At 59.2% G+C, this 118,525-nt stretch overlaps 14 protein-coding genes across 23 annotated transcripts; 6 read left to right on the top strand and 8 right to left on the bottom strand.

The window, feature by feature from the left end:
- Positions 1-1,987: 1,987 nt before the first annotated feature.
- ZFYVE27 (zinc finger FYVE-type containing 27) lies at positions 1,988-7,336 on the bottom strand. Of its 2 annotated transcripts, XM_059821017.1 has the most exons (12): positions 7,140-7,336; positions 6,996-7,066; positions 6,739-6,925; positions 6,464-6,559; positions 6,176-6,288; positions 5,296-5,426; positions 4,860-4,931; positions 4,671-4,691; positions 4,320-4,464; positions 3,970-4,016; positions 3,025-3,106; positions 1,988-2,799 (listed from the first exon to the last, which is right to left on the bottom strand). In XM_059821017.1, exons 1-12 carry the CDS (start codon positions 7,334-7,336, stop codon positions 2,735-2,737), a joined length of 1,227 nt encoding a protein of 408 aa, XP_059677000.1. In that variant the 3' UTR covers positions 1,988-2,734. The 2 variants fall into 2 exon arrangements, with proteins under 2 accessions (XP_059677000.1, XP_059677001.1); XM_059821018.1 differs by lacking the exon at positions 4,671-4,691.
- Positions 7,337-10,917: 3,581 nt separating this feature from the next.
- On the bottom strand, positions 10,918-11,452 carry MARVELD1 (MARVEL domain containing 1). The gene has a single exon (XM_059821282.1). It carries the CDS (start codon positions 11,450-11,452, stop codon positions 10,925-10,927), a length of 528 nt encoding a protein of 175 aa, XP_059677265.1. The 3' UTR covers positions 10,918-10,924.
- Positions 11,453-12,431: 979 nt separating this feature from the next.
- Positions 12,432-12,835, top strand: AVPI1 (arginine vasopressin induced 1). The gene is made up of 2 exons (XM_059821343.1): positions 12,432-12,712; positions 12,784-12,835. Exons 1-2 carry the CDS (start codon positions 12,432-12,434, stop codon positions 12,833-12,835), a joined length of 333 nt encoding a protein of 110 aa, XP_059677326.1.
- A 1,393-nt stretch (positions 12,836-14,228) lies between these two features.
- On the bottom strand, positions 14,229-20,685 carry PI4K2A (phosphatidylinositol 4-kinase type 2 alpha). The gene is made up of 9 exons (XM_059821147.1): positions 20,281-20,685; positions 17,453-17,653; positions 17,062-17,193; positions 16,824-16,977; positions 16,169-16,230; positions 15,622-15,721; positions 15,226-15,359; positions 14,876-14,935; positions 14,229-14,739 (listed from the first exon to the last, which is right to left on the bottom strand). The coding sequence occupies exons 1-9, from the start codon at positions 20,683-20,685 to the stop codon at positions 14,578-14,580; spliced, it is 1,410 nt and encodes a 469-aa protein (XP_059677130.1). The 3' UTR covers positions 14,229-14,577.
- Positions 20,686-23,003: 2,318 nt separating this feature from the next.
- On the top strand, positions 23,004-23,909 carry MORN4 (MORN repeat containing 4). The gene is made up of 4 exons (XM_059821499.1): positions 23,004-23,128; positions 23,260-23,374; positions 23,460-23,569; positions 23,727-23,909. The coding sequence occupies exons 1-4, from the start codon at positions 23,062-23,064 to the stop codon at positions 23,873-23,875; spliced, it is 441 nt and encodes a 146-aa protein (XP_059677482.1). The 5' UTR covers positions 23,004-23,061; the 3' UTR covers positions 23,876-23,909.
- A 1,439-nt stretch (positions 23,910-25,348) lies between these two features.
- On the bottom strand, positions 25,349-28,581 carry HOGA1 (4-hydroxy-2-oxoglutarate aldolase 1). Its single transcript, XM_059821523.1, has 7 exons — positions 28,353-28,581; positions 27,106-27,234; positions 26,902-27,029; positions 26,654-26,788; positions 26,388-26,484; positions 26,086-26,219; positions 25,349-25,498 (listed from the first exon to the last, which is right to left on the bottom strand). The coding sequence occupies exons 1-7, from the start codon at positions 28,579-28,581 to the stop codon at positions 25,349-25,351; spliced, it is 1,002 nt and encodes a 333-aa protein (XP_059677506.1).
- Positions 28,582-29,502: 921 nt separating this feature from the next.
- Positions 29,503-32,016, bottom strand: ANKRD2 (ankyrin repeat domain 2). Its single transcript, XM_059821276.1, has 9 exons — positions 31,945-32,016; positions 31,441-31,554; positions 31,196-31,357; positions 30,907-31,014; positions 30,649-30,747; positions 30,321-30,419; positions 30,085-30,183; positions 29,697-29,795; positions 29,503-29,607 (listed from the first exon to the last, which is right to left on the bottom strand). The coding sequence occupies exons 1-9, from the start codon at positions 32,014-32,016 to the stop codon at positions 29,503-29,505; spliced, it is 957 nt and encodes a 318-aa protein (XP_059677259.1).
- Positions 32,017-33,791: 1,775 nt separating this feature from the next.
- On the bottom strand, positions 33,792-38,645 carry UBTD1 (ubiquitin domain containing 1). Its single transcript, XM_059821412.1, has 3 exons — positions 38,579-38,645; positions 34,441-34,668; positions 33,792-34,212 (listed from the first exon to the last, which is right to left on the bottom strand). Exons 1-3 carry the CDS (start codon positions 38,643-38,645, stop codon positions 33,827-33,829), a joined length of 681 nt encoding a protein of 226 aa, XP_059677395.1. The 3' UTR covers positions 33,792-33,826.
- A 7,089-nt stretch (positions 38,646-45,734) lies between these two features.
- MMS19 (MMS19 homolog, cytosolic iron-sulfur assembly component) lies at positions 45,735-54,778 on the top strand. Of its 4 annotated transcripts, none has more exons than XM_059820908.1 (28): positions 45,735-45,820; positions 46,188-46,262; positions 46,849-46,918; positions 47,267-47,395; positions 47,607-47,668; positions 47,947-48,033; positions 48,348-48,422; positions 48,703-48,780; positions 49,085-49,223; positions 49,622-49,776; positions 49,881-49,959; positions 50,217-50,342; positions 50,663-50,744; positions 51,105-51,202; positions 51,590-51,730; positions 51,981-52,136; positions 52,373-52,472; positions 52,641-52,743; positions 52,855-52,929; positions 53,065-53,191; positions 53,275-53,375; positions 53,454-53,510; positions 53,621-53,807; positions 53,921-54,003; positions 54,097-54,261; positions 54,339-54,398; positions 54,523-54,623; positions 54,701-54,778. In XM_059820908.1, exons 2-28 carry the CDS (start codon positions 46,191-46,193, stop codon positions 54,726-54,728), a joined length of 2,736 nt encoding a protein of 911 aa, XP_059676891.1. In that variant the 5' UTR covers positions 45,735-45,820; positions 46,188-46,190; the 3' UTR covers positions 54,729-54,778. The 4 variants fall into 4 exon arrangements, with proteins under 4 accessions (XP_059676891.1, XP_059676892.1, XP_059676893.1 ...); XM_059820909.1 differs by having other exon boundaries at positions 45,787-45,820; positions 50,651-50,744; XM_059820910.1 differs by lacking the exon at positions 48,348-48,422 and having other exon boundaries at positions 45,787-45,820; positions 50,651-50,744.
- Positions 54,779-55,257: 479 nt separating this feature from the next.
- Positions 55,258-59,160, bottom strand: ZDHHC16 (zinc finger DHHC-type palmitoyltransferase 16). The gene is made up of 10 exons (XM_059821146.1): positions 58,946-59,160; positions 58,515-58,709; positions 58,207-58,295; positions 57,956-57,984; positions 57,617-57,750; positions 57,343-57,390; positions 56,659-56,744; positions 56,232-56,355; positions 56,087-56,157; positions 55,258-55,742 (listed from the first exon to the last, which is right to left on the bottom strand). The coding sequence occupies exons 1-10, from the start codon at positions 59,147-59,149 to the stop codon at positions 55,628-55,630; spliced, it is 1,095 nt and encodes a 364-aa protein (XP_059677129.1). The 5' UTR covers positions 59,150-59,160; the 3' UTR covers positions 55,258-55,627.
- Positions 59,161-61,821: 2,661 nt separating this feature from the next.
- Positions 61,822-64,356, top strand: EXOSC1 (exosome component 1). Of its 3 annotated transcripts, XM_059821288.1 has the most exons (8): positions 61,822-61,855; positions 62,185-62,300; positions 62,473-62,547; positions 63,209-63,297; positions 63,533-63,566; positions 63,702-63,752; positions 63,854-63,938; positions 64,077-64,356. In XM_059821288.1, the coding sequence occupies exons 1-8, from the start codon at positions 61,825-61,827 to the stop codon at positions 64,181-64,183; spliced, it is 588 nt and encodes a 195-aa protein (XP_059677271.1). In that variant the 5' UTR covers positions 61,822-61,824; the 3' UTR covers positions 64,184-64,356. The 3 variants fall into 3 exon arrangements, with proteins under 3 accessions (XP_059677271.1, XP_059677272.1, XP_059677273.1); XM_059821289.1 differs by lacking the exon at positions 62,473-62,547; XM_059821290.1 differs by lacking the exons at positions 62,473-62,547; positions 63,209-63,297; positions 63,533-63,566.
- Positions 64,357-64,981: 625 nt separating this feature from the next.
- PGAM1 (phosphoglycerate mutase 1) lies at positions 64,982-67,612 on the bottom strand. The gene is made up of 4 exons (XM_059821129.1): positions 67,410-67,612; positions 66,754-67,028; positions 66,074-66,254; positions 64,982-65,975 (listed from the first exon to the last, which is right to left on the bottom strand). Exons 1-4 carry the CDS (start codon positions 67,546-67,548, stop codon positions 65,806-65,808), a joined length of 765 nt encoding a protein of 254 aa, XP_059677112.1. The 5' UTR covers positions 67,549-67,612; the 3' UTR covers positions 64,982-65,805.
- A 504-nt stretch (positions 67,613-68,116) lies between these two features.
- On the top strand, positions 68,117-79,696 carry RRP12 (ribosomal RNA processing 12 homolog). 3 transcript variants are annotated; one of them, XM_059820957.1, is made up of 34 exons: positions 68,117-68,270; positions 69,331-69,566; positions 69,662-69,745; positions 69,990-70,066; positions 70,251-70,356; positions 70,527-70,643; positions 70,758-70,896; positions 71,182-71,309; positions 71,604-71,702; positions 71,783-71,874; positions 71,952-72,063; positions 72,227-72,324; positions 72,453-72,567; positions 72,832-72,974; positions 73,383-73,504; positions 73,657-73,721; positions 73,832-73,994; positions 74,093-74,247; positions 74,631-74,698; positions 74,895-74,988; positions 75,190-75,348; positions 75,449-75,529; positions 75,613-75,718; positions 75,862-75,969; positions 76,089-76,246; positions 76,603-76,694; positions 76,807-76,965; positions 77,114-77,286; positions 77,425-77,544; positions 77,882-77,931; positions 78,216-78,294; positions 78,551-78,618; positions 79,046-79,128; positions 79,321-79,696. In XM_059820957.1, the coding sequence occupies exons 1-34, from the start codon at positions 68,132-68,134 to the stop codon at positions 79,421-79,423; spliced, it is 3,891 nt and encodes a 1,296-aa protein (XP_059676940.1). In that variant the 5' UTR covers positions 68,117-68,131; the 3' UTR covers positions 79,424-79,696. The 3 variants fall into 3 exon arrangements, with proteins under 3 accessions (XP_059676940.1, XP_059676941.1, XP_059676942.1); XM_059820958.1 differs by lacking the exons at positions 69,990-70,066; positions 70,251-70,356 and having other exon boundaries at positions 68,132-68,270; XM_059820959.1 differs by lacking the exons at positions 69,990-70,066; positions 70,251-70,356; positions 70,527-70,643 and having other exon boundaries at positions 68,132-68,270.
- Positions 79,697-83,356: 3,660 nt separating this feature from the next.
- Positions 83,357-108,353, top strand: ARHGAP19 (Rho GTPase activating protein 19). 2 transcript variants are annotated; one of them, XM_059821442.1, is made up of 12 exons: positions 83,357-83,427; positions 97,080-97,345; positions 101,719-101,799; positions 102,143-102,352; positions 102,940-103,166; positions 103,713-103,799; positions 104,775-104,840; positions 105,558-105,746; positions 106,444-106,542; positions 107,121-107,213; positions 107,715-107,783; positions 108,297-108,353. In XM_059821442.1, the coding sequence occupies exons 1-12, from the start codon at positions 83,357-83,359 to the stop codon at positions 108,351-108,353; spliced, it is 1,515 nt and encodes a 504-aa protein (XP_059677425.1). The 2 variants fall into 2 exon arrangements, with proteins under 2 accessions (XP_059677425.1, XP_059677426.1); XM_059821443.1 differs by lacking the exon at positions 83,357-83,427 and adding an exon at positions 93,485-93,513.
- The last annotated feature ends 10,172 nt before the right edge of the window (positions 108,354-118,525 follow it).

The following is a 118,525-nucleotide window of genomic DNA, read 5'->3' on the forward strand; positions in this document are numbered from 1 at the left end:
CTGGCTGCCAGACCTCCCACCTAACCACCCCCAGCTTCCTCCCAAAAAGTTCCCTGGGGCCACCCACCTGCACCAGCCGGGGGCCACCCCCAGCAGCAGCAGGGCCGGGGCAGCCCTCAGCCTGGCCCCTCTGATAGCAGCAGGGTGCTGCCCCTCGGCTCAGCTCCCCCAGCCCCAGAGCAGGGGCTGCCTCTGCCCCAGCAGCCCCCCAGTCCCAGCAGGCGAGGGGGGCAGCCCACCCACCCCAGTCCCACTCCAGTCCTGTTTACCTAGCACATCCTTGCACCCACCTGTCCCTCGGGGTGAGGGAAGCACGAATGTGGCTGCCGTGATATTTACCCAGCGGATAGCTGCCTGACACTGCGGCTTCTCACCGGAGCTGGCCCTGCCACAGGGGAGCCTCCCGGGACAAGAGGGGAATTGAGGCTGCAGGACGCCTGCGCCCACCCTCCTCACAGCTGATGAGGCCACCAGGCACCTGTCCCACACTGCGGTGATCCCTGCTCCCTCTGCCCACCTTGGGCATGGTCTCAGCCCCACTGGCCGCCCCCCACCTCTCAGAGCTCCAAAGGGGCATCCTGCTCCAGCTGGGGGGACGTGCCCCTGTCCTGCAGCCAGCTAGGGACACGGGGCAGCCAGCCCCTGCCACAGCCTCACACCAGGGGCAGGTGGTTACTGCCCCCACCCTGCCCAAGATGGAAAAAAAAAAACCTGGGGGGAAAAAAAAAAAAATCAAGTATTGTTAGAAGGTATGTTCAGAGCAAGGCTGCTGAGCACGCTGCCATAGGAATAAACATCGTCAATTATGTCATTTGACTGCAAAACTTAAAGTGCGCAAATAAAACCCCATCTCCCACAGTCCAAGTTTATCTGTAGCCCTCTGTATTTTGCGTCATTAGCATCTTTCCAGGGCGCCTTTAGACATACATGGCCATCGCGCTCATCGTGCCAAGTGTTTTCTCTAGAAACACAAGTAACTTCTCTCTGCCCTCGGCTGTCTGAGCTCTACAGCTCAACCCCCCCAGCCCCTCGCAGACCAGTACTTGTTCCATTGCAGATAAACCCTCACCCACAAACACAACCCCACAGCTCTTGGGGTGCTGACACAGCCCCCTCCCCAATGTTAGAGCTGCTCCACTGCCCCCAGTAACTGCTGAGCCCTCTGCATGCCCCCCCACACACCCTGGCCTTGCAGCACACCCAGCACAACTCAAGCACCCTCATGATCATCGCCAAGTCCAGCTTTTCCCCAAATTTCCATGGGGCACAGCTTGAGGAAGGGGTTTATGAGCCCACATCCGAGAGGAGGGCTCATGCTGCCCCCAGGGCTGCCCCATGCGAGTTCCCATGCTGTTGGGGTGTACAATCAGCAGCGAGATCTGGGCCCCCAGGGCCTTCCCAGGCTGGTGAGTGCCGTGAGCTGGCAGGCACTGGGCAGCGCCAGCCTGAGAGCACTGGCCCCCCAGAAACCCCAGCTACAGGGAGCTGCAGCTGGCTGGCAGAGACCCAGGCCATGGCCATTCCCAGCTGCACAGCAGCCAGGGTCACATTCCTGGGATAGCTGGCAGCTGTGCTGTTCACACAGGGAAAGGTCACCCTTGTGCACGCAGGCAGCTGCCAGGACCACCGCCTGGGCAGGGCAGGGGAAGGAGCAGCCCCAGGAGGCAGAGAGGAAGCCCAGCAGCTCCTGCCAGGGCTGAGCTTCTCCCTGGCTCCAGCCCAGCAGGATGCAGCCCTGGCACAGCCAAGGACGGGCAGCTGCACACAGCCCTGAGCAGGGGGCAAGCAAGGCCATAGCATGACAGAAGATGGAAACCCCAGTAAGTAAGGAGAGCTGGTGGCAGAGACACACATTTCTCTGTGACCACCTGCAGGACAGCCAGGCCAAGGCCACAGGGGTGCTGGGATGACCTGGGACTGGGACAGCTTTCACTAGGGCAAGACAAGAGCCAGCTGAGGGCAAGAGATTTATTGGTCATTCTCTATATACACATATATTAACCTGTAGTAGAAAGCAGCAGTCACCAAGTGCACAGAGCAGCACCAACTCGTGCCTCTTCTCACGCTGCCGCTGGAGACCCAGCCACACAGCCCAGCCCAAACTTACCCTCTTGCCTCCTCTGCGCTACAGCCAAATACAGGAGGGGGTGGGGAAGGGGAAGACTAAGACTAAACCTGCAGGCAGTGAGGGGGAAGAGCACAGCAGTGACTAGCAGGGCCTCAGCTGAGCCAGGACCAAAGACCACATCTCCTAGGGATGCAGGTAGAGCTCTGATTTGATCCCAAAAATAGTCACCTACCACAGTGCTGGGAATGGTAGGGACAGAGCCCTGAGGTTTTGTTCTTCCCCAACCAGGAGGTGGAGGTAGGACCACAAGTGGGAAGGATGGCTCCTCCATCACTGAGCCAGGCCACAGGGCCTGGATAAGTATGTGGCAGGGTGCAGTGAGTGCCAGGGAGCGCCCAGGGCTTGAGGCAGCTGCCAGGGGGCAGCCGGAGTGATGGGGGCACAGCTATGGGCAATGCTCCGCTGCAGGGACCCAGCTGTTGCAGGGCAAGGAGGGCTGGTCTGCCCCCAGCCTGGCACTGGCAGGAGGAGCACTGAGCGCAAGCGTCCTCTGGCAGGGTGACACCACGCTGGGAACCAAGCAGCCCAGGCTCCCGGCTGCAAGGGTGCCTGCTGTCCTGGGTGTCAGGCAGTGCAGGACCCAGGAGCTGGCTGGGCCTGTTTCAGTCACTTGATGAGCACCTGGTTGCACAGAGCACACACGAACACTGTCTCCCTCTGAGCCTCTGGGGCTGGAAAAGAAAGCAGGTGTCAGAGATGCTCTCCTTCCCCACCACAGGCTAGGGACCCCAGCCATAAAGCTGCTGTGAGAGCTGCAAACCCATCACTGCTCTGATCTGAGCCAGGGAGCACTGGGCAGGTCCTGCTAACTCTCCCCACCAGGGCTGGGGCAAATGCCTGCAGCAGAGAGCACAGGTGGGAGCAGGAGCTCTGCCCTCTTCCACCTTTCCACTCACCCGTGGCTCCCATCACAGCCTTGGGGACTTTGAAGGAGCAACACCTGGAGCAGAAGCTGTTCCCACAGTTACTGCAGCTCCGCTGTGGAGAGAAAGGAAGGTGAGACACTACTCCAGGCACACTCCCAGCCCTCCCTGGCCAACTCCAGTGCCAGAGCACTGCTAACAGCATTCCCTGCTGAAGGGGAGTGGGTGCAAGCCCTGAGGCCCCCCAAGCAATAGCAGATGGGCCATCTGCCAGTGACACCTGGACAAATTGCCCAGGCCTATCACTGGATCTGCATGCAAATATGCTCTAACATCACAGGCAGCCTGTGCCCAGCCTAAGCACAGGCTCCAGGGGGTTTAAGGACACTACGTGACTTCTGTGCTGTAACTCCGGAGGGAAGTAAGGTCCAGAGAGTCCCAGACATATATCAGGCTAACCCAGGAGGAAGGGGAGGAGGCCATGAGTCTGGAGAACAGGAGGCAACAGGAAGACAGCAATGCGAATCTGGAGGGGGCAAGAGATACATCCTTCCCAGAACTGCCCAGGGGACTGCATGCCAAACATCACACATGGGGGCTCAGACAAGATAACAAGGGTGGCCTTTGCTCCCCTAGTTCCCACAAACAGACCCATGCTCTGCTTCACCGGAAAGCTCTCAGGCCATAAGACGTGGGCTAAACCAGGGCACGAAGCAGATGCCTAGTACACCAGCACACACGGGTTTGGCCTGAGGCAGCTTCTAAAGGAGAAAAAGGTACAAAGGCTCCACAGCACAAGGGATCCGTGGCACCCTTAGGCATGCAACAACATCCAGCACTTAGGTGATGTCATCTGCTGCTGGGCTGTGACTGAGGCCAGCCACCCAAGCTGCTGGAGAAAGCCAGGGCGAGCCAGACATGCACAACACCACTGCCCCAGGTGCAGGCAGCAAGCTGGGGCAGAAACTGAAGACTCACCCTCTTCTTGAGCACAGAGAAGGTGGCTGCACAGCCCGTGCAGCTCCCTGGAAGAAAGAGAGCGGAAGTCAGGCAGGGCTCTGCTGCCTGGGACTGCGAGAGGCACAGGAGCACCCGTGCCTGTTGCAAAGGCTCAGCTTGGAGACCACACTGCTGCACCCTCTCATCCCTGCCCTTCCCAGGAAAGCTGGGAACATCCTCCCCATGGAGGAGGGAGGTCATTGGAGGTATCAGCACAGCCCTAGCAGGCACCATGCCATTCCATCCACTCCCAGTTCAGTGCTCGCCACTGGGAGCAGCACAGACCCCTCTCCAGTGAGCTCCCAAGCAGCACCCACTCCCAGCCTTACCAAAGTTGTTGCTGGGGTAGCGCTTGCGCAGGCGCTCGGTCAGGCGTGACACCTTGCTGCGGATGACCTCATTTTTGCTCATAAAACCATTGTCCGGGAGGCTGAGGTCAAAATCTGCTGAGCACTGAGAGCTCTCGTCATCCTCCTGCAGAGGACAGAGCCAGCTGAGTGCGGAGGGGTGGCTGGGGGCACACTCAGGGGCTGCAGGGCAGCCTGCCCCAGAGATGGGCACCCAACAAGCAGGATGCTCCACCTGACATTGCCACGAGCCACCAGCAACCCAGGCAAAGGCTGCCAGTTCCAGCTGGGAGAAGATGCCCCTCTTGCCCACCTTGGCATGGCAGTACTCACCATGACCAGCAGCTGGTTCTCCTTCTCCCGCAGCATGGGACAAAGAGGAGAGGCAGTACAGATGGAGTCAGAGGTGCCCAGCCCCACACCTGCCCTCTCCGAGCGCCCAGTTTGCCTGCCAAGGCCCTCCCTCACTACTTCCCACCTCAGCTGCCCTGCAGGCACAGCCCACCCCCACCAGCCTGAAACCTCGATAGCATCTTTGAACTCTTCGTCAGGCTCTGCCTCCTCTGCCTCCTCCACGCTGCCAGGGGTAAGGTCCTGCAAGAGATGCAGAGAGCTAGTCCTGCTGTACCCCCATCCCTGTCCAACGGGGGGCGCATACTTCCGTGGCAGGGTCTGGGACAAAGGACCAGCCCCCCAGCCACTCCCTGAGAAGACACAACTCTCAATTGGTGGGGTGAGCCCCTGCCTCCCCAGCCTGAGTCCATACACATAACAAAAGGACTGAGCCAAGCCCACAGCACAGCAGGGCAGCCCCCAGTAACTCAGGAGAGGCTCCGGGGCTTCCAGCAAAGCTGGCAGCTGGAAGGAGCTTGTGGGTAGAGGGACACAGGCACAGTCAGACCAAAGGGCTGACCCTGCAGCTCCCACCCCACAACTGCCAGCCCTACCCCCCTCTCACCTCTGTGGTGGTGGGTGTGGGGGTCCGATCTGGGGGAGGAGCAGCTGGCAGGGGTTCGGCAGGCTCTGGAGTGCTCTCAAGGGGTTTGGTGCCCACACACTGCTCAATCGAGGCTTTGAACTCCGTTATCACTGGTAAGAGGGGAACGCAGCTGGAGCAGGGTGGCACTTCCCTTCTCCCAGCCCCACCACACAAAAGCTGGTTGCAAGAGCCGATCTCCAGGGCTCCCAGTGGGACGTTAGCACGTACAACCTTCACCCATCAGGTACCCTGAGCCCTCCTCTGCTCACACATCAAAGTTAGGGCAACAAGGAACTCCCCACCACCTGCCCCAGCTCAGGACAGGGAACAGCAGGGGCCTTAGTCACAGCTCAGACACACAGATCTCATCCAACTCTCCTCCAGCACGCGCCACAGAACAGGGAGCGCCTCCAGCTCTTCTCCTCCCCTCTGACAGCACGTTTTCAACCCTGCGTCACACATTGCCAGAGGCACCAAGAGTACTTCAAGTCCTGCAGAGCAGGGTCAGGGACCGAGAGGGGTGTCGATGCTCATGCGCAGGCTGCGTTGCCAGGCCCCGGTTTGCCACAGGACAGACGAGAGCAGGAAACAGCACCCAGGCCAGGACACATAATCAGGAGAGACTCTCGCCTCTCACAGCCAAGTCCCAGGACCCCTCCACCCAACCTGGGCTGCTGAGCACCATCCCTAGGACATCGTTGCCCTTGGGAGGGCGGGGTGTCAGATCCCATGGCAGAGCCCGACACAGCACACTGGGCTCACATGAGGGTGCTGGAGAGGTCCAGGGCAGGATCCCTTGGCTTCAGAAGGCCTTTCCACAACCTATCCCAGACAGGCCACTCCCAGGGAGGGCTCTTACCTTGGTAGAACTGGGTGTTGCCCAAGAAGAGGGTGCTGTTGAGAATAGCCAGGACCCAGCAGAGGGGCAGCAGGTAAAGGATGCAGACAAAGCCCAACAGTGCCCCATAAAACCTGGGAAGAAGCAGCAGAACAATGCAGTCAAGACAGAGCAACTCACGCCACAAGCACAAGCCCTGATCCTCCGCCTGCTCTCTTCAGGTACCAAACACATCAAATGCAGCTCCACAGGCAAGAGCCCCTCTCCCTGCTGAGCCCACCACAGGATGCCTGACCTGGTGCTACTCACTGGGAAGAGACAGCGGGGTTCTCCCAGTACAGTACACGGTACACTGCCTCGCAGTTGCAGCACATGCCACTCAGGAACCCCTCCAGCTGGATCAGGCTGCAAACAAGACCTCACAGTCAAGAAGAGGCCCCACAAACACACCCTGGCTCCCCCACACTCATATGCTTTATGGTGGCCAGGCTGGCATGAACCCAGGCCCTCTGCAGCCACAGAGAAGCCTTCCCAGCTGCAGAGCCCCCAGGAGCCCCACAGCCAGGAGGGCTCCAGAGACTCACAAGCTCTTGACCTGGGCGATGGCCTCCTGTCGCGAGAGCTGCACCCTGCGCAGGTCCTCCCGGCGGACACTGTGGTACCTCCTGCGCACCAGCTCCGGCTCCGAGGGCTGGGCCCGGCAAGTCTCCTGCAGGTAGCCCAGCAGGGCCGGCACCACGACCAACAGGGCGAGCACCGAGTACCAGGCAGCTGGAAGAGGTGGGACAGCGTCAGCTACGGGGGTCCGGGGAGGGGACCGGCCCCGTCCCCCCACACGCACCTTGGCCGAGGGTGAGCAGGAGAAAGTTGAGGCCGAGGCAGACGAGGAGGGAGCACACGGGCCGCTGCCACCTGCGGAGAGGAGGGAGGGTGAGGGACGTAAGGCCCCGGGGACAGTCTCGGTCCCAGCCCAGCCCACACTTACCGGAGGAGGGAGCGGACGCCCTCGGCGGCGTCCCGCAGTGGCTCCAGGTAGAGCTCCAGCCGCCGGTAGCTCCGCACCAGTTCCAGCAGGTCGAAAGCGGCGGCGGCCTTGGGCGGCGAAGGCTCCGGCGGGGCCTCACCACCCCCCGCCGCGCCTTCGGGGCCGCCCCCCGCCCCGTCCCGCTCCACCGCCTGCATGCGGGGCCGGGACAGACCGGGCCGGGCCCACCGCCCACCGAGCTCGGCCCTACGCTGCACCCTACTTCCGTGAAGCCGCCAGGTGCGCCGTGACCTCACCGGCAGCACCGTCACGCAGCCAATCAGAAGAGCCGGACTAGAAAGCGCAGGCAGAAGCCACACCCCTGCGCGGGCAAAGGGGCGGAAGAGGCCTCGGCCCCGGAAGCGGCGGCGGTTCGGCCCCGCCCCGCCCCGCCCCGCCCCGCCCGGCCCAGCCCGGCCCGCGGGCGCCCGTCGGCGGCGGGGTAGGGCGGTGCAGGGGCTCGGGCCCGTGGGTGTGCTCTGGGTCCTGCGACCTGCCCGGGCTGGGGCTCGGGGCCGGCCATCGGGCCCGGCAGCTCCGGTCTAGATATGGGGCTCAGCCCCGACCTGGGGCTAATCTGGGTCCCAGCCTGGTCCCAATCCGGGTCTGGTCCGGTCTAGGTCTCAGTCCCAGCCTGGGTCCCGTCCCAGTCCAGGGCTGGGCACTGATCCCGGTCTGACCCTGACCTGTGGCTCAGTCCCAATCTGGGTCTGACCCTGATCCGGGTCTAATCCTGACCCAGGGCTCAGTCCCAGTCTGGGTCTCGGCATGGCCAGCTCCCAGCCGTATCGGGCACTGTGGGTTTGTCCCCATGGGCCCCATCACTGGGGCACCTGTCCGCAGGGAGAGACCAGAGACCAGCCCCGCACTGGGGGTCCCTGGGAGGGAGCAGGGAGTTCCCCCCAGGTCCGTGAGCATGGCAGCTCATCCGCTGTCTCTCCATGCCCCCCGAGCAGCTCAGCCCTGGCCGCGCTGGTGCTGCCCCGCGGAGCAGCCTGCGGTCCTGCTCCCACCACCTCGGGCATCACAGGCTGTGTCTGCCAGACACTTGGCAGTAGGGCAGGGCTGCTGGCTCCCAGGGGTGCTCTGGGGACTCCAGGCTGTGTCGGATGCCAAAAGGGAGGATGCCATCCCATAATACTCAGTGCAACCTTGTTAACCCTATGCTAGCTCTTGGGCTATGAAGGCAGTGCAGGGCTCAACGCTGCTGCCAGCTGCCTGCAGCCTCCAGTGAGCAGGGCACGTGTCCTGCGGGCAGGGGGCTGCGGGTAGAGGTTCAAGGCTGATCCCCATCCCAAGAGAGCAGCCCAGGGCCGGAGCCAGCCCCAGGAGATGCTGGCTGCCCCCAGCCTGCCCCAGGCTCTCTGGGGACCCAGCAGCAGGGGCACAGCTGCCCAGCAGTGCCCCAGCCCCGGAACAGAGAGCCCTTTCAGCCAGGGAGTGATGAAGCCCATAGGAATGTGGCTCTATCCTGTCCCCATCACATCCCTGCAGCCACACAGCCCCGGGGACTTGGCCTCCCTCTGCACTGCTGGGCCACGGGAGGTGCCCGCACCCAGATAAGCACCAGGCTGTGCCCTGTCTCTGGAGGGGTCAGTGGGGCCAGGGACAGCCCCTGTCCCCAAGGGCAGGGTTTTAAGCCTCTCTACCAGGGACCAGTGGCTCAGCACTGGGGAGCCTGTCCATGACCCCAGAGCACGCCAGGATGTTGTGACCACGGCCAGAGGCTCCAGGCAGGGAGGCCCTAGGGTGCAGGGCTACAGAGCCGGGTGTGATCTCAGCTCAGACCCCATCCCCAGCAGGTCTCAGACCCGGCACAAAGCCCCAGACACCCAGTGAGCGCCAACATTGCTTTATTTGGAATCCATAGGCACCGGAGAGGTGGCTGGAGAAGGAGAGAGACGGCACGACAGGCAGGGCTGCAGAAAGCCAGGGAAAGGCACTTGTGGTGGCAGAAGCCCCGCTGGGCGTCTCAGGCAGCTTGGGCCAGGGGCTGCATGGGAGCTGGTGGGGGCAGGCGGTGTCAGGGACCAGCCCTGACACAGGGTAGGGACAGCAAGCACATCCTGCCCAGGGAAGGGGTAGATGGCCTGGGGGCTGGCAGGGCCCCCGAGCACACGGGGGCATCGGCTGGGACAGCACCTCATGATGGAAGCCGTGACCCAGCGCCAACTCCGGACCCCTCCAAGCCCCAGGGGGATCACGGCTGCTGCTCTCCACCCTAAAAAAGGCACCAGGGAACCCCAGGCAACAGCCAGAGCCCATGGCCAGCTGCTGGGGACACTTGTCCTGCTGATCCAAGCCCACGCAGAGATGGAGGCAGACCCTCCGTCACACTGGGAGAGATGACGAGGACCTGTCTCCAGGCAGGGTGAGGAGGGCTTGTGGCAGGGCAGCCTCGGTGTGGTGCTCCTCCAAAAATTCCCAGTCTCTGGCTGCCCATTGCTCCAGTCGGCCCTATACGGCCTTCTCAGGGCTTGGCACCCAGCGGGCTGTGAAGGCTGACCCAGGGCTGGGCTGGCCCCGCTGCTGGCATCGTCTTCTCCTGTTCCCCAAGACAGGCTGTGTCCCCACAATGCCTGGCCCCAGCCCTCCCACAGCCACGGTGCCAGCAGCAGCCCAGCACCTCCATGCTCACCCTTCCCCTCTGCCTCGCCATGGTCTGCGGGCAGCGCAGGGCCCGGAGATGGAGCCAGAGCTCATCCCAGAGCTGCAGAGACAGGCAGGGCTGCAGGCCAGTCTCCAGCGCTGCCGGCGAGGCCATGCCTGTCCCTGCTGGGGCAGCTGGGCTCCAGGGCAGGCTCGGTGGCTCTGGATGGCTCAGAGCCACAAACCTCGCTACAGGAGGGCAGGACCCAGTGCCCGGCTCCCTTCTCCCCCAGGGGCACCTGGCCCCATCCCTAGGCAGTACGAGCCCCAAGGCTGGAGGAATTTACCCCCAGCCCAGGGTCACAGGACCAGGCTATGGCCCTGCTCGCCCTTCCCCTCACCCCACAGCAACGGAGGACTTGCTGCCCTGTGTGGGCTCAGCCCCCAAACAGGACAGCGTGTCTGGGGTGATGCTGGGTCAGGCTGTGTGGGACCGAGGTGTCTCTGCACCCCTGGAGCACAGGGCAGGGAGGGGCTGAGCCCCGCGGGGCTCTGGCAAGACGGCGGACGTGTTCAGGCCAGACAGGAGGAGGGGCCCGGGATGGGGAAGCCGAGATCAGAGCCTCCTCCGTTAGGGAACTGCAGAGGTGCCGCGCAGTTGGAAACGGCAGGAGGGGGCTGCCAGTGGGTCGGGGGGGGTTATGCCCACCCAACCCCACTACGTACCACTGACCCCTGCTCAGCGCCCCCAGGCCAGTCCCCCTCTGCCCTGGGGACAGGTCGGCACCCACCTGAGCACGCAGCATCTGCAAGGCCAGGGGCAGGGGAGTTGGGCAGGGGCCCTGTGGGGCTCCCAGAAATTGGGGTCCCTCTTAGGGGCTCTCCGCTTGGGTCCTTCCACTTGCAATAGCCTACATCTGTCCAGGGGTGGGAGAGAGGCCTGTGCAGCAGCTGGGTGTCCATGCTGTCTCGGCAGGATGCAGGGGAAGCTGTGCTCGGGCAAGGCCTCTGTCTGTCCATCTGTCTGCGCAGGAGTCTCCGGAGGAAGCGTGGTGCAGTCAGCCAGGAGGGGATGAGGTGGCAGGGTCACTTTGTCCCGAAGGGGGGCTGCGCTCCGTCCACGGGCGAGGAGAAGGGGAGCCGAGTGCCGCGGCGTCTCAGATGATGTCACGCTGGTCCCGGCAGCGCCGTGACAGGCAGTAGAGCCCAGAGAAGAGGTACAGGCAGGCGGCGATGCCCCCGCAGACGGAGGCGCCCAGATACGCACCGTAGAGGCAGTGCTGGCTGTAGCCCGGCAGGTTGCAATAGCTTTTCTGCTCGGCCTTGTAGCCCATGATGCCGGTGGCGGCCGCGTAGAGCCCCACGCCCAGCGCCAGGTCATGCACCAGGTTGGTGAGGAGCCAGCGGGAGCCCAGCCAGGGCACCAGCGCCCAGCGCCCCAGCAGGCTCAGCCCGAAGAGGGCCAGGGTGAGGAGCCAGACCAGGACAGCAGCGAAGAGGGCGAAGTGGGCCGCCCCCTCGTACTTGTGAGCCGCCACCGTCACCCAGAAGGCAGCGCCCAGCGCCAGCTGCCCCAGGCGCAGCAGGCCCAGCGGGCTCCGCAGGTAGGCGCGGTGGAGGCTGAGGGAGCCGCGGGCCGGCGGCCCCGGGGGCGGCGGCACTGCCGGCGGAGCCGTCCGGGCCATGGCGGGGCCCTGCCTGCTCCAGCGCGGCTCGGGCGGGACTCAGGGCCCCGGCAGCGACTTCCTCCCCCGGCCGCTGCCAAACATCTGGCGCCTAACGGTCCTCCCCGCGCGGGGCCTCTCTCCCCTCCTCCCCGCCCCGCCTCCGCGCCCCGCCGCGCCCCCCGCCGGCCCACCGGACACCCGCGGGCCGCCGCGGACGCCTGCGGCCGCCGTCGGGCGGGGACCGCCGCGCCCCCCCGCCGTCCCACCGACGCGGGTGCCGGCGGCCGGGTCGGGGTGGAGCGCACCGGGACCCCGCGCGGCGGCCGCCGGGGGGCGCGCGCCGGGGCTCCCCTCTACGTCACCGGGATTCCCCCTCGGTGTGACGCGCGCCGGGGCTCCGCCCGGGGGCGGGGCCTCGCCCGCCCCGTCCCCGCCTATTGAAGCCACTTGCGCCACGTGTCCCCGCTCCGAGAGGCGGTGCGGCCGCGCCCCTCGGCGCCGATTGGCCCTGGCAGCGGGAGGCGGGCGCGGATTGGCGGCGTGGGGAGGAGCGGGGCGGGGCGCGGCGGGTGAACGAACGCGGCGCGCGGCGCGAGGCAGCGGCGGGATCCCGGTGCGGAGCGGTCCCGGGAGCGCAGCGGCCACGTGGTGGACCCGCGCCCGCCGCCACCGCCAGGTCTGTGCGAGGGGCGGGGCAGCGGCGGAGGGAAAGTGGGTCACGACGGGGCCCAGCGCCCCGGGCACCGGCGGGGCGGGACCGCACCTGCGTGCGCCGGACCGAGCCGGGCGCCTCCCGCGTTCCCGGGCGGCCCCGCCCGCGCGGCTGGCCTCCTGCCCGGCGCCCCGGCCCGCCCTCTCCCTGCGGCCGCGGCGCGTCCTTCCCCCGCCGCCCGCCCTTCCTCACCGGCATCCGCGCCGGATCCCGGGGGAGGCGGGACGCGGCGGGAGCGGAGCGGAGCCTGACGCCGTCTTTCCGGCACCCGCAGCGGCCGGGGCCATGGGCACGCCGGCCTCAGTGGTGAGCGACCCTCCGGGGCGGGCGGCGCCCGCAGCCCGCGGCCGCAAGCGGGCCTCGGCCAACATCTTCCAGGGCGTGGGGCTGCCGGAGCTGCGGAGCCTGTTCCGGAGCGGCGGGGCCGAGCGGCCCGAGGAGCGCGCCCGCCTCGTCTGGCGGTACGCGGGCCAGCGGCGCATGGCGCGGGCCCTGCGGCGGCTCCGGCGGCGGCCGGCCCAGCCCGGCGGCGGGATGGCGGCGCTGCGGCGTTTCGGCCGCCTGCGGTAGGTGCGGGCCGGGGCGGCGGGGGAAGCGCGATGGGGCCGCGCCGCTAACACACGCCTCTTCCCCGCAGGATCGCGGAGAAGCAGCCGGACAGCGGCCGCGGGGCCGGGGCGCAGCGCTGAGCGGCCAGGCCGTGGAGGAGCGGGGCTGCCGGACAGCGGGTGCTGGGACAGCCGGTCTCTCCGAGGACACTAAGTGTACTGGGCAGGGTGCAATGGTTAATTAAAGGTGGACAGTGGCGGCTGCGTGAGGCTCTGGCTGTGTCCTGCCAACCCCCGGCCATCACCCAGGGCGGCAGGACCTTGGTCCAGGCCGTTGTACTGGACCCAGTGGAAGGGGAACAGCTCCAACCTGCTTTAGGGTGCTGCAGAGACATGGAGGCAGCCAGCTGAACGGCAGCTCTGTTATTCAGATGGTTGCATGGTTTAAATACATTACATACATTTCTACAGTGCATTAGAACAATACATTTTGGGTCAGTTGGAGATGCAGCTGGGCCCGGCTAGGGAGCAGGGGGTCTCACTGCTGCCCGCCCTGTGCTTGCACAGCCAGTGCTGAGCCCCCTCCCCGCAAAGGAGACAAGGGAGCTGCTCTCCCCTCCCAGGCTCAAGCAGCAGAGCTCCAACCTGCCTTCATTCCCCCCCACCCCCCAAAGATGGGCTAACAGGACAGCAAGACCCAACACCAGCTTCCCCCAGCAGCAGGAGAAGCCACAGCTCAAGACAAGCAGATGCAGGCAGCAGCCCTGGTACCGTTTTACACAAGCTGAGCAGCTTCTGGGGAAGAGAGGGGCTTGCTGCCTCACCCACCCACACCAGGCCTGCAAGATTGTCAGCACCAGGGCAGCCAGGAGCCCATGCTGGCCCCCCCATGCTCCCATCACGCCTCCCACCCATGCAGCAGAAGAGCCCCTCCGGCCCTTCCCTGGCAGCCCCCTGCCCCTCAAGGGGGCCCTAGGCACAGACAAGGCTGGCACCATGCTGGCTGCACAGCAGCCAGGGAGCTTGCTGGGAGCAGGGGCAAAAGCCAAGCAAGAGCAACCGTGGAGACCTGGCAGGAGAGATGGACTGAGGCAGCAGAGGGGGAGAGGGTGCTCACACCCACCCTCAACCCTCTCCAGCTGGAGGGGGGGGCCTCCCATGGAGGGGGGGGGGGTGGCACTCAGCTACAACCCCTCCCAGAACCACCTGCTCTTCACAAGGACAAGCCAGCACCTCTTTCCGCTTAGTGTCTAACTGCACCCAAGCCAGCCCCGTGAGTTGTCCCTCCTGTGTCCCTCCTCGAGCCCCCAGCCAGAGAACAGCCATTCATTGTGGTCCCTGCTGCACCAGCGGGCAGCAGGAACTCCCCCTGAGGAAAGCAGCGTGCACGGGGTTGGGGCAGAGGAGGGACAGTGGAGGAGTACTGCACATCCTCGGGGAAAGGGAAGGGGTAAAACCCGCTACAGGCTTTCCCAGCCTGGCAGCCAGCATGGCGGGGAAGAAAAGGGCCAGTGGCTGGTGTAAAGGGCTGGACGGATCCTGGCCCGGGCAGCCTGCTCATCCCAGCCCCAAGCAGGGGTGCTCAGAACCGCATGCAGGCCAAGGAAGGGAGGCAGGGGCAAGGACCCAGCCACATCACGGCTCCCGACAGATTCCCACACCTCCCCCTGGGCTCTGCCCCAGGCAGGGCACCAAACTCCAAAGGAGCTGGGGAGGGACCATGCCCAACCTGCCTGGCTCCTCCAGTTCAGCTGCAGGTTCCTCCAGCCGCACCTGCTCACTCTACCCAGAAGGTCAAGTCCTGGCCACAGGAGCCGGCAGTGGCCCGATTCCTCTCGCAGTGCTAGTCCGAGGCGGCCAAGCCCTGCCTGTGGCTCCCACAGCTACCACCATGAGAAGAAAGGCTTCCGGCTCTGGAAGCTCTGCGTATAGGACTCGCTGGCGGTGCGCTGGTGGGAACGCGCTGTTTCTACAATCACAGGCGGCATCTGAACCAGGTGCAGGGGGCTCTTCCCATCTTTCAGTGCCTGAGTCAGGTTCAGGATCTGCATGGCACAACAGAGCAATGCCTGAGCTGCCCCACCAGAGCAACAGAGAGCGTCTACCCCAGCACCCTTCCTGCCACACAGGCAAGACGAGGCTCTGCACCTCACCCATCTGCCTTCCCTACACACAGCTTACCTGACCTCTCATGACAGCAATCTGCTTGTGAAACTGTCCCCTGTCAAAGCCAGGGTCTTTCTGCAAGAGAGAAAGCAGAGAACACAGTGGGATCCACCCACTGCCCACACCATGCAAGAGATGCCTATTCCCCAAGCAAGCCTCTCCCCTCCTGTTCCATGAGTCTTCTGCTTCTCCACATACTGAATCTTCAGTTCTTGGCAGAGGGATAACCCTGCTATGCCTCAGCCCAGAAACACTGTCAGGAGCTTGGCCGCCTTTCTGTCCCCTGCAGCCTTCACAGGGAGCTCCCCAACACCACCCCCGCTTTTCTTCCGCCCAAGTCATCCTCACCCACTCCCCCAGCTCACCTTGAAGAGCTCATACAGATCTTCCTCCAGGTCCTTAACAAAGTTGGGGTCTGAGATCTTGGGAAGAATCAGGTCCTTGATCTCCTGTGAAAAGGGGATTTTGGCCTGGGGCAGCCATGCCCAGTAGAATGGATCTGTGGGAGGAAGCAGGAGACATTAGAGTTGGGGAAGGCAAAGGATGGTGCCACATGCCCCTGGGTGCCAGATCACCTGTGTCTGGGACACAGGGTCCAGCATCTGCTTCCTACAGCCTCTGCTGAGGCAGAGCTGCCCAGGAACCCAGAAGGCTTGCAGAGGGACAGCCCTAGCCCTCTCCTCTCCAGCCCTGGAGGAGGATGCCCAAGCACGGAGTTATATGGCTCGCCAGGGTGCCCTAGCACAGCCTGAGGGACTCACATGCTCTCCAGGAGTCCGGGTGTTTCAAGGGAAAGGCCAAACCATTGTCTATAGCAGCCAGCTTGATGATGGGCTCCTTCACCACCACCCAGTCACTGTCCTGGAAGGAAGTGGAGCATGTCACAAGGAGGCCCCCCCCAGCAAGAACAGTCCCTTTCCCATTCCCTGCCGCCCCGCTGCCAGGACCTTTGCCCTAGCTACCACAGAGGCACAACAGCCTCTCACCAGTAGCATGGCCCCTTGCCCATAGGGAAACATTGCTTTGTGTGGGAGGGGGACAAAGCTGCTCCCCACCCCAGGCCTCATCCCAAGGATGCACAGGTCCAGCAACACCAGTTTCCCCCACAGAGCCCAGCTGCATCCTCACAAAGTCCCACTAAGCCCCAGACACTGATGCAGAGGGCAACGAAAGGCCCAGGACACAAGATCAGGCCTCCACATGCTCAGAAACCCAAGCCAGCTGGGAAATCCCCGTCCCGCCTGCCAGGCAGGCAGCTTGCAGGAGCAGAGCCCCCCACAGAGCCCCTGCCAAGGAAGGGCCGCTCACCCGCACGCCTGCGCTGTCCAGGGGACAGTCGTACTTGATGAGCCAGTTGTCATTGCCCCGATCTGCAGGGAGATAAAACCAGCTGTGTCAGCACCAGGGCCTGCCTGCACCATGCCAGGCAGAAGATTACTCCTCCTCTGACCCAGAAGTGAGACAGACCAGTTTTAGGCCCAAACTCTACCCCAGAGCCCTCGAGCTTGCTGCAGGCCTGGGAAGCCGCATCAACCCCCACACAACCAGCCCTGGAGAGGTCCACATATCTCCGGCTCACAAGAGAAAGGTCAGCCTGCAAGCCCCAGAGTGCTACTCCAACCCTCCAGCCTGGCAGAACTCTGAAGCCCAGCGTGAGATGGGATATAGGGGCACAGTCAGGTGCTGGATCTCTGGATGTCTCTGGATCCTCGCAGCTGGCAAATTTTCAACCCAGCACCATGGTGGATCCAAATCTCCCATAACGCAGGCCAGCAGCCAGAGCATGGCCATGGTGGTGGGCAGCCACAGCAGCTGCACTCTACCCAGAGGCAGCTGCCAGCAACCAAGTGGTGTTGAGGGGAGTTTTGGGTGCTGGAAAAGATGCCAAGCCCCTGCCCCCCTCTCCTTAGCTGGCAGGATGTAAAGGAGCAGGTGGCATCCCACGCCAGGCAGCCAGCCCTACCTGTGTTCCTGATGATGTAGTCCAGCACCACCAGGCGCTCAAACTGCAGCAGCAGCTGCCGGTTGGTGTTCTCCGGGAGCGGCTCAGCTTCAAAGCGCCGCAGCCAGTAGTCAGCATCCTTGTAGCCTTCCACAAAGAGCTGGAAGGAGCCCACCTGAAGCAAGAAGAGGCTGCGTTACAGGAGGCCGCAGAGGATGGAGAAGCGGTGACAGGCGGGCACGGACGCCGGCAGCCCTACCTTGGGCGGCAGACCAATGCGGTTGAAGCGCTGGCCGACTTTCGGCACTTTCTCCAGGGCCAGCCTCTTTCCTCGGGACTTCACCCTGTCGATGGCACTGTAGTTAAAGGTCTCACTGGCCAGATACACCACCTGGGGAGACAGGAGCACAGACGTCAGCAGGGGCACCTGGCAGTTGTCACAGGACTAGCTGATAAAACCAAGACACAGCATTTTGCACGGCTTTGCCCAGCACAAGGATCCCCACGGCTTGAGCAGGAGCAGTCCCAGTCCAGAGCTCTCGACACAACATTTCCGAGGTCAGTAGTGCCACAAGACAAGGTGCAAGCAGAGCTGTGCAGAAGCACACGAAAGCCTCCCTGGGACGAGATCCCAGCAGCTGTTCCCTCACCTTAGTGCGGGGAACAATGTTGAGTTCCAGTTTCTGGTCCACCAGGCTGGCACCCGCCTCTGACAGATAGCCCTGGTTGAGGACGAGGCAGTCTCTCCCAAAGCAGCATGGGCAGCACAACTTCTGCAGCCACTTGGTCCACTTGGGGTTCAGCTGCCCATACGGCTCCTCGTTCTTGGGCTTGAAGACACCAATGATTTTCTGTGAGAGGGAGAGAGGAGGGCTGACTCAAGGCAGTTGGCAGAGTCGAGGCACTCACCTCTGAGCCAGTCCATGGTGGGGACACACTCAGGAACAGGCCCAAAACAGTCCCTCATCGGGGCAATAACCAGCCCCTACATTCAGGCAGAGCCCCGCAGCTTCTGGGAAGGAAGCAGGCAGGGGCTGGGAGGGACCCTTCCCCAGCCAGCACCCCTTCCCATGAGAGGGGGGCGCTGCCCAAAGACCTTTGTACCCAGCTCATGCACCTGGAAACCACTCTCCTTGTCCCAAAAGACGGCAGCAATGATGCTGTCCCCTGGTAAACATCCTAGCCCCATCCCAGCGACCTTTGGATGGCTGGGGAGAGCTACTGCTCGCAGTTCCTCGTTACCTCCAACGGAGCTGATCCCAAACTGATTAGGGGAAAGGGGTCAAAGCAGCCAAGGGGCTGGAGGACGTCCAAGGAGCTCAGGGCTCTGTGCTGGAGGGCCCAGCTGGGGATGGCAGAGGGGCTGGCTCTCTGGGTACACTGTGGGCAAGAGGGCACAGGCAGCTCTGAACTGGCCACCAGCTGGTACCAGCAGCACCCCCAGCCCCTCAATCCAGCCCTGCAGACATCAACCCCACAGCAAGGACAGCAGCACAGGTATCCACTGCTGCAGAGAGCACAGAGACCTCGCTGCTGGGCACTGCGCCATCACCAAGCCAGCGTTGCCAGGCCCCACAGCTGAGACAAGGGCCAGGGCAAGAGCAAGGCCACCTGCCCCCACAGGCCAGGCACCCCTGGGGGGGGTGCAGCAGCTCTGGGCAGGCAGCCCCAGCTCCAGGATGACTCAGCAGCACATGCGAGCAGCCCTCCTCCCCATGGCAGGCACCAGCCTTAGCATGAGTGGGTGGCACTTCCCCAAGCTGAGCTCCTGCCACAATGTGGAAGCAGGATGTGTCCCAGCACCTCAGCAAGAAACTCCAGTGCAATCCCAGTTCGCCAGGGACCAGAAGCCAACCCAGGGCAGGTGGAAGCAAGGTTTTGTCCACCGGGAAGAGGGAGAAGGATTTGAGGGAACAAGAGCACTTCAGCCATCCCCAGATCACACAGAGGAGCCACTTCTCCTGGTCAGGCAGGAAGGAAATCCCCTCATCAGCCCCACGTGAAGGCACATGACTGCCAACATGTCCTTGGATTTGAGCCTGCAAGAGGCTTGTCAGGAGCTCTGGCAGCGTGAAGCCCTGTGCTCCGTGGAGCCAGTCCAGTACAGCAAGGCCCAGCTGGGCAGGGAAAGTGCAGGAGTGGAGGCCAGAGGCCTGGCACTACAGTGTCCCCTTCCAGACAGACCTGTGCCAGGAACAGTGCTGGCAGCAAAAACAGGTCTGCCTGGCACCAGCAGCAGGGCAGAGGGAGCCAGGCCAGCCCAGAGGCACAGCCAGCAGCTGGGGTAACTGCAGCTACCAGGGCTGGGGAAGCACATCCCAGCTGGGACAGCTTGTGCCCCCACAGCCCAGAGGGAAGCAGACACAAGAGAAAAGTTCTTCCCCGATGCCCTCACCCCCTGCCCACAACAGCAGCGTGTTGCACTCTCTCCTGTGCCAGCAGCGGGGAGGTTTTGGTGACCCTGGGCAGCAAGCCACAGAAACCAGACACACACCATGTTCACTGACAGCAGGGCAGCCGAGGGACCTGCCAAGTGACATGGCCAGGAGTACACAGACTTTGGCTCATCGCACACATCCTCCACCAGCCCTCACCGAGCTCTCGTCTCCTACTGCCAGGCCGCCTCCACCCTGCCACCCCCAGGCAGCTCTTCCAGCCCCCACCCCAGTGACCCCACATCTCATACTGGGCAACGGGAGGGAGCAGGAGGGTGGCACGGCTGCATCAGGAGGAAGTGCCTATTGCCCCACAGCCCTCCAGCTCAGCTGGGACCCGTCTGCCACAGCTCCCAGGAGCCAGGCTCCACCCGGGGCAGGAAAGTAGGGCACGCCAGAGACCAGCAAGCCTAGTCCTGCTGCCCAGGAAGCATCCCAGCACACAGAGCAAGGGAGTCACGGGAAGCATCAACAGCTCAAGTAATTAGGCTGGGTGCTGCAGGTCACAAGACGAGCTGCCCTATGCTGTGTGCGCATCCACTCAGCGGCATGGAGACGGCTGCCACACAGCCAACCAGATCTACAGGGGACCAGCTATATGTCGAGGACTTCGCCTAGATTGTATCAGCCGCGCAGCCACAGAGGAGACATCTCGCTCCAGTCTCACAGGCCAAAGACCAGCTCAGCTCTCAGAGTCATAGCCCTAGGGCTGGAGTCACCATGGTCAGGAGATACTGACCGTGGTCAGGAGATGCACAGGCCTGGTGGAGAGAGTGATCCTTCCTCTCCGGGCAGGAGAGCCACAGAAGAGGCTGAAGCAGCACTTGGACACAGCTGCCCCCCACTCTTGCTGCTGGTCCCACTGCACTTCTCCCCGGAAAGCCCAGGGCGGCTCCAGCTGCTCCTACCAGCCCTGCAAGAGGCCGGTCACCCCCGGGCCAGCGCCCTCCTCCCGGCCAGCGCCGCTCAGCTCGCAGGCCTCGGGGGCCGCGGGGAGCGGCCGGCCACCCCCAGGGCAGCACACGGGGCCGGGGCCGGCTCACCCCCTGCGGGTCCTTGACGAAGTAGCTGCCGCTGGAGCCCTGCGAGATGCGCTCGGGGAAGATGCCGCGCTCGCTGGCCCGCTCGGCCCGCCGCACCACCTCAGCGAACTCGGGGTCCTCGGGGAAGTCGTTACGCTCCCGCTGCGCCGCCGCCGCTGCCGCCTGCGCCTGGGCCTGCGCCGCCGCCTGGGCCTGGGCCTGGGCCTGGGCCTGCGCCGCCGCCGGGCCCCGCGCCCCGCGCTCCAGCAGCGGCTGCCGCTCGCGGTCGCGGCCTCCGGGGGAACCAGGAGGGGAGGGCGGCGGGGGGGGGGCGGCGGGCGGGAGGGCGCGCACGGCGCCCCCCGGCAGCCCGTAGTCGGGGGCCTGCGCCCGCTCCGGCGACACCAGCGGGCTCGTCTCGTCCATCGCGCCCGCCCGGCCCCGCCGCACCGCCCGCGCCCGCCGCTTCCGCTCGCGTCACCGCGCCGCCACGCCCCATTGGCTGCTCCGCCCCCCCGCCCCGCCCCGGCGTGGCCGTGGGAACCGCACCCGCCGCGGCGACGGCTGCGGCCGTGGTGCCGGATGAGGCGGGCCTGGAGGCCCCCACGCCTCGCACCTCTTGTCCGTGGGGGCCGTAGGGGTTTCGCTGGCCCCACGCCCCCGCCGTGGGGGCTGGCGCCAGTGCCCCACACAAAGGTGGCCGCTGGGGAGTGGCAGCGCCCCCCCGCTCCCCTTCGGAAACATGGCGGCGGGGAGGGGGCGCTGCCCCTCTGCCGACACGCCCGCGGAGGAGAATGCCTTGCCCCACACAAAGATGGCGGCTGGCAGGGGAGTGCTGCGAAGCTGGCCAATGAGCAGCCGCGTTGCTAGCGGTTGCCGTGGAGACAGCCAACGGCAGGCGGGGATGGACGCTGGCGGCGTGGCACCGCCCGGCGGGGCGGGGGGTTGGCAGGGGAGGTGGCCGTGCCACCGCCCCTCGGCGGGACCCCCGTGGGGAGCGGTGCGGGCGGCGAGCGCGGAGCCAGGTGAGCGCGGGCCGCGGGTCCCTGCGCCGCCCGGCCCGCCCGCACCGCCCCTGAGCAGGCACGGGGCCTGCGGGCATCGCCACGGGTGCTCCGGTGGGGCGTGCGTGCACCACCCCTGGGTGCATGGACCCGGTGGGGCGTGCGTGCATCAGCCGTGGGTGCATCATTTGTGGGTGCATGGACACCGCGGGGCCTGCATGCATCAGCCGTGGGTGCTTGGACACAGCGGGGCGTGCATGCATCAGGTGCAATCACCACCTCTGGGCACACTGCCCAGGCGGGGTGTGCATGTGTCCCCCGTGGGTGCATGGCACAGGCAGGATGTGCATGTGTCCCCCGTGGGTGCATGGCACAGGCAGGGTGTGCATGCATTGCCCAGGGCTGCGTGGCCTGGCGGGGTCATGCACCCCTCGCCCCTGTGCATGGCTCCAGCCCATGGGTGCATGGCCTGGGCAGGTCATGGGCTCAGAGTCGAGGTGTGCACGGCATTGTCCCTGCTTGCTGTGGCACTGTGGGTGCCAGTGGGGAGACATCCAGCTGCTGGGCAGGCTGGGTTGCTCACGGGGCAAATGCTGCCCATTCCCAGATGAAGTGGCACATCCAGGCACAGGCCGTGCTGGCGTCGGGAGCCCTCCCCTGCAGCAAGCACTAATGGCCCCACGGCAGCACCCTCTACTCCTGACACCGCCAGAGGCATCCCCAGAGGTGCTGGGCAGGCTGCAGCCTGGGGAGCCAGTGCTGAGGTGCTGGTCTCTGCCATCAGCAGAGAGCACTGTTCAGTCACTGCTCAGCTTGGCTGGGGGCCTTTTCTCCTCTGGACACAAAGCCCTTGCAAGCTCCATGCAATGCTCCCAGGCATTGCACGTCTGCTCAGTTAGCATGGCTCAGCACCCATCTCTCCAGGGATGCACAGCCCAGCGCAAGCAGGGATATCCCCTTTGGAAGCTGGGAGCCCCTTCCCATCACAGGCACCACCTGAGCTGCACTGGGAGCCACCCGAGAGGCAGCACCTAGCCTGCCTGCATGGCCAGCTCCATGCTGGTGCCTTCCCCGGATGCTGGGGAGAGCTGTGCTGTGTAGCAGCGGCTCTGGGGGTGTGCAGAGCTCTGGGAGCTGCTTGCTGTCAGCAGGCAGGTTTATAAACCCTTGGTAGCTGAGCAAGGCCCTGGAGCCCCAGGGTACTCTCTCCAATGTCCCTCTTAGGAGGAGCTCCATCCCTGGGGTGTGAGCCAGGTCTGCCCGTCCTCTATGCTGGAGCTGGAAACCCCACAGGCTCCCTGCTTCCTCCCCTGAAGAGCTGGCACTGAGCACAACCCAGCAAGCATCTCCTCTCCAAATGCCTGTTTCTTCCTGGGGCTGCCCCAGCAGAGGCGGGGGTGGCCCCTGGCCTGAGCCTGCTACGGTGCAGAACCCCCTCGGGTCCCGCTGGGGAGTGGTGACAGAGGCAGCCAGCTCCTGCCATGCTCCTTTTCCTGCGGCTCATTCACATTTCATGGGGCTGTGACCCCCGTGGGCTCACATCGCCCCGAGCCCTGCAGCGAGGCGGGCAGCAATCCGAACCAGGCAGCTGGGGTTTCAGAGGCAGAGCAGGGCGGAGGAGCTCTTTGGGTCACCTCCTCATCTGCGGCATGCCCCAGCCCTTGGGAAGATGCATGCCTCTCTGTGAGCTGAGGGGACATGGGGGCTCTGGGTGAGCCGTGCTGTTTCCCCCACCCAGCATCCACCCTCTGCACGTCTACCTGCCAGCTCTTGCCCTGCACTGCCGGAGGCTGTCACCATGACCCTCACCAAAGGCTCCTTCACCTACTCCAATGGGGAGGAGTACCGCGGCGAGTGGAAGGAAGGTGAGACGGGCCAGGAGGGGATGGTGCTGCCTGCACCGGGGCCAAGCAGCCCCCGTGTCCCTACCTAGCACCACACTGGGGCAGGTCCTGCCTCTGTCTGTCCAGCGCTGCCTGTTTCTGCCCTCGCCTAGGTCGCAGGCACGGCGTCGGGCAGCTGACATTTGCCGATGGCACCGCTTACGTGGGGCACTTCGAGAATGGGCTCTTCCACGGCTGTGGCGTGCTCACCTTCCCCGACGGCTCCAGGTGAGCATGGCACCCCCATGTACACCCCCCTGGGCATCCCTGCCTGCTGCAGGGAGCTGCTGCCTCAGGAGCTCCTCCCGCGCAGGTATGAGGGGGAGTTTGTGCAGGGCAAGTTCAACGGTGTTGGCGTCTTCACCCGCTGTGACAACATGACCTTTGAGGGCGAGTTCAAAGGCGGGCGCGTGTACGGCTTCGGTGAGTGCCCGGCAGCACGGTGCGGGCAGCTGCAGCCCCACGGGGCCCCAGCTCAGCATGGCCCCGTCTGGCGTCTCCTGCTCCGTCCCTCCAGCCCTAGCCCTGGTGCGTGCTGCTTCCTGCCCCATCACTCCCAGCCCTTCCCTCCCCTCCCCAGGTCTCCTGACCTTCCCCGACGGCTCCCATGGGGTGCCCCGCAATGAGGGCTTCTTTGAGAACAACAAGCTGCTGCGGCGGGAGAAGTGCCCAGCCGTCATCCAGAGGGCCCAGGGCGCATCCAAGTCTGCCCACAACCTGATGGCGTGACGGTGCCCGGTGCCCCCCTCCCACCGCGGTGGGGATCCCCCCACCGGGCACTGGCTGGCCCCACCGTCCCCAGAGCAGGGATGCAGCACTGCTGGGTGGCCCCGCCTGCGCTCCGCTCACCGGCCACCCAGCCTTGCCGGGGCCGGGGGTCCGCACCAAGCCCCCTTGCTGAACCCCTGCCAGTGGCCTCCGCTCTCCACCCAAGTGCCCCGGGGCAGCCATGGTGCCTTCTCTCTCTGGCTGTAGCCCTGGCACCTGCCGGAGCAGCCGGGGCCCAGCCTGTCTGCCCCCTTGGGAAGACTGTGGACCACTGGAGCTGCCAGCCCGCTGCTGGGGACAGAGCAGAGGTGTACGCACTGGGGCTGGGCCCTGATCCCACTGCCAGGGTGCCTTGGCTGTGGGCTGCTGGCTGGACCACGTGCCTGCAGAGGGGCAGCTCCTGGCCCGCTTCGCTACCCTGATCCCGAGGCAGGGTGGGCACCCCGGGCACTCTGTGGCCTGTGCCCTCAGCTCTGGGACTGGCCATCTCCCCGCACCCCCTGGGCAGGGTGACACGGTGCCCCCGAAGGACGCAGCCTGCTCTCGGGACCAGCCGATGGGCTGTGTCCCCCTCATCCCTGTGTCAGTCCAGCCCACCCGCTGCCTTGGGGACATCTGCAGCAGCATCCCCACCAAGGAGGACCGGGGGACCCCCAGCCTGGCCCATGTCTGCTGCATGCTGGGGGAGGGCAGGAGCGATGGTGAGCAAGGAGCAAGGTTGGTGGAGCCCAGGACAAGGGGTACGAGCATGGCTGCGGGTGGTGCCAGGGCTGGAGCAGGGGGCCTGGGCAGGGTGGGCAGGGATAGGGGCACGGCGAGGGGGCAGGGAGGGTGAGCAGGGGGCTCACAGCTCCCCGTCTTGCCCCCTGCACGCATCCTTCATCTGCCCCCTGCGTGCTCGCCTTCAGCCCCGGTGCGGTCTGGCTGGCCGCGGCACGGGGGTCCCAGCAGCCCTCGCAGCCCAGCGGTGGGCTGCAGGGGCTGTGCCCTCCCTGCCGGTCTCTGCCCACACCGGTCCCGTGCCTTGCCGTGACCCTGCCTTGTGCTGCCGCCTGCACAGGCCTCAGCTAAGTAAACCATGTTGCCAAACGCCCCGGCTGCGTCCTTTTTGCGGGAAGCAGGGAGCGGGCGGGGGGCTGCTTGCACAGGCAGGACTGCAGAGACAGGGAGGGGGCAGCAGGTTTATTCCTGGCTCACTATGCGGGGATCCATCACTTCCCAGGTGGGTACAGTGGGACCCTGGGGGTTGGCAGGGATGCAAGGGTGGCCAGGGGGGGTTGGGTGTCCCCCCTACCCACTCTGCCCAGAGCAGCCCTGTCCAGCAGGAAGGAGTGAGATGGGTGGCCACATCCCAGTGTCCCCACCACGTCCCCAGCTCCCAGGGTCCCTGGCTCCCGTGCCTTCTTGATGAGGGAAGGGGCGGGGAGGCACCCCTCACAACCAGCCATTGGTGCTGAAGGTGCCCCTCAGCTCCTCAACCTGGGGGGGGCTCAGCGGAGTGAGAGGTGCACGGCAGGGACCCCCATAGTAGCCAAACCACTCCATGGCCTTCTTCAGCCCTGGGATCCCGAACCGCCGGGTGACCTGCAGGAGGGAGCGCATGGGGGCTTGCTGGTTCCCGTGGGACAGGGCGGCACGCTCCGTGGGCCCTGTTTCTGCCAGCCCCGCTCCTTGCTTGCCATCACTCCTGCCTTCTCCCATGTGGGGCTGCAAGGCTGGGCAGGGTGCTAGGTGGCTGCAGCCCCCCCATGAAGTGCCCACTGTGGGGTGGGGGGACGGAGCACGGCTGTGGAGGGGAGCATCCCTGTGGCACGGCAGGCTCTGTGGCAAGGACAGGCCACCCCACAATGGGGTGGGGGGGTCCAGGGAGGAGCAGCTCTTCCCCCCATCACTGCCTATAAATAGCCAGCAAGGCTCCCTCGGGGGGTCAGGCAGGTGCCTGCTGCCAGCGGACACGCTGTTCTTGGCACGTCAGGGCTGGCATTTCGCACCCTGCCACCTCCAGCCCAGCTCAGCTTGCCAGCCAGGTGCTGTGCCATCCTGTCCACCCTGGACCACCGCTCCACCCCCCACAGCCCCAGGGACCTCCATCCTTCACCACCTCCCAGCTCTGCCATGGCCCAGCACAGCACCCCCACCCCTCAGCATCCTGGGGGGTGCTGCCCGCTCACCGCTGTGTTGGGCTCGATGAGCCGGTGCTGCAGGTCACGGGCCTCCTGCCAGCGGCCCTCGCGGCACAGGCGGTCCAGCTGGCACAGCGGGGCCCCCAGGACGTTGGCGAGGGCGCAGACTCCCCCAGAGGCACCTGGGGACACCAGGGCACATCAGCAGCCAGCTTGGCACACCATGCCCAGCCAGCACCTCCTGGGCATCGCCGTCCCTCGCCTGTCTCCCCCACCTAGCTGCCAGTCCCCCCCAGTGCCCCCAGGGCAGCACCCCGTGCCCCTGGCTGAGAGGGAGCAGCAGCACCTACCCAGGGCATAGCTTGCCAGCAGGAAGCCAGCTGATCCCGCCAGCACCTGGAAATCCTCCTGCCGTGTCTTGTGGACCATCAGCCCCATGCGGGTAATCTGGGGAGAGACACGCTGTGCCCTGGGGCGGGCATCACCCCGTCTCCCCCGTGAGGCTCATGTAGCATCCCCAGGGCCCAGGGAAGGGCTGCAAGTCCCAGCTCCCCATTCCCAGCTCAGGGCCAGGTTTGGTGGCAGCCAGCCACGGGGAAAGCCTTGCCCCACTCACATCCCCACCGCTGTCCTTGATCCCGATGATGTTGGGGTGCTGAGCCAGGGCAAGGACAGCCTCCAGGGGCAGGTCCAGGCCAGTGTTGGCGGGGACGCTGTAGAGCACCACAGGGATGGGGGATGCGTCGGCGACCTGCAGGCAGCCGGGCAGAGGTCAGCAGCTGGGGCGGGTTGGAGACATGCGGGACGCGCTCCCCATCCTGCTGTCCCAGCTGGGGCTGCCGGTGCCCACCGGCTATGGCTCACCTCCGTGTAGTGCTGGACCAGGGCAGCGCTGGTCATGGCCCCCCGGTAGTAGCAGGGCGTCACAACCAGCGCCACATCAGCCCCCACCTCTGCCATGCTGACCGTCAGCTCAATGGTGGCCTGGGTGGCTGGGGAGGAGGCAGAGGGGTGAGGTATTCCCTGGGGGGGACACATGGCTCCCGCACTGCCCAAACAGGCACTCACATTCACAGCCCGAGCCAGCCAGCAGCAGGCGGTCCCTGGGCAGAGCCCGGCGCACGCAGCTCACCAGCTCCAGCCGCTCGCGGGGTGCCAGGTAGGGGTACTCCCCATTGGAGCCCAGCACCACCAGCCCTGAAATGCAAGCGTGGGGAAGGCAGGGCTTGGGCACAAGAGCAGGGTGCCCACGGGGAGGCCGTTCCTGCCCTCTCCACACCCCTCTCTCAGGTGGGCACCAGGCACCCAGCGCAGCCCGATGCCCGGATCCGTCAGCTCCCTTGGGCCGGGAGGCTCTCGCAGGTGCCCCGCAAAGCACTGGGCTCCCCCACAAAGGGCACATGTGGGTATGTGCCCCTCAGATGGCAGTGCCCACCTGCACTGCACTGAGCACTGGCGGTGCCATCCCTTACCCAGGCACCCTCGTGTGTGCCATGCATGCACCCTGTGGGCTGAACACAGCACGTGCATACCTCCATCCCCAGAAACCGTCCCACACAGCATCGCTAGCGAAGCATTTATTGGTGCACGCAGCCAGGCTGTGCCGCCCTCTCCCCAGCTGGGGCACACAAACCCCTTCCTTGGACGCTGCCAGCACCATGGGCACAGGCAGGCCAGCTCCAGCCCAGCACTGCCAGGCTCTGCCGCAGCATCCAGGGCTCCAGGATGCCAGGAGGGTTGGGTGTCTCCATCATCCTCTCTCCCTTCCTTGCCCCTGGGCACCCAGACAGGGCTCTGTAGCCCACGGTGTGCCCTCTTCTCTCCCCATGGCCACAGCCCTGCACTCACAGCCTGGTCAGAAGAGTGGAGACCCCAGGGCACATCCCTGTGACCCCCAGCCTCTTCCTGTGGTCCCTCTCTTCTCCCATCCATTCATCCTGGGCAATCAACAGACACGCATCCCGTGGCGCTGAGTCTGAGTGTGCGCAAGTGTGCGGAGAGTAGGTGCAAGCCTGCAGCTATGTGTGGATAGTGTGTGCAAGCCTGCACGCATGTGGGGTGTGCATGCAAGCATGCACCAGAGTGTGGCAGAGGTGTGCAAGGACACACGCATGTGCCTGGGCTGCCTGGACGCTTGCTGTGCAAAGGGCCCCAGGTGGGTCACCCGAGGGGTTGCCAGCCCCAGAGCAAAGTCCGCCTGGAGGCTGAGCACCCTTGGGAAGCCAGCAGGTTGCCTGCGTGCTGCCGCACAGCCCCCGCGGTGGGCAGGGGTCTGGCAGGAGCCTGCACGGAGAGGGACAGCAGCTAGCACTTACCTCGGAAGGGGATGCTGGTGTAGCGGCACAGGTTCCCCTCTAGCTGGGCATAGTCCACCTCCCGAGTGGGTGAGAAGGGGGTGGCGAGGGGCGGGAAGATGCCCCTGAGGTCAAGCGTGTGCCCCAGTCCCGAGGGGGCACTGAGACCCCGGCACTGCCCGGGGGCTGCCTGGCGCAGAGCTGCCAGGGCAGGCCGGAGGGGCGAAGCAAGGCGGGTGCTGAACGCCATGGTGGATGGGTGCTGCTGCCAGCAGTGCTGCCTGCCCCGCCGAGGGGCTGTTAATGTTTGACGGGGCACGTGAGGGATCCGCAGCCTGGCTGGGCGGATGACATTGGGGGTGGTACCGGGTGAGCTCAGGATGCTCTCCTCCCCTCCAGGAGCCGGCTACAGGAGCTCAGCACCCCTCTGGGTGAGCCCCGGCCTCCCCAGCTGCACTTTCCTTTCTGCTTGACAGCACTGGCAGCCATCCCTCTGCCACCTATGGGGCCAGGCTGCAGGGCCAGGGAGTGACCAGGCGTTGCGGTGAGTCCTGGGGCTGTCGGCAGGGTTCGCCTGCTCTGGGTGTTGGTGTAGGGTCTCCTGTAAACAGGCAAGCGGGAACGTTTCTGGGTAGGGAGCAATGAGCGCTGCGCTCAGCAGAAGTGACCCAGCCTGCAAAGGGGCCACCGTGTCCCGCCAGGGATGGCTCCAGCAGGGAAGGCAGAACAAGCAGCCTTCCAGCCCTGCAGAGTGGCTGCCTGGCAGGGGTACAACTGCTGCTCTTCAGCGCAACCCCAGGCTCCAGCACAGCGTGGACCTAGGTTGAGCTGCCCTCGATGTAGTTTTCCTCCCTGAGCTTGCCCAGGTGGGACTTCGAAGCACTTCGAGCAACCAGGGTATACCACAGCAAGCAGTCCCGCCCTTGAACCACTCGTGTCCTGGCTCCATGGTGTCACGGACACTCAAGCCCCTGTGCTAGGAGGCAGGGCATGTCCGTGCTGCTGGATAACTCAGCTTCCCCAGCCCCGTCACCCCCGGCAGAGGCTGCCCAGCCCTACAGCCCCCTGGAGTCGCATGCTGCTCTTTGCTGGCCTTTATTGACACAGACAAGTCCCGGCTGGATCCTGCTCCTTGGAGCTGAGCCCAGTCCCTGGTCCCTGCCTGGCGCTGTCATGCAGGGACCTCCGTCTCCCCCTGCGGCTGCTCCTTGGTCTCCAGCGCCTGGCGTGTGTCCACCTGCCACTGCTGCACTAGGTCCGTCGGGGTCTTACCAGCCTGCAAGAGGGGGCAGAGAGAGGCTGAGGTCAGGGTGGCACAACATGGTGGGGCAGCAAATGGCCCTGGTGCTGGCCGCTCCTGCTCACCTGGTTCTTGGCCATCATGTCGGCCCCGTGCAGGATCAGCATTTTAATGATCTTGTAACGGCTGAGCCGTGTGGCGTCATGCAGTGCCGTGTCGCCTTCCTGTGAGAGATGCAGCCTGACTGGGGATCGTGGTTCAGCTCCGGGGACAGGGACCCCTTGCCTGTCCCCGGCACTGCTCCCTGGCTCCCTGCACACCCACCTCCCCACGAGGAAAAAGGGGATGGTGCCCGTCTCAGCCCTGGCTGCAGCTGCCAGCACCCCAGGGCAGCGATGCATGTGTGTCGAGACATACCCCGCCGTGGGTGCTGGGAGCCCCTGGACGGGTCAGCCAAGGGAGGGGGGATCACTGTTGCCCCCCCAGTGCTGGCTGCACGGCCACAGCACTCACCCTGTCCGGGGAGTTGATGTCCACCCCGCAGTGGATGAGGTGCTCCACGATGTCAGGGTGCCCGGTCCGGGTGGCCACATGGAGGGGGGTGCTGAGCAGCTTGAAGGGGGAGGAGATGGACACCAGAGGGGATCAGCACCTACCCGTGCTCACCCAACACAGGGCCAGCCCTGGTGCCCCAGGGCATGCCCATGCCGCTGGCACAGCCCTGTGCCCCCGGGCTCTGCCCTGCACACCTTGTCCTTCAGGTTGAGGTCTGCCCCCCGGTCCTGCAGCAGCTTGACAGCGTCCAGGTGCCCGCCACGGCAAGCCCAGTGCACAGCGGTGCAGTCCAGCTGGGCGCACAGAGATGTGTCACAGTGGGGGACACCCCCACCCTGTGTTCAGCCCCCACCCCAACTGGTCCCTGTGCCCGGGCTGAGCTGGCAGAACCCTGCCTGCAGCCACCTCGGCAGTGGGGATAGCACTGCCCCACTGCAGGGACCCCAACGCTGCTGTTGCTCCGGCTGCGCCATGCCTGGAGGCTCAGACCAACATGGAGCTCGGGGCAGGGTCCAGCCTCACCCGGTCTCTGAAGTCGACAGTGGCCCCGCTGTCCAACAGTTTCTGCACGATGTCCGTGTGTCCCTCCAGCGAGGAGCGGTGCAGGGCCGTGCGGTGGAACTGGGGGGGATGAGGTGCCGCACTGGCGGATGGATGCATCCACCCCAGTCCAGCCCGGCCGTACCCACAGCCCCGTCCCGGGGATCCCAGCCCCTGCCAGCGGGCACGGCGGCAGCGGGGCACAGGCTGGGGGTGGCCAGCAGCTGTGGGGGACGCTACCTCATCACACGTGTCAGGGGGGCCACCGTCTGCCAGAAACTTCTCGATGACGCGCATCTTGCCTTGGACAGCAGCTCGCAGGAAGGTCTCCGGCTCCACGGGACCCTCCTGATGGCGGGACAGGCTCAGGGCTTGCAGGGGTGCGGGAGATGGGACAACATGGGGTGCCCCCTGCCCTGCTTCCCCGGGGAGGTCCCTGGCTGGCAGGGTGACCTGAGGACCAGCCCGTGGGTGCTCCAGCCCCTGTCCCAGCAGCCCCCCTCCCACCCCGCGGGACACCCTGACGTACAATCTCCAGGGGCTCAGGCTGCGGCGGGGGCTCGGGGGTGGCTGCCCGCTCCTCCCGGCGCTGCCGGCGCTGCTTGCGGAGCTCGATGAGGCGCTGGATGCTCCCCACATCAATGATCTCCCGCCGTAGGTCCACTGAGCTCTTCCGCACCCTCTCCTGGCCCTGGGGGGGGACACGCAACACCCTGTTTGCCTTCTCTGTGCCTGGCCACCCCCGGGCCCTGCCGCAGCCCAATCCCCCCTCACCTTGATGGCCTCGAGGCCTCGGTTCCTGGGGCCATGGCATTTCTCCTCCTCCAGCTCTGGTGTGTTCATCCGCTCCACGGCCAGTGGCTCCCGTGCACCATCCCCTTTGAGTCGCTGCACGGGCACGGGGGAGCTGCATGGTCCTGGCTGGGCACAGAGCAGCCCCACCACCTCCGTCCCCAGCCCACCAGTGGAGGTGGTTCTGGAAACGGCTTGTAGCTCGCTGCTGAGGTCTACAGGATCCCCAGCAGCCCTTGGGCTTGTGCTTGCCCACCTGCCCTACTTGGCAAGCTGGACACCTGCCTACTGCTCAGCTCTGCCCCATAGGCAAGAGCTCCCAGACTGGGAACCTAATGCCCCTGAGAGCCTTTGGCCACCTTGCTGCATCCCCCGGGATGGCAGGGTTGGTGCCAGGCTCCTCACATCCAAGTCCCTAAGGATGGACACAGCACAAGATGGGTCCCTGCAGCAGTCCAGGCAGGTCCCCCTGCTCTACGGACCCACCTTCTCTTCCTCCTCCTCCTCTGCCAGCTTCTGCTCGATGAGCTCCTTGGCCCGTTGCACATCCAGCTCCATGTCTGCCTGTGGTGCACGGCCCCGTGCAGGATGCGGCCTCTCCTCCTCGCCACCACAGGTAGGGAGCACCCAGCCCTGGGTCCAAGTGCTGCCGGCAGCTCTGCTGGCCGCGGGGCTTTATGCCGTTGGCCCCTCTGTCCCGCAGCCCAAGGGCACCGACAGCTGTGGCTGTTCCACATGACTGGGGCAGCTTTGCCATGAGCTCACCCTCCTGCTTTCTGGTGGCCCTGACTCACCTCCCCAGCTTCACACCCTCTTAAAGAGACCCACTGCCCCCCCCCAAAGCTGCCCGGGCCCCCTGTGCTGGGTGCAGGGAGCCAGGGTGCGGCACAGCCCACGGCAGCCAGTCTAGAGAGGCTTGGCGGAGTGGGGACATCATCCGGGGTTACCCTGTGGGTCCTGTGCCCGTGCCACCCACCCTGGGCAGCCAGGATGCTCCCCATGGCCCCCATCAACCCATCCCCACGCAATCAGATGCTGCAGCACCCACAGACATCACCCGAGGCTCCCTGGCATGGGCGGGGGGGGGGCTGCCCACCCCAAAGGGAGACGATGGGGCCCCCCAAACCTCTCAGCCAGCAGCAGGCAGCATGTGATGCCAGGAGCCACAGCCTCTCCGCGCTGCTTTGGAGGATGACCTCAGGTGTGGAGCATCCCAAGCAGCCTTGCCAGGGTCGCAGTGGCTGCCCAGCCTCCCCCACCACGCACGGGCAGCCTGGCAGCGGGACAGGCCTCACGTGGGGCCAGCGGGCAGAGCCGGCAGCTATTCCCGGCAGCAGGGACATTGTTCAGCCCCCCATGGCTTTGCTTTCCGCCTTTGTAAGATGAGGCCGGCGCTGCCCTGTGCCGGGACAGTTAATGCGCTGGGCACCAGCCCCCAGCACAGGACCTGGGGGAAGGACAGATGGGGACACATCACCGTCTCACTCCTGGGCAGTTCCCAGGGCCACCCTTGGGTGCCCTGTCCCATGGGTGCCACAGCCTCTGGCTGCAGAAAGGCACCGTTTTCACCAGGACAGGCGATGGTGGCCACAAAGGTGGTCCCGGGACCACCCCCCTCCATGAACTGTCCTGCCTGGCCCCAGGGCAGACACAGGCTGAAACCTCTGGAGGGGAGCACAGGGAAAGGGAGGCGGTGGTCCCACACCGGCAAGCAGCCAGGATGGCAATGGGACGATGCCGGCAGTGCCAGGGAAGCATCCAGGCAAGCAAAGAGCTGAGGCTGGTGGGACAGGGTGGGGGTGGCACCAGGGAGCAGAGCTGGAGCACCCATGCTCTCCCTGGCCACTCTGTGCCCATCCTGATATGGGAGCGGACATAGGACAGGCACAGGGACCTCCTGTGACTGCAGGTAACAGCCCCCCCAGCCTGCCCCAGGTGCCAGAGGAAGGATGAAAAGGCTTTATTGATAAATACAGACTATGTACAGAGGGGAAACATCTCCACCCAGCCCAGCACCCCGGGGCCTCCTGGCCAGGGAGAGCCGGAACCCAGCGGGTCACAGCCTCTCCCCGCCGGCACAGCCCAGCAGTGGGGCCCCGGCCACGCTGACCGCCCCAGAGACATTTGGTCTCGAACCTCCTGCAGCAAACACAGTGCGTGCCTGTGTCCCCAGTCAAGAGGGGCCACTGCAGCGGCACAGCCCCACACAGACCTTCCTGGGGGGTCACGCAGGTGGGGGGCAGCCTCGGTTGGGGTAGCAGGGGCTGCCCCAGCTCCAGCAGGGCTGGGATGCAGCACAGGGCATCCCCAGAGGTGCCATGACCCCCCAGCCCCCTGCACCCTCCCCACAACCAGTGTGGGGGGTGGCTCAGTTCCTGGGCGGCAGAGGCTGGTTGACGATCACTTGCACAACAAAATCCTTCTGGATCTTCGTCTCCTGCAGCCGTGTGCGGTCGGTGAGCAGCTTGCCTGAGAAGAACCAGCGCTGCCAGGCCAGGTCGATGCCCTCCTGTGCCTGCAGCTGCTTCTTCAGCTGCCCGATAGTGTCACCCATGCTGGCGCTGAGCCGCAGGTCCTTGCCAGTCGAGAGTCGCACCTTGAGGGCGAACTCCCGTCGGGCATTGGGCAGGGGCTCGGCAGGCTCCGCTGCCTCCTCCTCACTCCTCTCCAGGATCAGGTTGATGGGAGGTGCCAGGCAGTAGACAGGCAGCTGGTACCGGTTGCCCAGCTCATCGTAGCACTCCGTCAGGGACCCTGGGGATGGCAGAGTGAGATGCTGTGGGTGGGCATCCCCATGGACCACCCAAATGGGGACAGGGCCACCCCAGGCAGTGGGGCAGACCCTGCCTTGGCCCCCTTGGCTGGGCTGAGCTGCGTGGACAGCAGCTGGGAACCTCTCTCCCTCCAGCCTGGGACCCCCATGTGCCCAGATATGGGGTGCTCAGCACCCACCCCACCTGCACCCCCAGTGCTGTCCCTCACCGTGGGGCAGGGTGATGCTGGCTCCATCAAGGATGGCCTGGGCCAGGCTGTGGTCATTGGCCTCCACGGCATAGGCAGCTGCCTTCAGGGCATCCCAGATCTCCTTGCGGCCCTCAAAGGCGGGTGCCGTGTCCCAAAACTCGTCCCTCTTGCTGCGCAGCTGCCCGTCTGTCATGGGGTAGTCGCTCTTCCACTTGGGACGCTCCTTCTTCAGGGGCTCATTGCGGCCTGGGGGGGGGGGGGGGGGGGATGGGATGCTCAGCCAAGGGATGGGGCTCCCCCTTGGGCCCTGAGCCCCCCACCTCCCCATCCCCACAGGTTCCTGGGGACCCCTCACACCATGCACAGCAGTGTCCAAGGGACTGCCCGGCTCAGCACAGGGCAGTTCCCAACGCAGCCAGGGGGAACTCGACTAAAGCTAGCCCTGCCCAAGGTCCCACTCACCCCATAGCACCTGCCCCTCCAAGTGACAACCTTTACCCCCAGGAGGGACAAGGGCTCTTGCCCCCATGCTAGGGAGAGCAGCCCCTGCCCCACAGGGTGCCCGCGGGGCCTCGGGGCCCTTTGAGGCAGAGCAGTATTTATAGCTTGGGGAATTAGCCAGGAAATAAGCTGGTGAGTTGGAGTGGGAAGGGGATTACGGGGGCTGAGCCACAGCCCTGTCAGGGGGGTAGGGCAGGGCTTCACTGTCCTCTCTGCCCACCCCGGCATGGCAGGGACCAGCTGTGGGCAAGATGGCAGGCACACAGTGTCCAGGGCATCAGGGGGAAAGGGGGCATCGCTGGGGTGGGGGTCTGCCAGCCCACAGCAGCCCCAGCAATGGGCCAAACTGAGCTGGCTCTCCATGAAACAGCCCCCAATCACGTCCCCTGGGACCCCCCAGCAGCCAGCACTGCCCAGGGGCCTGGGCCACCCCCACGCCCGTCCCACATCGCCCTGCCCTCCCTACACCAGGCTGTGTCCCATGGGAATGGCCTGTCCCGCTGGCCCCACTGCTGGGCCGGAAGAGTGGGGCAGGAAGGAGCTGTTGTCACTCCCAGCTGAGCCGGGACAATGAGTGACAACAGCTCCTTCCTGCTGCCCCTCTGCCTGGGGCAGCCAGCCGGCACCCTTCCTGCAGGGACTGAACACAGGGGATGTGGAGCCCCAGCCGGGCCGGAAGGACACCCGTGACTGCACAGTGACCTGCCGTGCAAGGCAATGCCACACACTCCAGCTGCTGGGGACAGCAGCCACCACTGCCAGCTGCGGGCTGAGCCACATTCCCCAGGTGGCTTTTCCTGGGCAAGTGTGCGGTGACACAAGGCACTACATGACCTTTTTTTTGTACCACCCCTGTCCCACCCCATCCAAGACCACTGGAGCCAGCACACAGCACCCACTTTTCCAGTGAGCACCCAGCCCAGAGCTGGACGCAGCACATGGCACCCACCCAGGGGTCCCCCTGGGGCACAGGAGCTCAGCTACCCCAGGGGCTGGATGCTGAGCATCCCTGACAGGCAGCATCCTGCCCACGTCCCCGGAGGAGCAAGGGCAGCCGGCTGCAGCCGGTGCTGCAGATTCAGCAGTCACTGTGCTGGGCAGGAGGGATTTGCGGCACCGCAAGACAGAGCAAGGTCGGAAGCAGCACCTGCCCTGGGAGGGCAGTGGAGCAGCGGCCACAGCCAGCATGAAGGACATGGCCAGGACCACGTTGCTGTGGCCACCAGGCTGGGGCATGCATCCTTGCAGCTGGGACCATCATGCATGACGGGACCCCCAGCCGGCACCATCCTCCCGCCTCTGCTCGCGGCAAAAGGAAGAGGTTGGCCCAGGGGAGGCAGCAGGATCGGAGCCACGGGGCTTGGCCACGGCAGGGAGCGGGGACAGGTTGCGGCTGTCCCGTGTGGGCAGACATGCCCGTCAGCCTTGCCCAGGTAGGCAGGGGCTTAAGTCTCATCTATTTATTGCTGCCACCCAGCTGGGCCCTGCAGCCTCTAATCACCTCCTGCCGCTCTATTCCTGGCCCCTTGTGCAACTCTCCACAGCAGCACCACCAGACAGGTCCGGCTACTTGCTGCACCCAGACTCCAGCCAACAGGATCTGGCCGGCAGCCTGCCTCCTGCCCTGTGCCGGCAGCGCCCTGCCTGCAGCTCAGCCCCCCTGCCACAGTGTCCCGGTGCGGGGACCCCCAGGCAGGAGGCTGTGCCCTGGAGGTCCCCTTGCCCCGGGGCTCAGCTGCCCAGCTGGAGCACCAGAGAGAGCTGGGCAGCCCCAGCCAGTGGGTCCTGGAGACTGGCTCAGCCCCAGAGGAGAAGCCAGCCAGACGGCATGCGACACCTCTTCCAGCAGCGCAGGCTGGTCCACTCCTGGGCCAGGGAGGGCCAAGATGCTGCCTGCCACTGGCATCCCCTGCTGCAGCAGGCTGCCCATCCTGGGGACAACACTGCCACCCACTGCGGGGAGCCCTGGCAGGACCCCTCTGCAGGGGGTCGCAGTGAGCCCTGGCAGGAGCCGGCACGGCAGGTGGGGCGGCAGCTGAGGCAGGCACGCAGAGCACCCCTCCCCACCAGCAACAGGTCCCCGCATGCTGGGACCTGCCAGCCCAGGGACGTGTCTCCGTGCTGCGGACGAGGGCAGTTGCAGCCTTGCTTCATCCTCCGCTGCCCACCAAGCAGCTCCCATGGGCTGGTGGCACCACGCAAGTGAGGGCAAGAGCCAGCCTGGGCACCCCAGAATGGGGGATGGCCCCGCTCCATCGGGGAGTGACATCCTGCAAGAAAGCAGCAGCAACTGCCAGGGGCACAGGGGCACCAGGAGGGGACCATGGCCCATCCCAGGAGAGCTCGGCAGGGAGCAAGTAGTGGTGATGGAGACACAGACTCCGCAGCCAGCTGTTGCCTGGCACAGGAGGGGAGCACGCAGATCCAGATGTGCAGATCTGATCCCTAGGCACAGCCACAAGGTGTGAGGCAGCGGCCCCACAGCCCCGCTGAGCTGAGCGAACAGTCAGCTGCAGACCCAGGACTCACTGGCACCTGCAGGAAGGCACCTGCAGCCCTGTGGGCCCTGTACTGGGACGGAAGGCTGAGGGCTGCAGCCCCAGGCGGAGCAGGGCTACCAGCTCCAGGGGTGGCCATCACCTAACCCCAGCGGGCTGGCACACCTGGAGCCCCACAGAGTGGGGACGTCTCCACACGGGCAGCGCCAGACCGGGCAGCCACGCCACCCTGCACGCGTTGCTGGAGCGGTGGGCACCATCCCACAGGAAAACCTCCCTCCCTCCCGCCTGCATCCCAGCTGCGGGCAGGGGCCGGGGCACCCCATCCCCGGGCATACGCTTCCTGCTCCTCCCCTCCCGCCGCCTACCACCGCTTTGCCATAAACACCGTAATTACCGGCTGCGATTGCACCGGCCAGGGAGGCAGGCGAGGGGAAGGCAGGCGTGATTCACCGCGCCGGCCCACGTCCGCTCCGCCGGCAGGTAGCCGTTCCCATCACCGTGGCCTCCGGGACAGCATCCCGAGGAGGTGCCTCACGGCACCCAGATATTCGGCTGCCGGTAACTCCGAGAGCCGCGGGGCTGCACCAGCCCCCCCCCGCCGCTGCTCTCCGGACCGGCGCAGCCGCTCCCTGCCTGCCCCGCCGCCGGGTCCCCGGCACCTCCCGAAACCCGAGGGGAGCGGGGACGGGGTTGCTCCCGACGGCTGCAGCCCGGTGTACGGGCAGCGCTGACCCCGGGCAGGCACCCTGCGGTTTGCAGGACGCGGCGTGCGGGGGACACTGCCGAGCCCAAACCGGGGGCACCCGCCACCCTGCCGCCCCTCCGGGACACCCCCTCCCCGAAGGAGCCGGGGACCGGCAGGACTGGGCAGGAGGCGCCGTGCACCCCAGCCCTGACCCTGCAAACCCCCCGGGGCACCGGGAAGGGAGCCGCGGTGCCTGCCCGCCCCCGGGGCAGCGCACCGCACCGGAACCCCCGGTGCCCGGGGACCCCGGGGGTGTGCACGGGACAGCCCCCCCACGGACTGCGCCCCTCCGGTGCCCACGCTGCCCCTGTGCCCGCCCCCCCCAAGGGGTACACGGGACCCCCGCCGGTGCCCGCGATCCCGGGGGGGGCCCAGGCGGAACGACCCCCGCGGGCCCGGCCCCGCTCACCTGCTCGCTTGCGGGGGTTCCCGGCGGCGGGCCGCTCCCGGCGCTGCCGCCCCACGCAGCCGCCCATGGCGGGGCTCGACGGCGGCGGCGGCGCTCGGCATGGGGCCGGGCCGGCTCCGCGCTGCGCCCGACCGCGGGGCCCGGCGCCGTGCAGCCTCGCCGCCCGGCTCTGAGCGCCGGGGCCGCCCCGTCGCCGGAGACACCCCGCGCCGCGCCCCGCCCCCCCAGGTGCGCATGTGACCGCTCGCACCGGCACCGCCACCGGCACCGCCCGCGTGCGCGCGCCCGCTTCCGCAGCGCTGTTGTCCCTTCCGCCCCGCCGTACCGCGCCGTTCCCCCCCCCCGGGGGCTGGGGGGGGGTGAGGAGGGGGCGCTCCCACCGCGCGCGTGCGCTATCGCGGCCCGCGGCGCGAGGCCCAGCGCATGCGCACGGCGGGAGGCCGGCGGCCGCTGCCCTGGGCGCGGGGTGTCATGGCGGCGGCCGGGGCCGGGGCCGGCGTGGGAGGTGCGGCGCTCGCCGCCGCCGTCCAGGACTTCGTGGCCGGGCAGCAGGACGGCCGCGCCGCGGAGGTGGCGGCAGGTACCGGCCGGGCGCGGCTGCGAGGCGGGGCCGGGCGTGGGCACAGCGGCGGGGCCGGGCCTGGGGCGGGCGTGGGCACGGCTGGGGGCCGTGGGGCGGGACATGGGGGTGCGGGGTGAGCTTTGAGGGTGAGCGTGGAGTTGCGGGGTAGGACGTGGCGATGAGGAACAGGGTGTGGGGCTGGATATAGGCAGGGCTTAGGATGCAGAATGGGGCAGGGCAGAGGCCTGGCTGTGGGACAGAGCGCGGCCATGGGTTGTGGGGCTGGGGCATGAGGCTGCGGTGCGGAGCATGGCTATGGGGCAGGGCATGGGGGAATGGGTAGGGCCTTCAGCTGTGAGCTGTGCATTGAAAGGGGGGATGAGGACTGGGGTCTGTGGGGTAGGTGTGGGGCAGCAGCTAGGGTGAGGGGTTCTGGGGGAGAGGCAGTGGTGGGTGTGGGTAGATGTGGGGTGGTTGGGAGCTGGGGTGAAGGCAGAGTTGTGGGGTCTGTGGGGTGGGTCAGGGTTTTGGAAGTCTGGTCTAGAGCATGGTATGGGATTGAAAGTGTTGGGCCAGGGGCTGGCCTGGAGCCGGGAATGGGGCTTCAGGGTGGGGGATATGGCATGGGATGTGTGAGCTGACAGGAGCACGAGGCTGCAGGCCATGGCCCTGGAGGTTTGGGGTGCAGTGGGAGCTGCTGTGGGTGGTACTGGGTATGACTGGCTGGGGGGTGGCCATGGCTGCGCGGCAGAGAAGTTGGCAGTGCAAAAGGAGCTCCTGGCCTTGTCGAGATGCTATGTGAGATGACTGATGTGTTGGCTTCACTGGTCCCTGCTTCTGGGGCCCAGGCTCTGACTGGCCTCTCTATGATAGTTTTTCTCCTTTCCTGACAGGGCTTGAGGCATTTGCTTTCCTTGGATAATTTGTCTTTCTCCTTAGAGCAGCAATTTGGTGACTTTGTTACTTTAGGGAATTTGCAGCTTCAGGAACGTGGCTTTCTAAGGATAAGGCAGCACGTTTGTGTCTCTAGGTAGTGGCTTCAGCGTGTTTTGGAAAGGAGTTGAGAGAGCAGAGAAGTACTGTGTAGGCTACATTACACGGAGAGGTAGCTTATAGACCTTTCCCAAGACTGATGGACTGTGAACTGATCCGTGGTATCTTGGTGGTGAGATGAGCTGACAAAATGGGAAGATAACCTGGTGGTCTGTGTAATGCAGAGTGAAGAAAATGCCAAGGAAATTTGGAGGAATTCACTAAACTGTGACATTCAAGATGTTGCGAAAGAGTTGCACAAAGCCTCCGACATATTTGGGATAGAGAGGGGGAAAGATAACCTTACAACTACTGATGTCATCCATGGTCATGTTACAGAAGTGCCTGCAGAAAGCTTTGTCTCGTTGAAGACGTACAGAGACAACAGCCGCCCCCGCCCCATTCTTGTCAGCCGTATGGCACTTGTGACAAACCTACCTTGACAAGCGAGGGAGCTGGCAAGTGTCCTTTGCCCGCTCTGACCTCATATAGAATTACACATCAGAAAGTATTACATTGCGTCACATATCTTTGAGTGAAAGGGGAGGGTTTTTCTAACCTTGTGGCCATTGTGCAATTGTTGGACAAAATGTGTTGAGCTTCTCCCATGTGTTGCTGAGTACTAAATCGAGTATAACTTGGCAAGTGGAAGAAAGGCCTTGGTGCTGTCACAGGCAGCTCGGACTGCACAGGTCAGTGTGTGGCAGAAGGAGGCTGAACTCATTTTTATTAAAAGGTGGGGAGAGAAGGATACTGCTGTTGCAGAAATCCATCACATGCTCCCCATGGATGCTGTGCTCATATTTTGAGGGTGTGGGGGAGACAAGAATGGAAAGCCTGCAGAAGTGATTAATGTCTAGAAGGACACTGCGTGAAAAGGGGGAAGAGGTGTCAGGAAAGGGAGCAGAAACACCAGGGTAGGAAGGCAGCCCCTCCTGGTAAAGGGAACGCTGGGATTCAAGGTACGTAATTAACCTTGGGAACTTGCTGCTGCCAGATGTGGAGGCAGAAGTTTCGCAGGCTCGCCACTGTGCCTGCCGTGCTGATGAGGCAGGTCTAATTATAGCTGTGCTTGCGCTTAAGCCATGGCCTGCACAGCTCTGCTGCGAGCAGAAGGCAGTGCTCGCAGGTCACGCTGTTGGGGCTGGTGTGGTCACTCCACGCGAGGCGAAACTGGTCGCACCCCTGGAGCCCTGAGAACAGAGTGAGTTCTCTCACCATAGCTGAGCAAAGGGGCTGGTAACTGTGGGGAGCATCAAAAGCCAGCTGTGGTTTGATCATTACACTTCAGCTCTTTCCTGTTGATTAAGAAACCAGCAGCTTTGTGTAGATGCTGCTTTCAGTCTCTGAAAACGCAGAGTGGCAGAGTGTTTGGCCGCAGAGACAGTGTTTGTCTCGGACCTTCTCCATTGTGGTTCAGAGGCACGAGGACTTTTCATGAGCTTGCAGAGCGGGATGTTGGGATGCTGGGTGTGAAGGGGCCATACGAGCTCTCCCAGCAGCCCACTCTGCTTTGTGCTGGTGCACAGCACCCGCTTGCTGTTGCACTGTTGTTCTTCTGCAAGAAATGTTGCCAGCACCTTATGGTTGTCACTCAAGGCACCCTTTGTTCAGTCTGTGCCTGTCAACTCTGTGATCCGCTGGGCTCCTCTTCTTCCTCGCAGCTCCCCTTATCTGTTCTGTCCCTCAGTCTAGGCTCCCTCTCCCTGCTGTGCCAAGCGGGACTGGAAGTTGTATCTCTGGAGCTGGGGCTGCCTGCTGTCAGAAAACACTGTCATCCCTTCTCCCATCCTCAGAGACTCCTCTCTGATGAACAGCGTGATTTAATACTGGAATTAACTGCTTAGGAAGAGCTAGTAAATGTTTGCAACAGCAGGAGACACTAGCCGAGACAAGGTCTGGGAAAGCCCCGTATGAAACCTTTAGGCTTCTGAGGAGGTGGGTGCCCTGTCAGTTGTGTAGGCAAGACTTCATCAGGGCAGAGGGCTGAACAGGGCCCTCCAGAGTGCCCAGAAGTGCTCCTGGGCAAAGACAGTGAGTCTCAGTGACTGGAAGGTGCTTTTTTTGTAGAAGAAAGCTGTTTTGTCCAGGTAGAAGGTGAGGGGTGCTGCTTGTTTCCCAGCAATGTCCCTTGACACCTGAGCTACAGGTTAGAGGGCTGAAGGAAAGGCAGTTCCTCGCCCCCTACCCCATGTCTGACCACAGGACATGCACAGAGCTTTCCTACTGGGAAGCTGTCATGCTGGTGGTGGGTGGTGGCAGTGGAGAACCTGCCCTTCTGCCAAGGCTCTTGTAGGATGCAGCAGGTCCTTACCAAAGCCTCCCGAGGAGTGACTCTTCCCCCAGTTGAGTTGCAAGAGTATTGAGGCAGAAGGTGAGTGAGGCAACCTGGCGGGGTGTCTGAGTCAGAGCTGGAAATAGACTCCAGGAGTCCCAACACTTCGTCTTCCTCTGACCACAAAGCTGCCTTTCTCTCTGCCCTCCATCTTGGAGGGAGTTTGTGCAGGTCTTGTTCAGCATAGCATGGAAGTGGCAGAGCCAAGGTAGGAAGCTGGGTGATCTCTAGTGTTTGGGCTGTTTGCTTGGCCAGTTCTCCCTCGGGAAGCACCTGGGGAGCTGCCCTCTGTCTCCTTCTGGCTTGCTCACATTAGAGGATTGTTTTTTGGCATCTCAGCGAAGTGGAGCACAGCAAGGCTGTTTCACTCGGGACCCACGCATTGGTGAGAGATGCAGCCAGGCTGCAGCAAGAGGGCAGAGGCAACGTGCAGGCAAGTTCACCCCTTGCTGCCTGCTCTCAGTTCTGATCCAGTCAAGACAGCTCTCGGTCCCAGACATGTTCGCAGGCAGGGCTGGAGGCAGCTCCACCAACTGAATGCACGTGGCTCCTTTGGTGCTTAGTGAGGTGCCGGCACCTGGGCAGCCTTTCCTGCTGCGGTGCTGGGGCCCTTCCTGGGATCCATCTCCAGCGCCGTGCCCGACTGACGGTCTGGGAGTGTCTTTGGTTCACTCTCTTTACCTCCTTCCTCCAGGGGTAAAAGATGGAAGCTGGACTGTGCTGCAGCTTGTGGAAGCCCTGGGGTAAGAAAAGCCTTATACATATTATACATCGCATAAGGGCCTTGCAGGGGAGATTCCTGTGAGGAGGGATGGTGAGAAGGAAAAGTGTGCATGCTTGTCCAGGACGAGCTAGCTTCAGCACTGGTAGACACACCACAGCACAAAGGTCTGCAAGGATGTCGGCTCACAGCACAGGGCCTGAGTGGTGCTTTGCCCTCCCAGGACTTGGGAGCTGTTTGGGAAAGAGCAGGCCCAGAGCAGCTCTTGATGCTCTTCCAGGACTGAGGAGAGGTGTTGTGGCAGGCAGCGAGCCGGAGGGCACTTCTCAGTTGGGACTGTCCCCAGCAGGAGCTGCCTGAGCACACAGCTGCACATCACCATGTCACAAGTTGGCTGCGCTCAGCTTTTGCTTCTGTCTCCGAGCTGTCGTGGCCTGGGACTTGGGATGGCTTGTTTCTCCCAAGCTGGGAGCTGGGTTTGCCTCATTGTAAGAGGCTTTGCCCTTTTTTGTCCCTTGTGATCTTCAGAGTCTGAGTTTCTGGTGCAGCACGTGGTGCAAGAGCAATTTCTCTGGTCCAACTTGAGAACTCTATCACTATGTGGCTCTGGGGCTGGGTGCACCACAGTCAGGGGAAGAGGAGTCTGCTCCCACCCTGCCAGCAAGTCAGGCAGGACTGGGCCTCCACCCCCTTGCCCAGAGAGCGGCACCTCTTCGTTTTTATAATGTCTCTGCTAAGGATGTGCTTCCTGATTGGGTGTCCCTGCTCACAACAGGCCTCTTGGGCTTTCTCCCCACTGGGGCTAGGTCTTGCCTGGAGAACACAGATCCTCGGACGCGAGGGCGAGGCATTCAGCTGCTGTCACAAGTCCTGCTCCAGTGTTACTCCCTGCTTCAGGAGAAGGAAGGTAAGGGCTGCTCTGGGCTGTTGAGTGGCTGCCAGCAGGTTGGGGGCAAAGCCTGTGCTGCTCGAGTGTCTGTCCTGCAGTTGGCAAAGGGATTGATTTAGCACCATGACAACTTTGTACATGTCTCTCAAGAGTCAAAGTCCTAGGAGGGCATGGGGCCTCACGCTGCAGCCGTTTTGCCAACCTCATCACACAATTCGGGTCACTCCCTGAACACGCCAAAGCCCTGGCCTGCAGCTGGTGCCCCCCGGCAGTGTGTGGGAGTTGCACACCCAGGTGTGCTCAGCTCCACGTGGGACGCCTTGGGGACACATCTGCATGTCAAAATCCTTGGGTGGTGATTCAGCACAGGAAAACCATCATTCACAAATCGAGTCACACAACTCTGGGGGAACCCTGGGGCTTGGGGAGGAGGGGAGATCAGTGTAAGGATGAGTGTGGAGTGGAGGACTGGGGTGGGGGGAGCAAGATGCCTGTTCGTGGAGGCAAGGAGAAGGCTTGGCTGTGTTAAATGCCCCATAGCAACTGGCTGGCAGTGGGGGAAGCCAGTAAGTGCTACCAAGCTTTGACTTTGACTGGGGGCCTTGCTGATGGGTAGCTGAACCTGTGCCAGCAGGCTGGCAAGACTGGGGGACCCAGCTAGTAAGTGAGGTGGAGGAAGGGAGGGATGGAAGTAAAAGATGCTTAGTCCTTGGTGTTTGGCTCACTGTAAGTCCCAGACTGGTGCCAGGCAGGGCCGAGAGCAGCTGTGCAAAGAGAATACATGCAGACTAGCTACCGGTGTAGCTGGAGTCAGGTGTGATGACTTTGATGGGGACTGGGGTGCTCCAGAGGGGCAGCTGGAGGTGGGGAGGTTCAGTGGGGATGCCTGGCAGAGTCAGGGCAGCTGTGCGAGCTGGGTTAGAGCCACGTCACCAGGAGCTCTGGAGGAGGGTGGGCAGAGCCAGCTCCCCAGCAGGGTGCTGATGGCTGCTATGACACCCCCAGCCCCCAGCTAGCCCTGTCTCCCTTCGTGTCCCTCCTCACGCAGTTCATTTCTCAAGCACTGTGTCAGGCTGCCTCCTGGGGGGGTGAGTTTCTGCAGCAGCTGTGGGCGCAGGATGCTGCTAGCCGGCTCTTCCAGTCTGCTTCCTGCTGCCACTCCCCAGGGCCGGGGTGTGCAGGCGCCCGTGGCCGTGACTCAGGGGCCGGGAACGTGTTGTGAAGCTGAGCGCAGGGAAGCTGGAGCTTCTGCTCCAGCCCTGTGCCCCACCCCACAACATCCTCCAGCCTCCGCTGAGCAGGCATTTGCTGCTTCACTGCTGGTGTCTGCACCCACCTGCCTGGACAGGCCAGGGCAAATGCCTCTTGGGTAGTTCCAGCACCTTTGCAGTGGCCAGAGGTGGGTGCTGCCCCGCTGCCGTAAGACTACGGTTGCTCATGGGGGCAGGGCGAAGGCATTGGAGCCAGGTGGGTGCACCTAACAGTGGCAGTTAATCCCATTCTCCAGTGCAAGATATGCTTGCTGTTCATCCGGCAGCTGCTTTTGGCAGAGCTGGGGCTGGTACCCGGCAGCTGCATTTCTTGGGGCTAACACATGTTGGTGTCTATTTCTGACAGTGCTGCATCTGGTCCTGTTCTATGAGAACCGGCTGCAAGATCATCATCTTGTGATCCCCTCGGTGCTCCAGGGACTCCGAGCACTGGTGAGCTTGTGCCCCCCAGCCTGCAGTGCCGGGATGTGCTCCAGAATGGTGCTGGGAAGGTGCAACACCTGGGTACAGGTTGGAGCAGTATGTCGAGCAGAGCCCAGCTGGGCTGTCAGCTCCTGCCCAGCAGCATTGCCCTGTCTCCTCTGTGCTCCTGCTGTGCCCCTTGCAGAGGGGCAGGTGAGAGGAAACTGCCTTGATTTCCTGCTCCATGCTGGTATTGGGGCAAGGATTCCCTGGCCGCCCTGGAGAGCAGCACAGATAATAGGCATCTTGTCCTGTCCTGTTTGCGGGGGTGGTGAGCTCTCTCTCTGGAGGCTGCCATCATGGTTTTCTATTCTTGCTTTTCTTTTCCTGTCCCCAGAGCATGTGTGAGGTGCTGTCCCCAGGGCTAGCAGTGTCTGTGCTCAAAGCCATCTTCCAGGAGGTACATGTGCAGGTGAGCAATGCGATTTCCCATCCTTCTATTCCTGCTCCCCACTGCCTGGGTTTCGGGATGGCCTGCCTGCCCTGAGGACTGAACACATGCAGTAGCAGTGCAGTGTAGGGCATCCTTCAGCAACAGTGCAGTGCTTCCTCAGAGCTTAGAGACAGCATGGCTCACTGGAGAGCAAGAGGCAGACGGCAGCCAAGGATGCTGTTTGGCCCTTGTCCTCTCTTCTCTCAGCCCTGGGGCAATTATTTCCTTTGCTCTATTCTTCAGGCTGTGTTTAAGTGCCCCCAGCCCCCAGATTCTCCTCCAATTTAAGACTGTTTATGCTGGCAGGGCCTTGGGCAGCCTGTGTGGCCCTGGTGTGATTGTGATGATGCATTCATGCAGTGATGGACACAGTCATGTTCAGGTGCCATTTGCATAGGCATGTGTGCACTTTGCCTGTGATAAATGGGATCTGCTTGCCAGGAAGCAGCAGCTGAGCTGCTGGGGGTCCTGCCCTCTTCTCAAGGGCATGTGCTGCTCTTGGGTGGTAGGCAGCAGTGCTGCCATGTGTGGAGGCTTGTTTTGATTGCTCTGCTCCTCCCTCCAGTCCCTGCTGCAGCTGGACCGCCACACAGTCTACAGCATCATCACCAACTTCATGGGCACCAGGGAGGAAGGTGAGGGAGTGGATGCCAGAACTACTGCGGTTGTCCCGGCTGGGAAAACAGCTGACTTTCACCTTCTCCGAGGGCTCTGTGGCTCCGCCTGCGGAGAGATGGAAGGGCTGCAGGGCTGGGGAAACTGGGCTGATTTCACAGAATCACTAAGGTTGGAAAAGACCTGTAAGATCATCAAGTCCAACTATCAGCTAACACCACCATGCCCATTAAACCATGTCCCACAATGCCTTGTCCACACGTTCCTTGAACACCTCCAGGGATGGTGACTCCACCACTTCCCTGGATTTCATGCCTTGTTGGTGAGGTCTGGTGTCCTGCACCTGCTCATGCTCCTTCTTTCTGCAGAGCTGAAGGGCCTGGGTGCTGACTTCACCTTTGGCTTCATCCAGGTGATGGACGGGGAGAAAGATCCCCGCAACCTGCTGGTGGCCTTCCAGATTGTGCGTGATCTCATTGCCAAGAACTATGCCCTGGGTGAGCCTGTGCCTGCTGTGCAGACCTGACTGGGAGACATGTCGCTTTTCTTTGAGCTGTTGGAGGGATGGCTCTTGGGTCTGACCAGGGCTGGGGTGGTCCCTGACATGCTTTAGGAGCTGCAGAGCCAGCCTATCATGGGTACTAGGCATAGCTGCTGTGCCTCTTTTGCCCAGCATCTCTGCTGACTCCCTCTTTCCTCTCCCTGCAGGTCCCTTTGTGGAGGAGCTGTTTGAAGTTACGTCCTGCTACTTCCCCATTGATTTTACTCCAGTGAGTGAGTCTGCCCAGTGCCACAGCCTATTCCTTCTGGTGTTTTCTCAGGGGGTTGTGTCCCCTCCAGGGAATGGGAGGAGAGGGTGGGCAAGAGTCTTGGCTGGGCAGTGTTGAGCTGCGAGGTGTGGTACCTAGGCTGACAGGCCGGTGCCAAGCTGACTGCAGTGACTGGCATCACTGCTGTCTTGCTGGAGATGAGGTGATGCAGCCTCAGCTGATGGCTGGGTTGGGAGGTTTCTGACCGGTGGGTGACCTGCTTTCTGCTTCCTTTCCAGCCCCCCAATGACCCTCACGGCATCCAGAGAGAAGACCTGATCCTGAGCCTCCGGGCTGTACTAGCCTCCACGCCCCAATTTGCTGAGGTAGGAAGCTCCTAGGGGGTTCTTGAGCACCCCATTGCTCCCTGAACACAGGCTGCATTTTGTAGTGCTGCAGCTCCTGCTGTGGCTCTGTGGGACAGGAGCAACTGGGACCAGGAGCCTGCACTAGGGCAGCCTTGTCTCCTGCTGGGACTTGACATGGGGAGGGTGCTGACACTGACACCCTGGGAAGGGGCTGCCTGTTGCAGGTGTCCCTCCACCTCTGCTCTCCTGGCAGAGGCTGAGCTTGCAGCCCTGCAGGGTCATGGACAAGGTGGTGCGAAGGGTGGGCTGAGTCTAAGTGCCTCCCTCTGCAGTTCCTGCTCCCTCTGCTCATTGAGAAGATGGACTCAGACCTGCAAAGTGCCAAGCTTGACTCCCTGCAGACTCTGGTAAGGAGGGGTCTCCTACTCCCTTCAGCTCACAGCTGGCCTGTAGCAGCAGCAGCTGCCAGCCACCTCTGAGCCCTTCTCCCTGCCCGCCAGAGACTCGCCCTTGCAGAGCCACAATTTCCAGGGTCCTAGTTTGGTCTGTATCACTCTTTCCTCTTTTTGTCTCCCTTGGGTGGTTCATGCAGTTCAGCATGAGGCTGCCAGTATGGGCAGTGTCCCTGCTCTGTGTCTTCCCGGTACTGGCTTCTCTCTGATGCTTTCTCCTGGCTCCCTCTTGCAGACTGCCTGCTGTGCCATCTATGGGCAGAAGGAGCTGCAGGAATTCCTCCCCAGCCTCTGGTCATCCCTGCGCAGGGAGGTGAGTACTGCAGGGCCCCTAACAAATGCTCCACCACAGCTGGGCTCCTGATGAGCAGGAGTTGACAGCCAGACCAGGCAGGCCCCATATCTCCCAGCAGCCCCCACGTGTGGCCTTGGAGAGCCCCAGCTGAAAGGTGGGGGGACAAGCCAGCATGTCCCTGGGGCTTGGATATGCCACGCTGCATGTTCAAAGCATGTGGGAAGTGAGGCGGGAGCCTGAGCCCTTCAGCCCACGTTGGGATTGTGAAGCCTGCGGTTGGGGTCAGCACGGAGCTTAGCTCATCTGATGGCCTCTCCTGCAGGTGTTCCAGACAGCGAGCGAGAAGGTTGAGGCGGAGTGCCTGGCTGCACTGCATGCCCTCTCTGCCTGCCTCTCCTGCTCCGTGCTCAGCTCTGACACCGAGGATCTGCTGGATACCTTCCTCAGCAGCATCCTGCAAGGTAGCTAGCAGAGAGACCTACCCTGCCCTGAGCAGCCAGGCCTGCAAGCATCCTCTTAGCTAGAGATCTGCCCTCCTGTTCTCTTTGAAGCCTCTTTCTTCTCTTTCTAGCCCTCACAGCCACTGTTGGTTTCTCTAAGGTAATTGGCTGCAGGAAGAGGGGAGAAGGAGGCACAGTAGGAAATGCCTGTTGGATTGAGTTGTTTCCCTTTCTGCTGGGATTGGGGCATCCAAGGCTGTGCTGTGCACTTGGAGCTGGGGGAAGCAGCTCTGTTAGGGAGGCTGTGCTGCAGCTCAGAGCTGCGCCCTGGCAGCACGTCCCAGCCCAGATATCAGCTGCATCCCCGCACGCAAGGCAGGGGAGCTCTGCTGGTGCAGCTGACGCCCAGCCTATCTCAGATTGCAGGCACCATCTGTGCGAGCCCGACATGAAGCTGGTGTGGCCAAGTGCCAAACTCCTGCAGGCAGCAGCAGGTGCCTCCCTCCGTGCCTACCACCGTGTCACCAGCAGCGTCCTGCCCCTGCTGCTGGAGCAGTACACCAAGCACCCACAGGTGAGGGGCACCCTGGGCTCTGCAGTCACGGACAGTAGTGGGCTGAGGCATAGCTGTGTCACAGCAGTGATGGTGATCTGGGTTATGCCTTTGTGTCCCTGCAGAGCAGCCAGAGGAGGACAATCCTGGAAATGCTGCTGGGCTTCCTGGAATTGCAGCAGAAGTGGGGACATGTGGAAGAAGGTGAGGCTGGCTGGTACCTCTGGAGGCACCTGTGTCCCAGGGGGCTGCTGGCTCTGACCTCACCATCCTGTATGCTCACAGAGAAGGAGAGCTCACTTGACCTAGGTGGCTGCATGTGCAACGCCCTGCCATGTCCCAGGGACCCTGCATGGTTGGGTGTCAACTGGCAGGGCCCCAGAAAGGGTCTGTTAGGGTGCCATGGTGGTGGCTGTGCAGTGACAGCCAGGCGCAGGCAGTGATTCAATGCCTCTCTCTAGATGAGAGCACTCTGCTGTCACTCCAAGCCCCGATTTGCTCTGTGGTGTTCTCAGCGCTCACGGATCCCAGTGTGCAGCTGCAGCTGGTCGGGATCAGGGCACTGACTGTCCTGGGCTCCCTGCAAGGTTGGTGCCTTGTTTCCCTTGGGGAGGCAGAGGGGAGGTGTTACCCTGTTTTGGGAGACATGGTGCCATGTGGCTGCCGGGATGCCCTTGCTTGCTGCCTGTAGGTGCACAGGAGCAGTGGCAGCATTTTCTACCCAGGCCGTGAGCTCCAGGGACACTTGGTCTCTCTCTTGCCTGTTTGTGCTGGGCACCTTGTATCTCTGGCATTTGGCACACTGCTGCATTGCTGCTAGCCTGGATGAGGGGGAAGGATGCTGGCCAGAAGACCGGCATCTTTGCCTTTGGCCGAGGGCAGGATTCCTCTACAGCTCTTGTTGCAGGCTTCCTGTCTCCCTCCGACCTGGAGCTGGTTGTGGATCACCTCATCCGTCTTTCTCTGCGTGAGGAGGATTCCCAGAGCGGGTGAGGGGCAGGCTGGTGCCACTGCAGTCACCCATGCACTGGGGAGAGGAACAAAGCCTGGCTTTGCTGCAGAGAGGGGCTGTAGTCTGGGGGAAGGCACAGGAACTGTCTGAACTAAAAGACCATGTGGATGTAAGAGCAAAGGGATAAACCAGGCCATTTATGGGCTGGAAAATAGAAAGTATGGGCCTGTCAAAGTTAGGGGGCTTTGCTCTGCCTGCCAGTAGGGTGAAAAAGGCAGGTTGCTGAGAAATGGGTTTCTGGAGGCACCTTCTGGCCCAGATCTGTGCAACTGGTGTACAAGCAGCCCCAGGTTTGCAGTGCTCACATCACTCCTCCCACTCTCTTCCCCCCTGGCAGCAAAGCAGCAATGGAGGCAGCTGGATCTCTGGCCCCTGTCTACCCAAAGGTTTTCTCTGGACGCATGGTACCCAGGCTTGAAGAGGAGCTGCAGTCAGGTAAGTCTGGTGGCCTTGAGAAGGGAGTGATGTCTGGTTTTGGGGTGAAGACTGTCCCATCCCTGTTTGGCTCCTACCAGGCAGTGGGGCTGTGCCATATGGTGTGGGTCAGTGGCTCTCCTTGGGGGATTCCCAGCACAGGCACTGTGGTGCTGGCACAGGGAAGGCCATGCCTGGTGCTGGCAACCAGGCTGTGCTGCCAGGATCACCCTTGTGTGGAGGAGCTGCCCAGCCACAGAGCGGGCAGAGTGCCTTGGGCCTGGCATGGGCAAGTTCTGCTGTGCTGCTTCAGGTCATCCACCCTGGCAGGGTCTGGGCCCTGAATGCCCTTGGCTGAGGGGGCCTGGGGTCACCCCAGCACCCCTCTGAGGTGTGTTTCCTCTTCAGAGCGGGAGGAGGAGAGCTCCCATGATCACTGCTCCTTGCGGCAGCGCTGCCTGCAGGCCCTGGCAGCTGTGTCCACCCACACCAGCATCGTGAGGGAGACCGTCCCTGTCCTGCTGCAGCATCTCCAGAAGGTGCAGAAAGGTAACGCAGCCTGCAGCAGGCAGCTCCATGGAGCACGTCTGCACAGCAGCTACCTCCGTTACTGGTGATGGCTGGGCAGGAGTGGGGATGGCAGTGGTGTGAGGAGCCCAGGGCTGGGATGTGAATCCCAGCGGTGGAGGGGAAATAGGGAGGGCTGCATTGCCCCCAGATCCAGGTGCAGATCGGGTGGGTGGGTGCTGCGTCTGTTTGATGTGAGTCTGTTTGATGTGACGGTGACTGTGCCCTGCAGGGAGCGAGGCCAGGAACGCCCAAGACATGGTCTCTGTGTGCCAGAGCCTGCACCGCGTGGCCCTGCAGTGCCAGCAGGATGCGGAGGGCTGCTGGTACTACCACCAGACGGTGGTGCCCTGCCTGCTGGCCATGGCCGTGCAGGCTGCCATGCAAGGTAGGTGCCGGGCTGGAGTGGGAGAGGGGAGAGCAGGCAGCTCCCTGGGCCCTTTGGGGTCCCTGATCCTGCAGCCAGCGCTGCTGCTGCCGCCCGCCGGCAACTGCGGGCCCTGCTGCCCCTTGCCAGAGGCGGAGCAGCCCTGCCCTAGGGCCGGTGTGTGTCAGGGGGCTGTGCCTGCCTCCTCTCTCTGGGCAGCGGGCTCCACCATGTCCCTTTCCTCTTGCTGCCTGCAGAGAGCACTCACCCACTGCTGGGCAAGGCACTGCTGGAGGAAGAGGTGCTGGCTGCCATGGTCCCAGTCATCAGCGCTGCCACCACTCACCTGAGCCCCGAGTGAGTGATGCTGGGGCAGGATGCCGGGCACTCCATCATGGGGAGGGGGCAGGCTTCATCCCCCCTGCTGCTGTCTGTACAGGGAGACCCTGTGCCTCCTGGGAGGTACTCAGGAGCTCTCTGGTGACCCTCCCAAAGCAGCACATTGCGATGTCTCCTTTCTCCTAGGCTGGCTGCCCAGAGTGTGTCTCATGTGGTGCCCCTGTTTCTGGACGGAGAGGTCTCCTTCCTGCCCCAGAACAGTTATCCCTGCTCTTTCCAGCCCTTCGAGGTGTGTTGAGTGCTTGGAGCTGGGGTACTGGAACAGGGGCAGAGAATGAGGGTGTTGGCACAGGCTGACAGCAAGGACCGTAATGACATGGGTGCTGTTCTTCCCCCGCAGGATGGGGAGTGCTTGGAGGCACAGAGACGCCTGGTCATCCTCCTCATGGCCTTCATCTGCTCCTTGCCCCGCAACGTAAGTTGGTGGGGTGCAGGGTGGAGAAGGGCCCCTGACTGAGCATCTTCCTGCCCAGATCTACAGCAAGCTCCATGGGCAGAAGAAGGGAGCAGCTGTGGCTTCAGGCTGTAACACGCTCCGTGTCTCTTCCAGGTGGCAATTCCTCAGCAGGAACGGTTGCTCCGGGAGCTGCTGGCGCTAAGCTGCTCCTGCAACTGCCCCTTCACGGCTACTACAGCTGCCAAGTGCTTTGCGGGGCTAGTGAACAAGCACCCGGCGGGTAAGGGGGCTGGGCAGGATGCCATGGGTTCCTGCCCACTGCTGGCAGGGGAATGGCTCAGCCTGTCCCTTCTGTGTCCCCAGGGCAGCAGCTGGATGAGATCCTGCAGCTTGCAGTGAATAGGATGGAGCCCAGCCTTGCGGAGGGGCCACGCCGAATGCAGGCGCTCACCCTGCTGCTCTGGGTAAGGCCTGCTCTGGGTGCGGGAGGGAGCAAGAGCTAGGGGGGCCAGCCTGGCACTGACTCCGCTCTGTCTGCACAGGTGACCAAAGCCCTCGTGCTGCGCTACCACCCCCTGAGCTCCTGCCTGACCGACAAGGTAGGCAGCGGTGGGGCTGGGTGTGTCTGAGGAGCCTGCCCACTCCCCCTAAGGCCATCTGGGAACCCCCAGCAGTGGGGCGCCCTCTCTCAGGGCTCTCTCTTTCACAGCTGCTGGGCCTCCTGGGTGATGCGGAGCTGGGCCCCGCCGCGGCTGACGGCTTCTCCCTGCTCATGGCCGAGTCCCCGGACGTGCTGCACAAGGGCTGCCACGCTGACGTGCGCATCATGTTCCGCCAGCGCTTCTTCACTGACAACGTCCCCAAGCTGGTGCAGGGCTTCCACGGGGCTGGCCCCGGTGAGCAGCCACCCCCAGCCCAGCCTTGCCACCATGTGACCCCTTACCCAGGGGACCCAAGCTGGTGTCCCCTCCTTCCCCTGGCTGCATGCAACCATCTCTGCTCTCCACAGATGTGAAGGCCAATTACCTGAAGGGCCTGTCCCATGTGCTCAACCACCTCCCCAAGCCCGTGCTGGTGACGGAGCTGCCCACGGTGAGACCCAGCTTTGGTGGCAGGGGGGATTGTGGCAGCGCAGAGTGCACAGCTGGGAGTTACTCATGTCTCCTGTGTCCTCCCCACCCGCAGCTGCTTTCCCTCCTGCTTGAGGCCTTGTCCTGCTCGGACCGCGTGGTGCAGCTCTCCACGCTGAGCTGCCTCCAGCCGCTGCTGCTTGAAGCTCCCCAGATCATGAGCCTGCACGTTGACACACTGGTCACCAAGTTCCTCAGCCTCACCTCCAGCCCCACCATGGTACGTGCCCCCCCTCCTTCCCCCCACATGCCCCTCTCTTCCGCCCCTGCCCCTTCCCTCACCCCTGTCTGTTCCAGGCTGTCCGCATCGCCGCCCTGCGCTGTGCCCATGCACTTACCAGCCTGCCCACAACAGCGGTAAGTGCTCCTGCAGCGGCCTGCTGCTAGCTCCAGCGTGTAGAGGAGCAAGGGTGTCCCAAACCTCCTCCTGGAGGGCAGTCAGCACCCAGCTCTCTCACTAAAAGCCCTTTCTGTCCTATAGCTGCTCCCGTACAAGGCCCGAGTTATCCGGGCGCTGGCCAAGCCTTTGGATGACAAGAAGAGGCTGGTGCGGAAGGAGGCAGTAGCAGCACGGGGGGAATGGTGAGTGCATGCGGCTGGAGCTGCAGGGGCACTGGTGTGTTGGGGATATCACTGATGCACCATCTTTGTCCCCACAGGTTCCTGCTGGGGAGCCCGGGCAGGTGAACACCCTGCATCCCCTCCCTGTGCTGACCGACAATCGGGCCGGGCCCCCGCTAACCTGCCAAGCCATCCAACCAATGCCATGGACCCTTGGAGCCCAGTACTGCCCTGAGTGCCAGGGCTGGAGCGTGGGGGCCGGCAGACAGCACCCATCACTGCAGCACGTTCCCAGCACCCCTGCCCTCTTCCTGGCACCCACAGGAGAAGGAGCTGTGCTGCTTGTGGCATGCCCAGCCTCTGCTGTAGCCAGGGACAGTGACGGACAGACTCGCCACATGTGGATGGAGAGGGCAGGCCTGCGCGCCAGAGAAATAAAATATATCTGTTTTGGTAATGCTGCAGGGTGTCTCTGTGCAGCCCAGGCTGGGACTCCAGTGCCCTTCCCTATGTTGAGTAGCTAAAGCTGCCACTGGTTACAGGCCCTTACTCCTTTTTCCAGCTTGGGGAATTGTGGGGGTTCTTCTCCTCCCCTGCCTCCAGAAGTCTGTGCCCCCCCACCAAGGAAAAGAGCCAGGCTCCCTTAAAAAAAAAGAGTATTTATTGGATGGTCTTAAAAAGGCTCCCTGGGGAGTGCCTGGGGGGCAGGCATGCCACCCTCTGCACCCAGCCCTGCTGAAGAGCAAGCTGGGCTGCACCTGTGCTAGCACCTTCAGCTGGAGTGGGGAGCAGTAGCTCTGCCACATTTCCCCTGGGGCTGCCTGCAGCCACCAAGGAGCCACAAGAGCAGGCATCCAGGCACTGACACTGTCCAAAAGAGTTGCCTGTGACCCTGACTCTGGTCAGTGGTGTGTGCCAGCACCTGCCTTCTGCCAGGCACTTCGGCCAAAGGGAGCCACGGTGGTGGACTGAGTCCTCTGTGCGCTCCCCTGCCTGCAGGGAGGGACGTCTGCAGCACCCGGGCCTCAGATGGCCAGGAGCGGCGTGCGCTGCTTGGTCACGCAGGGAGGCAGGTCCCAGCTCAGGCCCGTCCCGTGGGGCAGGTGAGGAGAGGGCAGCAGGACACGGGTGAGCCAGTGCCTGTGGAGAGAGCAGTGAGGCCACAGCAAAAAGCTGAAGTCTCGGTGCTTCTCAGCTGTCGGCCCGTGTCCCTGAGCTGCCACAACAGCTGAGCTCCTTAGCTGGGACTCTCTTGGCAAAGGGGAGCTGAGTAGGCCAGAGCTTGCCACGGGGCAGGGCTGAGGAGCCACAAAGTAGCTGATGCCCAGGTCCTCCCTGCCTTGCAAAGTGCGCAGCAGCGCACAGCATGGGATGCTCACTGTCCTGCTCTGTCCCAGCTGCCCAAGGAGAGCCCCAGTGTCCCAGCACCCCCACACACTGCTGAACCACCACCTTCCTGGGCAGGGGTTTCCCCGGGGCTTTACCTTGGCACATCCACGCCCAGGAACACTTTCCAGTTATCCCAGCTGCCATAACTGTAGGGGTTCCTGAAGACCTGCAGGCCAAGGAAATCTACATCACATCTGGCTCTGCCCCAGCCGGCCCTCCTGCTCCACGGGCTGGGCTCACCTTGCCTTTCTTCTGCAGTCTCTGCCTCTCCTTCTTGTTGATGTGCCGCTCGATGCTGGTTTCCCCACGGGTGATGAGGGTGGCATGCCACAGCGTGAGGGCACCCAGGGCCAATGCAACCGAGCTGGGAACACCAAGGGACAGCAGGTGGCACACAGGCCTGCCTTCCTCCCCTGGTACAGCAGTTGTAGTGGGCTGAGGCTGCCTCCCCACACCCACAGGCGTGTAGGTGGGTGGGCTGGTCTAATCCCCCGGGACACAGAGCTCAAATCTCTCTTCTGTGGCCCAAATCTGGCAGGGCAGGGATCTCTGTGCTAGAGCAAGCCAGCCCAGCCCCAAGGAGATAGAGGATGAGCAATGTCACAGGTCAGGGGGCTGCACACTGCTTTCCCCAGCACCCTCGCTCCCAGCCCCTGGGCCCCGTTACCTGCACAGGACCCAGAGGTAGACCACGCTCTTGTGGAAAGCTCGCTGGCGGAAGGAGAAGGTGGGTGGCGGGGTCTGGTAGTATGTCTGAAAAAGGACCAGAGGGGGATAGGATTACCTAAGCTGCTTTATAGCTTGAAGCCAGACAAGGGGACTGCTGCACCCCTCACTGATGCAGAGCTCGGACAGCTAGGAAGGACTGTGGCTGGAACCAACACAACAGCCAGGGTGATGGGGAGGCAGCTTGAGACAGCCACGAGACAGACAGACACCTGAGAGCTGGCACACGGGTGAGAAGCAGTGGGCTGGAGGTAAGAGGGCAGGAAGCGGCTGTGGGACTGGTGAGGACACTGCACCACACCAGAGCCGATGCTCAGGGTGAGATGTGCGTGCACTGCTGCAGCTTCCCCAGGAAAGCAGGGCCTGAGCAGCACATGCCAAGCAGCTGCCACCAGCCAAAGCCCCTGGAAGCTGGGTGCACAGGGAAGCAGACCCCAAGCTGCTGGAGGCAGTGCCCATAGCAGAGCTGCCCAGACAGCCCCAGCTCTCTGACACATGAGATGAGCTTGGGGGCTGGTTCTGGCTGTGGGGTGCTCCTTGAGAGCAAGGCCCCATGCAGGACCCAGCCTGCAGGGCAGCTCCGCTCCACACTGCCTGGAGCAGCTGGGGGGCAGGGATGTCCCACCTGGTTGGCAGCCACCTGCAGTCTCTCCTTCTCAAGCAGTTTCATTCTCTAGGGGGATGGAAAACAGGGCACCAGTTACGTGTCTCAGAGGAGGGGGCCCTTCCCCCTCATCCCCGCAGGACCAGGGCAGCTGGGGGCCTCGCAAGAGGAGGGTAAGGGGAAGCAAAGTCACCACAAGGCCAGGCCTGGCCCAGCCTTGTTCTGCAAGCTCAGCCCGGGGAGCCCAGGCAGCCTCGGTGCACAGCAGGGTGAGGGCCAGGGCCTGCCTGCTCACCTCAATGGCTGCGTAGGCATCCCGGAACATCTCCCAGCCGCTGATGCTGCAGTAAATGCAGCCCATGGTCATGAACAGGCAGAAGGAGAAGAAGTAGCGGTGGTTGTAATGTCCCACGCAGTTGTTTAGCCAGGCTGCCTCTGGGGTTAAAGGTGAGTAACCGTGATGGGCCACAGGTCCAATCCCACCCCAGGGACCAGGGTGGTTCTTCTGCACCTGACCCCTAGCACCCTTCCCTGTGCTGGCTGACTCAGGAGAGGACTAGAGCAGGGAGAGAAGGGGGAAGCAGGGCCAGTTCCCCCTGGGAGAGTGCCACAAATTAGTACTGCAGAAGGATACGGCAGTGGTGGTCCATCTTCAGCACGCACCTGGGAGGGAGGAGAGCAGCGCCCGTGTCAGTGCCAGCGCAAGCACCATGTTTGGGAAGGGGCAGGGAGCCCCCCCAGCCCTGTGGGCTGTGCGAGAGATGAGGCAAGAAGCCGGCAGAGCAGAGGGGAGGGGGCCCCAATCTTGCAGCATGGCAGGGGGCAAGGAGAGGGGTCCGGGAGGCTGCCCTGAGTGCTGCAGTGGGCAAAGGGAGGGAGCCCTACCTGTTGCAGATGCTGCAGTGGTGGGTGCGAGCCGGCTTGGGGGCAATGCATTTCCTGCAGATGGAGACGCCAGTAAGATTGTCCTTGGCCTGCGCACAGGTCAGAAGAGATTTGTGCACCCAAGCCCTGCACCTGTCCCCTGCTCCCCATGCTCCTCACCTCTCCTGCGGCCTCCCTGCCTCCCCTCCCCGCACTGCCCAGCCTAGATGCCCTGACCTGGAGGAAGCCTCCTGCAACGATGCCACCAGGCTGGTTTAGCTGTTCCGGTGCCCAGCTGTGAGAGGCTGAGCTGCCAGTCGGTGCCTCACCTGTGGTGGGTGCCCAGGCGAGGTGGTGATGGCCATGTAGTAGTGGAAGACGATCATGATGAGGTTCCAGTGTCCATAGGCGAGGTGCCAGCAGATCCAGGCAGGCGTGTAGGTCTGGAGGATGAGGGGCAGCAGGCAGATGTACACAATGGCCACAATGGAGCTCGTCAGCCCGATCACCAGTGCCACAAACACCTATGGGAATGTGGCCTGGGTCACTGGAGCAGGCAGCACCTGCCCCATGCTGCCTGGGGAGACACACAGGCAGGATACCACCACAGGAAAACAAGCTGAACCACAGGCTGAGGTCCCCACTCCCTTCCCACCTAGAGACTCAGTTGTCCCAGAAGCCCTGAGACTCAGTTGTCCCAGCAGCACGCTCGCCCCAGCCCCCAGAGCCGGGTGCCCCCCTGCCCAGTGAGGGTACTTACCACACCGAACCACCGGGTGACGTGGTCCACCAGCCAGTAGACGGGCTCAAAGAGGGAGTCAAGCACCACATCGCCGTTGGTGAAGGAGTTGTAGAGCAGGGAGCGGAGGCAGAGCTGCCCGTAGTGCCACAGCTGCTCTGCCTGCCGCACCAGCTTAAACCGCCGCCGCCGGCCCAGCCGCAGGCACTTGAGGAGCAGGCGCATCACCGCTGCAAACATCCGCTGCCGGCTCCTCATCCCTGCCACGCCACGCCTGGGGGGAGAGGAGCTCAGCATGGGCAGGCCACCCTGCTGCCTGGCTGCCCCTCAGGAAGGGTCTCCCCTCCCAGACGTGCTGATGCCAGTCGCGCAGCTCCCTGTGCCGACTCTGCTGGACACCTGCCTGCACAGCAGGACAGGGGCCTCTCCTTCGCTCTGCACAAGCATGCAGAGCAGGAGAAGTTAAGCCCAGACTCCTGGAGGCTGTGGAGCCGCTGTCACTGGGATGGCTCCCTGCGTGGAGTGGGGGGCACAGGCCCCTGGGCGTCTGGGCTCAGATGCTCTTCAGTCCCATCTCATCTTTCCCAGCGGGGAGGGGGACAGGGGAGTAACACGGAGAGTCTGACTCAGAGGAAACCAGAGAAGGCACCAGCATCCAGAATGCTGGGCCAGTTCCAGGGACGATCCCAGACCCAGCCCTTCCCAACAGGTTTGGGAACAGGGGAACCCACACAAGACTTACGCAAAGGAGCCAGGCCAGGATTAGCCCTCCTCCCCTAGTCCCTCTCCTCATCCCTGAAAATCAGAGCCTGCATGCTACTTCCCTTCACCTCAACCTCTGGACTAAGCCATAGAGGCCACCGTGCACCTTTCCCAACCTCACAGTCCCACTCCAGGAGTCCCAACACTTTCCCCCTTTCCCTTGCTTGTATCAACCCTGGACAATGCCAAGTACTGGCAAACTAGCAGTCCGGGGGCAGCCCCAGGCCGAGGCGATGCTGTGAAATGCTCCCCTGCCCACTGAGCCCCTCATTGCACCTGAGAGCAGTGCCGGGAGCAAGAAGGAACCCGAGCCACCCCAGCAGCTGTGAAAACGATCTGCAGGCTTGGGGCCTCCAGGCATCCATGCAGGCAGGGCCCATCAATATTAAGCAGCGAGGCTGCCCCGGGGTCCTGCCAAGGCACGTTCTGAGCCTGGGCCAAGCACTTGCCTCGGCATGGTGCCAGGCAGTGGTGTCACACCGCAGAGTGCCTCCAGCAGGGACAGGGTCCCTGTGCTGCCGTGCCTGCTGCACAGCCCTCAGGGAGCAGCAGGGAGGGTAAGGGCAGGAGCTGCATCCAGATGGGCTGTCCAAAGGAGCCAGAGGCTCCCCCCTGCCCTGCCAGATGAGCGGGGGACTGACCCTAAGGCTGGGAGCAGCTGAGACAAGGACACCAGACCCACTAGCCCACCCCAGGTCAGAGGTATGGCTCCTGCCCAGGTTTCCTGTACCCTGGTAAGGGAGAGGTGGGATATACAAACCCCAGTGCCACACCCTTCCCCATGTTTCCCCTTGACTGTGCCAAAAGCTTTCCTCTGAAACACATCAGGTGCAAAGTGGAGCAACAACTTCCTGCTGTGCAGCCTTTGGGTGGCACCTGTCCCCATGTTTTTGGTGTGGTAAGAGACAAAATGCTGCAGCCAGCAGCAGGTCTTGGGGTCAGCCCTCCCCTCCAAACACACAGCACCTCCCTGCCCCTCAGAAAGGTTTCCTCACCAAAACAGCTGGCAGCTGCTGAGCAGGCAGTCCACAGGGGAGGCAGGCAGCCAGCCTGCCCCAAGGCAGGACCCAGCTCTGTCCCCAGGCACCTGCCTGCAGACAGTGGCATAGCCACAATGATGAGGCTCCAGCAGAGCCATGCACCCTCCCTGGTCCAGTCAGGCACTGGGGCTCGAGCCCTCACCCTGTCCATGGCCCTTCCCACATGGCAGTGGAGCACTGAGCCCACAGGGATGGGACAGCAACCACCAGCACAGTCAAGACCACAGGCAACGAGCGCGGGGGGGACCTTAGATTTGGCCCTACCCCAGGCACAGCCAGGGCCCTACTCCTGCCGGGTCCAGCCGCCCAGACCCAGCCCTGTGGCACCCTCCAGTGGCGCCCAGCTCCCCAACACCCAGCTCCCCCAGTTCAGTTGCACCCAGCCCCACAGCACCAAGGCACTCTCTGGCACCTGGCCCCATCACGCAAAGGCTACCGATACCAACAGCAAAAAGCCCTCAGCCGCACTGCATCCAGCCCCATAACACCCCTGGCCCCTCCAGGCCCACAGCATCCCCCCCAGCCCCATAGCCCACCCCCCCAGAGCCACAGCACACCACCCATTGCCTCCTAGGCCTACAGCACCTCCTGCCTCACAGCACCCTCAGCCTCTCCAGGCCCGCAGCACACACCCCCACTGCCTCCCAGCCCCACAGCACCCCAAGCCCCTCGAGGCCCACAACACCGCCCCCCCCCCCCCCCCGCCCGCCTCCCAGCCCCACAGCACCCCCAGTGCCCTGGAGGCCCACAGCCCCTCCCAGGCCCATGACACCCCGCAGCAACAGTCCCGTCCCATCCGGCACTGCCGACCTGCCGCCCGCGCCCCGCCGCCCGCCGCCTCCATGCCCGGCGGCCCGCCGCCCTCACGGCCCCACAAGGCAGCGCCTGCCAACCCGCGCACTGCGCCTGCGCGCCGGCCGTGCAGAGCATGCCGGGAAGCGCCCTCTGCCGGCGCTGGACTACAACTCCCAGTGGGCAGTGCGCCCACGCTCTGTGCCGGATAGGAGAGAACCAATGGCCGCTCCGCTTACAGCGTGGCCTTGCTGCTGAGGACCAATAGGCTGGGGGCTTTCTGCGGGCGCACTCCCGGTAGCGAACATGGCGCCTCCCGCTCGGTACTGTGTCCCCGGTGAGTGCGCGCCCGGGCAGCCCGGGGGGGTGGGGGTGTGCCCGGGGCAGGAGAGGGGACTCCTGGAGCTAGGGATTGTCCGGGATAGGGGAGGGAGTGAAGTACGAGAGAGGGCGGCCTGGAGCCGACGGGCCGCGGGATGGGGCTCTGCGGAGGGGCCTTACACCGAGGGGTGCAGGAAGGGACTGACCCGGGGGGCCTGCCCTGCCGCGTGGGGCCGGCCGGGAATAGGCACCGTGCCCGGGGCGGTGCGGAGCCTGGCACCTCTGGAGAGGGACCAGGACGCACGGCGCCCCGGCAGCAACAGTCCCTGAGTACCCGTCCCTTAGGCGAGCGGCTGTGCAGCGCGGAGGAAGCCACGGCTGGCAGCGGGACTTACACCCGGCACGGCTTCATCTTCTCCTCGCTGGCTGGCTGCCTGGAGAAGAGGAGCGAGGACAGCGGAGTGAGTACGGCCGTGGCACGCACTGCCCTTCCCCAGAGCCGCGCGCTGAGGCTGCGCAGCCCCTTCCCGGTCGGGGAACTGGGCTTTGATGGTGCCTGCCGTGGGCCTGGTCCCGCGTGATCCTGTGTGTGGGCCATGCCCCAAGCTAACCCTCGTGTCTGCTGCCCTGCAGCTGCCTGTCGTGTCGGTGGTGAGAGACGCCGAGTCCCAGCTCCTGCCTGATGTGGGGGCTGTGGTGACATGCAAGGTAGGGCGCCAGAGTGCGCTGCAATGGCAAACCTCACAGCCTGTGCTTTGCCCTGTGCTGACCTTTCTTCCTGCACGTATGTGGGATGACCTGAGGAGCCCCTGGGCTCGTTAGTACCCTCTGCACAACTCCTAGCAGGACAGAGGCAGCCCAATAGCTCACTTGGGTCCCTTGCTCATAAAGAAGCCAAATATTGGCATGGGGGACACCTGCCTCTTGACTTTCCCTGCCCTTGCCACCTGCCCCGAGGCTGAGTTGGGCTGAGGGGGGGGGTTTCTTTGCTTTTCCTTCCAGAACTCTTTCTGGGGCAGGGTGTCTGGAGGGCAGCGCTTGGGGCAGCTCGGAGGAAGGGTGGCACAGCCAGGGGATTAGTTTCCTTACAGTCCTGATGGTGGGAGGGGGACTGGGGTCACAGCATGTCTCGGCCTTATTCGTAGGTCTTGAGTTGCACAAGTATCATCTTCCTTGCCTGGCTCACTGCCGGGTGTCCCACCTCCACTGCTGCTACTTTGGTCACAAGGAGGAGGAGGCTGAGTGAGACATGAGCTCCCTGCATACAGCTTTGTCCTGCCTGCACCCTGCCGGCTCTCTGCCTGGAGCGGGATGCGCTGGGGTGAGAGCAGGCCTGTGCTGGTGCTGATTCCCCTTTTCCTTCGGGCAGGTTTGCAGCATTAACTCCCGCTTTGCCAAGGTGCACATCCTGTATGTTGGCTCCACACCATTGAAGTCCACCTTCCGGGGGACCATACGGTAGGGAGAGGACTGGGTTCCCCATGGGACAGGGTGCCTGAGCGCCTCATCCTCAAGGGGGGAGGAAGGCTTTTCTGGGGGCGAAGCCAGCTGCCCTGGCAGGAGCTCTGCCGCGAGCACTGGGCAGGTGTCCAGCAAGTCCTGGCAAGCACCCAGGGAGGCTGGGGCAGCTCCTGCCACGGGCTGGAGAGCTGCCTTTGCTTGCTGGTGCTCAGATCCCTGTCTCCTTTTTCAGGAGAGAAGATATTCGAGCCACGGAGAAGGATAAGGTCAGTGAGGGGCTGCTGGTGACTCTGCTGGTGCAGCCACCCACACTCCTTCTTTCTGCTGGTGCGGGGCACTTGTCCCGCCGCTGACAAGCACCCCAACACGCGGTGCGGTTTTGCCTGCTCTTTCCCGTGCAGGTAGAAGTGTACAAGAGTTTCCGCCCCGGTGACATAGTCCTGGCGAAAGTCGTATCCTTTCCCCTCCCGCCAGGAGGGCCTGCGCTGCTGGGGACAGCAGGTTTGCTCGAGTCCTCTCGGGGAGGCCTTTCCCTTAACCCCTGTCTAACCAGATCTCGCTGGGGGACGCGCAGTCCAACTACCTGCTGAGCACGGCAGAGAACGAGCTGGGCGTGGTGGTGGCGCGCAGCGAGGCAGGTAGGGACGGGCCGTGGGGCCGGGCCTGGACAGTTCTGCCTCATCCCCACCTGAGGGGCAGCTGATGCGGCCTCCTCCCTTTCCACATGGAGGAATGCAATTTCGGGAAGGGGAACCCCTGACATCTGGTGTCCCTAGGGGTGCAGATGGTGCCCATCAGCTGGTGCGAGATGCAGTGCCCGCGAACGCACACCAAGGACTTCCGTAAGGTGGCCCGCGTGCAGCCCCAGTTCCTGCAGACCTAGCAGCCCCCAAGGGGGTGCGGGGACCCTGTAGGGTGAGGGGCTGCCGGGCTGGGGTCTGTGGGGCCAGAGCAGACCCTGGGCTCCAGCTTCCTCCACGCATGCAAGAGGCTGGAACAGCTGCATGGGTTTTCACTGGCAGGATGGATTTTCTATATGTGGATAATAAATATTTTTTGAGAGCTCCGTGCTGTGCTCAGTTACAGCCCAGAGGGGTGCCTGCGGCTGCCTGCAGCCCAATGGTCTGGCTGCCGTAGCGGGGCTGTTGAGGGGACAGCTTCCCCAGCACTGCGGCTGGGAGGAAGCACGTGTTGCCAGCCCGCTGCCGGGGAAGGGGAACAACCCAGCGGCTTTGCCGCAGCGAGGTGAACAGCAGAGAGCTCTAGTTTGCGGCTGGGTGGCGCTGGCTCCAGGCACTCGCCTCGCCACTTTGGTTTACTTTGGTTTCCCCACGCTGGTGTCAAGCATAGAGAACAGCTTGTCTCCCTGTCACTGCACTGATAACCCGTACAGGCCTCATCTCCTCAGGCCATACTTGCCCTGCCTGCCTGTGGGGACAAGGGCGTGCTGCACCCAGAGCCTTAAAACCACGGAGCAGCAGGGCGTTGCCCTGTGGCAGGGATTGCAGAGCTGTGCTTTGCTCCCCCAGAATGGCTTCTGCATCCCCCCCGTCTGCACCCAGAAGCGACTGCTGCCTCATGCATGCACGGGTGACAGGAGCCTGAGGGAGGTGCTGGGTGAGGCAGGCAGCCCCGCGCGCCCAGGAGCAGGTGGAAGAGGAAAGCACCGACACCCCATTAGTGCATTTTACTCTTTATTGAACTGGAACAAGACAACTGCTATTGTCGAACAATAACACTGACCCCACGGAAGCCCAGGCTCACGGTGCTGGCAGAGGGGGAAGCCACAGCAACAGGTACATGCACGTGGGATGGGGTACAATGGCACCTGCTTCACCAGCAGGACTAGGATGGGCTTCGGCTGGGGGAAGTATGTGGCGAACGCAGACCTCCAGATGACCCGCTCCCTCTCTCGCCCTTGTCCAAAGGCAGTAAGTTAAAGCAGGGGCTGCAGAGCTAGGTCCAGAGTTGCGAGTATCACCCTTGGGTGCTGTACCACATGCACCAAAATACAACCCTTTCAGTGTCTACCCAACCAGTCCTTGTGCCACACACCCAGGAGGGGATGGGGTACCCATCTTGGTCATTGCCTGTGCTGCGCTTGCCCCACTGCTCCCAGGATGACTAAATCAAGCAACAAAACTACAGCAACCAGGTGACAAGAGCTGCCAGGAAGCAAAGCAGAGGAGCCTGGCGTAGCAAGGGATCGCTCAGCGCATCCCCCTGCAGACAAGGCCCAAGGGCTGGGATCTTGGCGCGGAGAGGTGTGTGGTCGCTGCCTGGCAGAGCCAGGGCTCCCCTTCACACCAGACCTCCGTGTGCACGGCCCCTCGCCCCTGGGCCCCCAGGCTGTCTGCAGAGGGGAGCCTGGTCCTGAGGAAATGGGCCTAATCCAGGGGAGCTGCTCCAGCTCCGCAGCTCCAAGTTCCTACGGCTGTGGGGGGTGTGCACAGAGGGGTGGGGGGCGGCGGGGGGCTCTACTATGTGCTAGCCTCCTCCCTGCCCTCACTTCTTGACCTTGCCCTGAGCAGCAACGGCCTCCATGGCCTTGCGCACCGTCTCCTCATCCCCTAGGAACTGCATGGGCTTGACGGGTTTCAGGTTTTTGTCCAGCTCGTAGACAATAGGGATGCCAGTGGGCAGGTTCAGCTCCATGATGGCCTCTTCCGACATGCCTGCAAACACAGAGGCACCGTCACTTGTGGCCCTGCTCACACAGCACCAGCTGGGGCAGCAGGGAGACTCCGGTGATACCCCTGCGGGGCTGACATACCTTCCAGGTGCTTGACAATCCCACGCAGGCTATTGCCGTGGGCAGCAATAAGGACTCGCTTGCCCTCTTTGATCTGAGGGACAATTTCCTCGTTCCAGAAAGGCAGAGCCCGTGCTATGGTGTCCTTCAAGCTCTCGCATGTTGGCAGCTGGTCCTCTGTTAGGTCAGCGTAGCGACGGTCCTGGGGGAATGGCCACACTCACAGAGCAGCCCAACGCAGCGTGAGAAGGCAGTGGCAGGGCCTTCATCCCCCCCACCCCAAATCCTCTGCCTGGGAACCTGCTACATGTAGGCAAAGCTGAGCTTGAAAGCAAAGAAGGACCTTTGAGGTTTGAGCTTGTGCTCTGCTACAGCTAGGGCTCTGAAACCCTCCTAGGGAAATCTGCACATTGCTTGCTCTGAGCAAAGAGACCAGCGCAAACATCAGCGCAAACACAGGTCACAGGACTAATGATTAACAGAGATATTATCCCCTCCGCTTTGAATCTGTCCGTACAATGCCCAGGGGTTCAACTCCCCAGGGATGGAGCAGGACAAACTCAGCCCAATACCACGCATGACAGTCCTGGCTGCTGCAACAGAGGCAGAGACCTTGTGGAGGAAGCCAGACCCCATCATAGAGACCTAAGGTGGCTTTTAGGAGCCCCCTAGCCAGGCGGACAGAGAACAACGGGTCTTACCTTGCTGATGGTGCTGTAGAAGGGGTGATCAGACTGCATGGGAGGTGGAGGGATGTCGTACGAGCGCCTCCAGATCTTCACCTGCGCCTCGCCATGCTTCGCCGCCGTCTCAGCCTTGTTCAAACCGGTGAGGGCCCCGTAGTGCCTCTCATTCAGGCGCCAGGTCCGAATAACGGGTAACCACATCTGATCGATGGCATCCAGGACGGTCCAGAGGGTACGGATGGCCCGTTTCTGTACCGAGGTGAAGCAAATGTCGAACTCGTAGCCGGCATCTGGAAAAGACCGGGAAAAGGGAAGCGGGGGGGGGGAGGGACGGGACCGGGAAGGTGAGTGCCAGGCCTTACACAACCGGCGAGGGGCCAACGGCGGCAGCCTCACCGCGCCAGTACCGGTCGCGTCCCCGCCGCCGCCGGCCCGCTCCTTAGGGCGGGCCGGCGGCGGCGGGGACGCGACCGGTACCGGAGACCCCTCCCCACCCCGGTACCTGAGGCTCTCCCCTCTGTACTAGAGCCCACCCGGCACCGGAGGCCCCCCCCCCCCGGCATCGGAGGGCCCCTAAGCCACCCCCATTAGGCCCGAGGCGGCCGCACTAGGCCGCATCCCACACCCCCCTCACGGCCTACACCCCCCCTCCTTTCACCGGCCACCGGTACCTCGGAGGGCCTCGCCGCCGCGCCGCGCCTCCTGCTGACCGGCGGGGCTGAGATCGGCATCGTACCAACCGCTGAAGCGGTTCTCCAGGTTCCAGGCGCTCTCGCCGTGGCGGACGAGGACGAGGCGGTAGGCGGCCATGGCGGAGGAGCGGAGCTAAGGGGAGGTTGGTGCGCGCGCGCCTTCTCCTCACGCTGCCGCCGCTGCTGCCGCGCGCGACTGACGCTACCGGCGCCGTCCCGCCCCTCCCCGCGCGGCCAGGGTGGGGGCTGGCGCACATGCGCAAAGCGGCGGGCGGGCGGAGGCGCACGTAGCGCATGGCGCGGCCGCGAAGGGCGGTGCGACCTTCAGGGCCGTGACGTCACCGCGCCATAACGCACACGCAGTAACTAGTCGTGGCTGTTCGCGTGTGCCGCGCGCCGACCCGTCTGCGGGCTCGGTGTGAAGGGTTCCATACGGGTGCGGCACCAGCGGTGCCTTCTCCCTCTGCTAAGGGCTGTCAGACAGTCTCTCTTGCTGACGGCTGCCCGCAGGTCCCTCTGGTCTCTCATCCGAGCCCCAACCGGGCGCGACCCCACTTAGCTTCCGCGGCACCGCTCTCCACCCGCCGCGCTGGGAGGCGGCCAGCCGTGAGGGCAGCGGTGCCCTCACTCAAGATGGCGGCGAGCGCCGGAAGCGGAAGGGGAGGGGGCGTCGCGCGGCAGCACGTGGAGCCGGTTCCAGCATGGCGCGGAGCGGGCGGCTCCGCTCGGGCGCCGCCGCCAAGCTGAAACGGTGGCGGAAGGGCCACAGCAGCGACTGCAACCCTGAGACCCGCCAGCACCGCCTGGCCGCCCGCAGCCGTTTCTGCAGCCGGCCCGCGGGTGAGGGCAGGGAGGCGGGCAGGGGCCGCCGGTGCGGGCAGGGGCCCCCGGTGCGGGCAGGGGCGCGGTGCGGGCGGCTCCCTGCCTGTGCCCGGCCCTTCCCGGCGGGGGCTGCAGGGGCGCGGGAGGGCTGCGGGGCGAGCCTTTGGCTCCCGAGAGCTGGGGCGGGGGCAGGAGGGCCTGGAGCCGCAGACCCCCGAGCTGCAGCCCCGGGAGGCGGAGGGAGAGGCAGCAAACCGGGGAGGAGAACCGAGCCCGCAGCCTAACGAGTGTGTCCTCGTTACCTTCACCGTGACACCGGGCCTGTGGACCTGAAACGGGGCACGGCCTACAGCAATGCCTGTCACCCTGCCGGGGCCCAGTGCAAGGCCCGGCCTGCGGCTGCCAGGGTACGTGCTGTCCCGGCAGCGTGACCTCCCGGCAGGCTCATGGCAGCGATTCGGCTCCCAAAAGCCCGTGGCTGTGCCTGTAAGTGCTGCTGCGGTGTCTGGCACGGAGAGGAACGTGACAGACTGCTGTTCAGAAGGCTGCATGTTGGGGAAGACAAACACCAGAGCACTGCAGTCTGCGAGGGGCTGGAGTTTCACAGCCCTGGCTGCTGTTGGCCAAGGAGATCTTTCTCCTGCAGATAAACGCGTCTTGCAGCACATGGATGTCCTCTTGCAGCTGGTTGCAAGCTGGTGTCTAGGACTCAGAGGGACATGAAGCGTGTGCCTTTGGCTGCCTAGTTGCCAGGGCTCCAGGCAGAAGATAAATGGGGCAGAGTACAAGGAGCAGCTCTTTGTTAAAGCCCTGGTGAGGGCATGATGCTCTTCTCCATCAAAGGAGATGGCTGGACTGTGCCCTGGTTTGTTTTCACAGGAATTACGAGCTCTTTCCAGTTGTCGCTGTGCCTTCTCCCATTGGGGGGAAGCGGCATCCGTGCCCCATGTGCTGGAGATGAGCTCCAGCCAAGCCAGTCTGGCTGGGAAGGGGAAGGAGGGGGAACATGGGGAGTTTTGGGGTTAATGGTGCGGCAATGCAACTTCGAGGTCCTAAGCATATCTCTTCACTCCAGGAGAGAAAAGCAACTTGACAGTGGATGCGGTCAAGTTGCACAATGAGCTGCAGTCAGGGTCCCTGCGTTTGGAGCGGCCAAGTGACAGTGCTCAGCTCCGTATGGAGGAAGATGATGCTGGGGAGGCTGCCACAGAGAAGTCCTCTGGCACCTTCCTGAGCGGGCTGAGCGACTGCACCAACATCACTTTCAGCAAGGTGCAGCGCTTCTGGGAATCCAATTCTGCTGCTCACAAAGAGGTACGGGGAGGAACAGGGCTGGGGGGTCCGGTGGGGATGGCCCCTCCCCAGCTGTCAGGCTGAGGGTGCTGACCTGCTCCACTTGCTGCTTGCAGATCTGCGCTGTGCTGGCGGCCGTGACGGAGGTGATCCGCTCGCAGGGGGGCAAGGAGAGCGAGACGGAGTACTTTGCCACACTGGTGAGTGATGGTTGTGGGGAGGAGGCGCGAGGGGAGCTGCTGTTGGCAGCCTGGGTGGGCTCTCGGGAGGGGTGGTGGTGGACAGTGCTGTGCTTGTAGCCGAGGCCCTGTGTGTCCTTCTCCAGCAGAGATGCTGTTGGGCTGCTCCTGGTTACTCTGCCCCCTCCCCAAGGGTTGGGGTTGGGGAAGGGCTGGCCTGGTGCGAGTTCCCACTCCCCCTCACTCAGCCTTCATCTGTTCCCAGATGACAACACTGGAGGCGGTGGAGTCCCCCGAGTCACTGGCAGCTGTCGCCTACCTGCTCAACCTTGTCCTAAAGCGGTGAGTGGCTGGTAGAGGAGCAGGGAGACCTGCCCAGGCCCATCATGGAAGAGGGGCTGATGCTGTCCCACTCGCCCGTCTGGGGAAATGACCCAACCAGAGCAGGCTGGGGATATGGTTCCCTGCAAGACTGCCACTGGCTGCCTGCTCCTCGTACCACTGACACATCCCCTTCTCCCAGCAGGGTCCCGAGTCCTGTGCTCATAAAAAAATTCTCAGATGCCTCAAAAACCTTCATGGGTATCATCTCCTCGCAGGCCTGCAGCAGCTCCACCTCTGCCCTGCGATGGGTGAGTAGCCAAGAGGCAGCTGGTGGTGCCAGCTCTGACCAGGGGTCTGCTGAGAGCTGGGGTCAAGCTGGTACTGTAGGGTGGTGCTGGGTGCTCGTCCTGAGGCTGCTACAATGGGGGGGGAGTCTCTGGGGGGTGATGCTAGCGTCCCTGCTGCTCTCTTGTTGTAGGTTCTCTCTTGCCTGGCCACGCTGCTGCGGAAGCAGGACTTGGCAGCCTGGAGCTACCCCGTCACTCTCCAGGTCTATCACGGCTTGCTGAGCTTCTGTGTTCATACCAAGCCCAAGGTAAGTGCCCAGTGTCCCTGGCAAGGGATGATGCTGCATTTGGGGCTTGTTTCTGAGGCTGGCGGTGCCCCCAGGGTTCATGGCTCCTACCCTCCCGGGCTCTCCTTCCCCCAGGTGCGAAAAGCTGCGCAGTACGGCGTGTGCTCTGTCCTGAGGGGCAGTGAGTTCATGTTTGGAGACACGGCCCCTGAGCATCATCCCGCGGCACCCTCCACCGCCAAGTTCTGCGTGCAGGAGATCGAAAAAGCTGGAGGTGTGGGGCACTGGAGCAAGGGATCTGCAGCTGAGTGTGGGGGGTCCTGCGGGCATGGGAGAATAAGGACTTGAAGGGAAAAGGGGAGGGTATGAGATGTGGCTGGGGCACCTTAAGTGTTTTGGAGGGCCTCAGACATCTGTCTGTTGCTCTGCTCTTCTCGGAAGTTGGGAGGGTGTTAACCGTAGCTCCATGGATCAGCTCCAGTGCTGTCACAAGGGCTTTGCCTCAGGCAGGGCTTTGCCATGGGGTGCCGTGGGCTCAGGCGCCGCTCTGCTCCCGCAGGCACCAAGGAGGCAACCACCACCCTGCATGTCCTCGCCCTGCTGCGGGACCTGCTGCCCTGCTTCCCCGCAGCTGTGGTGAAGACCTGCTGTGAGACCTTGCTCCGAGTCATGACCCTCAGCCACGTGGTGAGTGTCCCTGTGCCAGGGATGGTGAGGGCAGCCCCTTTCCCCCTCCGCTGTGCCCTGGAAGGGCTCGAACCCCCTCGGCTGCCGGCTGGGAGCCTGGAAATGCAGGATGCAAACGTGGAGGAGCCTGGGGCAGCTGGTGCTTGCTGGCTGGCCTGCCTGCTGTGGAAGAGGGAGGCTAAAGACGGAGTGCAGTCGCAGCAGTGCTGGGCTTCCCCGGGCAGAGCCTGCTTTGGGGTAGGGAGACAGAAGATGTGAAGGTGAGCCCCCATCCTGATGCCATGTCCTTTGCAGCTGGTGACGGCGTGTGCCATGCAAGCCTTCCACAGCCTTTTCAGTGCCCAGGCCAGTGTAGCCTGCCTGCCAGCTGAGCTCAACGCCCAAATCATCACCGTGAGTGTGGGGCGCTGGTGCAGGGAGGGACGGGGCTGGCAGTGCTGCGGAGCCCACCCACCTACCCTCTGCTTCCCCAGGCCCTCTACGACTACGTGCCCAGCACAAGTGACCTGCAGCCACTGCTGACCTGGCTGTCCACCATGGAGCGGGCGCACATCAACCTGGGCAGGTGCAGGCAGGGGCCAGGGCTGGGCAGGGGGAGAGGCGGCCACTCAGTTTCTCACCCACCTTGTCTCTCTTCTCCAGGCTGCAGAAGGACCTGTGCTGGGCTCACCTGCCCCGGCTCTTCTCGGCCACCATGAACTGCTTCCTCTCCCCGCATTCCCAGGTGGTGTCAGCTGCAGCACAGACCCTGGAGGTACCGCACACAGGCACCTCTCCCCGCTTGGCTGTACTGGTCCTCATAGGGGGCTCTGCTCAGGGGTTTGGGCCTTGCCAGGGGGTGGTGTGCCCCACTGTGCCTGCCAGGCTGGGAGATCCACAGTCCACCGCTGCCCCATTTTTCCTGTTTGTCCTTGCAGACCCTCCTGAGCGAGTGCATTGCTCCTCACATGGATGACCTGGGCACCGTCTCTGCGTCTGCCCCAGCCCCTGCTGCCTACCTGTGCAAGATGTTCAAGTGAGGAGCAGTGGTGTGGGAGATACTGTCCCTGTGGGCCGGGCTGATCTCTGAGCAGCCTCTGCCCAGTCCCTGATCAGTACTGGGTCAGTCCCTGCCAGTGTGACTGTCTCCTCTCTTCTCCCCAGATCAGTGGAGGAAGGCCTGACATACCGTTTCCATGCGGCATGGGACGAGGTGCTGCGGGTACTGGAGGTCTTCTTCGAGACATGTGGGAAGCAGTGCCACCCCATCATGAGAAAGGTGAGCCAGGCCAGGAGGGCGCAGAGGTGTCAGGCTCATCCACACAGGCAGGTGGGGTGGCCGCACAGCTGCCTGGGCTGTGTTGCCCTCCAGCTGTGGAGCAGGACTGTCCTGGTGCCCACCGTCCTGCCTGTGTGTGGGCAGGGTGTGTGCAGCTCTGGGACTTGGCATGGGGACACGCAGGACAGCTGGCATCCCTGGGCAGGAATAGTGAGTGACACGTGCCGGACCTGCCTCTGTGACTGTCCTGCCCTGTCCCTGCAGTGTCTCCAGTCCCTGTGTGACCTACGTCTCTCCCCACACTTCCCCTACACTGCTGAGGTGGACCAGGCGGTGGGGGCTGCTGTGAGCACCATGGGCCCCGAGGTCCTGCTGGAAGCCGTGCCCCTGGAGATCGACGGCAAGGAGTGAGTACAGCCGTGGGGTAGAGGGTCCTGGGCCCACTCCCAGCAGCGCAGGACACTGGTCTCCAGCTGAGAAACCATTTTCCTCTTGCACTTTTCTCATCTGCACCTTCTCTGATTTCTCCATGAGCCAGTGCGAATGACCAGTGCCCCCAGCACCCTTAGCGGAGCGCTATCCCTTTGCTTTCTTTGGCTCATACTTTCTCCATTTCCTCCCAGTTCTCGTACTGGGAAATGACCAGCTGCCAGTCTGTCTGTGATGGTGGCAATTTTGCAGCTGTTTGTTACATTCTTGTCCAGTGTTCATGCAGTGCTGGAGGTGTTTCACTCTCTTGTGAAAGTGGTGTCCCATGCCCAGGAGCTGATGCTGGCAGTGCCTGCGCTCCCCTGACCTGTACCTTCCCTCCCCAGGGAGACGCTGGATTTCCCCCGCAGCTGGCTCCTGCCGGTGCTGCGAGACTATGTGCAGGGCACGCGGCTTGGCTTCTTCACCAGCTACTTCTTGCCCTTGGCGGCCACCCTGAAAAGCAAAGGTGAGGAGGGTGGCACAGTGGGGGTCCCAATGGGTGCAGTCCTGCGCTCCCAAGAGCCCCAGGGTGCTCCGTGGGAGTTACCTTCCCCCCCGGAATGGAATGGGGCTTTGCCACCTCTGCTGCCTGGCTCATCTCCCCCTTCTCTTCTGCAGCCCTGGAATTTACCCAAGCTGGGAAGAGCGTGGAGGCCAAGATCTACGACACGCTGCAGTGGCAGGTAACAAGGAGTGCCTAGGAACCCTGCTGTGGCATATCTGCAGTGTCCGGCTGGGGAGCGCTGTCTCGGGCGAAGGGTGCTGGCCTCCCACCTCTCCCTTTGTCTTCCAGGTCTGGACCCTGTTGCCTGGCTTCTGCACCCACCCCACGGATGTGCTGGGGGCCTTCAAAGGGCTGGCCCGCACCCTGGGCATGGCCATCAGCGAACGCCTGGACCTGCGCCCCACCGTGTGCCAGGCCTTGCGCACCCTCATCCACAAAGGATGCAAGACAGGTTGAGGGGGTGCAGACCCTCGTGGTGGGTTCCTGTCCCCTGCAGTGACCCGAAGAGGGGAGATACTGATCTGCACCCCTTTGTCATCCTCTCCCTAGATGCGGAGCGGGCAGAAGTGGGTCGCTTTGCCAAAAATTTCTTGCCCATCCTGTTCAACGTGTACAGCCAGCCCGAGGAGGACGGGGGCAGCAGTGCTCAGCGCCGCTCTGTGCTGGACACTGTCCGTGCTTACTTGACCATCACTGACCCCCAGGTGAGGGGAGCCTGGGGCAGTGGGGCAGGCTGTGCTGGCTCAGGCCAGTGTCTCCCAGCCGGACCCAATTTGATGGGGCTGTGGTGGGTGCCTGACTGGAGAGGACAGGAAGAAAGAAGCTGGGCAGAGAGCAGCCCTTCCCTGCCCTCTTGGGGAAGGAGCCCTTCCCAGCCAGCAGTCTGGGATTTCCCAATCTTGCAGTCACACCTGGCGCGTCGTCGTGCACAAGCATTTTGGGAATTTGCTCAGCTCTTTTTGGACCTGCTGGTGCTTCTGGTCTCCGCAAAGTCCTGTGGCAAGGCATTTGCCAGGTGGATTGCAAACTCCTGAAAAAGTGCTCCCTTCAGTCAGTTCTGATCCTGCTCTGTGTACCTGCCCTGCAGATGGTGTGTGGGTTCCTGCAGAAAGCCAGCGAGAAGCTGACCAGTCCGGAGAGCTCTGAGTTTGCCAGGTAACACCCAGGGGCTGGTGCTAATGGGTAAAACTGCTGGCTTCCTCCTGGTGAGCAGCGCTAGGGCACTTGTACTGTCCCATGTGGGATGTGCCACCCTCGTGCATCTGATGAGATTTGCAGCTGGAGTCCCAGCTTGGTTGGGCAGTGTTAGTGATGCTGCAGTTACCCACCTGTGTGTCCTTCTCTGCTGCAGACTCTCCATCCTGGATCTGGTGGTGGCAATGGCACCCTACGCTGATGAGCAGTCCCTGGGCTCCCTGTACCGCAACATCCAGCCTTCCCTCCAGGTGAGTTGGCCCCCAGCCCCGACAGGCACAGGGGATGCAGTGGGGCACCTTCTGCTTGGGCCCATACTCTGGAAGGCTGAGCAGCTGCTATAGGGGACAGGTCTCTACTGGGTGGTGTGGGGTGCTGTGGGGGTCCCTTCAGACATAGTGGCGAGGGGCTGCCCCGACAGCTTCTTCACCAGTGTGTTGGCTGTCCTGCAGAGCAAGGAGCGCAGCATGCAGAAGAAGGCGTACCGCGTGCTGGAGGAGGTGTGTGCCGCTCCCCATGCCCCCTGCCAGGCCTTCATCCGCTCCCACCTGCAGGATCTGCAGGCAGCGCTGCTGGACTCGCTCAAGAGCACGGCATCCCCAGCCAAGAGGGTGAGAGCAAGGGCTGCGGGGGCCGTGCTTGGCCCCTGCCAGGAGGGCAGCCAAGTGTGTGTCCCTGGGGGTACCAGCACTGGGCTGTTTCTTTCCCCAGCCCCGGCTGAAGTGCCTCTTCCACATTGTGAAGCAGCTCTCTGCGGAGCACGAGCCCTTCATCACCGCTCTCGTTCCAGAGGTGAGCATGGTCCCCAGGGGGGCTCAGCTGATTCTGGCCATGGAGGGGGACAGCAGGGTTGTGACATGCCTGTGTGCCTCCAGGTCATCCTCTGCACCAAGGAGGTGTCAGTGGGGGCCCGCAAGAACGCTTTCATGCTGCTGGTGGAGATGGGGCATGCTTTCATCCGCTTTGGGCCCACCCCCCAAGGTGAGCTTGTGCTCTTGTTGCTAAGCCCCACAGCTGCTCCATCCCTGGGGGTAACGAACCCATGCCCAGCACCCTGCTGAAATGGGCCAGGGATGCTGCTGGGCAAGGGGTGAGTGGGGGCCTGAGTCATTCCCCTCCCGCAGAGTCCATGCAGCGGTTCCTGCTCCTGGTCTACGCGGGGCTCACAGGCTCGGTCACCATGATCAGCTGCACAGTGCTGGCACTGACCCGCCTGTTCTTCGAGTTCAAAGGTGAGCGGGAGCAGGAGGGTGGGGGGTTGGGGACAGCACAGGGGGATGAGGCAGCACACTCCAGCAAAGGCAGGTGCTGGGAGGAAGCCGGCTGTGGCTGAGCCCTGACATGGTTGCAGATCACCTGGAGCTGAGTGTGGTGGAGCAGCTCCTGCAGAACGTCTGCCTGCTGCTGGCCTCCCGTACGCGGGATGTGGTGAAAGCGGCCCTGGGCTTCCTCAAGGTCACACTGCTGCTTGTGGACACCAAGCTGCTGGCCAAGCACGTCCAGACAATGGTGAGATCCTGTGCAGGGTGCCCCAAGGAGGGTGGTGGGGCAGAGCTGGGGCTGCCTTGGGCGGCCGGGGGCATTTCCAGCTGCACCCTGCTTCTGCCCGGGAGCCAGGGGCACAACCTTGATCTCGGTGGCTGAGAAGGCAGTGAGGAGGTCCCTCTTCTGAATGCTGGCATAGACCTGCCAGAGAACCCCTATGAACCAGCCCTGCCAAGCAGGGAGACCTCCCCACAACCCTGCCTGGGGCTTGGCGTGGGGAGATGGCAGCAGGGTGAGCAAGGTGCCTGTGCAGGGTACAGGTGGGAGGCTGTGTGCCCAGGGCAGGGGTGCTTTGATCTTGAGGGTTTCTGTCCTGGCAGCTGGAGGCCGTGGGGAACCTTTCAGATGACATGAGACGCCACTTCCGTATGAAGCTGCGAAACCTCTTCACCAAGTTCATCCGCAAGTTTGGGTGAGCTAGGGGCTCCTGTGTTGCTCTGGAGCCATGTTGGGGCAGCAAGGGAGCTCCCTGGGGAGTGGTGCAGGAGGAGGTGGGCACTGACCGCTCTCTCTGCGCACCTCAGCTTTGAGCTGGTGCAGGGGCTGCTGCCGGCTGAGTACCACAAGGTCCTGGTGAACATCCGCAAGGCGGAAGCTCGGAGCCGCAAGCAGCGTGCCCTGAGGCAGGCAGCTGCAGATACGGATGAAGAGGAGGCACCACCAGCACAGCCCAGAGGAGACAGGTAAAGATAGGCCAGGAGTGAAGAAGCAGCAGCCCCATCGGATCTGGGGACCTCTCCAGCACTGGGGTTGCTGTGCGCTGTGGGGCAGGCTGGGGTCTGCACCCCTGGACTTACTCCATTTCCATCATCTTCTCTGTCTTTTGACCAGCATGGAGGAGATCCTGGCTGACTCAGAGGACGAGGAGGAGGAAGAGGAGGAACGGCAGCAGAGCAAGGAGTGGAGGAAGCAAGCACGACAGAAGGGCCAGGCCTGGCTGAAGGAAGGGGAAGAGGATGAGCCCCTCAACTTCCTGGACCCCAACGTGTCTCAGCGGGTGCTGGGTGAGGAGCAGAGCTTCGGATGTGGCTGGGGTGGGATGGATGGGGCGGGAGCTCGTGTGATGCACAGGGGCTCTGGGGGTATGGCTGCCCCCAGGAGTGGGTCCTTCCCCAGGCCCTGACCCACCTCTCTGTGAGTAGCCACCAAGCCAGGCCCCAAGCGGTCCAGAGGAGTGAGCCATGACTTCCAGGTGTCTGAGGATGGGCGCCTGATCATCCAGGAAGAGGAGGAGGAGGAGGTGGATGATGATGGAGCCAAAGGTACTGCCTGCACTGGTGGGGGACCATGCTAGAGTTGCTCTGGTACTTCGAATGGGTTTCTTCCTGTCACCTGTATGTGGGAGCCTGGTGAGGGATGTGGGTGGAAGCGGCAGGGGTTGGTGTGGCCTTGTGTCACACCCAGTGGCTCTCTTCTGGGCCACTGCCACCCAGGGGAGGCACCCCCCTCCATCACCAGGAGGGGGCTGGAAGCGGACATGGCCACCAGTGCCAGTTCGGCAGGGGCACCCTGCTCCAGCAGCCCGCTCTGGGGGCTGGCACAGTACAGGGGCTTTCCTGCGCCCGCATCCTGCACTGACCCTCTTGTCCTGTGCTGTAGGAGTGGACGAGGAGATGGCAGATGTGCTGCAAGATGTGGGTCTCCGCAGTGTGAGTATGGGGCTCATGGTCCTGAGGAGATGGTGGGGGAACTCGGCTGTGCCAAACCCTTGCCTGTGCTGCAGCAGCTGCAGCTCTGCCCAAGTGGCCAGTGGGGACACCAGGCATGCACCGGCTGCTTGGAGGGGTGCGGGAGGCTGGCTGGGGCAGGGGATGTGCACAGGCAGCCTGGAAGGTCTCTGGGCCCCCATGGGAGGTAGCAGGAAGTCAGGGGTCCATGGGAGGGCAGAACTGTAAGGACAAACCAGCTGCACGGTCCCTGCTGCCTTCTGCAGAAGAAAAGCCAGAAGCGTCGGTTCAGAGAGGAGCCAGACGATGAGGAACCCGAGGCCAGGACCTACCCTCAGTACAGAGGTAAGTGCTTCACCTATGTCTGGTCTGAGATTCCCCAGGTGGCCAGAACTACATGCCTGTCTTACTGGGCTGCTCCAGGGCAGCTGGAGCAGAGATCTTTGCTCATGGGAAATGGGCACCCTTCTCTGCTGTCCTCACTCCCAAGAGCTGGAGGCAAAACCAGGAACAGCTTCCCCAGCCCTAGTGCATCCTAGCATAGGAAATGGGAAGGGGGAGCCCTGGGACCCGTTTTCAATACACATTCCCTATTTTCCAGCTGGAGGCTCTGGGATCCACCGGCAGCTGGACAAGGAGCCAGCCTTTGGTGCGGAGTACAGATCCAAGGTGAAGGACCTGGGGGATTGCAGGGTTTGGGTGGGGAGATGCCTGGGACTCTGCTGGGGCAGGATTGCTGCTGGCCTGGAGGGCAGGAAGCACCGGGTGTTCGCTGTGGGTCTGGTCCAGCAGTGCTAAGGCCGGGAGGGTAAATCTCCACTCCAAGAGGAGTTGCCAAACACTCAGTACCTGTGAACATTTCCAGCCCATCTTGGAGTCCTGGTCCAGCCCTTGCCGTGTCCAGTTGCTGCTCACTGCTCAAAGCAGGTGTCTGTAGCACCACCTGGGTGGGAAATCAGCTCCAAGGGCCATGTGCTCAGGCTGGCACCCTGCTACAACATAGTCTTTGGGGTGGCCGGGTGCCAGGGTTGCACCAGAACAGAACACATGCGTCTCTCCTGGTCTGCATCTTCTGCTGTGTCACTATCTTCCACAGAAAGGCAAAGGCGACGTGAAGAAGAAGGGCCAGCTCGACCCCTATGCCTACATCCCCCTGAACAGAGCTAAACTCAACAGAAGGTGAGACCAGCTGGGAAAGGAGCAGGGCCAAAACACGGGTTTCCTCCTGCTTTTTGTTGTTACGTTTTTTTGTGGGTCTGGGAACTCCCTGCCAGCCTCTGCACCACTCCTTGAGGAGCCTGGAGCATCCCTGTGCATCTGCTGTGCCCAGTGCCCGCACTAACCCAGCCTCCTCCTCCTTCCTCCCTCTAGGAAGCGGGCGAAAATGCAGGGCCAGTTCAAGGGCTTGATGAAAGGTGCCCAGCGTGGGGCCAAGGCTGGCCGCAGGAACCGTCTGAAGGCCCAGCGCCCCTGAGGAACCTCAGGTGCTCTGCCTGCGCCTGCCCAAGGACAGACAACACCCTGTGGCCTCTGGGCACCGAGGGACGGGGGCTTCGTGAGTGGAGCAGGGGGGACTCCTCTGCAGGAGATGGCCTGCATCTGAGACTCACTGGGAAGCCACCCCATTTTATTATGGACTCTTGGCCCAAGCCCTGCCCTCCTTTGCCTGGAGGAAGGTGCTGGGTGCCTGGTGTGGGGGGTGGGTGTGTGTGTGTGAGTGCAAGGAATGTGTAATGAATTCTCTATATTGATAAATACCCACTGTTCCTAAGCAGCCCAGATTCCTCCCTTCCTTCCCTTAAGAGCTGTGTACATCGTGTCCCCTGTGCTCTGCCCACTGCCCCGGTGCAGTGGGTCCTTCTGCCGCTGCGGCACTGTGCCCCACGGGGCTCATACCTGCATCAGCGTGGGACCTGGGGCTGGAGCCCTCTCCCCTGCGTGGGGCTTGCTTGGGGGCTGCCAGGAGCAACACTGCAGTACAGAGCAGCGAGGCACTGCCTGTGTCCCGTGCCCTCCTGGCAGACGTGTAGTAGGGCTGAGTTGTGGGGTTGGCCAAAGAGAGAAGCCAGAGATGGTGAAAAGTCCTTTGCTACAACCAGCTTCCTTATACAAACTCCCTCTTGGCAGCATCTTCTCCTGGATGAACAGGGTCTCAGCCTGGGGATCTGTGACACGGTGGGGAGTGTCTGCCATTTGGCTGCTACTGTTTTCAGTCCTGCCTCTTGCTTTTCTCCTATCAGCCATGCCTCATTGTGGGGCAAAGCAGTTTGCTGCAAATTTCTTCAAACTGGCTGGAAAACTACTACATACCTCTGTGCCTTGCCCTTTCCCTTACCCGTGAGAGCTGAGAAAAGCCCTTTCCTCTGCTCTGACCACCTCCTGCCAGCTAGGCCTGAGCAGTGTGAATAATCCTTGACCTTTTTAGCTGTCCAGCCTCTCAGGTTGGCCTAAGCATCTGGTTTTGCCCCGTTACTTCTGCACTGAGCCCAAAAGATGGTGTCTGGCCAAAGCATGCTGAAGAGAATGGAGGTGAAGGTGAAGATACAGGAGCTATTGCTTGCACTGCAAAGAACACGTATTTGTGAACGTAGCTGGCTTTCGCTTCCTCTTCTATATTAAAAACCCTTTAGTCCTTTGTCATTTCCTACCGTGGTAGCTTACACGCTGGAATTGCAACGCTTCTCAGTCTTCTAATAAGCTAAAGGGATTGTGCTTGTTCAGCCTCTTACTGCAGGCTTCTTTTTTGAGGCTGCAAATCCAGTTTTGTGGCTCTCTTATGTGCTTCTTGTTTTTTTTTTCTTTCTAAGATCCTTTCAAAAGCCTGGGGGTGGAGGAGGAGCTTTTGTACTGGTATTGGTCCTGCCTTGTCAGGAGCACTGTCCCCTTCCTGCTTTCCCACCCAGGGCTCTCACTTGGACCCTTGAGTACCAGGGCCATGTTGAGGTGCTGCTGCTCTAATTCTGCCAGAAGGGAGCCCACAGCCTGACTTACAGGACAGGCATCTCCAGCAGCACCTCCTGACTATGTTCAGTCAGCAAGAGCTACATCCATCTTCCTCCACTGCCTGCAGCCTTGGCCTAATGCCCTCCCTCCCCTGAGGGCAGGACAGAGGGAGACAGGCAGCAGTCACCTTCCAAACCACCAACACCTGTAACATGTGGCTCCAGGCCCACCAGAGCTGTCTGTCTTTCTGCTTTCTCGCCTTAGAGACAGGGCCTGGAGAAGGTTGTAGCTAATTGGTTTAAAAGCTCCAGATTACTCACTGTATTGTTCTTCATTTGCATGTTGTTGCTTAAATTAGCGCATGCCTGCATGAAACAGAAGAGTTTCATTAGCACAGAGGATGGTGTTCGCCTGAGCTGGTGTCCAGAGAACAGATTCTTCTGCAACAACATCTTGTTAATCAGCTAATTAATCATGTAACGCAATAGAAACCCTTGGAGAGGAGACGTCATCGTGCCTGGGTAGGCTGGCTGTGAGTCAAGCCTGCTCCCTACCAGCAGCTGTCCCTGGCAGGGAGCAGAGCTGCTTCTCAGGGGCCTGCAGGAGGCTGAGCGCAGCTCTCTGCTATGGGGCAGGGTGAGGGTGATGTGGGGTCCTGCCTCCTGCAGATGCCAGCTACAAGTATTTTGCAGTTACCCGCAGAGAAGTGCGAGATGGAGACCTGGAGCAATGCTTGGCATTCGTTGCTCAAGCTGGGAGGTGGCTGGAGGCTATTTCTTCACCCAGCACACAGTTAAACCATGCAAGTCCTTTCCACAGGCTACAGCAGGCACCGACAGTGTACCTGTGTTCAGCTATCCTTGTGCAGGAAATTGTCATAAAGGACTCTTAACCTTGCAGGTGCCAGCTGCAAAGCAGGAGGTCTCCGAGTTGTGGGCTGCAGGCATACCAGGCATGCTTGAGGAGAGGCTGACAGGACTAACAGGCTGCCCCCCAGCACTGGCTGGGTGGCCCCTGGATGGGCTGGGACAGTTGTAGGTGCCCACATTGAGTTTTAAGGCTTAAAATCAGGAGGAGAGGGAAAACATCATAATTTCCTTACCCTAGAAGCTACCTGCCTGGGTTGTGTCTGCTGTGGCATGCTGCGGAGAGGGACAGACATGCCCCATGGGGCTGTGCCCATGCAGCATCCAGCTGGACCGCCACCTCCTCTGAAGACACTGCAGTGCCTTTGGGGCTCCCCATAGGCACACCCAGGGCCTCTGCAGTTCAAAGTCAGGATTCAGCACACCCCAAGGTGCAGGGATGGGAAAACCCTCCTGGGGGCAGCAGTATAAGAGGAACCTTGGCGTTTATGCTAAAATGATTGGCAGTAAGTTAATTAAGTGTTGAGGTTTAAAATGCCAAGGGCCCACTCCAGCTGAAATCTAGTCAATTAAAAAATTGTCAGATTAATTCCTAGTCCCCTCAGCCCTCTCATCTACAATTTCACTTTTTAGAAACAATAAGTTTTGTCTTTTTTTGGTTGCTACCTGCAAGCTCTGTGCAAACCCAGGTGCAGCAAGGGGACAGGGACAGCTAGGGGCAAGGCAGGTGCTTCCATGCACAAAGGAAAAAAATAGGAAACAAAGAAAGCTGCTTTTCCAGTGTCTCTGTTTCTCTAATTTCTCCTTGATGGTGAGCAAAGATAACAAATATTCTAGCTGAGATGTGAGTTGGGGTTTATGGTGTAACTCGTGCTTCTTGGAGCGCTTTGCGTGGTCTCTGCAGGCTCAGGCAGACCCTGCTGTGTTGGTTACACATAAGCCACATTTTAAAAGCTTCCTTGAAATAAAATGGCTGCAACTTTTATTTTTGTACTGAATACTAAGGCTTGCAGTGTCAGGTGTGCACAAGACTGACAGAAAGCGCCACCAGAACTTCCACAGCCCCGCACTGGTGCTGTGCACGGGCGTGTGCTGGTCATGCAGGCCTTGGCCATTCTCCTCCCCCCTGCCAGGAGCTGTGCTGGCTCCTACCCCATGAAGGATGCTCAAGCGTAGGCAAAATGGCACATGCACCTTCTTGCCCCCTGCGGCCCCCAGTAATGGGAGCACGCCGGCCAGACCCCACATGCTGCTCACGAGCAGCCGGGGACGGCTGGGGCAGGCCGGCCGGCCGCCGTCATGCCTCGGGTCCGCTGCGGAACCGCTCTGCCGCCCCGAGGGGTCTCCCCGCGCTCCGAGGGGCTCTGGAGGCCGCGCCCTGCCCCGAGACCAGGCCCCGCCGAGGCCACCGGTAGCCTACGGCTCCCAGCATGCCGCGCGCGGCATGGACAGCCGTTCCCACCCCCCCCCCAGTCGTGCGCGCGGATCGGCGGTTGCCCGTTCGAACCGTCCAATGGCGGCGGGGCGATGCGGCTGCAGCCAATGGCGATGCGTGTCCCGGGCGGGGCGGGGCCGAGGAGGGGTGGTGCGGCGGACCAATGGGGAGGCGGAGCGGCAGGTATGAGATGGCGGCGGGAGCACCGGCGCCTAGCGGGCGGCGCGGCGGCAGGTAGGAGCGGGGCTCCCCGGGGGCCGGCACCCCCTCCCTGGGCGCCCTCGCCGCGGTAGGGTCGCTGCCCAGCCCCGCCCGCTGCGGGTACCCCGCACCCGTCTGCAGCGCGCTGCCGGCGGGCAGGCGCTGTCCGGCGCACCTCGGCCTTGGCCCGCCCATTGCGGTGCTTCCGCTGCGAGCCGAGCTGCGGTGGGGCAGCAGCTCCCCGGGCCGGGGTCCCCGGCGCTCGGCCGTGCCGTCGGGCAGCCCCGCTCGCCCCGCGGGACGGGGGGGATTGAGGTGGCACCCTGCGGGCACCTCTGTCCCCGTGGGTTCGGCCTCAGCGGCTGGGGAGCGCTCCCTGCGGCGTCCCTGTGCTGCATTGCAGGGGAGATACCGCCCGCTCCTCCTGCAAGGGGAGCGATCCTGCCCTAAACCACCCGCCCTCGGGCAGGGGGACTATTCCGTAGGGAAGTGTGTGTCCCTGCACTCAAGTTAGCAAAGATAAGTGCCCGCCTTGCAGTTCTGCCCCAGCTCTGGCGCAGCCGCTCGCTGCCTGCAGAGGTAGGAGGCGGGCTGTGGCCAGGCTGGCTCCTTTCTCCCGCAGCCACGGGGTGAGACCTAACACCGAGCGCTTGGCAGTTGCAGGGTTTGGTAGGGTGATGGCACTATATAGACTTGCTTCGCATCCAACCCTTTCTCCCTTGCTTTGTCCACTCTGTATGCGTTATTCTTGCTTTCTAAATGTGCGTACGCTGTAAGCTTCGCATCATTAATCTTTAGCACATACTTCTATATGCATAACCATTCTGTGACTGCTGCCAACAACACAGTGGAGACAGTATGAGCACCTCACTGCAACAGTGTTTTTGGATTACTGCTAAAAAGCTGTAATATCTCTTCCTCTTTTTCATTTTTTTTTTTCTGCATATGTGGCATGGAGCTGCAGACAGAGTATCCTTTGAGTGGTAATTCTTGTGGACTTGCAAAGTAAATACAATTGAGGGCTGATGCCTCATACCCAGCCTGATTCACAGTGGTGCTGTCCTGTTCTCTGCTGAGTGGGACCCATCCTGATGGCAGTTGCAGTGCTTGTCTGGGGAAACTGCTGTGGTACCTCAGTTGGGGCAGAGCGTCACTCTGGAAGGGGATGAAGAGATGGTGCTCAGTGTGGCATATTTGATCTCGGAGACCTGGTAAAGGGATGAGTATGCTCTGTGCAGCTGATACTTCCAACACTCTTTTGGATAAAGCATTTTAAATGTGGCCTAGATCCGTCCAAATGACTGAATTTGTCTTTTAGATGCCGAAAGTTGTCCTTAGGATGTAATCCCCCAGCTCTTTACCCCCGCCACCACCCCCCTTCCACCGCAAGTGATTGTGTTAAAGCAAAGCCTGAAGTGTAAGTTTTACTCCAATGCTTCCTGTCACCCACAGGTAGTGCTAGCAAATCGATCTCTTGCTTTGCAGGTCTATCACCACAAAGCTTACTTTTTTTTTTTTTAAAGTATGCTCCACAACTGTGCTTTTGCCCCTATTTCCTCTCATCTGGAGAGAAGTGCAAGTTGGCTAGTAAAGCTTGCATGCTGTGCGTGTGGACTTATAGCATGCTGACTTAAAGATTGGAAATGAAAGCTGGTTGTCTTAACCTCTTTACCAAATGTTACTGAACATGACAAAAGATGATTTGTGTGGGTCTCTCTTCTGTTTGTGGTCTCTCTAACCTCTGCCTGGCTCTTCATAACTGAGAATGATGATTGCAGTGTGCCTGAGTGCTCAATTTGAAAAGAGAAAAACATCTGTCTGTTTAATGAACGCATTTAATGTTCGATTCAAGCAGCACCTAAATGCTTTGCCAGGCACTCAGTGTTCACATCGGCCATTTGATATGGCAGGGGTGGGATGAGTGGAAGGGAAAAAGCCATGGGCATGGAAAGCAGGATGTGCTGAAAAAAGGTATAAGGCATCTTGATAAAATGGCTTGACAGAGTGTCACTTCACAACTGGACATCAAGAGCTCATGTTGTAAACAGGCAATGAAAGGAGACACAATTGCCATCTATGTTTTGCTGCAAATAGGAAAACGTTCACTGTAAACATGAGTTAATGGCAAGAAGTCAAAGTGACTTGCTGAGGGCCATGCAGAAAAAATGGTTGATTTCAGAGTTAAAGCCAAGTCTGAATGCATGGCTACTTTTCTCTGAAGATAGCCTGGAGCAGGGCACAATCTTATTAAAACATTCCCTTCTCCACAGCTATCACTAAAATCTTTGAGACCTAGACTTGCGTTTAACCCCCTACTCAGTTCAAGCCCCATCAGGCACACATCCAGACCCGAACTCAAGGCTGTGTTGCATTTGCAGTATTTTTGTATGTTTGCATGTAACGCCCTGCCCTGTTCTCATCCAGGGCCTGGGATGGGCTTGGACAACAGGACCCTTGTTCTGCTACGCTTCAGTTTATTGTCTGTTTGCATGAAGGGGGAGCATTCCTTGCCCACATAGCCCAAAGCAGCATCTGGGTCTCCCTGCCAGCCTAGTCATTGCCTTGTTGCTGTGTGCACATTTACATGTATATGAAAATGTCACCAGGCTTCTTTAACGCTCCTTTAAAGGTGCCTGGGCACTCAGTTCAGTCTGAAACTGAAGCGCTGAATGCTGGACACTGTGCTGGGAAATCAAATTCCTTGTCCTAAAGGTCAACAGTCTTCAGTGTGTGGTGGTTTAATAAGTGGCATGAACAGATGGGAAGGAGACAGGGCAGCATGGAAATGTTGGCTAATATCTAATGGTTGCACTGAGGTCAAGTTCCTCTTGGAAATACTGTCCCTCTGTAAGCTGGATTAGGCTCCTGGTCACAGCTGAGGCCTTGTATTTTCCACTTTTTTCAGAGTTAGCTCTTTCTGTAGGATCTCATTTTCACTTGTTCCCTAGCTGGAGGCAAGAACAGGGAGCTGAGGCCCTTTCTTTAGCCTGTGCTCTGCTGGGTTCAGGCACAGACCTGCTGTGCTGCTTTTGAGCAGAAGTAGCAGGCTCTCACCAAACCTGCACTGTGATCCTGGAGACCAACACTGTGGGCTCCTGTGGTCCCAAGTCACAAGGGTCTTGGAGCCAGCTTGGGGAGAGAAATGGGAGGAGCCGCAGCCCCATGGTGTGATAAACTTGGCTGACACTTTGTTTCAGAGCTTCACAGGTCTGGTGTGTTCCTGGCCTCTCATCCTGGTAATGCATTACACTTATCGTCATGTCTGACAAGAGCATTGGGCCCTTTTCTCTGAAGTGCAACAGCCTCACTCCCTGGCTCTTGGCCTTTCTCACCTCTACGCTAGGTAATCACAATTAAGCTATCCAGAGTTTCCTCATAAATTTTTTCAGAAACTGTAGATAGTGGGGAATGTGATAAGCTGCTTAAATAATTGCCTGCCAGCTGGCTTACGAGAACTTTTAATGTGTTTGCTTTTGGCCTATAAAGCTCTAATAATTTGGAGTCTCGCCAAAACATCCTTTCTTCTTGAGTGGTAGTGTGGCAGCTCTGATTTTCAGAGGCAGAAAGTTCTCAGGGGAGACGGCATTAGTTTCCCTTTTTGTTTTGCTGGAGTTCAGACTCAATGTTGAAACGTAGCTTTATGGTTTGGGAGTTCCATATGGGCATTCCTACAGCCCCGCTCGCGAGCTGTCATATAATAGGAGACAAGGATGCTACGGCTGGCCATGTCTTGGAGAGCGGGAAGCCTTTTAGGGAACATCCTTCACAAGCTCTCAGGGGTGCCTGGAGCTCTCCTTTCACGCACGTGCCACTCCACATCCTTCTCCCCGGAACAGCGCATAAATATATCACTGCTCCCTGGGCTCCGCAGAGAAACCGGGTGAATCCAGACAGAGATGACCTGTCAGGCAGGATGGGAAAAGAAGCAGTTTCTGATCAGTATGGGAGAGTTGCATAAAGTGACAGCATAGGTTATTATCATATGAATTCTGGTATCTGTGTACAATATTCCATTTTTTTACACTCTAGCTTGCCCAAATCCCCTTCAAAAGCACTAAGCCCCCATTCTGTTCAATTTGGTGAGTTAATTGGGCTGCTTCGTGCATCTCCATCTCTCTGGTACTGCATGCTGTGCTGCTCTGCGGCTGGCCTAGCCTGTTTATCTGTGTGTCTCGGCAGCCCTGACCAGATGTCACCAGCTTATTTAAATGCTGGCATACATCCAGGTGTGCCTCATTGCAATTCCAGCTTGTGAGAGTTTACACATCTGGAACATGGGATGTGGCCTCTGACATACTCAGTGGTGTCTGCAGAGGATTGCTGATGAGAAAGGATTTGATGTGCTCTCATCCTTTGCAGGCACCACCATGATACAAAATACAGATGCGAGCACGCGGCTTGCCCATTGCACCTCCAGAGCTAAGAAGCATTGTGGAGTTACAAAAGTGTAGTGAACGAAAACAAGAGCTGTGACTTCCCGAGTACCTTTGTTCTCTGTATTTGCCAGGCTATGACTGCAAAATCTCACCCAACGGTGCTGTTGGGATCTGGCTGTCAGTCCTGACCCAGGTCTTGGTATCCCTTTGGTCCAGATAAAACAGCAGCAATCAAGTGAACCTGTGAGTGCTACAGCACACTATACTCATTGCAATGCTTTGTTCAAGCGCTGACAGTTGATGGTGGGATGGGATTCCCGAATGTGTTCTGGATGCCAGTTGGTGCTACCAATTTTGGGTGATTATCATCCTGTGGGAGAGCAGGAGAAAAACATCCTTCCTTCCTTGCTGGGTTGTTCTGAGTTCCCAGACTAGTTGCTACAATAGCTTGTTAATTTTGCTGTGCTGTTTATGTGTGATTGCTTGATTTTTCATGTCAGAAGTAAACCAGATTGTTGTGGGGCTCCTCTTTATAGATGGTAATTCTGCTCTGACCTGGACACTGGCTTGGAGCCACTGGTCTGACAAGCATCTGCATGGTGTATCTCTGCTAGTCTCTGAACTGCATTTTTCCCTGCCTCTGAAGGATGCCTTAGGGCTCTTATCTTCAAGTGTAAGGGTGACAATCAGAGGTGTATGCAGCAATTTCTGAGTGTTAGAGACCAAGGACATAAAGGTAGGACTGGGCCATGCCTCTTATTGACTTCCAGTACACTCAAAATGGGGAAGTAAAGAAGTTAAAGACATTTTAAAATTAGGAGAGTAAGGGAATACTATCATTGCTGGCAATTGGAAAGTACCCATGCACGCTTTGAGGATACAGCAGACATGCGTGGACCTTGCAGTCCACCCAGCTAAGGACCAAACAGACAAAAGTGGGAAGAAACTTCCTACCTGGGATATGAATGAAGATGAAGAGCAGTCAGTTGGCGAGAGTCCATAGACGGATGTTCAGTAAAGAATTTCAGATTACATAAGAAAGGTGTTAGGGTTCATGGAAAGAGGAGGTGACCTTGCAGTTGGTTAGTTTGACTTATAATCAAAGGTTGGGATGGGTAATTCTGCAGTGCATGGGGAGAAAAGGCCCGGAATCCGTGTCCTAGATATGGGGGACAGCATTCAGGGCAGATGCCGCCTGGCCCCACGGGGTACCTCAGATCTATGGTACATTATTCACAAAGCAAATGGCTCACATTAGTAAAATAAAGCAAAAAAGATGCATTGTTTTGTCATAACTATATGACTGGGGCAGGGAGAACTACATCAATACAGTTTCTATACAGACTAGCCCCAGGCCCTTGTGACCTTCTCCCGAGGGCGGCGCATGCCTGCCTGGCATGTTCTGGGTGGTGGGAAGTGGCTGCAGGGCTTCCTCAAGCTGCAACCCTTCCACCTTGCTGCGCGGGTCTGGATGTGGCCATGCAGTGCCCTGCGGCGCTGCCAGGCTCCTCCGGCTCCCCGGCACTGCTGGCCTGTTGTCTCTGCCTCGCCAGCGGTTCCCAGCCAGTGCCTGGAGCTCAGCTCATGTCTCCTCAGCCCCGCGTCCCAGCCGTCCCTGCCTGAGAGCTTTCAAACCAGCTCCTTTGTGCTCAGTCCTGTGTTGCCCCTTGTGCAGAAGCTGGATTTCTTCTAAATGTCTGCAGTGTGACCTGATTATTTTTCCTGTCCTTCCTCGCCCTCCTTTTTAATAGCGTCTACAGAAAAGCTGGCAGAGTTCAGTTATATCAGTCATGCTGACTGATAGCGCTGCCTCTTCTCTTGGGATTCCTCCTCTTTTCTGTCCCTCCAGCATTCATTTCAGATTTAGCTATCAGCCCTCTAAAGACAGGGTATTGCCTTTGTTCTGTGTTTGTACAGCATGGAGCACAGCGGAGTCCCCAGCTGTGACCAAGGTTCCCAATGCCACAGTGATAAAAGTGAATAGATCAGTAATGAGAAGAGGCAGCTGCTGCCATCTAAAAAGATTCAGTTTTGGTGCTGGTTTCAGTGAAATCAGGATTGGATCTAAGGGTCCTCTTCTATTGCTGCTCCCTGTAGGGGTTTACATTAAAATAAAGACACAAACTTTAGACTGCATTGAAAGTCATGAAAATCGGAGCAGCATTGCTATTTAATGTTGTTAGTGTTACTGTGATGCTAAGGCAGACATATGAGCTTGCAGATCTTTAATGTAAAATTACTGGGTTTCTGGCGGTAGCTGTGTTTCTGCATTTTTCACAGAGCCTTGGGTAGGAGGCTGAGCCATCTCACAGCGTGGGATCATCCAGAGCTGTGGTGGTGGTGCTGGGAAGGAGACTTGGTGAGGAGCACTGCAGTGAACATGCGGTTCCTCTCTAAGGTGCCTCTTAGTTCTTTTCCTCCTTCTAGCAGTAGAAGGCATCTGGATACTCTGATGTTGTGGTGATGGCTGATTGAAGTACTGCTTTGTTGACTTTAAATTATTCCAGTGGCTATTATTAAAGATATCACAAAAGAATTCACTGAGGTCAAACTTGAGAAATTTCATGCTGTAATGCAAATTTCTTGATGTTTCACAAATATCAAGCTGTTTTGCTACTGCAGTTTTCTTTGACACTGGTAGTATGTTGCATTTTCAGTTTCTTCCAAAGCACACTTCCCCCCGCCCCAACCCTTTGATCTTCCCAGGTAGGTCCGTCTCCAGGTTCGCATCACAGATGTGTAGCTGATGTTGCCGAGGTCTGCTTTGAGTCCTTTACTGAGACAGAATTTGAATTCATAGATTATAGCATTGACTTGGATATCCAATTTACCCGATGTCCAAAAGATGGCCAGGTTGTCCAGCACAGGCTGCCATCATGTAATTGCAGCTTTCTTCTCCAGCTTCTTGCTGTTTAAATTGTATATTATTATCTGGTTCCCATAGCCAAAAGGCTGAATCACTCCGTGTTAGCTGTTTAAATGTGAAGAAAGCAATGCAAAAATTAAAAAGGCAGCATTATCTAGTATGGCTTACTTGTATTAAGTCTAGAGACAGTAAGCAAGGATCGGCATCCACTGTGCTCTGCACTGTGTACTCATCACAAAGGGACTCTGCCCCTGAAGACCTTATGAGTATAACCCTAGCCAAAAATTGCCGCTTGTTTTTCTTGACATTTTTCAGAGGCAAATCAGTCATCCTACGAAGAGTTACTGTGCCAAATCTGAGGCCTGAATGTGATCTTTGTTACACTATTTTACAAGAATGTCAGTCTGAAGTACAGTCCTCAAAGCAACCTTAACTGTGAAGTCACTTCCAATGTCTCTGCAGTCCATTCCCATTAGACTTCTTTTAATTTTTTTTTTTTTAATCTAGGAAATAATTTGTCTTCTAGTCCTTTTGTACTTAAAATGATTCCACATAATTCCACTACGGTTCTTTCATCTCTTTGCAAAATCTGGGATGGCTCCTATCTGGCTCTGGAAATACTGTCTTCAGACATCCTCATTAATTGATTCCTTACTCTGGCACAACATAGGAAACGATGCTACTTCTCTCTCCCTGGGGAAATACAAGCCTGTGCGCATCTGTCCCGTCTCCCTTTGTGCTCAGCCAGGCAAAGAATTGCTCATGTTTTGTGTTCTTTAGCACTGCCTGCTTATCGCCCTGCTCTCAGTATTTGGTAGCAGCCTGGCTCTTTCTCATAGTCTGAAGATTTTGTTATTATAGAGGGAGATTTTCTTCCATTATCTGCCTTATTTTCGAAAGCTCTTTAATCCTTTTACTCTTGTATGGTAAAACTCATCTACTGTGGTGTGTCTGAAGTGTTAGCTCCTTAATGACGACATACCAAGTGCGCAAAATGGCACCTGAGATGGATTTTGCCCACTGAATTAGGTACATCAGGCTCCTCTGAAATCTGCAGCTTCCAGTTTTTCCACTTTCCCAGCTAGACAAACACAGCTAATGCCTTGCCCCAAAGGTACCTCTTCCTTTTCTCTCTTGGCTTACTTGTGTTCTCCTTATGCTCTGTTTCATGTTGCTCGAACCGGTTTCTGCTTTCACGTGGGTGGAGTTAGAACAATATAAAATCTGTAAAAGCCGCTAAAACAGTTACGTCTCACCTATCTGAATGCAAGCTTGCTGCCACATGAGCTAATCTGCCTGCTTGCACAGCTCTTGCACCACAGGTTCCATCACCAGGTTTTGCCAGTTAAAGTCTCATTTTTGTTGTAGTTTCCAAGGCATTTCCCTGGCCTGGATCTAGTTACCTTAGGGATTAATTGATCCATCATGATTTTGACCTCCTGCACCATCCACTCCCCATGAAATGATGGGGCTGTCATGCCTGAAGCAAGAATGTTGTGTGTGACAGACAGCTTGCTTTGTGACTTGGCTGGGATCACAGGCTTCGCTTCTAAAAGATACTAGAATGGCAAGAATCTCAGCACAATATAGGACCCATTTTTTTTAATCTGCTGTCTTAATCACAACCCTATTAGTACAAGGTTTTATTATTCATTGGGATTTGATTTTATTCATGGGATCAGAGAGGAAGCTATTTATTCCTGTATTTTATCGTCTTTTGACGTGTCGTAAAGCAATCTGAGATCACAGCATATAGAAAATATAACTCTGTAATTGCAAGTAAAGCAAAAAAAAAAAAAAAAGCCATAAACTCCCCGAATACATGTTTGTCTCCCCTTTGCTGCTGTTACATAAACTGTGAGTGTAGGTAGAGTACATCCATCTTCCTTTTTTAACACGAAAACAGCAGATGGGGCACATGGCTTTTTCTGAAGGTTATAGTGTGTGCAGCACTGAGGATTGGCAGGGTTATTGTGTGTAAAGCCAGTGGGGGCTTTATCTTTGCTCACAAATAGGGGTTTGCTTCACGTTTCCATTTTGACTAGCAATAATGATACAAAGGCAAATTTTCTGTGCAAGGAAGAGCTGCTAATAAAGTGACCTTTCAAAATTAAGTAGCTCATTGAAGTGCCATACCACAATAAGAGTATACAAGGCTGGTCCCAGCTGCGGCAGGCAGGGAAACTGGACAGGAATCCAGAGAAACATGGAATGGGAAGCCTGAAGTGGATGAACGGCACATGGTGGCACAGGAATGGTAGCAAAGAGCAACGGCCAGGTGCTGTTTCTAGCTCTGGAGGGGCCGACCTATGTGCTTTGTCTTTGAAAGGATCTAAAAGTGTGAAAGGCAGGGGCAGAGAGTGTTTCTAGCAAGGTTTCTGGGCACGGGGTTGTGCAGTTAAGGGACTTGGCTATTGTCCTGCCAGTGCCGTAACATTGGTTGTGCTTGGATGCTGTTGGGAATGTGTTGCATGGTTTTACTCACGGTGAACACAGGGTAGATTTGGGGCTATTTTGTGGATTCCTCTTGGATACAGGTGGAGAGCACTTAATACCACGCTGGTACTAATTCAAAACCCCGGTTTCTATGTAGGAATTATTTGCCGTTAAACTCCAGCTACGCAGCCTTTGGCAAGAGACATGAATCAATTTGTCCAGCTTTTCTTTTCTGTTTTGTCTCTGTGTGAAGGCTGATGCCCAGTGTGTGCCAAGGGGGCCTTTCAGACCCAATAATGCGCCCTTGTGTCTCGTAGCATGCGTGGAATTTGCATAGGCTGTGCTGGGACAGGCAGGTTTCTTTTGTTGCTGGAAACAAGGAGCAAGTTCTTTTCCCTGTCTCTGCTTCCTAATGCCTCTCCAAAAGCTCTCAGCACTCATGTAAGAAATTTACTTTTTTCTATTTATTTTTGCATTAAATGTTGTTAAACTTTGTGCAACTTGTAACACTGGCTGTGCAGAGAAGTCGTGTCAGTCAGTTCTAGTTGACAAAATTGTTTAATTTTCTTTCTCTGAATCTAGATATATAATTGTCAGAGGGAGCAGATAATCTGTGATGCTTGATGTAACTGCTGCAAAGTATTTGCATATCTTCTCTGTGGGGAAACAAAACTGCTAGTGAGTGAATAACAGTGCACGGATCATTGCAGGCAGGGTCACTGGGCCTATACACTTGCTATTAACCCTTCTCAGGGTCTGTATTGCCACAGAATGAGTTGTCATGGGTTTCAGGCAAAGGGCTTGCTCCACATTATGGGCAGAGCTGGCACTTGTTTGTGCATTGTGGCCCCGTGCGATGAAATGCGAATATGATCAGATCGATTGGCAGTTGCTTTTTGGCAGCTGATACAGAGTTGTTGCATTTCGGTCTTGATTTATTGCAGATAACAAACTGCTGAAAAACAGGCTGGGAGGTACTCAGAAAAATATGGCCCCCAGTTGGAGTCAGCAGCATGCTTGCTAGGCCACTCTGAGCCTGCAGCTGGGAGCCTTTAAGAGCTTTCTAAAATTTTAGATGACCTGGCAGATTGCCTTGCAGTCTGCCTTGCAGACCTTCCTCCTCTCCAGCCTCTTGAAGGAGTCTTTGACATCTGTGGAGAGCAGTGGCAAGGGGAGAGGGTTTCATACGGATTCTCACGATGCAAGCGTGGCTGAGCGCCGGGTTCCCTCTGATTTCAGCAAGTATCTTTCTCCTTGTGGAGCCTGAGTCCCAGCTTTTATTCTCGTATTCTGATCACGCATCCTGGAAATCGCGCCAAGATGGTCTTTTCAGGTCAAAGATGTACAGCAGTAGCTCAGATAACTGTTGGGTTCACAGATACTGTGTGGAGGCAGGCTGGAGTTCAGGTGACCTGCCAGTATGTGCTTTGATGCCCTCCCCTTCGCTACCTACTGTCTATTTACATCAGAACAATAAGTTGCTGAGATCTCTCAACTAGTAGCTGAAGTGCTCTGTTGCTTGAACCATCAGGTGTAAGGTCCAGTGGGTTGCAAACGCTTTTGGTGGCAGACGTGCTGAGCAGTGAGCACAGATGCCCAGCGTGGTCCGAACATGGTGACATGGCCTCCACCCCTCAGCAGAGAGGAGAGGAAGGTCAAGGTGCTCTGGTCTTCTGTGGGTAAGCCTGCTGTGGAGGGAAAGCTTTTGGGGGCCTCAGGGGGGATTGGCAGAGCACGTGCTTCCCCCCCGGGCTGCCACACCACACCTAAGGGACTGACGCGATCCCTGGGGCATGAGCACAGCCTTTCTATTACCTGTGTACTTGGCAGCTGCTGCTGGAAAATGGTGTTCAGTGGGACCTCACAACTGAGGAGGGATGTTGAAACAGTGGAAAGTATTATATAAGAGCCCAAGAATGATTGAAGGGTTGGGGAATGTCACACAGTGAAGGCTGGCAGTGTGTGCAAGCTGGGTGGGTAGGCAGCCTCCACGCAGAGCCCTGGAAGAACTGGCACACCAACTCGCAGGGCCAGGTCAGCACTTTATAGCTGAGTATGACATTGGGGCAGTAGCTTGTGACTGGAGAATAATGACACTAATCCTCACATTTAAGTAAAAGAGGGGCAGCAGAAACAAGCTAGGCAACTCTTACCTGTGGGCTTGACTTCAGAAGCGTGCGAGTGTTTGAAACAGTGGTGGGAAGATGATAACGGAAAACCTAGAGGTAGATGGAAATCGGGATAAGCTTTAAATGGGAGCAATAAGAGCGCTGATTAACCCGAGATCTCTCTTTGATAACTCTCTATTTTGATTTTAGACATGGTAACCCCATGCAATGCTACAGGCTTGGGAAGAGTGGCTGGAAAGCTGCCCGGCAGAAAAGGACCTGGGGGTGTTGATTGACAGTGGGCTGAATATGAGCCAGCAGTGTGCCCAGGTGGCCAAGAAGGCCAACAGCATCCTGGCCTGTATCAGGAATAGTGTGGCCAGCAGGAGTAGGGAGGTGATCGTGCCCCTGTACTCGGCTCTGGTGAGGCCGCACCTCGAATACTGTGTTCAGTTTTGGGCCCCTCACTACGAGAAGGACATTGAGGTGCTGGAGCGTGTCCAGAGAAGGGCACCGAAGCTGGTGAGGGGTCTGGAGCACAAGTCTTATGAGGAGCAGCTGAGGGAGCTGGGGTTGTTCAGTCTGGAGGAGAGGAGGCTGAGGGGAGACCTTATTGCTCTCTGCACTTACCTGAAAGGGGGTTGCAGAGAGGTGGGTGTTGGTCTCTTCTCCCAAGTGACTAGCGACAGGACAAGAAGAAATGGCCTCAAGTTGTGCCAGGGGAGGTTTAGGCTGGATATTAGGAAAAATTTCTTTCCTGAGAGAGTGGTGAAGCATTGGAACAGGCTGCCCAGGGAGGTGGTGGAGTCTCCATCCCTGGAGGAGTTCAAGGAACGTGTGGATGTGGCATTGTGGGACATGGTTTAGTGGGCATGGTGGTGTTGGGTTGATAATTGGACTTTATGATCTTACAGGTCTTTTCCAACCTTCGTGATTCTGTGATTCTATAAATGTAGCTTACCTCACCTCCTGTGGAGCTAAGTATCTGTTACAGATAACCCTTAGCAGAGCAGTGTCTCAGGTGCATCCCTTTTCCCATGCCACGTGAGAAACTATGAAATGGAGAAAGTAGGCATCAGTAGAGAATAGGGAGGTCGGATAAAGGACAGCCTGAAAAGGCACGAACTGGACGAGCCAAAAAGAGATCTACTAGGAGGAGGGTTACTAAGGGTTCCTCAGGGACTGCTCTTGTGTGGCTTGTGCTAATACTGATGAGTTCCCACTCACTCCAGACTCAGAGTGCATAGCTGGGCAGTTACCATAGCTGGCAGAGAGCAGTAACCAAAGAGTTGGCAGCTTGTCACCTGGGACCGTTTGACTGCATCCCTAGCAGAACTGTGGGTTGGTGTTGTTGCATGCATATGATCTTAAAAATAAAGTCCCAGGGCATGGGAACTTTCTATTTGTTGATAGGAAGGTAGTGGTGATGGAACAACAATGGGAACTGATGAGTATAAGCTGCCCGTGAAAAAAAGATTGGGATTTAGACTTTCATGCCACGGGGAGTGAATTTCTGGGAAGGAAAGGAGACAGAACCAAACTTATTTATGACTGAGACTGGTAAGTTAATGTAAAATATTGGATGTCATAGCTGCCTGAGCTAGTAGAATGTAGATACAGTGAAAGTTTTAGTTGGGTGTTGTCATGTGTTGCGTATGTTACCATCACGTTATGGAGTGCTGGTCTGGAGCTGTGTTGTACAAACAGGCCAGAAATGTTTTTGCTCCAAAGGGAAACATAACTGCACTGTGCTGAACACTCACTGAAGACAGACAGTGCTGATGGTGTAGACTGGTAGCTCCTGTGTCAGCAGATGTCTCCTTCAGGGCAGACCAGCTGGCTGTAAAAAACAAAGCTATGAGGAGTCACTGCATTTTTTTCTCCTTCCCTTTTTTCCAGTGATGCCATCTGCAATTTTGTCATTTGCAATGACTCCTCCCTCCACAGCCAGCCGATCATCTTCAATCCTGACTTCTTTGTGGAAAAGCTGCGCCATGAAAAACCAGAGGTGTTCACAGAGCTTGTTGTCAGCAACATTACCAGGCTCATTGACTTGCCTGGGGCAGAGCTGGCCCAGCTGATGGGAGAGGAGGACCCAAAGCTGCCTGGGGCAAACAGCACAGCCTCTGGATTTTTTCGTTCTCTGATGTCTCTGAAGCGTAAGGGTGAGTATGGCATGATGTCTGGTGCCCACCTTTAGGGTGATACTGACTGTCATCATCTGTTACACATAGTTTACAAAACTTTCAGCGTAGGCTTGTTGTTTTGAGCTTGTGTTGAATGCTTAATACTGTAGGTTTGTAATCTCTGGGGATGCCAGCTCTAGAAAGGAGCAAAACAGAGGCCAGGAAGTTAATGCCGGAAATGCCCTGCCACTTCTTGAGTGCCTTTCTTCTGGGAATTATTGCTGTGGTTTATGTCAGGTTGGCCTCAGTGCGTCTGCTGTGCTCGGTGCAGCACAAACCACAGAGATACAGCTTTGGTCCCTGAGTGTTTCTGGTCTGGCTCTGTGGATAGCGCTGAGCTGGAGAGAGGTACCTGTATAAGCTGCAGGTTCTTCCAATACACACCAAAGTGTCCTTGTCTCTCTGCTTGTTTGTGTCCGTGGTAGTCCATGCTCTGTTTTCCTTAGCTCATTATCAATGGAATATCAGCACAGGCTGAGAGCGCCAGGTTCCATGAAGAACAGTAATGGCCAGGTTTTCCAGGCCACTGACTTCACTCAGGGCCCAGTGTCTCCTTCAGTTGCTGTCCCAGCTCTCTGGAAGGTCTTGTATGTGCAGCTCAGAAATCTGTAAGTGTCTCCCATCCAAATACCAATGCTGTGCTGATCCACATCCCAATCCAGTAAGTCAGTGACAAAGCTCTGCAAACTGACTCTGCTCAAGCACAGATTCAACCTCAGCAGATGACATATTTCTGTTTCTCTCCGAGACAAGCATTCAGCTGGAGTTTTCTTCTGGTAAACTGGCTATTCTTATCTTCTTTTTCAAGTTCAGCTGTCTTGGTTATGAAATATTAGCCCCAGGCCCCTTCTCAGAAGTCTGAGATTTGCTTTTGAGCACAGTTGTGTTCAGATCATCTCCTCTTCACTGCCTGGCATTTACTACTCTGTTTTGTTGTAACTAAAAGGGTGTTCTAGGTGTGTGTGTGCCTTCTCCCACCTCTGCCCACACTCAAGGGGAGCCTGGTTCTCCTGATCGGTTAAACCTTCTCACTCATCTAGACAGAAACTGCCTCCATCTGGGCACCTCTCACATCCCTCATCACCTCTGGTTTCCTAGCTAGACTGGCTGGCTGCTGGCAGAGAAGCTGTGGGTAGCTGCCTTCAGATGTTGGCAGCCTGAGGTTAAACACTTCTAATTAGCCTTCCTCTTCCTTTGAGCAATTCTGGTATTGTGAGTACCTCTGAGAAGGGAGCTATCCGAGTATGACTTTTTTTTCTTCAACCTTTATATAGTTTCTGTAAGTGTGTTTGATTTCCAAACCTGTTCCTCCCTTGTGTTTCATAAGGACAAGCTCTGCAGCCCCACTGCTCAGGCTGAATTTTCTGGTGCTGGCTTTAGCCCTCCACTCCTGGCTCACCCAGTGGGAACCCTGGTAGATACACTCACCCTGGGCTGGACAGCACTGCAGGGAAAAATCAAGTACTGCAAATCAAGTCCTTTAGCATCCTTATGTGAGAGTTATTCAATATTGCCATGACTTAACTTGCTGATCCATAATAACAGGTCTTCTAACTGCAGTTTGGGGGCAGTGTGACTGTGCTCTTACCTGTTACTGCTCCTGACTCTGTTCCAGGAGAGTAGCAGGACACCTTAAATTCAGACACTTGCCACTTGACCAACAGAAGCAAGTGAGTAACCAAGTTGAAAGTGTTTTCTTAGTGTGTATGGAAACTTCCCTGTACTTGTCAAAACCTTCTAGCAGGGGGCAGGGGCTTGTGAACCTTTTCTAGCCCATGTTTTTTAAATTATCTGTATTCTGCTGGAGCACTGCTCTTATCAGACCCGCTAGCTCTCTTCCCCAAGAGCTCTGCCTTCCCCCGTTCAGGCATCTCCATGGCCATGTGTCTCACTACAGCTACAGCTAGCAGATGTTTCCAAGTCTGCTGGCTGCACTCCCAGGCTGCAATGGCAGTGTCTCCCTGCATTGACAGGGACTGTCTGTGAACTCCTTGGCCAAACTCTGAGAAAAAGTAGTTTGTGCCTACAGAGAAAATCAGTTTCATGTACTGCGTGTTTCATCTTGGAGACATCATTTGTTTTTCTTCATGTCATAGACCAGCTAGAACAAACAGGTTTTATTTCTTCAAAGCCAGAGGCCAAGGACCTTAGAGCTCAGAGCTGATCAAACTGCAAATACTTACAACTCCTTTGAGCATTAGGAAACTCAATCTCATGCTGCTTCTTAGTTTCAGAAGCAATCGTACAATAACATCTAAGCCTTCATAACTCAGCATCAATTCTCCAGGTGCTTCTTTCAAGTTTCTTTGAGAATCAAATTCTCATTCAAATATCAACTTCTGACTTCAAAAGTAAATTGAATTTGTCAGGCCCTGCATGTCTCAAGAAGATGTATTTTCCTTTTCCCTTCCTGGCCACTATTGATTCTATCTGTTGAATGTCTAATGAGTTTAGTTTTCTTCAAGGACAAGAATCTTTTGCCAACCGTTCTCTCCCGTTGCACTCAAGCCTTTCAGATCTTACACGTGGATCAAGAGGTCACATTGCCCTCCTTTCTCCCGCAAGACTGAAGCATGTGCTTTATCAGAGGGAGGTCAGAAAGTTCTTGATTTAATGGGAGACTGGAGTTCCTGGTGGCTTACCATGTATTTTAGAAGTCCTGGAAGAGAGTGGAACATTCTTCAGGCGGAATAAATTTAGTTGCACAGAAAGGCTGCTGGAGAAGTGCACAGGGTTAACCAGGTCTTTCCCACATGCTGTGAGCATCAACACCACAGAACAGTAAGATCTGTAGTACAACAGACCAAACGCTAGTAAAATCAAAATGTGCTAGAGAGGCGGGGAAAAAAGCGAGAGTAAGCTTGTGGGGGAGATAACTTTTATCAGACCAGCCAATGCACTGCTTAGATTGCTGAGCTATCAGCTGTAACAATAATGAGGGAAATCTTCAGCTACAGACAGCTGGGGTGCAAATACCCAGCTTGCCCTCAGAAGTGGCCCATGCTCCTGGCAGTCTGGTCATGGAGAAGGGAGGAATATTCTTTTCTTAAATCTGTTGGCTCTTTGAAGCCTAAGGGCAAGGGCAGGACAAACCAGCTCTGAACCTGGTTCCAGTTCTCAGTCCCAGTCAGCACGTTGTGGTACGGTCTGTCCAGCATCTTGTCTCTAGCTGCAGTCAAAACCTGCATGTATCTGAGGGAAGAAGTAGTGCTCAGAGCTCTAGTTGCTGCCAGTGAAGCCTCTGAGAGTTGCCTCAGCTTTCTGGGGGACAGAGCTTGCTGGCTGTGTGTGTCTGATGGAAGAAGCCACTCACCAACAAGACTCTATTTATTAGAAGATACTGTCCTGCTGGATAACCGCTCTCTTACCCAGGAAGTCCCTCTTTGGACAAGAACACATTTCTGCATTGGTTCAACAAGTGCCTTTCAGGTAAATGGGCTTCTCATCTAATGTTTTCTTCCATGCAAGGATGTCCTTCCTTTCAGCTCAGGTGCTTCCATCTTCTTTTGGGGCTGTAGCCTGTGTTGAATGGAGTTCTGGAGCTGGCAGCTCATGCCTGATCTGTAACAGCCCCATGAGATGAAAGCAAACTCCAGGAGTGAGAGGAGCTGTCAGTGCTCCATATGGAGAAGGGCCCAGCTCATTGCTTTGCTACTCTCCTTTTTTTCTAGCTTTTCCTTGTTCAGCTTTCTGATACTCCATGCTTTACTGTACTCAGGCCAAGGCAGCTGACATGGAAGAGAGATTCACTGGAATTAGGGAATTCCAGGGATTACCCATCCCTGAAAAGGAGGTCAGCATGAGCCAGTTGCATCATGTCTGCTCTCCCTGCTAGTTCTTGTTTCCCTCTCCTATAGTCTCATAGCTGCATCTCTTCTTTCTGCTCCACTCCATGTCAAGCCACAGTGAGGATTAATCTGGACATTCCTTCCCAGGTGTGGAGTGTGCAAATGTGGAAGGCACCTGGGCAGTCCTGCTGTAACATCTGCCCTTCCCACTTTGCTGTTTCTATAAGGTCCAGGCTTGCAGATGATATGCCCTTTAAAACTGAAGCGTCTGTTCTGGTGTTGTTTTCAGGAGCTAGAGAATCTTTGCTTTAGCTGATAAAAACTGTAATTAAGCTGAGGTAAGAAGCAGGATGATGAAGCCCTTGGAAGTACAGCATGGTGAGATGAAGTAACTTATTTGGGAGTGCTTGTGGTATCTCACATCTGTGGGGGTCCTTGTGACCTTCAGCCTTAGCGTTTAGGGGCACTGGTCTTTGCATGCTGAGATCCTGTTCTTTGGGGAACACTCATCTCTGTGGCTGTTGGGGTTTGAGCTGCCTGAACACATTATCTTCTGTTCTGCAGAGAAAGGGGTGGTGTTTGGCTCACCGCTGACAGAAGAAGGCATTGCACAGGTCTCCCAGCTAATCGAGTATCTGCACAAAAGTGAGTGACTGTCTTGCTGTCTTCCTGTCCCAAGGGGTATCTGTCTGGCCCACCTGAGGTCCCTGGTGCAGACGGAGTGACAAGCTCTGAGCTCTCCAGCAGCAGGAGTTTGGGGCTGGACTAGGCGACTGTTCCCCAGAATTGCCTAGCAGATATGTTAATCTCTTTCCCTCTGTGCATGGGCTGTTTCTACTGATGGGAACCAGCTTGAAGTCATGTCTCTGAATGCAGCTCACTGAGGTTTGCTGTCAAGCTCTGGAAAGGGGAAGGAACTGCTTTAGTAAGAAAATGGGAATCAGCCTCTGATTAATCAGTGGCCTTTTTTCTTCCCTCTGCCGAGCAGACCTAAGAGCAGAAGGCTTGTTTCGGGTACCAGGCAACAGCATCAGGCAACAGATCCTAAAGGATGCTCTGAACAGTGGTACAGATATTGACCTGGACTCTGGGGAATTTCATTCCAACGATGTGGCCACCCTACTTAAGATGTTCCTGGGTGAATTACCAGAGCCGCTGCTGACACACAAGCACTTCCATGCCCACCTCAAAATCGCAGGTGAGTGAGCAATAAGAGGCAGTGGTGAGCAGAGGGAATGGAGCCAGCCTCCTAGAAAGCTGGTAATGCTACAAAGGTGCATACTAGGCTGTGGAAGGGTAATCCTTAAAGGCGGGATAAAAAGGAATCTAATGGTGGAAAAACTGGAACTGAAAATCCTAAGGAATCAGACCAAGACTGTCTAGCCCAGTCTTCTCACTCCAGCAATAAACAGATAGCTACAGGAGTAAAGTCCACATTGGTAACCTGGGTCTCCATCTGTTTTAAGTCTGGGGGTCTCCTGAGAGAGGTGTGGTTTCTATGTACTTAATAACTGTTATTGAACTACCTTATGTGAACTTCCTCCATCTTGCCTTCAACCCGTCACAACTCTTAGCCACTGTGTTGTCCTGTGGGAGGAGTACCACAGATTAACGCCTCAGGTGGGGAGCTTGGGAGCTGGGGGGAGAGAGATGGAGGGCCAAGAACTGTGTTCTTGGAGTTCGGGGGAGATCTGCATGTGAGGAGATAAGGGTAACTGGCTGCAATAGGCCTGCTGTTAGGGAACGTAATGTGTGTCCTTCATGTTCTGCCTTGTGATTTGGCAGACTTGACGCTGTTTGATGAGAAGGGGAATAAGACCAGCACTCCAGACAAAGAGCGCCAAATTGAAGCCCTCCAGCTGCTGTTTTTGATCCTTCCCGCACCCAACCGCAGTCTACTCAAACTGCTGCTGGACTTGCTCTACCAGACCGCCAAGAAGCAGGACAAGAACAAGATGTCTGCCCACAATCTTGCCCTCATGTTTGCACCCCACATCCTATGGCCCAGAAATGTGAGCAATGCCTCAGTATCTGCGGGTGGAATATTGCAAGGTAGAAGGCAGAGGCTTGGCAGGCCTACAGGGGAAGAACCAAGATGGGAAGATTAAGTATGGATACAGTGATGTGAGGGTTGGAGGCTGGGATGATGAGGTGGAGCTTCCTGGCAGGACTCAGTCCTAGTGTTCAGTCCAGACCTGCCATAGGTGTCATTTGCAACTGGTGCTTTGTCTTTTTCAGTAAAATTGAAAGCACAGCACAGTCCTGCTTCTTTTAAGAATGACAACTCTAGACAAACCTTGCAGATCAGTCTGCAAGGTTTCTTGTGCTGCTGGTGAACTGTTTGGCCCCAGAGTTGTCTAGTTCTCCTCCTCTCAGAGCAGCTTTGGCTCTGTGAGCTCTGCTTGTTGGTGTGCTGTGAGCCCTGCCTGCCTGTCTCCTCAGACCAGGTCTCCTGCTGAGGCATTGTGTGTGTCTATGCCCCAGAGACAGCAAGGGCAGCAGAGACCCTTCCTCCTCCCCTTCTAACTGCTGCACCTTTGGCTATGTCCCCTTGCCAGGTGACAGCAAATGACCTTCAGGAGAATATCACAAAGCTAAACAATGGAGTGACCTTCATGATCAAACACTCTCAGAAACTCTTCAAGGTAAGTGTGCTTTGGGGTCTTGCTCTCCCTGGCCCTGCTGAAGCAGGAGACTGAATGCCCCCGGTCCAGGCAAATCCCAGGTGTCAAGTGTATATTCTGGGTACTCTCTTCTGTGGTAGGAGAAGGAGGATTTCTACAGGAAACTGTTCCTTTAGTGACTAGGGAGGAGGTCTTCGCTGGGCAGGCAGCCCAGGAGGAGGAAGACAGCCCTGGAGGTGGCTTTGTGCCTGGGCAGGTCAGAAGCAGGGTGCAGTGTAACACCACCCTCTGCTGGACACCCAGCACCCACTGCCCGGCTGGGAGACCTGGTTCCTGGGGGCAGGTAGCGGCCGGGCTCCCCTCGGGTTCTGGCAGGGTAAGGAGACAGAGGGGGCTTGTCCTGGATGAGTGCTGCCGAGAGCTGAATACCTAATACGGCAGGCCATTTTGTTGTGAACTTCTTTGCAAGTGGTAGTCAACCCACTTCTGTTGCAGGCACAGCCTGCAGTCTTGGGCATCTGTCTAGCTCAGAGCAGGGTGCTGTGGTAGGAGAGTCAGGAGTGTGGGGCTTTCTGCAGGTTCTTCCAAGGAAGTATTTCTGCAACAGGCAGTCTCTTGACTTCTCAAGACCTTCCTGGTCACTGTAGGCATCTGCTCCCTGCAGAGTCCTCCCATAGAAAGTTCCCCTTCTGCACTCTTTGTCAGGCCTCTCTTTGGCCAGCTCAGAGCTGGGGGAATTGCTTGGAAAAAGCTTCTGTGGAACCCTGCTTTAGTCTGTGTTCCACTTGTGCTGGCTGCCGGCATCAGTGGGAAACTGTGAACAGGGACTGCACTAGGGACATGAAATCCCATTGCTTTGTCTGCCTTAAACAGCTGAGCCTTGATGGAAGTAGCTTGTGTGGTATGGTTGAAGACCAGCCTTTGCTGGGGCCACTCTTGCCCCAGGGCCGTACATACTAAACTTACGTTTGGCCTTTTCTCTGCTCATTGTCACAGGCCCCAGCTTACATCCGGGAGTGTGCCAGGCTGCACTATCTGGGATCCAGAGCCCACACATCAAAGGTAAGTCCAGCAAATGCATGAAAGGGCAGAGGCTGTGATACTATGAAGGGATCCTTGTGAGTGAAAGAAGCTGAAAACAAACGAAGTTATGAAAGAGGATCTGTCAGAGAGCAGGAGTGAGGAAACCATATGGTGTGGTAGTGCAGGTGGCTGCATTAGGGAAATTGGGCAGAGTTGAAGCATCCGTTAATCACAAGCACAGGGAAAGCTACCAGCTCCTGTTTAGCGGCAAATCTACTCCCTATGCCCAGTACATGCAGCACCTGCTCTTTCATGGGGTTGTGCCTTCCAAACAGACAGATGCGCCTGCTGCTGTGGCCAGGCTGCTTGGAAGAGGGGCTGCGATAAAGGCTACTTGCTGCCACTGGGACAAGATTTGTCTGTGTCTTGCCAGCAAATGCTTCCCTGCCTCATATAGCTGCAGAAGAAGGAAGATGCATTGCAAGGAGCTGCACTGACCCTTCTCGAGCCTGGAAGGGCTTCTGCAGCTGGCATGTGGGAGGGGAGGGAAGAAGCAATGGGTCACCTTTGTATTGCTGTCACCTCTTCCTGGCACAGGGCCTGCTGGTGCAGTGCTGCTGCAGAGGGGTAGGGAAAACACAGCCCTGTGCATTCACTGGGGTTGAGGCAGCTCACGAGACTCTTCCCAGCCTGGCTCAGATGGGTGGCTCGTTTGGATTAAAGCATGGCAAGCAACTGCTGTCTCCACTTTCCCAGGATGACCTGGATTTGCTGACATCTCCTGGCTCCAAGGAGCTGCAGCCCCTCAAGTCTCAGAAGCGAAGCCGGCTGGACACTTGCCATCAGGAGGAGACTCAGCAGCGCACAGAGGAGGCACTGAAGGAGCTCTTCCGCCACGTCCACAATATGCCTGACTCTGCAAAGAAGAAGAAGCTTATCCGGCAGGTAGTGTGGGGAGGAAAGATATCTTTGGGGTGTGCTTGTCAGCACAATCGTGTGCACAGGGCTAAAGGCAGGGCCTGTTTGAGAGCTGCTCCTAGTCCTGGACAGGCTGGGGAGAGTGGGCTTTGTGCTGTGTAAAGGCGGGGAGGAAGAGGATGTGGCTGACAGTGGACCTTGCTGCACGAAGTTGTGCTTTGAGCTCTCTGTTTTCCAAGCTGGGGACTTGCCAGCCAGCAGTTCCCCAGTCATGATCATGGCCTTGTTGAGCTTCCTCAGAAAGGGAAAAGTTCTGTCTCCTCTAGTTTGCGGGGAGCAGACAAACTGGTCTCCTCTCAGTCCAGTGAGCATTCCCAGCCAACCTGCTGCTCCAGAGAGACTGGGCAGCATGGTCAGCACCAGTGCTGGCTGCCAGCCTCCAGCTGCTGCCCAAACTCCTTTCTGCTCCAACAGCTGCTGCTTTTGGCTAACCTGGTAGCCAGCATAAAGCAGCCTCGCACCCAAGCTCCTTGTAATCCTGGGTGGTTGATGTGACCTTCCTCTGCTTTCTTATCCCTGCAGCTCTGAGCTGCTCTTCCATTTTGGGGTACGAAAGAGCCAAACTGAGGTCTAGGCAGATGGCAGCAGGTAGAGCAGCACACAGCAGCAAAGGACTGGTTTAACCGTAACAGTGCTAACATACTGCCCTCATGTTTCCTCCTAGTTTAATAAGCATCCTACAGCTCTCACTCCTGGCTCTGATGTACCCACATCCCCAGCACCACGACGCACCCGCTCGCGTTCCTTCAGCGGCCTCATTAAGGTAAAGGCACCCTTTGACCCATGCACTCGCTGTGAGTTTCTGAAGTTGGCCTCTGCTTCTGCCTTGCCCTGGCTTGAATGAGGCCCTTAAAGGTAGGGACTGTTCAAAGTATTGGCTGCCAAAGAACACAGATCCACTGGGGACAGAAAACGCAGCACAGTGAGAACAAGACTTGTTAGTATAAAGTGTAATTATCTATGAAACATGTAGCTGTAGTATCTGTATCCCTTTCTGAAGGATTGATTGCTTCTGAGATGAGATGAGGACTGACAGGGAGCTGGTCACGTAGTCTATCCTGTTAGCACACTGTAGGCTGCCCCAAAGCAGCATGTACCTGCTTCTGACAGGCTGGGCTCCTTGCCAGGCCTCAGGTCAGCTCCCAAACCCTTTACATTAGGCAGGCTCAGCCTAGTGGTGTGGTATTTCAGGTGGTTCTGCTTTGCAACCTTTGTCCCAGCTTGGCTTCCTTTTTTCTTTCCCAGCATCCAGCTGCTTACCAGCAATGCATCCTGCTCCTTCCCTTTCTTTTTCACTTTGCACTCTAAGCACTAGCCAACAGCCCTCTCTTCTTATGGCAGCGGAAAGTTTTGGGAACCCCGGTTATCCTGGAGAGGAAGAGCAGGGATGCCACACCGGAGCCTGAGCGAGTCAGCAAAGAGAATATCCACCTGGTAAGGGCTGCTCCCAGCACTGCTGAAGCTGATGGTGGGGGGGTGTGTGGAGGGGAGTTTGAGTGCAACTGGGACGCTCATTTGAGTGATCCTTGGGGGCTGCTTGCTGTACTCTGCCCAAGACAAGCTTTCCAAGTTTCTTCTTTATGATCAGATAAGGTCTTAGGAAGCTGCTGTGGGGAGAGCAGAGCAGATGACAAGGACAGCATCAGGACAGGCATGGCAGCACTGGGCCTCAACTCCAATCTTGTACCTCTGACTTATCTGTGTCCCTGCCCTGGGCCATTGGCTTATGCCCCCTTCCCCCTCTCCCATCCTCCTCCATAAGTTGTACACAGCTTGCTGCCTGTGAGTAGTAGGGCTGTCCCACGGCCCAGACAAACCAAGAGTGGATTTGGGTGGTAGCTGTTCTCTGGTGGGTGGTACAGGCTGCTCCCTGGGAAGGCCATGGATGCCACTTCATTCCCCAGGTCTCTACTTCTATTCCCCTCTCTTGTCCAGTTACAGAAATGTGGATCTCCAGCTCACATGTCCCAAGCGAAGCTGAAATCTTTGGAGGGCAGGAAAGAGGTGAGACACACACACACCCATTCTCTTTCCTGTGAGGAACCTGGCCTGCTGGTCTCTGAGACCTGCTGAGGTGATGGCATGCACACAAGGCTCTATCTCGGGCTCTGTGACAGCTGGGGTCCCCTGGCTTGTAACAGTCTGCTCCATGCCAAGCTGCAGGCAGTTGGCATGCTGGAAGCCTGGGCTTGAAGGGTTTCACCTGAGCAGGTGTGTACAGCTGTTCTACCTGTGAGCTGGCAGGCTGGCTGTCACAGGAAGCAGAGGGAAGCTGGCGTCATGGGGTAGTGCTAACAGCCTGTCAAAGCGGCAGTGGGACGAGGAGTTGGTACAACCCAAAACTGCTGTGTTGGTCCCTGTCTGCTCACTGCCTCTTGTCTAGTGCTCTGCTTTGGTAAAAGGTGTGGGAGGCAGACTCGAGTGGGGAGTCCTTGCAGGGGGAGGACAGCACGTCAACCTTTTCTTGCATGGCAGTCTGTGTCTCAAGCATTCAATTGCTCTAATTCTCTGCTCCAGGAATCCTGTAGACGCATGCGAGCCCACCTGCTTTCCAAGGATTCGTCATCCCTCTGAATCGCCTCGTACCAAGGCATGGGTGGGGAATGCCCAGCCTCGCAAGCTGTGAATAATGTGTTGCACTGAGAGGGGACTGCTGCAGGCTCACAGCTACCCTCACCAACACAGCAGCGCTCTTGAAACTGGACCTTTGCAAAGACTGCAGGGACTTGTTTCCTTCTGTATATAAATTATACTTCATTCTACTATGGGGCAAACCACTATCTAACCAAAACTTGTGCAGCATGTCTGACCTGCTGGCTCTGGGAGGAGCTGGAGTGCTTGCTTACAAGGAGAGCCCTGTGCATTGCGGGGCCATTTGCACTCCCAGCTTTCTCTGCAATGTTGCTAGGCTGTATTTTTTTGCTTTTCTGCTCTGAGTTTTTAACACATTGGCTTGTTTTTGCTCCCTCTCCTCTGTTAGCAGTGAGAATGATGGACTCCAACTTCCACCCCCATCCTGACAGCTAACCTTACCTCCAGGCCTTCTCTGGAGCGATGCCTCCCTCTGCTTCCTCTGGGCTCCATTTTGCCGTGCTGTCCTCAAAGGGCTGGAGTGCACAAACGGTACAGAGCACAGGATGGGCCTGGGAGAAGAGGAGAGGCTCTAGGTGCCATAATTTCAAGTGGGGTCAGGGGAAAGCAGCTTCCCTGATAAATTCATCCCTGTGTTTCAGCTTGAGCTGGAGGCAAGCCCTTGCTCACTGCCTTTGTTTTTCCGTGGCCCGGCGTGGCTGCTGGACTCTGCCTGGTGAGCAAGGAGCGTCTCTGCTTTGTATTCCCCCAGGGTGGCTAAGCTGAGCAGTGCAGGAGGCTGGTAAAGGCTGTCTGGGGCAGGGCAGCCCAGTCTTTGGAAGCTGGGGTGTCTGGGACAGGCAGAGCCTGGCGGCTGCGTGTGCAGCATAGGAACAGCATCAGCAGCATGAGAGGTGAAGGAGGGCTCCGGCCATTTGTGATCTGCTGCAAATGGTGCCAAAGGCTTTGGCTCAAGCTATCTGGACATCTGGTTCAGCAACTGGCTGATTAGTCATTAAACTGGGGGAAAGGGCTGGAGCTGGGTTCAGCTCTAGCCTGAGCTGCAGAAATGAGATGAAACCATCTAGATATGGGATAAACCCCCATCACAGCTGGCCAGTGTCAGCTGCCTTGTTAAGCTAAAGTGCTCCAATAAGCCAATCTTGCCAAGTACCTGTCTGCAAGCACTCTGGGGTAGGAAACACACAGGGTTTCTACTGTGAAATGAAGATTTAATCGGCTGGGGAACCATCTAAACACTTCTCAGCCCTTCTTGGTGAAGCAAATAATCTCTGGAATCCAATTATAATTGTCTTCTAATCTTTAAGAACCAGCAGCCAGCAGGAGTTAGAGCTCTGTCCTTGACAGCTTTCTGAGACAACTTGTAGCAAGAGGTGTGAGCAGGCAGTTCAGTCCGACTGGCTAGAGCTGTCAAAACAGGGCATTGGAGCCCTGCGCGACTTAGCTGGAATTTGTCACTCTTTTTTACTGTGATTTTTTTTTTTTTTTGAGATACAAAGCTATGTGCCTCATGCTGCTCTGTATAAAGGGGTGTTCCTGGTAGTTTATCGGTGGTGCCTGTCCCCAGCCTGACCCCAAATTGGAGGAGCTGCCTTGAAAATGCAGGGGGTAGTGGGACTGTAGATGTGTGATTTGGGAGTTGCTGGTGTTAGGGGCCTCTGTCGCAGCAAAGAAAGAGCTCTGGTTCTTCAGGGACCGACCAGGCAAGGATGCTGTGAGGAAGGGCAGAGGCTGTTTGCTGTGGTAGTAGTATGTGCTTTTTGAATGTGTCTATAATCATTCCCTCCGGAGGTTGAAGCTGTCTATGTACTCTTCTCTGAAGGGCACGGCGTGTTTTGCTGACTGCACTTCTACCCTGCACCTGCAGTCCGCTGTTAGCAGAGACCTGGGGATCTCGGCTTTGCCTCTGAACAGAGATGAGGCAGAGCCGAAGGTCAAGTAGCAGCGCACGGAGGGCTGGGTCTGGTCCTGCTACCTCTGCTTTTACTTGCATCAGGGGCGGTTGCTGGGTGAAGCATTTGTTCATCCCATCCCTCCCCTCCCCATTGCCCCTAGCTTACTTGGGCATGTATCTCTGTATGGGTGTCTGCTTGGCAAGGCAATCTTCTTCCTAGGACTAAACACGCTGCTCCTGTATAGATGAAAGGAATGTAACTCCTCTCTCCACTGTCTCCCCTTACTGATGGCTATAGCTCAGGGACTCCGTCTGGCTTCTGGCACAGCTGAGATTTGCTTAGCTCTAAGAAAAATTACCTATGGGGCATCAGCCTGGCGTTCTGCATGTCTCAGATGCCTTCCCTGCCAAAGGGACGGGTGCAGTCTCCAGACAGAGCAGTCCCAGGGGGAGATCAGTGCCCTGGGCTTTAGTCCATGGTGCTGTCCTCCCTGTGCTGAGGATGGTGGTGGCTAACGGATTCAGCCTCTAGGACCCTTGGCTGTTGCAGTCCCAATGTGTTCACGCTGTCTCACAGACGAGGGGGAGATTTAGTCATGCTTGGATGTGTCTCATTTGTCTGCCCTGTGCAATGACTCACAAAGATGTTTCCTCCCAGAGCAGCCGCTAACTGTTCCCAGAGTCTATCATTTCCAAAGTATTTTTAATCTTTGTTCTTATTTATATATGCTATGTATGTACTGTTTCAGACTGTTGCCTTTCTGTGTGTTCATGTGAAAACCCCATATTAAATGCTTTTATTTTTAGTGGTTTTGCTCAGTGGCTTAAGCAGTTTCATTGGGACAGTGAGGACTTGGTGGTGCATCCACCTTCAAAAGGAAGGAAACGTCTGCTCAGAACCCCAGAGCTCCTACCCTTAAGTGTGGGGGTGCTTGGTGAGGCGCTGCCCACCTGCAGGGATGACACTGGCCTCCCATGGCACTGGGGCTTGTTCCCTCTCTGGGATCCTGATGTGATGCAGTGTGCCCAGACAGGCTGTCTTTCCCTTGGAGGTATGAAGTTGGACCTCTTCTTTTCCTGTCTTCCCCCTGCTGTCATCCAGGGTGATGGGAAGTCAGGTTTACAAAGAGCAATTTATATAAATAATGGATCAAATGAATACATTTTTCTCTGTAGAACCATTCTTCTCTTGCCACTCTTGGCTGCCGAGGGAGGATGGTTTTTGCTTGCATTTTCTTTGCCTCCTTCTTAATAATGGCGTCTCAGATTTTATGCAGATTATTTCTCTGTGAAGCTCTTCCACGTTTGAAATGCCCTGGGCTTGCCTGCCATGGCTCAGACACTCATTAACATCCTCGCCATGCAATTGAAAAACAAGCAGGAGAAGCAAGCGGCGTGGTATGTTTGAAACCAGCGCTGCCTTCCTGCAGGGTGAGCTTTAAGTGGGCCCCGTTCTCCAGGGCTGCAGTTGGGTGTCATGGGACTGGTGTTCCCCACCTCCCCAGAGCTTGGGGAGCCAGAGGGGATCAGCCTCTGTGCACCTGGAAGCGGGCATGGGAGTCCAGAGAGACATTTCTGTTCTTGAAAATGCCGAACAAAGGAATGCAAAAACTCACAATAGCTATTTTGAATACTGCAAACCCAAATATCACCTCCCTGATAAGCTGTGATTCAAAGCGACAGCTTTATATGGCTTACATAATTTAAAAAATGAATAGGTTTTAGCCCCTGAAGCCACAACCCAAGCACTTACGCTTGGCTGCAAGTGAAAGGGCAGCAGTCGTTGGGACCAAACACTGGGTGAAGGGTACATATTTAGAGGGGGATCACTCAGCTTTCAGTATGTTTGCTTTGGCCTGTTGGTATTCCTGCACAGCAGGGGCGTTACAAAGCAAACAAGCAGCACTCATCCTTCATTTCATTAAACAGTTTTATCTCAAATTGCACAGCACAGACTTGCAAATAAGTTCTGCAGAGTGTCACTGCTATCTAAATAAATTTTTGCAAGTTGTCTTGAATTTTTTTTTTTAAACTATTCTGCCCTGGTTCAGAGTTGAAATAAGGTATTTTTTCTCTCTTAAATTATCATGTGTGTCTGGGAGCTGTCACGCTGCTGCTGCATCTCACTGCCTAGGGCAGCAGTGTAGACGAAAAACATGAGTGCTGCTAGCGATAGATGTTGGCACCGGCCAGACCAGTTATCATGCTTTACAATCTCATTGGCTTGGATTAACTAATATTTTTTCATCGAGTGAATAAATTACCATGTTTAGTTCTGTCTGCTCATCCCCCCAGTGAGGGTTTTGTGCTGAAGCTCATACACTGTGCAGGCATGTAGATGCCAAGATCTCTGTGCTGGGTCCTGCACTGACCTTCCGCTTCTGCTGTGGGCCAGGGTGGGATCTCTGCTGACACCAGCTCTCTGGCCCCATCCTGCTCCAGCCCAGCTTTGTTCCTGAGAAGTGCCCACACCTGAGGAACATGATGGGGTTGTTTCTGGGCTCCTGTGTCTTGATGCAAGGAGCAGCTGTCCCCAGCTGTACATCACGGGGTGAGGTTCAGATACTTCCACGCACCAGCCTTCCAGGTGCCAATTTCAGTCCGGGTTGTGGGGAGCAGAGCTTTCCTTCCCTGCTGAGTCCCAGATGGAGTGGGCATTACTGCACTCCTCTCGCCAGTCCCACCTCTCCTGGATTAAACCAGGCTCCTCTCCCAGGCTAAAGCAGCCTCCCCTGCCTTGCTGCTGGGAAGGATTTACAAATCCACCACCCAGCCCTCCCATGGGGTGCCTTACATGATTTTAAGCCTGGCTCCTTTTGCACCAGAGAGGAGAACAGGGTCCCACTTCATCCTCTCTGCTTCTGGCTGAAGCTCCTGTGCCGCTGGGGGCTGAGAATTGAGATCAACAGAGGTGCAAACCCCGCTTGGCCATCATGGCTGTGTGTAACTGGGTGCATGCACAGGCCTATGATGTGGGGGGGTGTGCGTTGGCCTAAGGTTGTTTTAGGGTTTGTTTCTTCCAACCTTTTTGCTTACAAAGCCTGAGCTTTGCTCCTGGCCAGGCTGCCTGCCTGTCCTCCTGCTCCAGGGGAGCAGGATCTCAGCAACCTCTTGCACAAAAGCCTCTGGCTCCATTGTGCCTCACCAAGGCCGTTCTGCAGCAGCAGCACAAGAGGGGGCTGGCAGCACGTGCTGCGGGATGGGACCCCCCGCCTGCCCCGCAGCACTGGGGGCCCCAGGGCCAGATGTGCCAGGGGGGACAGGCTTGGAGATGCCTGGTTCTTCCTCACGGGCGGCATCTGGGGGATGGAGGGGCTATAAATAAGATGAACAAGAACATAAAGAGCATGGAGAAGGCTGGGGAGTGATGCCCTCTTACAAAAGACAAAAATCAGCTCTGCAGGTAGCCCCTAGCATGGTGCTCCAGTGAGAGTCCCTGCCCACATCTGGGGCTGAGCAGAGCTGACACAAGGCAAGCTAAACCCTTTCCCTCTCATTTTCAAGTTATTTTTGGCTACTGGCATCCTCTTGCCATCCTTCAGAGCCAGACCCTGGTAGCCAGTCACTCAGGCTCCTGCCTCTGGGGCTGCTGATCCTTCCTGCAGCACCTGCACCCTGAAATTGCCTCCTCTACAGTGTGGGAATTTGGGCGACGTAGACGCAAAGTGGGGCTGGCACCAGCTCCTCTGTCCCACGTTGCGCAGAATCTGACTTTCTTCTCTAGTAGCTTGTAACTCTGTAAGGGCTGGGGGAGGAGGAGCGAGGACACGGAGACACCTGCTCACAACTGTGGGACTGGCAAGGCGCAGAAAGGCTGCCCGCAACTGTGGAAGCACAATGAGCCCAAGCGGGCACGCAGCATATTGATTACATCCCAGCGTGGGACCAGCCGCCAGCTAGCCATAAATACGGAGCAGAGGCAAGCTGGGCTGCACCCAGGGCATCTTCGTTAACAAAAACAGGACAGAGCCACTGCCTCCCTCATCCATCAGGCTGAAGCACTCCTTATTTCTCAGGTTAGATGGTTTCCCAGCGCAGGGGTGTCAGTGCAACGGGAACTGCAATAAGTAAAAAGGGTTGGTGGGAACAAGCCCTCTATCTTCCTCTAAAAACAAAGTCTGGTGTCTCTGCTCACCCCATGGCCAAGGTCATCAGCTGAATCCTGAAAACCCACCTGCTCCTACTGGGAGGCAGGGTTTTATGGCAGAGGAGCTGCAGTTTATGGCACCATGTAGAAATATGTTGGATGCACTTGGCAACAGCAAATGGAAAGTTAGTCTATTAGACAGTAAATTATCCCTCCAATGCATCTTCATTGAGAAGGGTTAATGAGTGGCTCCAGGCAGAGCGAGTGGTGAAGAGCGTGTGTGTACGCGCAGCGTGGATGTGAAACAACTGCTACATCTGGGGATCCCCGAGTCCCCGATCCCACGCTGCACCAACAATAGCGTTTCCATGTGCGAGGCGCTTCACAAACACCTCCTCGCGTGTGGTTTATTCAAACCAGCTTGCGCCACGCCGCAGAGCTCCCAGGCGGTTGGTGTGTCCAGCTGCGCTGGGAACAGCATCTCCCCATCTGCGTCTGGGCTGCTCCGTGCAAATGTTTTCCTTGTGGGCTAGAGCTGGTTTTAGGAACCCAGCATGTGGGGCTCACCCCCTCTGCTCAGCCACGCCACGAAGCAGGGGTCCGGTGCCTTGCGGACTGTCCCTCTCCTGCTGCTCTGCAATTGTTCAAGGTAGCTGGACAGGCTGGGCTTCCCCGGCTTGGACAGTCCTTGTTGTGTGAGCCTGGGCCAAATCTGCCTGCTTAGGGGCTTCAGCATCTCCTGCATCATCCTGAAGGACCTGATGGATGCTGTTCCCTTCACTCGGTCCCAGTGGTGAGGTCCCAGGTCCCCAGGCAGCGGAGCTGCGTCCCCCTCCCGCAGTCAGTGAGGCCACATTCACAGAGCGATGCTGGCCGTGTTTGCAGGGTGATGCTGGCACAGAGTGATGCTGGCGGTGTTCACAGAGCAACACTGGCAGCATTTGCAGGGCGATGCTGGCACTGTTCAGAGGGTGATGCTGGCCGTGTTCACAGGGCAATGCTGGCAGTCTTTGCAGGGTGATGCTGGCAGCGTTTGCAGGGCGATGTTGGCAGTGTCTAGAGGGTGATGCTGGCCACATTCACAGGGCAACGCTGGCAGTGTTTGCAGGGCGATGCTGGCCACGTTCACAGTGCAATGCTGGCCATGTTTGCAGGGCGATGCTTTTGCTGTTTGACAGCGAGATAGGGCTTGTCCCTGGAGAGACGCCAGAAAGAGTGCATCCCAGCCCTGCCTGCCGCTGCTGCTAACCAGGCGAGATTTACTGTGATCCCAGCAGCCCCCGGCTGCCTGCACCACTCCATAATAGACCCATCAAGGGCATTGTCGCGCTGCACAAGCCCAACAGGTGCCCTAACGGGGCCGACACGCCGGCCTGCTCCCACACAATGCCTCACTCTCCGAAGCTGAGCGTGTCCGTGGGACAAAGGCAGCCTGGCCTCCCAGCACGAGCTGAGCCAGCCGGGCATGACAGATGTGGCCCCAGCCGGTGGAGGGCAGCCCGGCAGCCCACCCCACGTGGGGTCTCTGGGGGACGCCAGGCAGCCGGAGGTCATGGCCGCTCTGCTCCTGCCACATCTCCGGCTGGGTCTTGCGGCCGACGCTCCCAAACCAGGTGTGTTTCAGCGGTGTTGCTGGTGGGAGGAAGGGTTTGAAGCACAGCCCTGGTGCAAGGGGAGCCAAATTCTGCCATTGGCAATGCTCCTTGGCAGGGGAGTTGGAGCAGGCACCGTGCATGCACGCCATTGCCTCTGTCTTAAACACTTCTGCTCTGCACCAGTGCTTGGTCCTACCCTGAGAAGGGCTGAGTGCCTCTGTGCGCTAGTGACAGCCGTGGCACGGCTTTGAAGCGTAACATAAATGCCGTAGAAAGCATGGGCCGGGACACACTGCCTCCTCCCCTGCATGCTGAGGCGCGGGGTGCAACAGTGCAGCGCAGCTGCCTCAAAGGCCAGGCGTGCTGGAAGGTGCTATCGGCAACTCTGGTGGGGACCCAGCACCAGCCCAGACCGCAGCAGAGCTAACGGGGGGCGGGCTGCGGCCCGTCCCAGGGTGGGTGGAAATGCCTGGATGCTGCCCTGGGGCGCTTGGCTTAAAACGGGCAGCAATTTTTGTTTGAAGCTTTGTAGCTGCTTCGCATCTCTTTGCACGACAGGTCTGGCGCGTACCCTGGAATCCTTCCCCAGATCTTCCCATGAAAACTCCTCTCCTGCAAAAAAAGCTTCTGCTTCATTTTAACCAAACCCAGAGCCCATCAGACGATCCAGATGGTCTCTCTCTTGATCAAGCAGTTTGGCCCAAATCCCGGTGGCAGACGGCAGGACCAGGCCTCCCCTGATAAAGACAAATTTGGGGTTTATTTTTCTCCCTGCTCCTCATGCATATTCAGAGGCACCCTGGGCCTTTCCAGGCAGCTGTTGCTCTCTGAGGCCCACGCCACCCCATACAGGGTGCCTGGGCGATGTGGGATAGCCCAAATGCACCAGGGGCTGATGTGTGGGAGGGGGGGTCTCGCGTACCACCCATCCCTCCCCCCTGCCCTCCTGCCTCGCTGGGCTCGCTCGGCCCTCGCCATGTTGGCAGCCCTGGAAGGGGGTTGCTTTTGCAACCAGAGCAGCTGCAGAGGGGTCGGCGGCGGCCGGCAGCCCGGCTCAGTGGGATGCTCCGTGGTGCAGGGGCACGGGGTGCTGGCTGTGTGGCAGGCGGTGGCAATAAGCTCCCACAGGAGAGCAGGAGTCAAGGTATCCACAGAAGAAAATGTGGATGTTGGCCTGAAATGGAGTTTTCAGCGTCCCAGCCCTGTACTCCCACTGGAACTGGGGCAGGCGATGGTGGCCTCCAGGCAGGCTCCTGCCGGCTATTCCCTCTGCCGAGACCACGGTCCAGCTGTAAAGCAACCCCGTGTTGCTGCAGCTGGACACAGAGAGAACCTATTTACTCTACAGATCACGAGGATTTGCCTGGGGCAAGAGCCTGCAAACCGGAGGGAGGAAACAAGATCCCTACTCCCACTCCTGCCTTCCTGCCAGCGTCAAGGGTAAAGGGCAGGTTAGGAAGACCTGGCTCTGCTCTGCTGGCCAAGGGGCGAGGGGGAGGTTGGGAGGGAGGGAAGGGGATCACCAGCATCACACCAGTAGTGGCCAGCTTTGGGGAACACCGAGCTGCTAGGAAACAGCCTTCACCCCCAGAAATCCAGCCGAGGTCTTCAGCGCAGGGCCCCTTTGGATGCTCTGTGGTGCCACTGCCACTGGGGTCCCCCTGGTAGCCCTAGGGCAGGCTGCAGGGCCACCTCTGCTGAAGCCGTGCCAGCGAGGGGTCGGCTCCCAGAGTCCTGGGAAGCAGCTCATCTTCCTCGCTGTCAGGGCTGCTGGGTAGCAACGGGGAACAAACCCCTTTCATCCATCTCAGGCACAGCTTCCTCCTGGGATTGGGGCCAGAGGAAGGAGATGTCACGGAAATGCAGACAGATGATGGGAACCTGCATTTGGGATGGGAAAGGGCTGCTGATGTGGGCCAAGCTGGTGCAACCCTGTGTGTGTGTGAGGTGGCCCTCGCCAGAGCAAGACCCCATGCAGACACCTCCCTCTAACCCTGATTAAGGAACTTGTGGAGCTCCATACGCAGAAGGCATTGATTTAAGAGATGCTCCTGCCCCTGGGACCTGCCACCGTCCCTGCAAATATCCTGCTGGCTGAGGAAACGAGTGTGTGGTGGGGTGTCCATGCTCACACACCTCTCCTCCCGCTGCCAGAGTGATGCAACAGGCTCCCACCTACCCTCCTTCCATGGGTTTCCTCTCCAAGGAGGACATTTGCAGTGTTTGCTGCCAGCAGCCAGGGCTCTGCTGGGCGTCTCAGAATGCCTGTTGGTTTTTGTAAGGACTCAGCTCTTGGAGCCGTGGGGTTACAAGTGTTTCAGGTGTCATTAATAAAACAGGTGACCAGCCCTCCTGGTTACACCATCCTGCTTTGCATTTGCAGACCTCAGAGAGGAAAATGGAAGATAATAAAATGAATGCAATGCTCACATTTCTGAGATGTCAACCATTTGGGGCCAAGCTCACAAGATTTCTTGGCTTCACTTCTTTCTGCATTGAAATAGGTATATTTTGCCTCTTTCTTCCTGGAGGATTGGCCACAAAGGTATTTTGGTTACTTTATTTCTTACGATGTTTC

Source organism: Gavia stellata, chromosome 9 (genome assembly GCF_030936135.1).
Source record: "Gavia stellata isolate bGavSte3 chromosome 9, bGavSte3.hap2, whole genome shotgun sequence".
Classification (NCBI taxonomy): domain Eukaryota; kingdom Metazoa; phylum Chordata; class Aves; order Gaviiformes; family Gaviidae; genus Gavia; species Gavia stellata.

What these genes read in the sequence shown, in the direction of transcription:
- ZFYVE27 (XM_059821017.1), bottom strand. Translation starts at nt 7,336, where the DNA reads ATGCAGGCGGTGGAGCGGGACGGGGCGGGGGGCGGCCCCGAAGGCGCG. An exon ending in CCACACCCACCACCACAGAG is followed by an intron (nt 4,932 to 5,295) that starts GTGAGAGGGGGG and finishes CATCTCTTGCAG; the next exon opens with GACCTTACCCCTGGCAGCGT. An exon ending in CTACCCCAGCAACAACTTTG is followed by an intron (nt 4,017 to 4,319) that starts GTAAGGCTGGGA and finishes TCTTTCTTCCAG; the next exon opens with GGAGCTGCACGGGCTGTGCA.
- MARVELD1 (XM_059821282.1), bottom strand. Translation starts at nt 11,452, where the DNA reads ATGGCCCGGACGGCTCCGCCGGCAGTGCCGCCGCCCCCGGGGCCGCCG.
- AVPI1 (XM_059821343.1), top strand. Translation starts at nt 12,432, where the DNA reads ATGGGCACGCCGGCCTCAGTGGTGAGCGACCCTCCGGGGCGGGCGGCG. An exon ending in CGGCGTTTCGGCCGCCTGCG is followed by an intron (nt 12,713 to 12,783) that starts GTAGGTGCGGGC and finishes TCTTCCCCGCAG; the next exon opens with GATCGCGGAGAAGCAGCCGG.
- PI4K2A (XM_059821147.1), bottom strand. Translation starts at nt 20,685, where the DNA reads ATGGACGAGACGAGCCCGCTGGTGTCGCCGGAGCGGGCGCAGGCCCCC. An exon ending in GCATTGGTCTGCCGCCCAAG is followed by an intron (nt 16,978 to 17,061) that starts GTAGGGCTGCCG and finishes TTCTTGCTTCAG; the next exon opens with GTGGGCTCCTTCCAGCTCTT. An exon ending in CTACATCATCAGGAACACAG is followed by an intron (nt 16,231 to 16,823) that starts GTAGGGCTGGCT and finishes ATCTCCCTGCAG; the next exon opens with ATCGGGGCAATGACAACTGG.
- MORN4 (XM_059821499.1), top strand. Translation starts at nt 23,062, where the DNA reads ATGACCCTCACCAAAGGCTCCTTCACCTACTCCAATGGGGAGGAGTAC. An exon ending in CCGCGGCGAGTGGAAGGAAG is followed by an intron (nt 23,129 to 23,259) that starts GTGAGACGGGCC and finishes GCCCTCGCCTAG; the next exon opens with GTCGCAGGCACGGCGTCGGG. An exon ending in ACCTTCCCCGACGGCTCCAG is followed by an intron (nt 23,375 to 23,459) that starts GTGAGCATGGCA and finishes CCTCCCGCGCAG; the next exon opens with GTATGAGGGGGAGTTTGTGC.
- HOGA1 (XM_059821523.1), bottom strand. Translation starts at nt 28,581, where the DNA reads ATGGCGTTCAGCACCCGCCTTGCTTCGCCCCTCCGGCCTGCCCTGGCA. An exon ending in TGGTCCAGCACTACACGGAG is followed by an intron (nt 26,789 to 26,901) that starts GTGAGCCATAGC and finishes GGCTGCCTGCAG; the next exon opens with GTCGCCGACGCATCCCCCAT. An exon ending in TCAAGGACAGCGGTGGGGAT is followed by an intron (nt 26,485 to 26,653) that starts GTGAGTGGGGCA and finishes GTCTCTCCCCAG; the next exon opens with ATTACCCGCATGGGGCTGAT.
- ANKRD2 (XM_059821276.1), bottom strand. Translation starts at nt 32,016, where the DNA reads ATGGAGCTGGATGTGCAACGGGCCAAGGAGCTCATCGAGCAGAAGCTG. An exon ending in CCCCTGACACGTGTGATGAG is followed by an intron (nt 30,748 to 30,906) that starts GTAGCGTCCCCC and finishes CATCCCCCCCAG; the next exon opens with TTCCACCGCACGGCCCTGCA. An exon ending in ACATCAACTCCCCGGACAGG is followed by an intron (nt 29,796 to 30,084) that starts GTGAGTGCTGTG and finishes CATCTCTCACAG; the next exon opens with GAAGGCGACACGGCACTGCA.
- UBTD1 (XM_059821412.1), bottom strand. Translation starts at nt 38,645, where the DNA reads ATGGGCGGCTGCGTGGGGCGGCAGCGCCGGGAGCGGCCCGCCGCCGGG. An exon ending in GAACCCCCGCAAGCGAGCAG is followed by an intron (nt 34,669 to 38,578) that starts GTGAGCGGGGCC and finishes CCCCCCCCCCAG; the next exon opens with GCCGCAATGAGCCCCTGAAG. An exon ending in CAGCATCACCCTGCCCCACG is followed by an intron (nt 34,213 to 34,440) that starts GTGAGGGACAGC and finishes TGCCATCCCCAG; the next exon opens with GGTCCCTGACGGAGTGCTAC.
- MMS19 (XM_059820909.1), top strand. Translation starts at nt 46,191, where the DNA reads ATGTGTGAGGTGCTGTCCCCAGGGCTAGCAGTGTCTGTGCTCAAAGCC. An exon ending in CCACGCCCCAATTTGCTGAG is followed by an intron (nt 48,034 to 48,347) that starts GTAGGAAGCTCC and finishes CTCCCTCTGCAG; the next exon opens with TTCCTGCTCCCTCTGCTCAT. An exon ending in CCAGCCTGCCCACAACAGCG is followed by an intron (nt 54,399 to 54,522) that starts GTAAGTGCTCCT and finishes TCTGTCCTATAG; the next exon opens with CTGCTCCCGTACAAGGCCCG.
- ZDHHC16 (XM_059821146.1), bottom strand. Translation starts at nt 59,149, where the DNA reads ATGCGCCTGCTCCTCAAGTGCCTGCGGCTGGGCCGGCGGCGGCGGTTT. An exon ending in TCACCCGGTGGTTCGGTGTG is followed by an intron (nt 58,710 to 58,945) that starts GTAAGTACCCTC and finishes ACATTCCCATAG; the next exon opens with GTGTTTGTGGCACTGGTGAT. An exon ending in CACTGCAGCATCTGCAACAG is followed by an intron (nt 57,985 to 58,206) that starts GTAGGGCTCCCT and finishes CCTCCCTCCCAG; the next exon opens with GTGCGTGCTGAAGATGGACC.
- EXOSC1 (XM_059821288.1), top strand. Translation starts at nt 61,825, where the DNA reads ATGGCGCCTCCCGCTCGGTACTGTGTCCCCG. An exon ending in ACCTTCCGGGGGACCATACG is followed by an intron (nt 63,298 to 63,532) that starts GTAGGGAGAGGA and finishes CTCCTTTTTCAG; the next exon opens with GAGAGAAGATATTCGAGCCA. An exon ending in ACATAGTCCTGGCGAAAGTC is followed by an intron (nt 63,753 to 63,853) that starts GTATCCTTTCCC and finishes CTGTCTAACCAG; the next exon opens with ATCTCGCTGGGGGACGCGCA.
- PGAM1 (XM_059821129.1), bottom strand. Translation starts at nt 67,548, where the DNA reads ATGGCCGCCTACCGCCTCGTCCTCGTCCGCCACGGCGAGAGCGCCTGG. An exon ending in CGGCGGCGAGGCCCTCCGAG is followed by an intron (nt 67,029 to 67,409) that starts GTACCGGTGGCC and finishes GGTCTTTTCCAG; the next exon opens with ATGCCGGCTACGAGTTCGAC. An exon ending in TCTACAGCACCATCAGCAAG is followed by an intron (nt 66,255 to 66,753) that starts GTAAGACCCGTT and finishes CCATTCCCCCAG; the next exon opens with GACCGTCGCTACGCTGACCT.
- RRP12 (XM_059820957.1), top strand. Translation starts at nt 68,132, where the DNA reads ATGGCGCGGAGCGGGCGGCTCCGCTCGGGCGCCGCCGCCAAGCTGAAA. An exon ending in CCAAGCACGTCCAGACAATG is followed by an intron (nt 76,247 to 76,602) that starts GTGAGATCCTGT and finishes CTGTCCTGGCAG; the next exon opens with CTGGAGGCCGTGGGGAACCT. An exon ending in AGAGCTAAACTCAACAGAAG is followed by an intron (nt 79,129 to 79,320) that starts GTGAGACCAGCT and finishes TCCTCCCTCTAG; the next exon opens with GAAGCGGGCGAAAATGCAGG.
- ARHGAP19 (XM_059821442.1), top strand. Translation starts at nt 83,357, where the DNA reads ATGGGGAGGCGGAGCGGCAGGTATGAGATGGCGGCGGGAGCACCGGCG. An exon ending in ACATCCTATGGCCCAGAAAT is followed by an intron (nt 103,167 to 103,712) that starts GTGAGCAATGCC and finishes TCCCCTTGCCAG; the next exon opens with GTGACAGCAAATGACCTTCA. An exon ending in CCTTCAGCGGCCTCATTAAG is followed by an intron (nt 106,543 to 107,120) that starts GTAAAGGCACCC and finishes TTCTTATGGCAG; the next exon opens with CGGAAAGTTTTGGGAACCCC.